General features: G+C 44.7%; 1 long non-coding RNA gene across 1 annotated transcript; it reads left to right on the top strand.

The window, feature by feature from the left end:
• The first annotated feature begins 46981 nt into the window (after nt 1-46981).
• LOC149860139 (uncharacterized) lies at nt 46982-111326 on the top strand. The gene is made up of 3 exons (XR_016443599.1): nt 46982-47140; nt 107147-107303; nt 111297-111326. It is a non-coding gene; the product is annotated as an uncharacterized LOC149860139 (long non-coding RNA).
• Nucleotides 111327-144179: the final 32853 nt, after the last annotated feature.

The raw sequence follows: 144179 nt of genomic DNA on the forward strand, positions 1-144179 counted from the left end.
ATGCGAGTTATTATTGATTCTGTTTTACATTCTAAATAGAGTTGAATCATCAGTGTTTTAAAATGGAAGGTCTGGGAAAATCCATCCTGACTGCTTCGAAAAATGCAATTGTCAAACCCAGGTCTTGTGATGAGATGAACACAGACGGCTTGAGAAGATCAAAGTGAGCTGGATCAGTACCCAAAGAGAATAGCATAGAGTCTGTCATGACCAGAAATAGAACCTCGCCGTACTGAAAGCATGAGCCTCTCTAGCTTGGGGTAAAAAGTCAAATGTAGAGGAAAGGCAGTAAAGCAGTTCAGGTGTTAGGATTCAGAAGAACAGGGATAAATGCCTTTCTCTCAGTGTGAAATGGAGCAAATCACAGCTTCTCAACTCTCCAAGAGTAAAAGGGGGTAATAGCACTTCTCTGCCTCACAGGGATATTGTGAAGGCAACTACATTAAAAATTGGGAGGTGCTCAGATGCCCCAATGATTGCATCCCAGAGCTGGCAGCTGTGATAGGATGAAACGCTTTGGCTCAGGCATAGCTTGGGATCAGTAACACACTGAATGGTGGAGTTTTACATTCCAGATGCCCAGAACAGTGTTTGAGGCAAACTCATAGATTCATTGATGTCAGGGTCGGAAGGGACCTCAGTAGGTCATCGAGTCCAACCCCCACCTAGGCAGGAAAGAGCGCGGGGGTCAGACGACCCTAGCTAGGTGCGTGTCCACTCTCCAGCTTGATGGGTCTTTATTTAACCATGGAGTGAAATTAAATATTAACCAGAATGAAGCGATCTGGGCTTGAGGGCATTCCCGTGATGGAACATGGCTGCTTTGGAATTACCTGAAAGTCTCTGGGCCTGAATATTTTTTGTGATATAGCCAAGGTGTCCAAGTGCAGTCATCTATTTTAGGATGGACTATCTCTAGCCATACACCCTTTAGGAACAGTCTGTATCCCAGTGCCCATTTCTGTCTACTGTCTTCTTCCTCTCTCATAGTTGCTTTGTTGGAACGAAGGGGCTAAGAAACCATAGGTGACTGGTAGTGGGGGCATGGGGGGGCATGTGTCCCCCCTGACAGGGCTGTCCCCACTGCTAAGGCTGGCAGCAGCTTCCATGGGTGTTGCCAGCCCTGCCGCCACCACCAATGGTGGCGGTGGCTTCTGCAGGTGTCTCCCCAGACTTGGGAGGCACCAGTTACCGATGTATGGAGTGTGACTGTGGCACTTTTATCAGTAGATTTGCCAGTCAACAGAGAGGTTCCTATAGGGTGGATTCCTTACACCAGATTTTAATTGGATCAGGGACTGTTTTGGCCCATCATTGGTTCAAGACAGTGTTAAGGTAAGCCAGCTTTTTTCATAGATTCATAGATTCATAGATGCTAGGGTCGGAAGGGACCTCAATAGATCATCGAGTCCGACCCCCTGCATAAGCAGGAAAGAGTGCTGGGCCTACATTACCCCAGCTAGATACACATCTAGCCTTCGCTTGAAGACCCCCAGGGTAGGGGAGAGCACCACCTCCCTTGGGAGCCCGTTCCAGACCTTGGCCACTCGAACTGTGAAGAAGTTCCTCCTAATATCCAATCTAAATCTGCTCTCTTCTAGCTTGTGGCCATTATTTCTTGTAACCCCCGGGGGGGCGGTGAATAAATACTCACCAATTCCCTTCTGTGCCCCCCGATGAACTTATAGGCAGCCACCAGGTCGCCTCTCAACCTTCTCTTGCGGAGGCTGAAAAGGTCCAGTTTCTCTAGTCTCTCCTCGTAGGGCTTGGCCTGCAGGCCCTTAACCATACGAGTGGCCCTTCTCTGGACCCTCTCCAGATTATTCGCATCCTTCGTGAAGTGCGGTGCCCAGAATTGCACGCAGTACTCCAGCTGCGGTCTGACCAGCGCCCGATAGAGGGGAAGTATCACCTCCTTGGACCTATTTGTCATGCATCTGCTGATGCACGATAAAGTGCCATTGGCTTTTCTGATGGTTTCGTCACACTGCCGACTCATGTTCATCTTGGAGTCCACTAGGACTCCAAGATCCCTTTCCACTTCCGTGCCACCCAGCAGGTCATTTCCTAGGCTGTAGGTGTGCTGGACATTTTTCCTCCCTAGATGCAGCACTTTGCATTTCTCCTTGTTGAACTGCATTCTGTTGTTTTCTGCCCACTTGTCTAACCTGTCCAGGTCTGCTTGCAGCTGCTCCCTGCCCTCCGGCGTGTCCACTTCGCCCCATAGCTTAGTGTCATCTGCAAACTTGGACAGAGTACATTTCACCCGCTCGTCCAAGTCGCTGATGAAGACATTAAAGAGTATCGGTCCAAGCACCGAGCCCTGCGGGACCCCACTGCCCACACCCCTCCAGGTCGAAACCGACCCATCTACCACGACTCTCTGGGTGCGACTCTCCAGCCAATTCTCCACCCACCGGACTGTGCAGTCATCCAAGTCACAGCCCCTTAACTTGTTCACCAGTATGGGGTGGGATACCGTATCAAAGGCCTTCCTGAAGTCCAAGTATACGACATCCACCCCTCCTCCTGCGTTGAGGCGTTTTGTAACCTGGTCATAAAAAGAGACTAGATTGGTCAGGCACGATCTGCCTGCCACGAACCCATGCTGGTTTCCCCTCAGCATAACTTGCCCTGCCGGGCTCTCACAAATGTGAGTCTTGATAATTTTTTCAAAGACTTTGCCAAGGATGGAGGTGAGACTGACTGGCCTATAGTTACCCGGGTCCTCCTTCCTCCCCTTCTTGAAAATGGGAACCACATTGGCCCTTTTCCAGTCCTCCGGGACTTGACCCGTGCGCCACGAGCGTTCAAATATTCTCGCCAGTGGCTCTGCAATGATGTCGGCCAGTGCCTTCAGTACCCTCGGATGGAGCTTATCCGGGCCTGCCGACTTAAAGGCATCCAGTTCTTCCAAGTGACCCTGCACCACCTCAGGGTCCACGCATGGAAGTCTGGTGCCTTGCTGCTGCCTCCCTACACTCCCAGTGAGAGACTTGTCATGCCTCTCGCTTAGGAACACTGAGGCGAAGAACTCGTTGAGGAGTTCAGCCTTGTCCCCTCTGTCCATCACCAATTGTTTCTGCCCATTTAGCAGAGGTCCTATTCCTCCCTGGGCCTTCCTTTTACTCCCTATATATCTAAAAAACAATTTCTTATTGTCTTTTACTTGGGTTGCCATCCTCAGCTCCATGGTAGCTTTGGCCTGTCTAACTGCCTCCCTACAAGCACGAGCAGAAGAGGTATATTTCCCAACAAAGAAGTTCTGTGCTGAAGGCAGCTCAGTTGGATTTGTGAAATGGTTTTGGGTAGCTCTCTGGAAGCAGATATGAACAGCAGCGGGAGTATCCTTCTGTGGAAGGAGGAGGTCTGTAGCTTGTTTGTAGTTGTAGAGATAGCATGCCATTCAACTTGAACATTTTTCTATTAGTGATATGAATGTTTCAACCCTACCTCCAATTTCTAAGACTGACAAAGTAGAGAATGTGTACACAGAAAGGATTTGCACAGGCAAGTGTGTGCTTTGATGTTTGTTGATTTTCTCTTCTTTTTTATGATCTGCAAATTTTATTACTTACATTTGCAAATTATAGTAACTAAGCTTTCTTCAATATTATAGAAGCTGGCTGGAGCATCTGTGATGAAATTTCATTTTCTTGATGCATAACATTCTTTGCATTTGAAATATTTTGAGAAAAACAAATCCATTTTGAAGAGGTTACTATGAGGAGTGGTTTCTGGTCCAGGGGAACAGAAAAGGAAAGCGAGAAGGGGAAGAGAAAGAGAGAACAAATCACAAACCTCAGGTTTCAGTCTGAAAGCAGATGTTTTGATAAAAAATGTTTGAATGGTTATTGTTTTTCATTCCTACGTGGAATGAAAACCATTCTGAAACCTCCAAAGTTGCCTCCAAATGGGATTGTTGTCCTGTGGAGATCTCTACAGCTTGTGAAAGCCTTTTAGCTAGTTTTCAAGAAAGCAGTGTCTATATATTTTATTGTCATGTTTTGCTTTCCACATACCAAAGTGACTCTATAATTGTCTTTGATTACAGTTTTAAAGGATGTCATTCAGGGTGTATCCAAATGGCATGTCCAAAATAAACTCATTATGAATTGATCTGTTTACTTCTCATTAACTACAGCAAATGGTGGTGTGTTGGAACTGTACTCGTGCTCCCCCAGAGGTCTTCTTATTATGAGTTTATGACACACCAAGGAGGTCCCCCCCCATAACCTCTAGGTGTAACTCTCCCTTTCCATTCTCAAGGTCATTAGAAAGGATGGAGAATACATGAGAGGTTGAGGCATTTGGGAGAAAAGCCTGACACTAGGGATGGACTATTAAGTAAGCAAACAAAACAGAAGCACTAAATTGGCAACATGCCTCATAAAATGGATGTGGCTTCTATTTTTGTTGCCTGCAGCATTTCAGCAGAAAGCTAAATTGGAAAAATTTACCTCTCATGTTTATGACTTTAACTGAGGTTTTCTAAATATTAGTATGGGAGATAGAAAAGCTAATTTTTCACGAACGATTTGTAATGGTAGTTATTCCCTCCAGTACTTCCCAGGAATGAAATAATATTTCATTTCTACACTCTTCTCCATATTATTGTAGCATGGTTGAATTTTAGAAAAAAAGTCCATTATTCATTGAAAGCAAACAAGACCTTTGCTGGTTCAAGAAAAGGTGAAATATATTGGTATAACAAACAAGGGATTTGCCTGGAGGTAATAATAACATGTTTTTGACCTGCATGTTGGACCTGGTCTGCTAATTATCCAACCAAGATGCAGGTGGATGTTTTGCAAGCGGAAAAAAATATAGTGCCAACTGATAAAGGCTTCAAGCTTATTATTTAGATGAAAAATGAAGAATTGGCTGAATAACTTTTTAGCTGCGCATTAAAATAGCATGAACCACATCTGTTAGAGGTGCACAGATACATCAGCGCCATATTGGATCAGTACTGATATAAGGAAAATTGGCAGTATTGGCAACTGGCTTTTTTTGGCTGATGTGGCCGATCATGTTGCCGAATAAATGCCCTGGGGAGCAGCCAGGCAGCATGGAAAGCAGTCAGGTCTGGCTGATAAGTCTGTTGTGAGGGAAGGGGTGTGTAGGGGGGGGTCAGATCGAGGCCCCCGCGGTGAGGGAGGGAGTGGGGCTCAGGCAGAGGCAGATGCTGCACAGCCAGAGCAGCTCATCTGGGGGCACAGGAAGTGTGGTGGGGGGTGACTCCCACCACTGCATGCACCCCAGGAGGGCACAGTGGGCATGTGCCCTCAGATCTGTGTGTGGGGCAGGGCAGGTTGTAACTGTGAGGCTGGGGCCAGGGCCATGCCAGACTCTTCCTGGTGGGGGTGCTGGGCTGCACTTGTGGTGGGCAGCACGGTGGGAGGGGAGGCTACAGTGAATTTTGGGGTGGCTGCAGCCCACTCCATAGTCCCCCTTGTCAGTGCCACCACAGCCTGGCCCATTCCCCTGCCAGGAAGAGCACAGTGCTGCCCCAGCCCCAACCCACAGCAGCATCCCACTTTTGCCCTGTGCACAGATCCAGGGGCACACATCCCCCCATGCCCTGCCTGCCCCAGCCCCAGCCCCAGCCCCAGCCCCCCTCCATCCCTCACTGCAGGGGCCTTGATCTGCACCCCCCATGCCTCTTCCTTCCCTCCTCCTCTTTCCCCAGAACAGACTTAACAGCCAGACACTGCTCTCCAAGCTGCCCAGCTGCATATTGGAATCGGATTGGTATCAACGGATATGGGTTGCTAAAAATCAGCCATCAGTATTGGCCCAAAAAATCTATCGCTGCACCCCTAGTATCTGTTTGACTTAAGATCTCATCAAGCCTCCTTAAGTAGAAGAGAATGAAACTGGTTCAGCACCTGGTTGGGAGATCCTAACTGAGAAGGGTTGCTTAATTAATATACGTAAAATGGAATGAGATTATTAGAGAGAGTTAAATATTCTCATTTCCAAGCATCCTTGGAGACACAGATCAGTACAGATCACCATTCACTCCTACCCAGGATCAGAATGATCAAGATCCTGTGTATAGTACTCAGCCACCTTGCCTGTAGGATGGCTTTAACATGTTTCCAAATATCTGTATTAATAATTATTCATTGCCATTTCCCTTGCTTGGTCCCAGGCTACTTAATTGCTCTGGTTTATTATTCTTGGTGTACTGCTCCAATTCCAGAAGTTCTAGTAAAACATAAGCCGAGCTCCAGTACCATAACTAGGAATATAAGGGCAGGGGCAGGTTAAGATTGGGGACCAAATTTCACACTCTCTGTTAGATGTGTAACAACTTAAGCACCTAAGTGCAATCCTACTTCATCCCATTTGAATCCTTCAAATCCATTAATTCACCTACTTACGTAACACATCTACACATGTACTTTAATGCTCATTTGCCTATTTTAATGTGCATTAAAGCATCAGAAAAACCAAGCTCTTTAACTAATGTGCATTAATATAGGCTAATGCACATTTTTCTAGTACCTCACAATGGAAGTGCTAGATTTAATGTGCATTACCTAAAGTGCATTAATGAACGTGTAGACACACCCACAATCATCTTAGCCATAATACAGAAGCACAGAAATGCAGTGAGGAGGCAGAGGAGGGAAAGGGCATATCTAACTTTTGTACTAACAGTTTTTCAGGGACTTGATCGTGATGGAGTAGGATCACACTTAGGCTCTTAATAGAGTAAAACTTTTTATCTTTACCATCTTTACCTTTACTAGGCAGAACTCCCATTAAAGAAAACTGGGATCAAGGTACGAACAGAGCAAGGGTCTCAGAACTAGGAATACATATTATATTATATTATATTATATTATTTTATTATTTAAGAACCATGGGACTGATCTACATCTCACACCACTCTTACATGGAGCAGATTTTACAGGAATTGTGTCCTGACTCGCACTGGTTTTAACTGAGGGAGAATCAGACCCTGTACATATATTTTGGTTTTAAATTGATGCAATCCTGAGACATCAATAATGACACCTACTTCAGGAATCATTTTTCACCTCAGTGGCTGTCAAAGCTTTGGCATCGGAGAATTGCTGTTTGACAAATGCAAAAGCTGGAGGGGTCTCACTCAAGAAGCTCTGTGACTTAAGGTTTTCAGACAACATCATCAGGCCTCTTAAGCAGCTTGACAGACTGAAAGGGAATGAATTTGGAAATAAGATTGGCTTTGATTAAGGTTAAGCAGACCGGGAAAACATTTGGCTTTGAGATTCATATGAAGAGTGGATAAACTTTGATTGGTCTTGGGTACTGGCAATACCCAAGACCAATCAAAAATGCCCTCATGGACCAACCCATCTAATCCTGGACAACAGCCTGCTTATTAACGCGTCTACAATTTACAGCTGGGACTATATAATCAACGCCATCACGGAGATCTTTCTCCAAGGTGGCAGGTGGCTGACCTTCTCCAGCTGGCCCTATGGTTGTTGAATCCCTCTGCCGCCGGTTAGCGTGGGAAATGACTTGGCAGATTTGCAGTGAGTCAGCAAGAGGTGTAGAGGAAACCAGTTTAGAGGAAGCAGTGACCTCTGTATTGTTGATTCATGAACTTGCTTGCAATTGTTTCCCTAGCCAGTGCCTTTGCATTGCCAAACACAACAGAGATCTGCTCCATTCTATAGGGTCCAATTTTCCCAATTAGATATTGAATACTAGTAATAACCTTGTTAACGGCAGCCCTATCTGCCTTTAAATCTTTGCCTTCATAATTAGTCTGACTTGTGAGGAGCCTGGCCTTAAGTTTAACTTCAGAATCAGCAGAAAACAGCCATTTTCCATTTGCAGGCAGGCACAATGAGTGATTGGAATAGGTATAAAAATCACTCTCTGCTTTATGATGTGTGGATTAATGAAAGTATTAAACCATTCTAAATGATAGATAAGGAAATTATTTCCACTGTAGCTTGAAAGAAATAAAACTGCTCCGTCTTAAATTAAAGAGGTTTAAAACTTTGCAAGCTCATCAAAAGTGCATGGGCAACAAAGAGGGGCAAGTTTATAACCACTTATGGATCACCTTTAATTTTTTAACATTCATCATTTTTCTGCTTCATTACTGTTAGTGTTTCCCATAAGCTTTGAGAAATGCACTAATTTCTTCAGAAAAAAAAGAGTAAATACAGGTCAGGCTAATATGCTTTTATGGAGAATGCTGGGATTTTCCCATTTTATTAGTATTTTGCACTATTAATTTTATTTCATTGACATTGTTGTCTTCATCGCTTGTGTCTCCGAGACTTGAAAAGGATAATTTACTGCATTCAGAGATTCCAGCAGGAGCTGCAACAAATTGGCTTGAATTTAATTCAGATATGGATCTGATTGCTGGGCTGAGCACTGGGGGCCGGGTCTGTAGACGTGGGCTGTATGTAGTTGTGAGTATGGGTGTATGGGTGTGCATTTTTTATGTGTTATTGCTTGTGTGTCAGTGTGTATGTCCATGAATATGTGTCTGTGTGTGGGTGCATTGGCATTTGTGGGTATGTCAATATGGGTGTGTTCTCAAGAGGATGGCATTGTGCTTATTTCTATGAGGCTTTTAGGTGAATATGTGTTTTTCAATTAGTATGCATGTGCATATGTGAAGATGTATTTGTGCCTGCCATTTGGTGTAGTTGTGCATGAGTGTGTGGCTTTTGTGTGTGAACATATTTGTGTTTGGACATTGATGCACATATATAAGTCCATGTGCAGGTGTATCTTTATGTGCTGAACGTGGGTTTGTGCACGTGTATATGTCTATATGTGATGCATTTATAAGGATAAGAGTGCATTTCTGCACAACTGTACATCTGTTTGGCAAAGGGGGATTCCTCTACATGGTGTTAGTTTGTGTCCTTCTCTGTGAGAGTGCTTTGGTGCATGGAAGTGGATTTGTCTCATAAAACTCAAATTCTGGATTTTTTTTCACTCACTCAGGAGCATGGATGGTAATAAAAGAAGCTACTTATCCACATGTGGGGCTGGGAGAGCAAGGCAGGGGGGTTGGAGGGCTGGGAGAGCAAGGGAGGGGGGCCATGGGGCTTGTGCAGCGCTCCCCCATGCAGCATGTGCAGTGGGGGGCAGCAGGGATCACTCCCCCAACCTGGCAGCACCCGCTGTATCGGGGCTTTTTTCCCCAAAGTGCCAGGATCTGGGGTGGGCAGGGCTGGGCTGGGAGAGTGGGCGGGGGATGGGCCTGGCCTGGCCTGGCTGATTTGGAGATTCGGCAAATTGGCTGAATTGAATCGGGACAGTGATTCGAATCACCAAACAGAATCACTGCCCACTACGATCAGCTGGCTGGGAAATTGGCTCCGTGGTCGGACCCAGGGGTGGTAATTAACGGAAGTCAATTGTCATGGCGCCCTGTGACCAGTGGGGTCCCCCAAGGCTCTGTCCTTGGACCCCTATTGTTCAACATCTTCATTAATGATGTGGACATTGGAGTCAGAAGCGGACTGGCCAAGTTTGCCTATGATACCAAACTTTGGGGCAAAGCATCCACACCTGAGGACAGGAAGGCGATCCAGGCTGACCCTGACAGGCTCAGGGAATGGACGAACAAGAACCAACACTGAAAAACGCAAGGTTCTCCACCTTGGGAGGAAAAACCTCCAGCATCCTTATAGGCTCTGCAGTGCTATGCTGACTAACACTACGGATAAAAGGGACTTGGTGGTCATCATTGACCACAAGATGAACGTGAGCCTTCAATGCAATGCTGCGGCTAGTAAAGCGACCAAAACGCTGGCTTGCATCCATAGATGCTTCTCGAGCAAATCCCGGGACGTCATTCTCCCCTTGTACTCGGCCTTGGTGAAGCTGCAGCTGGAGTACTGCGTCCAGTTTTGGGCTCCACAATTCAAAAAGGATGTGGAGAAGCTTGAGAGAGTCCAGAGGAGAGCCACGCGCAGGATCAGAGGTCAGGAAAACAGACCTTACAATGACAGGCTAAGAGCCATGGGACTCTTTAGCCTGGAAAAGCGCAGGCTCGGGGGTGATCTGATGGCCACCTATAAGTTTATCAGGGGTGACCACCAGGATCTGGGGGAACATTTGTTCACCAGAGCGCCCCAAGGGATGACGAGGTCGAACAGTCATAAACTACTACAACACCGTTTCAGGCTGGACATAAGGAAGAATTTCTTTACTGTCCGAGCCCCCACGGTCTGGAACAGCCTGCCAGCAGAGGTGGTTCAAAAGCAAATTGGATGCTTATCTTGCTGGGATCCTATGACCCCAGCTGACTTCTTGCCTCTCAGGCACGGGGCTGGACTCAATGATCTTCTGAGGTCCCTTCCAGCCCCAATGTCTATGAAATCTATGAATTGGCCAAATATGAGTCTGAAGTGAATACTAGCCACTTCACACAGGCCTAATGGATCTCATTGTAGTAGCATGAGTGATAGGGAACTTGGTCTGTTATTTGGTGCATAACCACTCTACCCCTCTCATGACTAGCAAACACCTCTTAATAAAGGCTATAGTATTCCTAAAAATAGTCCAACATCTTTTAAGATCTTTACTTAGCTCTGCTGAGGTCTCAGAAAGCTCATCTTGGTCAAAGTTAGTGCTCCCCTAAGGCAACTGCTTTTGGAAAGGCATTCATTTCTTTAAAATCTCTTAGCACACAGGTATAAAGGCAGACCCAGTGAGGTCAGCAAAATCCCAGTGCAGTGTGATCTGATGTGCAATAGAGTCTTAAAAATAAACAGGACAACAGGGGAGCTATGTTTGGCTTGTCTATCACAGGACAAGCAGACTCTCACTCTGTCTTTTGTCACCTTATTACAACCACTTGCATCATTACGGTGGCTGAAATCCCACTAGAATATCACAGAAGACTTCATTAAAAGCATAATAAAGGCCAATCTCAGATGATATTGAACATCAACTTTCTACCAGTCATCTTGATGCTGGTGTTGAAGCTAAAAATAAAACAATTACAGTGGATCCTTTTAGCTTTTTAATAATAGCTTAAACTACACATACAATGATATAACATAGAAAGGACCTATATAGCCAACCTAGTTTGAAAAGTAGATAGAGACTTATGAAGTCTCAAACTTTTCACTGACTAACATCATCAAGAAATCTTCACACTGCAGAGGTAGGTCAGCCAATGGTTGTATATATACCAGACTTGTATGAGCCAACGTGTATGGACAAGGGGTCACAGCATCTGTGACTAAAGCTGATCAGAGCATATGTTATTTTCACATAGAATATTTCAGAAACAGAGTCAAAATGGCATCATACTACCTCTTGTGAGCTGTTGTTCAACTGCCCTACACTTATTCTCTTTTTTGGGCTATAACTTCTAATGTATACCATATTCTTCTCAGCTGGTAAGGTACAGGAGTGAACATCAGGGGTACTTAGCTATGGTGAGGTATGTGCTTAGCTTTATGAGCTATATCATCTATTTAGGCCATAAGAGAAGAGAAGGGGACCATGAGACCCCTGAATAACTTCCCTGAAACACTGCAGCACCATTATCAAAATGTTTTGGTTTCACTTGCATTTGTTTTTATCATCAAATATCCAAAGTCGACACTTCTCTGAAAAGTTTTAATTTAATCAAGAACTCAATTTTCTATTATAAACAGTTTTGATGGAAGGAGTACTGACCATATAAATTCATGCCTAAGGACATCCAGTGATCAACCTTTATAGATGGCATGGAGTGGCAGCTATTATTGTAGCCATGGAATAGATTAGGGAACTGTTTCCAACTTTATGACCAAAACTGTCATATGAGGGAATGGATGTATTTAAATCAGCTGGTCCAGATGATCTCCACCCCCCAGTGCTGAGGGAATTAGCTGTGATCATTGCGGGACCCCTGGCACGGCTGTACGAGCACTCGTGGTGCTCTGGTGTGGTGCCAGAGGACTGGAAGAGGGCCAACGTGGTTTCCATCTTCAAAAAAGGGATGAAGGAGGACCCAGGAAACTATAGGCCCGTTAGACTTACCTCAATCCTGGGTAAGCTTTTTGAGAGAATTATTCTGTCACGTGTCCACGAGGGGCCAGGGGGGGAGATTATGCTTAGGGGCAACCAACACGGGTTCATCAGAGGCAGGTGCTATCAGACCAACCTGGTGGCCCTCTACGACCAGGTCACCAAATCCTTAGACACAGGGGTAGCAGTGGACGTAGTCTTTCTAGACTTTAGGAAGGCCTTCGACACTGTCTCTCACCCCATTCTCATTAAAAAACTGGGGGACTGTGGCATTAATACCTACACAGTCAAGTGGGTCGCCAACTGGCTGGAGGGCCGCACCTAGGGAGCGGTGGTGGATGGGTCATTTTCAGCCTGGAGGGATGTGGGCAGTGGGGTCCCCCAGGGCTCGGTCCTCGGGCCCGCACTGTTCAACAACTTCATCAGTGACTTGGACGAGGGGGTAAAAGCACCCTGTTCAAATTCACAGATAATATAAAGATGTGGGGGGATGTGTGCACATTAGAAGGGAGGAATAGGCTGCAATTGGACCTGGACAGGTTACAGGGGTGGGCGGATGACAACAGGATGGGATTCAACACCGACAAGTGCAAGGTGCTGCACCTGGGGAGGAAGAGCCAGCACCATACCTACAGGCTGGGGAACTCCCTTCTCATCAGGGCAGAGGCAGAGAAGGATCTTGGAGTCATCATTGATGCCAAGATGAACATGGGCCGGCAGTGTGGGGACGCGGTCAGGAAGGCCAACTGCACCTTGTCATGCATCCACAGATGCATCTCAAGCAGGTCCAAGGAGGTGATCCTCCCCCTCTGTGCGGCACTGGTCAGGCCGCAGCTGGAGTACCGCGTCCAGTTCCGGGCGCCGCACTTCAGGAGGGATGTGGACACCATGGAGAGGGTCCAGAGGAGGCCACTCGCATGATTGGGGGGCAGCAGGGCAGACCCTATGAGGAGAGGCGATGGGACCTGAACCTCCTCAACCTCCACAAGAGAAGGCTGAGGGGGGATCTAGTGGCCTGTTACAAACTAGTCAGGGGGGACCAGCAGGCATTGGGGGAGTCCCTGTTCCCCTGAGTGCGACCAGGAGTGACCAGGAATAACGGTCACAAGCTGGCAGAGGGGAGGTTTAGGTTAGATATCAGGAGGTGCGACTTCACGGTCAGGGCAGCTAGGATCTGGGACCAACTTCCAAGAGAAGTGGTGCAGGCTCCTACCCTGGGGGCCTTTAAGACAAGGCTAGATGAACACCTCGCCTGGGTCGTTTGACCCTAGTACTCTTTCCTGCCATGGCAGGGGGTCAGACTTGATGATCTGCTCAGGTCCCTTCCGACCCAAAAACTATGAAACTATGAAATTATGAGAGCTTGCTTAGAGATGGGTGAAAAACAGTTTTCCATTTCCCTGGCAATTTCAGTTTTTTTGGGGTAAAAAATGCAGAATAGAAACAAGAGTTTCAAAATGCTTGGCATGTTGAAAAAACCCCCAGATTTTAAATTGGCCAAAGCATTGCGACTAAATTCATTGGTCAATCTAAAGCATTTTTTTCCATCAATCAAAATGTTTTATTTCCATCTCAAGCTTTTAATAATAAAAAAGCTTAAAGGAAGTTTTGAAATAAAAGTTATTGCAGACCAAAACATGGAAGTGTTTTCTTGCAGGAGTTATCTCACCATTTTGTATTTTTCAGGCTCTTTCCAATTATTTTTTGCTGTTGCTACATGAGCATTTCTGATTGAAAATAGTTCGAGGTACACATTCTCTCCTGGGTCTCAAAGAGGGCAAAAGCTTTTTTGAAACCAGGCTTAATCTGATTCAGACGCTGTCCTGTGTCCGCAACTTCACACTGTCATAGCATGGGACCAACAAGGCATGGACAGTAATAGTGAAATAGGTCAAGTCCATTTGAGTACAAACAATGTATTCCCTCCAGATATTACAGTGTGGAGGGGTGGAGAGGAACTTTTAAGCTATCACAATACTAGTCAGTGCTGCTTAGATCCTAAGACATCAGCCTGGTCCACTCAGACAGGGATCAGTGGTCCCCTTATTCATACACCAGCCAATTTTATGGTCCATTATATAACTCCATGTGCTAAAGCCAGTCCCATTCAGTCATATTTTATGTATATGCTCTTTACTGTACATTGGACTATTTTTTCCCCCCTTCAGTTCCTCATTTCTGACTACACTCATCGGTTATGGGTCTTTAACGGCACCTCTTCTCTACCAGAAGAGAGCCTGCAGTATATAGCTGTAATCTGTCTGTAATACGCTTGAGAGCAATAACAAGTCTTTTCTATGTGCTGCTCCAGCCCAAGCTAAAATCATTTATACAGCTGAGCCCATTTCATCTGAGCCTGTTTGTTCGGTGACAAGAGACATCCATATTTTGCCCAACTGAGGGCCATGTGGCGAAGTTGCCAGGGGCTTGAAGGCTGCCTATGACAGAGATAAATGGGAACAGATAGCAGCCAGCCACCTTGCCAAACAAGGAAGGTGTCCCATGGGAAATGCTCTGCCTTGATCTGACTGGCAACACACAGGGTATTGTAAATGGACCTGTTGTCTCCATCTGCTCGGTGTGCAGTAGTATCAGACCAGACCTGTTCTGAATATGATTGAATTCAATGGGTTTTGAAACAGTCCTACAACCACCAGGCATTTTTGGACATGAGTGCTGACTGTGGAAGTGAGCGGGCACAGAGGGTGTTGAACACCTCTCAGGAAGAGGCAGGATAAGGGCCCTAAGGTGAACCATCCACATCTGCATCTCAAATTCTTCTAAGATTCGGGGTGGCTGGACCTGGGTTTTTGCTTCCATTTAGGGAAGATAAATAGTAGATCAAACCTTGTAGTTTCAGTATAGATTGAAGTCCAAACATCTCCCAAAATTAGAGCTTGGGGCCAGACTAGCTCTGTTTCTCATAGTTGTTCTACTTTCAAAGTTTAGAAATTCAGAGGGCAGTTGCTGTCCTGTCTTCCCTAATGGAGGTTTTGTGCTAGGGTTCAGATCGTGAAAGTGAAAAAAGTCCAGCCTAGGGTTCACTGATGACTCTCGTAGGCTAGTGACAATTATCTAGGGAGACATACACTAGTGTCATGGAGGTAGAAGCCATTCTTCTTCATTTATAGAGGTTAACTTGTGAGATTAACTTAATTTGCAGTTTACGGCCCTTGACGATCACAGATTGGTCTGTGCAGGAGAATTCTTGCTTCTAGATTAATAATCAGAGTTTTGCACAAATGCAAAACTTTTGTTCTTTTCACCTTGCTCCGACATGTCTTCTGCGTCTATAGCACAATTCACCTCTTCCCAAAAGGCCAGTGAAAGGCCTGATTGCTACATTAGCCTCAAATCCTCAATATAAGACTTAAGGAGGACTTTATGGACCCCAGTCATATATAGTTCAGGATGTACACATTACAGATCCTGCTCAGCTGGTATCTTAACTCACGTTCTGCATTACAAAATACAAAAAGGCAGCAGACGTGCAGGTGTTGACATGGCCTGCTGGAATGAGCAGGGAATTTTGTTATATTGCTAATTTCTTTGACACCTTGACAGGTCACTTAGTCACTGATGTGAATGAGTGTAATTATACCCAGGAAGTCATTGCTGAAGTTCTTGCTATTGATATTCACAGTGGAGTATTGCTGAGATGAGCTGTTCCCCTCCCCACCCCCACCAAATATTATTCCCCCAGTGATTTCTGTGCTTTGAGTCAACTTGTCAACCTCGTTCAATTAGTGAGCTAAAAGGAAAGGCTTAGAATCTCTAATTTGAAGGAGGCTCAGCTCAGAGCATATTGAACAGAGGTGGGGAAGGGCAAATGGGCTTTGGGACTGCGGTTTGGGAGAGGTTCTTTCCTTCGGCATCAGATGTCATGATCAGAGGCTGTACTGATACCAAAATCTATCAGGGCAGAATTCCTGAAGTAACAGCACTGGGTGGGTATAAGCTACTGTTGAGGGGGTATTATTTGTCCCACTCTGTGCCCAATCCATGGACTGTTACAGCTCTAGTTAAAAAAGATTGCCTCTTTATCTCATGCTTCCAGCTTTCCCAGGATAGGTCCACAGTGTGCTTCCTGAGACACTGATTGTCACATGGAGTTAATGGACATGGTCTTTTGCTGCCCATTTTATAAGCCACTCTGCAGCATGTGGAGGGTAGAAGGAGAACAGGAGAAGAGGAAAGTGTAGAAGCACTCAGCCCTGCCGGATGGGCGGCACCAGACCTTTTGGCTTTTATCAAATGGCAGCCATAAATTAGACCAACAACTCACTTTTGGGGGCTCTTGAAAAGTATCCAAACTAAGAGCAGCACAATGCTTCTAGAACATGGCTGGCACAGGGGCCAGGAAGGAACATTTTCTACCCTACATAACACCAGGCGATTGCATTTTCTTGGAAGAATTGGCATTGCTATTGTAGCATACAGTGGGCACATCTACATGTGCACATTTACTGTGCAGTAACCACACTTACTGAGCAATATGGGCACATGTCTACATGTGCACACCCATACTGCACAGTAAATATGGTGACTTATACCAACGTGAGCATAAATTTGGTATCTGCATCATGCAGGTATCAAATTTATGCCTGGTTAGTTACTGTGCAGTAATGCACATGTAGACGCCTTACTGAGCAGTAACACTGTGTGTGTGGACTGACTTGGGACTAGCTTTAGTCCCAAGTCAGTCCACACACAACGTTAATGTGCTTTAACTCCTGCACGTGTAGATGGTAGCCTATTCCTGCTTACAGTGCAACAACTTACTGCACAAATGCATGTGTAGACATGCCCAGTAAGGCATAGACGTGCAAGGAGATAAATAGTATAATGCTGTATTCCAGATTGGAGGTGCCATTCCCTGGATGGAGATGAAGATGGCTGTAATTGTGAGTAATTATCTGTATATATTTATTGCAACTTAAAGTAAAGCTCTTCTGTTTTTAGTAAGGGGAAAAGGAAGTGTCCTAGTGATGTGGCCATAGCAAAATATGAGTATCAGTTAAGAAAATGTCCTTTTCCCTCTATATCTGGACTTCATAAGAGTGGTTTAAGGCCAAATCCTGCAGCATGCCTGATGTTTCTTGCTAAGGGTGATGATTACCTCCTTCTGCATATTAAGTCCCATTAGACTTCCATGCATGTTGAAGATGTTCAATACTTCTCTAGCCTTGTAATTGCTTTTATAAAGGAGATGGCTAAGGGAAATGTGCCTGAGACCTACTGTCAGCCTCAGAACAAAATGAAACAGCAATAAACCTCAGAACAAAATGAAACACCCGCTCCAAACTCACACCTGCTCCTTTTAATGTGGACTGAAAGATTGATTCGTGAGATGGGGTGTGGCACTGGCTCTGTGCGCTCAGCAAGGCCACCAGCTGAACTCATAACACCAAAAATCAGGCCCCACACGGGGAGGAAAGATGGGTTGACATGTTCTTAATTGAGGCCACAGTAATTTCTGTTCAAGGGCAAAATTAAGATCTGATGGCTGGTAGCAAGCTCATCCGAAGATTGCAGCAGGGCTGTGGCAGGGGCGCACGCTTTTAAAGGTATGATTTGTGCAAAAGTTACAGCAATGATAACAGGTTGTTTCACAGTCTGGCTCTCAGTAACTGGTCATTTTGAGTGCCTCAATTATGGCTTGCCCAACTTTTCGGGACCTTTAAGGGGTATTATTTTCAGCCAGCAAGCACTCAGTGATTGCTGAAAATGAGGGCTCTTTTTAGGTGCCTTATGTTGGGCATCCAAAAATTGTGATGCAATGCTCAAAATCACTAGTCTTTTTTTGTATCCTGACTTCACTCTGTGTTGACTTTAAGAGGACGTCAGCGTTAAAACAGGGCCGCACTGAACAGGGATAGAATTACTCATGTACTTCCAGTTCAGTCTATGCCTAAGTGCTTTAATGAAGGCATTTCTTTTCTCGGACTGATATATCCTGTCTTAGCTCTGAAATTCTGATTACCCCCCAAAAAATCTTTCTGGGGCGTCTCTTTAAAGTACTTTAATCTTTGTAAAGTACTTGTGGCCGGATCCAAATCCCAGTGAAGTGAACTGGAGTCTCTCTCATTTGCCCGCAATTGCCTTGGGTCATTGCATGGAAAATGCTACATAAATATAAACACTTGAATAATATTAATAATAAAAATAACAATCCTGGAATATCAGACATGGTGGGTGCAGAAAGGAGAAGGGAAAAGTGCTTTGTTGTGGATTTTTCTTATTCATTCAACAAGAATGTCTGATTGAAAAAGCAGAAAAAGGCCGAGAAATATGGTGCCTTAATAGCAGGAATTGAAAAAACACTAGGGTGTAGACAATATTAGCATAAGCCGACTATTTGTACATTGGGATCCCATGACAAGGGTCACATATACAACTGTCCAAACTGGAAATGGGCCTTGATATAAAGCCATGGGTTCATCGGAAGGTAACTGGGGTGGACATCTGAAAAATATGGGGCAAGGTCATAATATGCTAAACTCACCTTTATCTCAAGCCAAGTTAGAGGTGCATTACCTATTGTGTCCCCCTCAGAGATCCTGCACTTTGGAGAGTAGTATAATAATCTCCATCTTTCATTAAGAGTCTTTCCTGGGAGGGATGAGAAATATGAGAGATCTGAGCCTAGAAAATGGGCCTTTGGTGTAGGTGGATCCTGACATTGTGTGATGCAGCTCTGTTCCTCCATTGCTGGAAACGGCCCTTTACAACATGCTCCCAAGCACAGCATTATTTGCTACGGCTCACTGAAGACTATTTCTTTGGAAAGTTATAAGACCGTGCGGAGGTGCTCACCCCTGCTGCTGCTCTGACTGCTGAGAAGGAGTAGGGTCACCTGGGTTGAGCTCAATATGAACTCCTCTCAAAATGGAACGGGAAATTTGTGTAGCTCTCATGAGATGGTCAGCATCACTGCGGCACTTGGGTCCAGAGCTCCTGTCACCACATCTCGACTGAGCGCAGTGAACTGAGACAACTGTTCAACCCATTTATTAAAGAGAGTTCTTGCCAAGCCCAGTTCAAGGTGAGTGTAACAGGAGGAACTTCAGGGCAATACATCCCCCTCTCTCTCTCCCTCTGCCTCTCTCTCATCTGTTGTGTGATATTATCATATATCATCTATCAGTTGGCATCCATGACCCCATATCTATCATGTAACATTAAATGACAGAAGATGAGTTTCCATTTCAGGATCTCAAAGCATTCAGAGCAGGGGCAGGCAAAATGCAACCTGCGGGCCAGATGCGGCCCTCCAGGCCATTCTATCCGGCCCCTGGGGCGCCTAAAAATTTTGAAAATTAATATTTATCTGCCCCTGGCTGCTTGTCATACAGCCCTTGATGGCTTGCCAAAACTCAGGAAGCGGCCCCCCCACCCGAAATAATTGCCTGCCCCTGATTTAGAGACAGCAACAGATCTTTGTGGTTTCACTGGGTGCATTTACATATGCAAGGATGTATTTGGGAGCCGTGATGGTTTGAGGCAAAAAGAAATGCAAAACATGGAAGAGGCTGAATTTTAGCCAATTATAAACTTCATTGCTGAACAACAAGAAAAATGTTGATACCTCCCTGCTGACACCAATAGGGAATGAATCCTGATTGATCTGCACAACAAAGAGCACCTCGGAAAGACTCTCATGGACCCAGAGGGACAGGTTTCCACCTTCATAGATTTCATAGATTTCATAGACATTTGGGCTGGAAGGGACCTTGCAAGATCTTCGAGTCCAGCCCCCTGCCAAAAGGTCAGGAAGTCAGCTGGGGTCCTTGGATCCCACCAAGATAAGCATCCAATTTACTCTTGAAGGTGTTCAATGTAGGTGCTTGAACCACCTCCGCTGGCAGACTGTTCTAGACCTTGGGAGCTCCGACTTGAAAGAAATTCTTCCTAATGTCCAGCCTGAAATGGTCTCGCAGTAGTTTATGATCATTCAACCTCATCATCCCTTGGGGCGATCTGGTGTGCAAACGTTCCCCCAGATCCTGGTGGTCACCCCTGATAACCTTATAGGTGGCCATCAGATCACCCCTGAGCCTGCGCTTTTCCAGGCTAAAGAGTCCCATGGCTCTCAGCCTGTTGCCGTAAGGTCTGCTTTCCTGACCTCTGATCATGCGCGTGGCTCTCCTCTGGACTCTCTCAAGCTTCTCCACATCCTTTTTGAATTGTGGAGCCCAAAACTGGACGCAGTACTCCAGCTGCGGCCTCACCAAGGCCGAGTACAAGGGGAGGATGACGTCCTGGGATTTGCTCGAAAAGCATCTATGGATGCAAGCCAGCGTTTTGGTCGCTTTACTAGCCACAGCATCACATTGCAGGCTCATGTCCATCTTGTGGTCAATGATTTGAAGTTTATTTCCTACATACGGACAGTTTTTACTGTCTTTAACTTTCCCTGAGCCTGACGAAGGGCATGTGAATCTGAGAGCTTGTAGAAAAGATCATTTTTTTTGCAGTTTCTCAGTTGGGCTAATAAAAGGTATCATCTCTGAATCAAGAGCTCTAGATTTTTAAAATTTCTTTTACATGTGCTATTAATTCACAGCTATAAACTCCAGTGCATATCATGCCAGCATTTATTGTTCCCAGATGCCATGTTTGAATGTGCACTCAGGACCACAGCATGTTGGGATGGGTCGAAGCAGCCCTGGGCTGGCAGGAGGTGGGGGGGTCAGCTTGCCAGCCTGGGGCTGCTCCCCCTGGCTTAACATGCTGCAGAGGGGCTTGCTGGGGCACAAGGGTGCTCCCGTGCAGGGCTAGCCGGTAAGTGCACGAAGGTGCACTGAAGCACCTTCGTGCCCCAGCCAGCCGTGTCAGTGTCTACATATGCATTGCTGCGCACTAAATAACTCCGCTGCACGGTAGGACTTGTATGTACAAGTACTAAGCTGCAGCAGAGTTTATTAATTTACTGAGGCCTAAATAGGCTGAGACTCTTACTGTGAAGATAATTAGTCAGCCCTGCAGTAAACATCTCATGTAGACATGCCCACTGCGTGGTCGATAATTCTTTCTCTTTATTCCTGTTCATTACCTGAGCTGCTAAGCAAAGACGTAATGAAGTCTTGATACTCGGGAGTTTTCTATGGGCTAGTACGTGCTGTCTGTGTAGGCACGGCTTCTTCGCTGTATCAGGAACACCTGGGCTTCCAAAGTGGTCGCTCATCTAAGTGCTAGCCAGTCTGGCATGGGTTACTGTCTAAGAAGGGACCAAATCAGGTGAATTCAAACCAGCCTGGACACTCAGGACCATAGGAAAGTAAAGCTGGAACAGACCTCACAAGGTCATCTAGTCCAGCCCCTGGCTCAAGCTGGGATCAACCTCGACTAACCCATCCCAGCCAAGTGTCTGTCTCACCTGCTTCTGAAAGTTACCAAGGATGGAGAATCCACAGTTTCTCTCGGAAGCCTGTTCCAGTGCCTGGTCACCCTCATCGTCCTCCTAATCTCTGTCTTAAATGTCCCCTAGTGCAACTTGAGTCCATTGCTCCTAGTCCTATGCCCTAGAGCCACAGAGAAAAGCTCATCTCCATCCTCTCTGTAATTACCCATTAGGTATTTGAAGATTTATCAAATCCCACCTCTGTCTTTGCTTCTCCAGGCTAAATAACCCTAATTCTTTCAGCCTGTCCTGATAAGTTTTGTCTCCCAAGCCCTTGATTATTTTTGATGCCCTGAACTAGACTCTTTCCAAAGAGTCCACACCCTTTTTAAAGTGTGGGGCCTTAAAGTGGACACAGTACTCCAGATGAAGCCTCACCATTGCTGAGTAGTGCAACAGAATCACGTACCATGATTTGCAAGTGACACCCCTGCTAATACAACCCAGGATGCTATTTGCTTTTTTTATTTTTATTTTTTCAGCAAGAACACACTGTTGGCTCATATTCAGCAAATGCTCCACCATAACTCCTAGGACTTTCTCTGCAGTACTGTAACCTAGCCAGCCATTCCCCAGTCTTTATTTGTTCATGTGATTATTCTGTCCCAAGTGCAGGACTTTGCAGGTATCCTTCTTGAAACTCATGTGATTGATTGCAGACTATTTCTCCAGTCTGTTCAGGTCATTCTGGATCCTAGTCCTGCCCTCCAGAGTGGCTACACTTCCACCCCACATGGTATCATTTCTAAGCGTGCACTTGAGCCCATCATCCAAATCATTAATGAACATCTTGAACAATACTGGACCCAAGACAAATCCCTGGAGAACCCCACTTCATACCTCCTCCCAATTAGACGTTGAACCCTTGAGGACTACTCTCTGAGTAGATGATCTAACCATACAGTGCTTGCATCTGCAGTCTGTATTTCCTTATCTTGTTAATGTGAAGCTCATGCAAAACAGTGTCAAAAGCCTTACTGAAGTCAAGTTGTACCATGTACACTACTTCCTCTTCATCAGCAGAGCTTGTCACTTTATCACAGAAGGAAATCAAATTGATCAGGCATGACTTGCTCTTGGTGAATTCATACTGATTGTCCCTGATCACCTTGTTCTCCTCTAGGTGCTACAGGATGGATTCCTTGAGGACCTGCTCCATGATCTTTCCAGGTCTAGAGGTCTGTAGTTCCTCAGATCCTCCTTCTTCCCTTTCTGAAAGGCGGGGCACTGTATTTGCCCTCTTCCAGTCATCCAGGACCTCACCTGACTTCCACAAGTTCTCAACAAGGATAGCCAATGGTTCCAAAATGACCTCCGCCAGGTCCTTCAGTACCCTCAGTTACATCCCATCCAGCCCTGCCAACATGAAAGCATCCAGCTTCTCTAAGTAATCCCTAACCTGATCTGCCATTACCCTAGGCTGTTTGTCTTCTTCCCTATCTCCGCTGCCAACTGCACTCATCACCTGGTTATGGCCTGTATTTGTGAAAACGGAAGTAAAAAAGACATGAAATACTTCTGCCTTTTCTGCATCGTCTGTGACCAGGTTGCCTTTCTCATTCTGTAGGAGATCTGTGGCATCTTGAACTTTTCTCTTGCTTTTGGCATACCTATAGAATCCCTTTTTATTGCCGTTTATGCCCCTTGCCAGCTGCATCTCAAATTGTTCCTTGGACTTCCTTTTCTCCCTGCATGCCCTTGCTCCCTGCATCCTTTTCTCCCTGCATGCCCTTACACTATCCCCATTCAACTGATAGGGAAACTGAGGAACAAAGCGATTACATTTCTAGCTCAAGACCTCCAGCAGAGTGGCAGAGCTGTGCAGGAATTTCAAGAGTGCTGTTCACACTCAACATCTTGCAGCTGCTTTTTGAGATGACATCAGTCAGTCATAACCCTCCTTGCATCCCAAGATAATCAGTTCGGGTCAGCTAGCTTTTGGCACTGACTCGAGAGATGTGTCCCAGTTTGAACAACCGTGAAAACTGTCGATTTAGAAATCTGGGAGCCAGATCCCAAAGCCGTTCAAATTGGCTTAACTCCACTGACTTAAACGGTGCTGGGTCCATTGAGAATGGGGCCCCAGCAGGATCTGACTGCTGTGCCTTTTTCTTATTTCCTCTGTACTATGATTTTTCCTTTCCTATTTGTCGGGGCCATGCCACCAGCTGAGAAGCAGAATATTAACACAGCTAATTGCTTGGATACCAAGGGTTTGTACACACTGCACACAGGATAGCCATCTCCCCCCATCCATAGAAATGTCGGTCTGCGGACATTGTTTTCAGGGCTTTAAGAATGAGATGCTGCCTGTCCCAAACTCCCTTCCCAAAGACTTCTCCCCCCTCTAATCTTACCAGCTGCTGCAAGATCAAGGAACTCGATTAGTCAGAGGGAAGTTTGCCTGCAAACTTTCCAAGCTGTCTTTAGCTTAAAGAATGATCTCAGTGAGGTGATTAAAGGAATCACAGGCAGGTGTGCTTCAGAGAATGTCACCCGGGAGGAAAAAAACCCCCTTCAAACTAAACAGTTTCTTTGGCTTCAAACTTCCTTTAAGATGCCAAGCAAATAGCTAGGCACTGGCATCTGAATGATCTGAATAATTGTAGCACTCAAATGACTTACCGTGCCAGCCCTCTTTGCTCTCTTCCCTTCTACCCTTTGGGGTAACAGCACCATCAGACTGGACACGGGAACCTGGAGCATCTCTTTACCTGCACTTCACGGGCAACACTATCCTCTTTTTTTCAACCAACTGGGTCTGATTCCCTTTTCTTGGGGGTTTGTGTGACCTTTCTCTTCTCATTGTGGCACAACAGAATTGAAAGCACTTGGGTCTTTCCAGCCTAGGATTTCCTTTGACATAGGGTGAAGCTGGCAGAAAAAGCCCCAGTGCCCCTCACTTTGAACCCCAGGAACTGTTGCAATGTGCTGCACTTTGCTGATTCTGCTTTCAATCAACCAAGGGGTTCATGTACATGTGCATTAATGCACTTTAGTTAATGAGCATTAAATCTAGTGAGGTACTAGGGAAATGCACATTCAACTGTCTTAATGCTCATTAACTAAAGAGCATGTTGTTTTAGTCATGTTTTAATGTGCATTAAAATAGGCTAATGTGTATTAAAGAGCACGTGTAGATGCACCCTATGTGACCAACACCAAGTCCCTTCACTTCTCCCTGTACTTTTGTTTTTCTATTCATGGCTTGCCTCTCTTGTCTAGTTAGACCATAAGCTGTTTGGGTAAGGGAGTGTCTCCTATTGTGTGAATGTGCAGCACTGAGCACAATTGGGCTTAGGCCTCAATTTGATCCTTCCACTTCTAGACTAATAAATAAGCAGCAGGAAAAGGAGAGTTGTTCTCAGCGTTGCTCAAAAAAAATCAATTTCCCCTTTTCTCCTCTGCTCTGTAGGTAGGCTCTTTTATATTCTTCTACATTTGAGGTTCAAAGGCATCCCCTTGGCTTTACTAATCATACAAGTTATAATGAACTGACTCCATACACTGCAATCAAGGAAAATTTGACTCCTTCCGCAGTATTTTCAACTTCGGAACCTGAAAATTCTGCCTAGATCTTGGTAACAACATTAAAAAAAAATCGTCTGTGCATTAAGGATAGTTGCCAGCTGTGGACAGCTGCCAGCTTTTCTCCACAATAAAATGAATAATTTCTAACTTAATTTTTACAGCTGTGACTGCAAACTCTGAGTTATTAGATTATTGGTGGCTCTGTGAGAAAAAAAATGTTTCAAATGAGGTAATTTTATGTTCTTGGAAGACTAGCTTGTGTTATATTATAATGCATTTACATTAAAGGCAATTGTGTGCCTCCTCTGGATACTCACCTCTTTTGAAAAAGGGCACGCCTGAGTTACAGGTTGTTCAGAAGAGGGTGACAAAAATGAACGCAGGAAAAACTCTCGTGTGCAGAGAGCCCAGCGAGACTGCAATCGTTTATCTTAGAAAGGAGATGAATTAGAGGGGACATGATAAAAGTGTATGATATAATGAATCGTCTAGACACAGTAGATAAGAAGTTTCAGTTCTCCCTGCCTCATAAAACAAGGGCAGGGGATGCTCAACTAAATTAAAAGGCAAGGAATTCAAAGCTGATCAAAGGAAATCCCTTTCTGCACAATTCGTAGGCAGGTGTTGAAACTCATTGCTACAGGGGCCAGAAATTAGGAAGATTGAAAAAGGGGTTTGGGTGCCTCAGTGGAGAACAGGAACGGCCACAATTACCATGAGAACTCATGTGGGAAGAAATGGGTTTATAATGTGTGCATTTATATAACTCCAACATCTGTTTATCTCAGGTCTGAAATACCTCCTGCTTCCCCCATCCTCCTGGAAACCTGCCGGATCCTGAGCCCTTCTGAATTTTTGGTCCCATGTCGGACCCGAGATCTTTTGAAAATCCAGCCAATAATTTCCAGGGACAAAGTCAGAAGTTGACTTTTTTTTTTATAGGTACCAGTTTGACAAAGCCCATAAACACATTCTTAATTTTAAGCGTGTGGGTAATCCTATCTGCTTAAGTCAAAACACATGCCTAAGTCCCCTGGTGACTCCAGATCACTTCACTGGGATGCGAGCAATCACATATGTATTCAACCAGCATTTGAAGACATGCACACACAGTTTCTGTGAGTGCTGAAATCCCACTGGAACATATTGAAATCAATGCACTAAAACTAATCACATGCTTAAATACTTTGCCGAGCTGGGGCCATCCTGACTTGCTGACTAGGCGCTTGCTTAGTTGCAAAGTGGCAGCTAAGCCAGTTTCACTAAAACTGATTTCCTTAAACCGGAGCCTCTCTGCATGTGAAGAAAGCCCATGTGCCTGATTTGGAGGCTCAGTCAGATGAAACACTTCCCCCTCAAATAATTGCATCTACAAAATTGCACCCACACGGAAGAACTACCACCACCCAGGGACTGATTCTGCAGAGCAGTGCCTGCAAAAACCACGGGTACTCTGGCTTTATGCTTTAAGTGGATCATTTGCATCCAGGATTTCTTGTGCCTTTCTTCTTGTATTTCTGTCTCTTCCTTTTGCAACAACTGTAGATTTTCATAAGCGAAAACAAATGTTTAAAATCTCTCCCTTTTTTCTCCCAGTAGCTACTGGCAACCATGTCTAGTTCAAGTTGAGTTACTTTTATTAAACCTTTGATTAAAAAAAACCCACCCTTTTTATAGCCAGTGTGGGATCATCACATGTTTGAGTTCAATCTATTGCCCAGGAAACTCTCACACAGCTGGTCAAGAGTTCATGCGAGCAGGCAACGGACCATGCAAACAAGCCATCAGATTCAGGCATTATTATTACCAGGCCATCTCAGTTATAAAGTCAAATCCTCTGAGAAACAGTTTTCTGCTATTGCTAGCATTCAAACCTAGTTCAATTTGTGATAAAAAGTGGGAAAAAATAAATAAATCCCGTTGCCAGCTATTTTGTTTGTTTGGCTCTAAAATTATATAGATATGAGGAGGAGATGGAGGTGTATAATCAAACGTTGTATTTTATGCACAGATCTGTGACAGAATTGTGTCATTTCCCCTCTCTCTTATATATAGGTGTTTGTACCGGTCCTAAAAAGACACATGCTGTAAATTCTAAGTAATATATAGCAAATACGTAGTACATAAAAACCAAGAGGAAGTACTAGTCACAGGTAATAAAAGAGCTGTCCTTGCTCATTCATTCAGAGAGAGATTGTCACTTTGGATATTTCTGCAGACTTTAAAAAATTTCTTTTATTAAAGCTTTCCCCTCTTGGATGACAGTTTTAGTTGAGTGTGTCAATATATTTAACATCTCCAATGTAATTTTGTGAACTGTCTTTCATTCGGATTATCGCAGCCTCACACCAGCGCTGCCTAGGGTTTTTCTAGCCTTTGTCGTCCAGAAACAACCCAAGATAACAGGACCACCGTTAGCCTTTGCACTGGTCACCCTTACTCAAAATACTGGTCCCACTCAACTGGGTAGAGGCTACTCGTGTGAGTGAGGACTGCAAGTTCAGGCCCTGCTTAGCGTCTATCCACGAGAATCACTTCACTTACCCAGAGGAATGGAGCTAACTCTGGTGCCGAACAGGACGGCAGCTTGCTGGAGCATAATAATTCACACTTATTTAGTACAGGAAGTGCAAAAAAAGCACCTGACCTGTTGAAACATGGACGAGCAAGTAAGGAAAATGAAATAACCTTACAGACTAAGAGGTGTATTTGAACTGGACTGACACCCATGGTAGAAGCGGATCGTGATAATGCTGTTTTGACGAGGTCGAAGGACACTCCATCCCCTGGTGAACGAGGAGTCACCTTCAATTCAGCCTCCAGCTCCTCTTGGGATGCTTTTGGGAAGATATTGTAGGCTGCTGGCTTGGGGGTGGGTGGCCAGGGGTGGTCACAAGGACCTGTGCTGAGCAGTGTTTTCTGGTTGCTTGCTGGGTGCCAGGACCTGTTTGCCCCTCGGGAGAGAAGCTCAGGGACTCTGCTGACTGCAACAGGAGTTTTTCTCTGTGGAGACATCCCGCCAGTATAAAATCCTCTCTCTCCTGTGGTTGGATTCAGAGTCTTGCATGATGTCTCTTGTCCACGTGTCCTGTGATAGTGTGTGGATGCACTGGAGATAGAAAGCACCATGCTGACTTTGCTGACTATAAGCTCACAGGGATTTTGTTTGAAATCCCCCTTGCCAAGCTACTGCCCCTGTCTGCAGAGCCCTGCTCTCCACCCTTTCTGCCTCCCCCTTTTCCCCCTCCCCAGCCATGCTTGGGTATAGATGGACGGCATGTATTCCTCGCCACTTCTCCCTGCAGCCATATTTCTCAATCTCCTTGCCCAGTGTTCATCCTGAGCTGATGAAGCCACAGCTCATGCGTGTATGGCCAGTAGAAACAGGTCTGTCTAGCTCCTTTGATGATATAAAATGATCCAATCTGCACAGATATCAGTGTCCCTATGTTGATTGGCACCAGCTGAAGCTATATGCAGAAGAGGGTCAGGTATCCAATGAATGTGAAACTAATATTGAAGTCTGCAAATATTAGCTGCATATTTTCCAATATGGGTGGCCTAACACAGTTCCTAAACGCATCCCCCTCCCTCGCCGTGTTCCTCATATCTCCCTGCGTTGATGACTGGGAGGCTACCTGGTGTGGAGTCTCAATAATCTGTCACTTGTGGGCCCTGCATGTCCAAAAGGTGAACGAATGCATTCAGTGGGGGAGAAAAATGATACAAATTGCCCTTCTGATGATGATCCAATCAATACAGTCTCGGTGTGCATGAAATTGCAGTTGTCTAATTAAAGGCTGAGTTATGGCTTGCCTGTTTCACTGTGGCCGTCCCCTAACCGGTGTTTGTGTAATGTTTTCAAACTGCACACAAAGGGTCAGCAGTCCATTAAAATGTGTGAGCTCTTTGCAAAGCAATAAAGGAAATTGCAGAAAATGAAACTTCCCTGTGTCTGAGCAATACTTTGGACTCCCCCCCTCCACCCCCACATCTCTTCCACAGCAGAAGGATCTCTGTTTGCACATGGCATGGGCAGAATTAGCAACGTGTTGCAGCCTCTGTGGAAAAGAGAAAGCTACAGGATCTGGGAGAAAAAGTCTTAACTCAAGGCACAAATATATCAAAGGGGCTCCAAAGGACCTGGTTGTAAGTCTGTTTGAACTAAACAGGGACAGAAAAAGAATGGAAAAGTAGCAGTGCAAAACGGAAGCACTACCACCATGGGGGACCAGTGCCACCTTAGTCGGGGGAGGGGGGCATATGTCCCCCCAGCAACAAGTCAGCGACCATGAGCGGTGTCCCCCCATGGCCAACCTCAGCAACTGGGTAGGGGTCCCCTGCGACCAATTGTGTCGACTGGGAAGCGGCCGCAGCACATAGAGAAGTGGCTGTGGCCTTTCATCTGTGCACCCTCTACGCATCGCCACTGACTACCATTACAAAAGGCTCCCATAGATTAAACTTCAAACTTTCTATTTAATATTTTGTGTTTCTCTAATTCCTTCCATTTGAGGACCTCACAGCACATCTACCTTTGCAACAACAGCTCTATTAGGGAAAATACTGTTTCCCACCTCAGAGAAACTGAGGCACAGATGGGGGAAAGGTTTTCATAGGCTGTTCCTGGGAGACCTGGGTGTAGAAGCAAAAGCCCTTCAGCATGCTGATCGGGGTGATCTGATGGCCACCACCTATAAGTTTATCGGGGTGCTCATCAGGATCTGGGGGAATGCCTGTTCACCAGAGCGCCCCAAGGGATGACAAGATCGAACGGTCACAGACTCCTCCGTGACCATTTCAGGCTGGACATAAGGAAGAATTTCTTTACTGTCCGAGCCCCCAAGGTCTGGAACAGTCTGCCACCGGAGATGGTTCAAGCACCTACTTTGAACGCCTTCAAGAGACATTTGGATGTCTTTCTTGCTGGGATCCTATGATCTCAGCTGACTTCCTGCCCCTGGGGCAGGGGGCTGGACTCGATGATCTTCTGAGGTCCCTTCCAGCCCTAATGTCTATGAATCTATGAATCTATGTTGCTATAGTCACAGCAATATCTGTTATATCCATTTTTATGTTATTTCTTACCTTTTTTCATTACAGCAGAACCCAAAGAAGCCAACCACTTGCATGTATACATACATACTCCATTAGAAATGCACACATATGTACCCAATAAGAAACAGTTTTAGTACTGAGGAATGTACAGCCTTAATTACCAGGCTTTGCGTCATCATTTACTATTATCCGTCCCAGGCCGGTATACCCTGGATTGGGTTTTGACACAGGAAAATTGGATGAGTATGTTCATTTCAGGGCATAAATTGGGGCAAGATGCTTCCTTGTGTTGACTCTCTGATATGCAAATGTCTGAGCTTGCTAACATCTCCAGCAGCAATTTCTCCCCGTATATACTTGAATGGATTTTGGGGAGCACCGATGGCTCATTCCCCAGCCTATTGAGAGAGTGAATTCAGGAGAAGCATGTTGGGATCGATCCTTGGCTAAAGCGTTCTAGAGGAGAAGCAGCTGATATTATTAAGCTATCGTTGAATCCCCTGCTTTGGCCTTGCCTGAGTTATTGCTGTGGGTTTCTTTGGTGATGTGACACAGAATTTACCAAAGTGTTTTCACTGTATAATTGAAAATGACACTGCCTCGATAAACAATCAATTGATGACCCTTATCTGCGCTCCACCAGCCAGACCAGTTTAGCCTGTGGTTTTGTCAGCTCTCATAAACTAAGTGAAGCTGGGCCTGCCCAGCCTTGTAATAGGCTGAAATTCAAGAAGCATCAGGCAGAGACCTTGGAGATGTAATAAGTAGCATATATCTTGAGCTAATGCTAAAAAATGATTCCAGGAAGGTGAACAGCTCCTGCGTTTTTTCCCCTAGAGGGAAGTGATGCTGAAATCTTGATGGACTACCCATTAAGATGGCCATGGACATAGCTTTCCTTGACAACTGCAAGAGTGGAACTGCCACAACCATTGTCAGTTCCTAACTCAAAATAAGGAAGCTGGACTGACTCAGGTTGGGGCAAGGAGTTTTCCACCTCTCCTGTAGGCTATCAAAGTCTATGTAGCCTTGTTGGCATTGACTGAAAGCTGTCATCCTGGTTGCTTATTGACCGAACTGAAATTGGTGCTTATAGCCCCGTTCTTCTCCGGCAGGCATCTCCACCCCAACGAAATTCATTGCAGTTGACATTAATCGCTGCTCTTGTCAGCTGGTTCAGCAGCGCGTCTTTAGGGACCACACAAGCCATGGAGGCTCAGGTCAATAGGGCCATGCTCTTCCTGCAGATCAATGAAGGACTTCAGTCCTTATAGCTGTCATTGCAGCAAGAAAGATGATGGCAATTTGTGATAGGCCTCAGACATGTATGTCAGACCTAGCTCCTGGTCTGGGCCTTTCTCAGTCCTGGAATGTGTGAGAGTGTGGTAAAAGTCAGCCTCGATTTTTGCTTGTTTGGCTATGTCCTCAGGGTCGCCGTGTTGCAGCGAAGGGAGATGGTAGTGTACTGCTGCATCTCATGTCCATGCCAGAGACAAAGTGACATCGTGGCAGAGTATATGGTGGCCTATGGACTCTATGCTTCACCCTGCAGTGCTTCTCTGTGGCTTTGAACAGTGATGCATGCCTTCCCAGCAGTGTCTTGGACAAGGAGAGTCATTCACTTGCCCTCCCCTCAAACTGGGGTTTGATTTAATAAGGATGGCTTAGTCCTACAGGTGATGGGAAATGCATATAGACAGCTATACTTTGAGCTGTATGTAGATTGCTGGTGTTAAGAGATGCCCCAGCCTGAATCAAGCATGCTGTTCAATCCTAAACATTGAGCTGTTCTCTTAAATCAAGACACATGCATCCAGTGTCATACCATCAAGGAAACACCAGGTTCCTGCATCCGAGCTGGGCTTCACATCTGGTCTCAGCCTGGCAGTAGGAGCTCTTCAAAAGAATCAACAATCAGGATAAATATTGATAGCTGTGCAGACTGGGTAATTGCAGCTCCTCACTGTGGGATAGGATATTTCATGGTATGAAAGAAAGGAAAGTTATTACAGAATGTAAATAAATATTTAATGCCAAAAGTTTAAATTATTCTTCCATTAAGCCAGACAATTCAAAACCCACAAATCATAAACTCCCTGCTCTGGGATTTTTAAATTCTTCAGCATTTGATCTGAGAAGAAGCAAATTGTTAATTCCAAATGTTTAGGGGGGATTTCAAATTTAACAGATTTTTCCATTTCTCCGTTAATTTCCCTCTTGCCACCTTAAGCATTTATGATTTAATACAACTCTTGATTTTAATCTAGTGCATGGTATGCATTGGGGACCTGATCTGAAACCCACTGAAATCAACAGAATGATTTCCATTGACTTCTATGGGCTTTGTATCCACAGAAAAACCACAGTCGTCCCTGCGCCCCTCCTTCTTTCATTAAATCTGCTAGCTGTCAGATGCAATCTGGCATAATTGATTGTCAATACAGATGAGGAGCAGACTGTTAGCACAGAGATTAAATTTTACCAGGGCTTTGCTTATGTGTCCACACATTCCCATGCTATTTGCAAATGCAGGGATAGGAGATGGTATAGGATGAACACAGACATCCAGGGGATATTAGATGATGTTGAAAGCAGAATATGCAGAACTTTCCTTGCTCCTACCTCTTTTCTTATATCTCTCACCTTTAGGGATAACTATTATGAAGCTTGGCTGGTGATTTTATAGGCTTGTTCCTGAGAAGCACTGACTGAGATGAGCCTGAAACCAAGGGAGAGTCACTTATTGAACTGAGTGGCCTTTGGCGCTGGAGTCAAGGGAGCTAAGGTGGCCCCATGACTCAGGATCAGGACTTCTGTTAATTAAAACATTTTACTATTATTAGCCTCATTCTGGCTCAGTCTAAAAGAGGTGGGGCTATTATTGCTATCATTATTATTATTTTTCACCTGAAGTTCCCCAAAGTGTGTTCCTTCTAGGAGGGATTATCTGGTGTGCATGTGACTCCTGATATCCATTTGGTTTTCTTCTCAGTCTGAGCAACCAGGGAGGGCAGAAGGGGACAAAGCTAAATAAAATAACTACCTGGAGTCCTACTCTAGCAGGGCTGTGCATTGTAAAACAGGTAGGATTAGCATGAAGGGCATTAGGAAAATTGATCTAGCAGGTCTGAAGTAACCGGGCTCCATCCGAAAGAGTGCAGAGATCCCCCTGGATTATATTATTTTTTCTTTTAAGGAGTGTTTGTGAAGATTGTAGGATCCCAAGCCCTGTAAATGTGCTCCAGGCTTCTTCTCATCTCATCGGAGACCCTGAACAGTGCCAGCGTGGAGGCTGCTGGTCCCCTTGTGACATCTAGATGAATTGCAATGTTAGGTGGATGCTCACAGGGGTCACTGGTTCAGCTCATTCATTGAGACAAGCGTGCACGAGCTGCAAGCAAAACATCAGACACATTGTTGGACAAGACCGGTGTTTCCCCTTAGATTTCCCCACTCATAGTGGGCCCGGTTCAAAGCTCATTGGAGTCAGTTGTGGCCTTCTCATTGATCACAGGGAGTCTTGGATTGAATCCAGTTGCATTCTGGAAACATTATCTAAATGCAGAGCGTAATGACTGTTCTTCTGAGGCACCGATCCGAAGCACAATGAAGTCAATGGGAGTCTTTGCATTCACTTCAATGGGCTTTGGAGGAATCAGTGAATGTAAGTCATTTACTAAGGGAAGCCTGTGCCCGTATTTGCCTCATAAAGCCCGTTCTTCCGTGCTGGGTGTAACATTAGTGGCTTGGGATTAACCCTGCTTTTATTTTATTCATTTATTTTTTAGATTTATATCCTGCCCTATCCAAAAGGCTGAGAGCAGCTTCCAAAAAGCAGACAAACAACTCACAGACGGGTTTTCCCAACAACCCCGACAACCTGAGAACCAATTCCCCGCTCTCCCTGAGTACCTTGTCCTTGCCTAGGCCCTTACCGGCAAATCCTCTGGTCCATCCCAGCCACGCAATTGCCATTTACTTCCAGGTATAAGAAACCTCCTCCTACTTCTCCCTCTCCCAGCTCACCCTCTGCCATACCCCACAGGGGAGATCCTTCAACCCTCCCCAGAAGTCCCATTGAACCTGCACCCCCTCTCCTACAGAGGGGCTGTGGCTCACAAAGAACACACCTCCCCCTCCACCCAACAAACACAACACTAAATACAAAAAAAAAATCTTAACAAAGAAGTAAAAGATAGAAAGTTCCTTGTATCTGCCTCAGTCACCACCAAAGAGTCATCTTTGGTGACACTAGTCCAGGGAAGTCTGCTGGATTTGTAGGGTCTGCAGGCTGGCCAGGCCCTTCTCCTTCCATCTGGGTGGCCAGTGTGGTGCATGGGTTGGGCCCCAGTAGAGAGAGAGTGATCTCTGCTAATGTCCTTTTTTTCCTCCTAGTTGATGTCTGTTTAGTTAGGACTCCTTTGGACAGAAATATGAGATTACCTACCCCGATGATGACACTTGTAGATGCACAGCCCTCTGCATCCTCTGCACGCAGTCACGGGGCCACTAATTTCATTTCCAAGCAGACCGTGTATGTGAACAGCAACTGCTTCCCCAAGAACATGTTTGGGAAACTTAGACTGTTATCCCAAAATACAGAATGAAGGGGAAAAAAGAGTAGTGGTACCAGGAGATCATCTCCGGGGCTTCTGGGCCTCCGTTATGTCTGGTACTTTTCCTGTATAAATCAGCTAATTATGCAGCTATTTGGCAAGGTAAATATGCCTTATTTGTGTCTCTCTTTCTTTCTGGATTTATGTCATTTCTGTTGCACTGAAAGCAGGTATCTCCTTGGGAAGGGAAGAGCTCTCAGCTAGACAGGAAATCAATCCCAATTAAGATCAATGCAATGATTAAGGGCTTCCCACCAAGGACGTTCAATTAGTATTTTATTAATAGGCTGGGAGATACATATGTAGGCAGCTTTTTCAGTAAAGTGGAAGGAAAAAACCATCTCTGCAATCCTAGATTTTTGACTTCTGGTATGAGTCACTGAGAACAGATCTGTCCTTATTTCTACATTTTATTCAGATTTAAATAGGGGAAATACTATGACTTGGCTTGAATCTCAAAGTGGATACATATCAGGGGGTTTATGTGCTGGTGTTGTTTTATAGGATGCAACATAAGCCATAAGGCTCTGTCCAACTTACGGCTTTCCAGATGCCATGACTCTTCTCGGGAGAGGCAAGCAGGACAAGCAGGAGCCCTAAGCATTTCTTAGGGTTATATCTTTCATTGAGCCAACTTCACTATCATGAATTAAGAATGCCTTGCATTCAAAAGCTTACTCTATCCCAACTATGTGCCTGGTCCTGTTAAAGAGATCACTCTAAGAAAGCCCTGTCTCTTGCATCATTCCTGCACCGGCCCAGCTACAACATCACTCTGACACTACCCTGTTTCTTTTTATAAAAGTCTGGGGTATTAGTCCTGTCCAAATCCCAATCTGAGTCATTGCCTCCCTGACACCTCAATTCCACCACAATTTCAACCAAATCTGGTAATTTTCACTTCCTGTCCTACACTGCTGCAGCGACCCTTGCAATGCTGGTGTCTTCCACCCAAGAGGGTTACAGTGATTGATCCTTATAGATATATATTTTTTGATATAGCATAAGGGACACATTTTCACTGGTGTAACTGGAAGACATTGAATGGAATTTTGCTTGTTGAGACCCGAATGTGTGAAAAATCTCAAAAGGCATAAAGCAGAGGAAAGCATCCAACTCTCAACGTACATCTTCATCCCATTTATGCCTTTGAAAGTCTCTTTTTGGGCTCTGAATTACTTTTTGGGAGGAAAGTGTTGAAATCTGATAGTGATATGTATTGCATTAACAATACTCCATGTTTCGAGTGGCTGAAAAGTAATTTGTGTACTGACACTTTCTGGATAGTCCTAAAAAATATAAATTGAAAGGTAACAAATGGCTGAGAGACACATTCTATGGAGACCATTTCAATGTCCCTTTCCATCTGTCTTGTGTGCCCTTCGTGAAACTCAGCAGCAACATAAATGGAATCCCAATAGCGAGACTGAAGAAAAATAACAGTGAAAACTTTATTTGCTGCCCATTACAAGAAAAAATGCAAAAAAAAAAAAATCTTAGCTGTTTCTTAGCTGGGTTTGCCTATTGATAGAGGCTTCAGCATAAGAATTATTAAATGTAATCTGGGACGCAGACAAAGAATGTAATTCTATGTTTTAGACTTATTTAAAATGAATGAGCCTGCCAGTTCCCATTTCTGCAACAATATTTTATGTGGATCAGCTTTGCAAGTTAATCCTCTGCATATGGGATTTTGCAGCGAAGGTGTCACTTGGATTTCACCTGCAGGAGAAGCAACCCCAGCAGTTGGGTTCATGCAGATAAGAGGAAGCAGGGGAAGCCTCCTTGTCTAACCTTTCCTCCATTCTCACCTTCTTCTTGCAAAGTTTGCTTTTTTGTCTCTTGCTTTACAAAGGGGCTATGTCATCCAGGAATGGCTATCAAAGGGAAGTGAAAATGGAGTGGTGAGTTTTTTATCTCTGCATTGCTGGATTTATTCTGGCCTGGAACAGATGTCCCAGGAAAAGCTGTCTCTAAGGTACGGCTGTTGAGGTACATAAAAATAAACTGGTGTTAGCAGTCCCTTTCTAGGTAGATGGTTCGGCTTATTGTTGAACTGGAGGGCGGTGGGATCAAGTACCCAGGGAAGTTGTAGCATCTCTTTCATTGCATAAACTTTGGAAAAGGATGATTAAGAGTGGCATTTCTGCATTCCTGCAGAGCTTGGACCAGAGGATCTCTGAGCTCTCTTCTAAGCATATGAGTCTATGAAAACCTCAGCCCCACATATGGCATTAAAGATAGAAGTATATGAAGAAAGAGGCTAAGAGGTGAGTGGGCATAGGACCTTACTTTCTCTCTCACTTTGAGAAGTAGTCTCTGACGCTCAGGGCTGAGGAGGATGGGGAAGCATCATAAAAAAATCAACTCTTGCCTAAACTAAGATTAAGAGGGTAAGTTTTTGATCTCCTGTAAGTAACTCCATGTGAAGATAATATAGAGATACAGGGAGACCTGTTAATTTTTGGTGAAGGCATAACGAGATCCAATGGCTGGAAATAGAAGCTAGACAACCTGAGGTGAAGGCAATTAACAAATGAATCAGCTTTCGAGACAGAATTTTTTTCATCTCTTAATATCTTACCTGGAGATCCGATGTCATTTTTGGGAGAGATGATTTAGCTGTTCCTAGCCCACATTACTGGGCTTGATGTTGAAATTACTGGCTGAAAGGTTATGGTTTCAGACTATGGGATCCCTGTGGCCTCTTTGGCCTTAAAATCTATGAATAATATATCCAATTGTAATTACATTATTGTAACTAGAACTGGTGAAAATGTTATGAAAGCTCAAGGAATGGCTCTCACAAAAAAATCAAATGTTTTTTTCTAAATAAGAATTCATATTTTCTGTAAGAAGCTTAATGTTAAGCTTCCATCTCTCACACCAGTACAGCTGGTCATGAGTTTACTGCATGGGTGGAGATGTATACAAGAGACAGCTGAAACTATACTAATAAAAGATCATTACCTTTCCCCATTAACCTTCCTGTCTAGAGGGATCATTATCACTCCCTCAAGACGGTAAAATGCCTGCGCTATGCTTTTTTCCCCCGGAGAAAGAGAAGACTCCAACCTCTAGGCCTTTCAGACCCATATCTACAGTTGCACCCAATCTTTTTTTAAAATCCCCTTTTGTCCTAACTTCGCTGGAACTGCTGGTTGACACCTGGTCAATGCAGATCTAAATGATGCACTTCCAGGTGTATAACGGGGAGGCAATTGACAACTATGACCTCTAGTCCGTTGGTGACTAGATGAGCTTTGCTTTCTGGAAGTGGTCTGGTGAACAGGACAAGCAGGGCTCCTGCTCCAGATGCTGTAAGACAGGTGAAGAAACCAAAAGCTGCGTTCAATACCAGTCTCAGGAACAGATTGCTCTGCTTGATGAACTTGCTTACTTGCATCGAGGTTGGCTCCTTACCTTGCTACAGAGGAACATAAGACTTGACATGGCGGAGAATACTGTTGGCCATAATGTCTGCAGCAACTGACATTTCAGCAGGAGACCGTTCTACTTTAATCTTTGCCAAGAAGCATCAGGTATGTCTTAAAAGTATGTTGGATTGTGCATGGGACATGGATTTGCTTCTAGGGAAAGAGCGAAAACTCATGCTTACAAACCTTTATTCACAGGAGGCTCTGACATCTTTTCATAACACTTCCTCATAACAGAGAACTGACTTTTACACCTCATATTATCATAGTATCATGGTACTTAGAGTCGGGAGGGACCTAAACAGATCATCAGGTCCAAGCCCCTGCCCCAGCCAGGAACGGGTGCTGGGATCATATCACCCCAGCCAAATATCTGACCCCCAAGGCAGAAGAGAGCACCACCTCACTTGGGAGCCCATTTCAGAGCCTGGCAGCCCTAACTATAAAGTATCTGCCAGGCTGTATGCCTGGTATATACCAACTGTATACCTGGTACCTTTTGACCAAGAAGTACTGCAATATTTTCCAAAAGAAACACTTTCTCCTGAAGTGCAGCTGTTTATGGTGCGGAAAGTGATAGCCATTTAGCACCAGCGGTGCTACACAACAGAATGGGGACTGAGAACCATGAAATGGAACCAAAAAAAGGAAAACCATTTGAAAGCTTGAGAGGAAATGTAGGTAGACAGAGATGGAAATGGTTTGTCTCCAAATAATAAAATACTAGTCATCTTTTTTGATGTTAAGCACTAAAGGATTTTGGTTTACCATACGGAGCAAGTCCAGATGAGCACAGACCCATCTGTGGTACCATGCATGCAGGTGTTCCCTGCACTGCTGTTTTGTAGCATGGGGGAGGAGGGTTGACCCCGGGAGATCCCACGGTAAAGAAAAACCCATGCCAAAAAAAAAAAAAGAAAAAAGAAAAGAAAATAAAAGTGGGGCGGCACACACACACACTGCCCAAAACCAAGCTCCAGCTGCCAGCCAGGCTTTCCACCACGGGGTCAGCCCTGGCAGGCCCCCAGGACCTCATGTAAGGCTGCTGGGGCCAGCTCTGTTGCCGGCCCCAGCCTCCCCTACCCCACCTGGGGTAACCTGCCACACACCAGAGCGTGCACGGCATGGGCATTCCCCAGGGACAAGTAGCAGTGACACAACTTGTGCCGCTGCTACTTGTTCCCTGGAGAACAAATGTCAGATGTACATCTCCTCTGAAAGCCTAGCTTAAAGGCTAGCTGTCATGATCAGTTGTCTGCCATACTTGCTTGCTACCCATGCTTAATTTGGATAAATGCATATCGGGAATTTTAGAACGGCAACTTCATGGCACAATGATTTCCACGAAAGGTCCCTGCGTTCCTGGAGTAAAACCACTTTTATGGCATCGTTGGACAGTTTCCACTGTGGAGCTGTCCGGTGCTGACAGATACGTGGTGACTGACACGTAAGTAGACGGCTGCTTCTACAGGCTCAGTGTAGGAATAATAATCAGTTTAAAGGGGAAAGAATGGAGAAAAGGGAATGAAGGGAAAAACCATCTTCCTTAGGGAGTGGTATTTTTCAGGTTAAAATTCCTAACGTCTGGCACATTGTAATGCAATTCTCCGCAGAGTTTAAAAAGCAAAATGAAACGTGTGCACTCACAGACTCTTTCTCTCTCAAACACACACACATATATAACCCTTTGGTAGCAAACATAATTAAAATGTATAGAGAATCTCTTAATAACCACCCTCACCCACACACAGACACATTCACAGTGTGGTATGAAAGGCTGTGTTGCAAATTAAAATTTTCTATGTATTTATGAGTACAGAGAGGCCTCCTGCAAATAGAGACACAACATGATTCTCTGTTTCTTTTTTCTCTCTCTCATTTCCCTTTGGTTGGGTACCATGACATCGACAGAATCATTTTCCCCTCAAAGAAACCTTTTTCTAGGGAAATCAAAACGGGCTGTGGATAAAGGAAGGTCATCTCGGCCATGGCTCTGTTTTCTTCATTAGCAGGAAATCAAAATAAAGTGATTTGTTCCTTCCAGTATCAATGCTGGAGCATTTAACCAGTTGGAAAAGCTTACAGATGCCATATAAGGAAGCCAGTGATGCATTTAATATATTACTAGAATCATAAATAGCTGAGACAAGAGCTAGTTATTGCTTACTTCGATATTGTTGTTTAATAGCGACTCTAAATATATGCTGCTGGGTTAAATACTGTACTATTAACTCTAGAGATAATGATCTTCCTGGATTGAATGAGGGGAGGCTCATATTATCAAGTAATACATTTCTTAGAGATCCCCATATGTAAATGCGATAATTGACACAAGTAGCCATCCTGTAACCCACTCTGAGGGTCAACTACTTCCATTGTACATGCACACAGCTCCTATGGAGATCACCATATAGAGCAGAGGACAATCCTAATCTTAATTTGTATCTTCAGTCCATCTATGAATCTCTCTCTGTCAGTCTTCTGCTGATACGTATGAAATGCCCATCAGCCTGGCATGCCAGTGTGTCAATGTTATTTGTTGTCTAGCTAATTATAAGCTGCCTATTCTGCACTGTTGCATGGCAGTTCCAGGTACATAAAACATCTTAGGTAAGCTTCCTCCTTTCTTTCAAAAGTGACTCTTTGGATTGGAAAGGGACCCTTCCTGGCTCCGCTTTTCAGTGCGTTTCATTCTCCAAACTAGAAAGAATCAAAACTGCTTACCACTGACAGGAGGCATTGATATAAAAATGGCACTAATAGCATTATGCTTTGTTAAAGTTCCTTTCTAGGGGATCCAAATACCTACGCAGGCAAAACTCCCATCAGATTTGGACTATGGTCTGTGTAAGGGGTTGGGGTACAAGTTGTGGCCCTATTTTAGTCGCAGTGCTTTACAGGATGAAACTAGGAAGAATTTTGTTTAAAACAATAAATCGGTTTCCATCATGAACTTTTGTCTGTGAAAGAGCAGTCAAAGTATACAACTAAACTATGATAGTATCAGTGGGGAGTATACTGGCATGCTACAGTTGTCATCCATGTCAAAGCTAATCATTAGTATTTATTTGGGTTTGCCACCACATGCTGGAAGCCGACGGTTGAGCCAGATTAAAAAAGTGATTGGACAAATCCTTGGAGGAAAGGGCCATCAATAGCTGTTGAGCATGGGAGGCAGGGATACAGCTGCTGAATTAGGACTTCCTTGACCGTAAGTGCTTAAAAGAACAGTAGAAAAAACCTTGGCTATATCCATTCAGCATCCACTCTCGGCTACGCAGGATATTGGGCAAGATAGACCTATGGTTTGACCCCGTTCGTGCATTTACACATGCAATTAATGTACAGAAAGCTTACTGCCCAGTGCAGTAAAATACTGTGCAGTAAGCTTTCCCTGAATGCACGTGGACATGTGTGCCCAGCAGTGGCTAGGGGCAGGAGTAATGTCCCAGCCCTGTCTCTGATCTGCCCAGGGCAGGAAACAGCTGGGAAGCAGGGGGTCGCCCAGGAGAGGAGAAAGTTCTCCCACCCCCTGCTCCCTGGGCTGACAGGGAGCAATTTGCTCCTGGTCAGCTATGTCACTGTGCGCTACTGTGCAGTAGCTACTGTGGGGTAAATCTACTACCTGTATTTACGCACAGTAAAGTATCTTGTGTAAGTAGCATTTCTTATGCTTTTATGGTTGTGGGGGGTTTTGCCTTCCTATGTCAGAAAGGGAATGGACTTCCATTAGACCAAGCACTAGAAACATAACAAGAGGGCTATCCCTGCGCCAAGCAAATTAGGTATGTAAAATGCACAAGTAATGAGAGTCCACCAAATTCAACTGTCCTAGTGGCAGGGACCAAAAAGGGTTGGGGCAAGTTCTGGGATATAGTTTTCAAAGTTTCCATTTAAATCAGAAACTTTGAGAATCAGTCCGCAGTGGAATAAAACATAATTTACCTTGGCTTTTTCCAGGCATTCCTGGGGAGAGGCTGTAAATCAGGAGCTATCCGGCAGACTTTGCAGGGACTATAAACAGTTGTTTAAAGGTTAATTTATACTAATCTATCTGCAGAATGACCTCCACAAATCCTGCTGATTGGGGCACTCTGAACGGGCACTTATTCTTGCATCATTTTTTCCCTCCACAGTTCACCTTTGAAGGAGGTTACATGTTGGACCTGCCCCTTAATGATGATGAGGATTGATTTCTATTGCATCTAAAATGTGCAAGGTCTTTCCGATCTGCTTGAGGATGTCTTTTTGACTTCAGTGGAGTGCAGCCATTGGAGAGGCCGTGGGCTTCCGCCCAGTCTTTACTTGCAATGTGTCATAAAACAAACCTACAGAACTGCCTATAGGATTTCAGATGGACTTTTAATTAACTGGTTGTTTAGTGTATGTAAAACAAATTGCAGTTGAACTGCTGCCTCAGGGAAGCATATGCTATTAAATGTCAGTAGGTATGTCCAGTGTGACCATTTGGTATTTAAATCCTCCCTTGCTGAGTGCGGGGGAGCTTTTGTCTGCAACAGAATGGTACAGTCACTGTAATACTGTAGTCTGGTTAATAACTGAACGATCTGGCTTAAATGTCCCCGATCCAAAATGAACTGAACCCCTGCTAATTTTGCTCATACTGATGAACCGTTGCTGATCTCTTCCTCTTTCTGTCAGAACGTCCTTCCACTATTTTTTCCCCAGTTTATTAGACTCTCACAGGATGAGACTGTGCCAGGCTCTGGCAGACTGTTCATTTCTGCTTCTGAGAAGTTTGCTCACTCATTGGATTAGATGTCTAAGGAAATATATATTTTTCTCCACTGGTAGCTCAGATGTAGCCTGAAATTGTGGTGGTCAAATGTCACCGTTATGTCATAGCGGTCACTTAAATAAATTGAGCTACCATCTTTGGCTGTATCTGATAGGCAAGTGTCCACACCCCTGAATGATCAATGATAATTGGGTAGTCACTGAGAACACTAGCATCAGGGAGGTCTCTGAGCAAGACAGGAGCACGGTGCTGTGAAGGGAATGCGTGTTGCCCATCTTGTGCATGTGAATGTGAGAATAACTGTGCTTTTCTCAGCCTCTAAGTCTGATATCTGACCTCTTCCATCAAGTCCTCTTCCATCAGGTAGCAGTGGTGTAGCCACGATGCTGTAGGGTTTGTGCAAGAAGCCAGATTTGTTCGGCCATATCTGTTATTGGACCAGGTTTATAGTTGGGAGAGGTGTGCACAGACAAGCATATATACACATAAAATGCCCTTCCTCACATCTGGCAAGGAGGCAAATGTCGCCTAAGTGAAATACCAATCAGAAAAGCTACTTTTGTTAGCCTCATTATGCAAATGAAAGGGGTTACTTAAAAAGGGAAGGAAGCAGAAACCAGTGGAGCAACAAGTCTTGCTTCCTCCTTTTCCTCAAACTTATACTGTCTCCTCCTCTTGCCTGCTCTACTTAAGATGAAACCACAAGAGACACTAAGAAGACTAAAAGACTTCTCAGCAGAGGCAAAGAAATTGTACACTAATTAACCAAATGGACCTTTGTTTGTATTAGTAACCAGTAGGGGCAAAAGGCTTATGGCTATGCTGGAATGAATGAATCTGATTGCAGGAGCTAAATAGTCCCAGGGTCTCAGTTATGGGTGGGAGACCACACTGCAACCCCAAGTGCGGTAGGCATAAGCCAAGGAGCGAAAGGTGAACAACTGATGAATTTTAGATCACAGCAATTTGATGAGAAGAAAGTTTTCACTTCATTTTATTGTTGCTGCTGAGTCAATGGATGAGATTATGATAAATGCAAAGGGAGCGTCTGTTCTCGTGCTGGTGTAATTCCAGGGCAACCTTAGTAAAGTCTGTGGAGTCACTTTAATGTCAGTGAGGCCACAAGGCAGATGAGGTTCTTTGAGTAAATCCAATATCATTTAGTAGACCAACTCAATAGTTAGAAAAATTCTTCTTAGCAAGCTTTCAGGCACAAACACCCTTTGTCAGGCTGAAGTGTGAAGCTACAATTCAGTTGAGGGAATCTTAAAACTCACTTAACATACCAGAGCCTTTGGAGCTAGTGTCATATATAGGGTTATGGGTTCAGTACTTAAGGGCAGAAAAGATGGTGGCTGGCAAGATGTTCTTATAAAGAGTGCATTGCATTTCTACAGAAGAGCCATAAGACTGAGGCTAGACTCAGCACTACTCTTTACCGTCAGTGTCCTACAGGTGGAAAGCCTGCCTTGGCAGGAGGCTGAAGCAAGGGAAGCAGTCTTCCTCTGCTGGCTCCCTCTCTTTGTAACTTCTTGCTTCCTTTGTCATGGCAGAAAACCCTATTGACCATCTAAAGGCTAACGAGTGAGAAGTGCCCTTCATGAGCTACTGAGTTCCAGGTTATCACAGGAAACTGCCAACTGCAGCGAGCCCAGCTCTGACGAAGTGCAAGGTAGATCTGTCTCCTCCTGCACGAAGTCTCTGTCTGGTCAATAGGGTGTCCCAAATTTGATCTGCACCTTGGGGCTGAAGGTCAGCCTGATGAGGTCATATCTTTTGTCCACATGTATAACGATGAGTGATACATATATATGTAAGTATGCATATATCACATATATACGTGTGTGTGTATCTATATCTATATCTGTATCTCTATGGTGGAGCCTATTGGCAACTTTGGCCAGCAGAAGGGGACGTCTTTTCCATGAGGCAGTAGAAGAAGGGATCTCAACCCATCTGTAGCTTGCCCCCATTTTGAAGGGTTATTTTACTGGTGCTTATTCAATCAGTTGATTTACACGAACCCTGAATGCCAAAACCTAGATTCTCAGCTACTGTCAATCTATGTAGCCCCCAAGATTCTCATTAATTACTTTCTTTCCCAAAGATCCCTTGTGTTTTATTTCTAGACAGTGCTAGAAGTTGATGCAACAACACAGAGAACTGCTCTAAACCATTTCCAGGCCGTATTTTTTTAAATAGCTTTTTTTATTGAGTAACTATAACACAGTGTGACGCATCGGATCATTACATGAAACCATAATCATAACACATACAACAGATGTAATAAGAAGTTATTGAAGTTACCGTATAACAGATACTCCTTTTACAAATGGGATAATAATTTATACCGAAACAAACATCTGCCTAACTGAATTGACATCAAGAGGTAATAAGACATTGTGTTTTGTTAGCGTCTTCGCTGTAAATATTGGAGAATATTGTTTTGGCAACTTCTTACTTGTCTGATTCATTAATTTTAATGTTATTTTAAAAATCCCTGACAGTTACATATGCTAAATACCATACACAGTAAATCCCTTTCCCTTCTGCTGGAAAAAATAAAGAATTGGGGGTATGAAGCATGTGCATACAATGTGGTATAGAATATGAAATAAAATATATAAAATATATTCAACATGTGGCCACCTACAAATTCATCACAGGGGTGCAGCAAGGAATAGGAGACACTCTGTTTACCAGGACACCCCTTGAAATAACTAGGAGCAATGGCCACAAACTGAAGGGGAGCAGATTTAGGTTGGACATCAGAAAGAACTTCTTTACCGTAAGGGTTGCCAGAACCTGGACTAGGCTTCCAAGCGAGGTGGTGCTCTCCCCTACCCTGGGGGTCTTTAGAGGAGGCTGGACATGCGCCTGGCTGGGGTCATCTGAGCCCAGCGCTCTTTCCTGCCCAGGGCAGGCGGTCGGACTCCATGATCTGCTAAGGTCCCTTCCAACATTAACATCTACAAATCTATGGATCTATATAAATATGTGAAGATATATTTATAAAAGTATAAAAGGGCATAGGGAAATACTAGAAGCAGGTTTATACAAAAAGGACAATAAAAATAAAGATCAGATGTCCAGCAGATGCCACTTCAGTCAATGGAGTTATAGGAAGTAAGGATCTGACTCTTTAGAGTCTATGCCTATACCACAGATGAACATGGTAAATTGCTTCTGATCTAGAGAGATTAGACTAGATGCAACGGGTACCAAACAAAGATGCAAAGGATGTCAAAACAAATAGCAAAAGGTTCTTTGGTCGTATCAATAAAAAGAGAGCAATGGAAGGAGAGATGGGGCCATTATGCAGTGAGAGAAGGGAGGAATTCATGATAAATCTAGTCAAGTTTCAAAAGCTAAAGTAATACTTTGTTTCGCTTTTCAAGAACGAGAGTGATGCTCGCCATGGGGTCAAAGGCAGGAGGCCTAACTTGAATGATTAAATGGGAATGGAAAATACCACAGTGAAGGTGGAAGCAAAACTCAAATATTTTAAAATGCTCTCTTCTTAGGAGGGGCTGGGTAATCTTCATCCCAGAGTTTTAAAAGAGCTACCACATTAAATCACTGGTCCTGTAGCAAGAGTGGATAATATATCTATCAAATTGGATATGAGGAGGGAGTAATGAATATGGTACTTATATTTCATTAAAGGGGAAAAAGTGATTCAGGCATCTACATGCCCATTAGTGTGGCTAACTGAGAGAGGGCAACATGCATTTTTTTGAAAGGGGAAATATCACGCTGGAGGGAAATGTCTAATATAGTTACTTTAGGATCAATCTCATGGTCGATCATGTGAAATACAGTCATTCATGACCTTGACACAAAAAAAGCAGGAGAATTACCATCAGATAAGCAAGGTTCCAGAACAGCCTTCCAAGAGGCAACATTGGGGGCAAAAAAATGTAACTATTCTTAGACCAATCTTGATGAGTTTATGAGTAGGATTACAAAATGGGATTGCCTGTAAAAACAGGGGACTGGTCTTGAGGACCTAAGATGAGCTTTGGTGGCTAACTGAAGATTGGCAGAAATGGCAGATGCCAACTAGTGTCTGGATAAAATGTCATCTGGACAGGCTGAAAATTGGATTTCTTTCTTTCCAGGAGAAAAACAAAGTAGTCAGACCAAGGAACTGCAAGACAGGGCATCTAGAGAAGAGAAAAGGGAAGAATTTGAGATAAGAAATGAAGAAGAATGGCTTTGTTAGAAGCCCCAGAAATAAAGAATATAATCACTTTGGACATGTGCAAGATGTAAGCTGGAAACGTAAAGGTGGAGGAGGTGTGAGTCAACAATCAAGTCCGTCCAGCACAGGGTGAGTAATTATAGAGTTTGATTATTTCAGTACATAGATGAGAAATTATAAATAGCTGCTAAAATTATAGGAACAGAAACTGCAGTTGTTCAGTCTTGGTTTCTTCCAGCACCAAAAAACCATCATGTCAGACAGCAGCAATAAAAGAAAAATAGATTCCTTATTGATTTGTGATATAAACCCTTCTGTCTGCACCCTGAATCTTTGCATCTTCTTGCAAACCATCTGATGTCGGTCGCTGCTGCAAGCAAACTCTCAGACCCATAGGGCAATGATCTGATCTAGGACACTATTTTCTATGGCCCTATATTTTCTGATTCATTCAAGGGAAAGGAAATAAATATGGTGTGGAGTGAAGCTGTCCAAGGGGAGTTACTGAGTTTGGAAAGAGATGCTCGCTGTTCTCTTCCCATCAACACCGTTGGTACTAACTGGCATGCATACATACAAGTTCCAAGCCCAGATGGCAAAGACCAAATGGGAAGACTGATGCCTTACTGATCTCCAGAGACGGTTCTGTTTAGAGGCTTGATCTGCATGTGCAATACAAGGACTAAATCCTGGAGGGCAGTAATGAGTGTAACCCCATTGAATGCAGGGAGGTATGTTGAATTACACCAGCTAAAGTTCATCTTATCACTTTGTCATCTTCTGGGACAATCTTTGTCATCTTCCAAGATTTTCAAACTGGAACCATTCATGAACACTTGAATACACTTGAAAAATATGCTTCTTTGAAACGCTGGTGTTTGTGGATGATTTATTCAATCACATTTTGTCCACCAGTCAACCAGAATGGATTTGTTTCCAACTCTCACCTACCTCCAGCTTTGATAAGAGCTGTGATTTGTGTTAGATCCAGTGTCTGGGCTATTTCAATAATGGACCTCGAACAAAGCCCAAAATAAAAACACCTACCAATCTGGGGACAGTTTTATTTCAAATGTAACTGCAGGTTTGAACTTCAGGAATTGGATGCATCTCACTTCAGAACGCAGCTCCTGAAATATCACATTCCCATGTCAAAGGTCTCAAAAAAGGGCAGATCATTTCAATCACCAACTCACCCCTGCTGCTCAGAATTAATTAAACCAGCAATCAAATGAGCATGGCTTGATGATTATTAGCCTCTTGATTTCATAGACATTATTTCATAGACGTTAGGGCTGGAAGGGACCTCGGGAGATCATCGAGTCCAGCCCCCTACCCAAAGGGCAGGAAGTCAGCTGGGGTCATAGGATCCCAGCAAGATAAGCATCCAATTTACTCTTGAAGGTGTTCAATGTAGGTGCTTGAACCACCTCCGCTGGCAGACTGTTCCAGACCTCGGGGGCTCGGACAGTAAAGAAATTCTTCCTTATGTCCAGCCTAAAACGGTCTTGCAGGAGTTTGTGACCATTCGACCTCGTCATCCCTTGGGGCGCTCTGGTGAACAGATGTTCCCCCAGATCCTGGTGGTCACCCCTGATAAACTAATAGGTGGCCATCAGATCACCCCCGAGCCTGCGCTTTTCCAGGCTAAAGAGTCCCATGGCTCTCAGCCTGTCATCGTAAGATCTGTTCTCCTGACCTCTGATCATGCGCGTGGCTCTCCTCTGGACTCTCTCAAGCTTCTCCACATCCTTTTTGAATTGTGGAGCCCAAAATTGGATGCAGTACTCCAGCTGCGGCCTCACCAAGGCCGAGTACAAGGGGAGAATGACATCCCAGGATTTGCTCGAGAAGCATCTATGGATGCACGCCAGCATTTTGGTCGCTTTACTAGCCGCAGCATCACATTGGAGGCTCATGTTCATCTTGTGGTCAATGATGACCACCAAGTCCCTTTTATCCATAGTGTTAGTCAGCATAGCACTGCAGAGCCTATAAGGATGCTGGAGGTTTTTCCTCCCAAGGTGGAGAACCTTGCGTTTTTCAGTGTTGGTTCTTGTTCGTCCATTCCCTGAGCCTGTCAGGGTCAGCCTGGATCGCCTTCCTGTCCTCAGGTGTGGATGCTTTGCCCCAAAGTTTGGTGTCATCGGCGAACTTGGCCAGTCCACTCCTGACTTCAGTGTCCACATCGTTAATGAAGATGTTGAACAGTATGGGTCCCAGGACAGAGCCTTGAGGGACCCCACTGGTCACAGGGCACCATGATGAGTGACTGCCATCAATCACAACCCTCTGGGTCCGACCACGGAGCCAATTTCCCAGCCAGCGGATCGTGGTGGAGCCAAGGCCACAACTGGGCAGTTTGGCCAAGAGGTGATCATGGGATACCAGATCAAAAGCTTTTTTGAAGTCAAGATATATGACATCAATCTCTTCTCCCTTGTGCAGGTGATAGGTCACCTAGTCATAGAAGGAAATGAGATTGGTCAAACAAGACCTACCTGCAACAAACCCGTGCTGGCTGTCCCTTAGGATGTTAGCCTGGGCCAGTCCCTCAAGGATGGCCTCCTTAATAAACTTTTCTAAGATCTTCCCCAGGATAGAAGTCAGGCTAATGGGCCTGTAGTTAGCCGGATCCACTCTCCTCCCTTTCTTGAAGATCGGCACCACATTGGCCTTCTTCCAGTCTTCTGGCACTACACCAGAGCGCCAGGAGTTTTCAAAGACCTGTGCCAGGGGCTGGGCTATGACGCTCGCCAGCTCCTTGAGTACCCTGGGGTGCAGATTGTCAGGGCCAGCTGACTTGAAGGTCTCCAGCTTCTCAAGGTGTTCCTTCATAAGGTCAGCATTTATGGAGGGTAGGGGATCCCCCTCACCCAGATTTCCCTGTCCCATAGCAGGCATGGGCATCCCGTGTGACTGATGAAAGACTGACGCAAAGTACATATTTAATAGGTTGGCTTTTTCCTGGGCGTCAGTTGCCAGTTGCCCCATCTGGTTTAGCAGGGGTCCAACATTGCCCTTGCTTTTCCTCCGACTCCCCACATATCTGAAAAAGGACTTTTTGTTGTCCTTGATGCCTGAACCTAGTTGGAGTTCAGTTGCAGCCTTGGCTTTCCTGGTTTGCTCCCTGCAGGACTGGACCAGCGTGGAGTAATCCTCCTTGGAGGTGAATCCCATCCTCCATCCTTTGTAGGCTTTCCTTTTAAGCCACAGGAGGTCCGCTAGGTCCCTGGAGAGCCAGGGGGGCTGCTGTGCCTTCTTGCTCCCTTTCCTCCGTGTTGGAATAGATTTAGCTTGTGCATTGTGCATTGTAATCAAGATTACAAATTCTATGCAAAAACTTCCACACATGGTGTAAGTCTTCAAATATATATAATGTGGTTCACGAGGGACAGTAATTGATTGCTCTCCATGACTACCAATGGTGTGAAAAAAAGGAACTGGATTAATTTGCAGCAAAGAAGATTTTGAACTCCTTTAAAATGTTTTAATTATCAGGACATGGAAGCACTGGACCATGTTACCAAGGGATGCTATGTTATTTCTACCATAGCACAGGTTAGACAATTGTGTCATGGATAGTCTTAGGTACCTTGATCCTATCTCAAAGCACAGGGTTGAACAAACTGACCTTTTGAGGTTCCTGCTAAGCCAACATTTCTACGATTCTCTGTCTGATTTATAACAGCTGAGGTTCTGCCCCTTATATAGAAAGACTGAACATGTTGCTCATATATTTGTGCCTAAGCAGGGTTTCTTTGCCTGCAGAGATCATGATTCATATAGGAGTATGGGCTACCATGGGAAGGCAAATCTAAGGGCAAAGGGAGCACAGGAAAATTGCTTGTACATTAAGGGGATCATATTAAGGGCACAGGAGCATGGTATCTGTTGAGGGATCACCATGTAAGGGCATGGCCCATGACATCCTGATGACATTCACCTGTCCATTGTTGTCAGGAATGCCTTGACCAACCAGCCAGACTCTAGTCCCCACCTAGTTCTTGCTTGCCACGACTTGATGGATTGTTCTTTTGGGAGGTGATGTTGTCTTTACGAGTCCGGTTATGGTGCAAGACACCCTCCAAGTGGGGCTCCAACCTCCTCTTTCACTCCAGCCATGCACCTCCCAGTTGTTATCATGGTATCAGGTATAATCTGGAACATATGCATGTGGTTGGCCTAGCCGTTTTCTCTAACTTAGGGCCAATTATCATTCTTCTCATAAAGAGAAGTCTTTAAACTGTCTAGAACTCAGACCCAGACTAGTTTGCCTGGCCTGATAAATCAAACTAGTCCTACCCCTCTTCTTGTCTTTTATGCCTCTCTTTTCCAAGGCTGGATGCCTGGAGTCCAGTTGCCCTGTAGGGCTTTCTTCACTCAGAAGGATAAGTGGGGAAAAAAATTGCCCTGGGGAAATCCTCCCTTTTTTTAGTGAGCAGAGAATGAAACACCAAAAAAATGAACTCATTGCTTCTGCTGCTGCCACTCCACAGGTGTGGGTCCGTTAAGCCACAATCCCTCTTTGAATGGCTAGGCTTCACTCTTGGGCTCCATTAATTATCCTCATTAACGCAAGACAATGCCCTCATGGGGCTACACAGTCTCCTGATCCACACTGCCAGTGAAACTCAAAAGAAGAAAGAAACTCTCCTGTATATTCAGGTTCCTCTCCTCAGTCCACAAGCTTCAGGCTTTTAACTCTCACTGCTGCTGTGATTGACAGACACTCACACTCACAGAGCACCTAGACCAACTTGGTCTCAAGCCCCGCTCCCGGGGAATAGCCTCGTTGCTCTCAACCAGAGCTTCCATCCTGCTGATGTTCTCTCTCCTCCCTGCCCTCCTTCCCCAGGGAGACCACCCTGTCAGAAGTAGCCCCAGAGCACCAGGAGGAGCCAATGTGATGCACCCAATACCCTGGTAACTTCAGTCTCGGGCATGTCGGGAGTTCCCTCCTCAGTGTCCTCACTGCCTCTCAGGTAAACCCCGGCCAGGTTCATCTTTCTCCATTGAAGAGGCACTGCCAGTCTCTTCACAGTATCCCACTGCACAAGAAGGCTAGAAAGCACAGAAAGAGACACATTTGGCTCAACCACAAGCTCAATCACATGCAACTTAGAAAAAAATCTTATAAAAAATAGTAAATTTGACTGTATTATTAAGGGTGTGCTCAAGAACGTAATGAAAGCATGTAAGGAAGGACAAGGCACAAACTGTGGACAGCTAGCTAGTGGCATAAAAGTAAAAAAATAAACCAAAAAAGTATTGTATAAAGGTTAGGTGGAAGAAGAAGTCCAAGAAATATGTACCTCTGTTGGTGAATGAAGTAAGGAAGCTGGTAATGAACAACGAGGAGAAGACTGAATTGTTCAAAACCTTTTTTACTCAGGCTTCACAGAAAAGGTCAGCTGTCAGATGACTAGCACAATTAACTTCAGAGATCTCAGCCTGGAGTATGGGGAAGAAAACAAGGTAGGAATTACTTAGAGAAGCCTAATGCTTTCAAATCAGCAGGGCCTGATGATGAGATTCATCCTAGCGTACTCAAGGAATTGTCCGAAGAAGTTTTGGCACGGAGGCTGGGTATGCACAACAATTAGCTCCTATGGGTAAAGTTCCAGAAGACTATAAAGGGCAAATATTATGCCCATATTTTAAAAAAAACGGGAAAAGGCACTACAGACTATTCAGTCTAACTCTGATACCTGGAAAAATATTAGACTGTAACATCAAGTCATCAATTTGTAAGTACTTGGAGGATAACAAGATGAGAAGTAATAGACAACATGGATTTGTTGAGAGCAAGTCATGCTTCGTCAACCTGATTTCTTTCTATGACAAGGATAGGCATTGCAGAGGAGGGGAGAAATAGATGGGATGCATTTCAAATTTAGAAAGGCTTTTGTCACTGGCTCCAATGACACTGTCATAAGTAAGCTAAGGAAATATGATCTAGATGAAATTACTGTAAGGTGGATATGAAAGTGGTTGGATGATTGTGTTCAAAGAATAGTCATCAATGGCTCATTGTAAAACTGGAAGGAGGTATCAAGTGGGGCTCCCCAGGGGTCTGTCCGGGGTCCAGTACTTTTCACTATCTTCATTAAGGACTCGGATGATGGAAATGAGAGTATAATTATTCAGTATCCTTGGTGCTGGTGACACCAACCTGAGTTGGGTTATAGGCACTTTAAAGGATAGGATTAGGATTCAAAATGACCTTGATAATTGAGAAAAATAGTCTGACATATACAGGATGAAATTCAATAGGGACAAAAGCAAAGTACTATAAAGGAAGAATCAAGTTCACAAATATACAATGGGGAATGAATGGCTTGGCTGAAGCACTATAGAAAAGGATTGGGATCACAAGGTAAAAAATGAATGGTTAATATATTCTCATTGGAAAAAAAGGTAATGGCATACTGGACTAACAGGTTTTGCTAATTAACATACTATATAAGCAGTAGTATCATAAGCACATCATGGGAAGTGATTCGTTCACTGTGTTCAGTAAAGGCAGTATTTCATTTTGAGTATTGTGTCCAGATCTTGGAATGACACTTTAACAAGGCTCAGCCTGGAGATGCCTCTAATTTGTCATTAGAAAGAGTCCAGAAGAGGGCTACAAAAGCAATTCAAGCTCTAGAAAGCAGGCCCAAAACAAAGGTTGGACAAAATAGGATGATTTGATCTAAAAAGGAGATGATTGAGGGGGGATTTGATAACAGTCTTCAATAATAAAAAGAGTTGCTGTAAAGAGGATGGCAATCAATTACTCCCTACTTCCCCTGGAAATAGGACTAGAAGTAACCAACTTAAAAGGCAACATGGGAGAATTAGGTTACATATTAGGAAGAACTTTCTAACTAGACAGTGCCTAAGCACTGGAACAGATTACCTAGAGAGGCTGTGGAATTTGCATCCTGGGAAGTTTTTAAGAGCAAATTAGGCAAACATTTGTCTGGGATAGATTAGAAAGGAATGATGCTGCCTTGAACAGGGGTTTGGTCTGGATGAGCTCCTGAGGTCTCTTCCAGTCCTAATTCTTCATTGTTCTATTTTTTCTCTTTGCTATAAGGTGTTTGTATCTTCTTGCTGTTGCTAATACAGGTTGCTGATCCACTCTTAGAAACAGGACTATACCCCTTACATCCCATATACCCCTTTCTGAAGGTGTTCCAGAAAGCAGTCTGTTACCAGGCCTCTTACGGTAAGGAAATAGTGTTGCATAAAGTTTGAAGTAATTGAGGAATGGTCCAGACCTAGTGTTTAACAAAGTCAATAGAAACCCCACCCTTGAAGTATCTGAGGTGGTGCAGGCCTTGGAGAGATGCTAAATAAGCATGACTCTCATTTCAGGTCATGAGAGTGGAAGGGCCTACAAAATCACATTAGGTTTTGCTAGCTCACTGACTCAGGTCCTAAAGTTTTGTGGGTTATTATTGATGAAACCTGCCTCTATAAACAGCTTGTCACCATTTTTGTGACTGCCAATGATATTCCTGAATGAAGTGTTGTTTCTAGAGTTCTAACATGAAGTCTTCACATCTAAATAGATCCAGAAACAGCGAGGACCTCGTCTTGAAGAACAGTAGGTCTCACTAGATTAACCCATTTTGGGGAAGGAAAAGACATCTTTTGTAGGTTGGAAATGTTTTCCAGCTGAAGAAGCTCTGAAGTAATACAGAGGATATAGCTGCTGAAGTCTGCAGAGGAAACTCTAATTGTGATATTTTTTTCCATAGCAGTGATTTTTCTAAGAAGTTTTGGGTTTTTGGGGGGGAGGGGGTGTGTTTAATAGTTAATTCAAGATATGTCACTTAGGCTCTTCAAATACATTTGCCATAGATGCAAGAGAGCCTTTCTGACCTTCATCTTTTCCTTGTGACTCTGTGTTTGATTACTGCAATAGTTTATATTCTTGGGAAATTTGCAGAGTAAATCATCTGTAGAGCAGACAAATTGCTAATGACACTTTGGCAAAACCAAATCTCCAGTGCCTGCCCCTGCGAGACACATTTATCACAACACTGAGCAGCCCGTAAAACAGAAGAGATGGGGTCAGCCATGTATTCTACAATCCTCCTATTGTACTCTTCTCCATTTTTCTACAAACATCAGAGCAGAGTCTGTGGCCTCATTTGCAAGAACGTTCCCAGAGCTGCCAGTTCAAATTCTTCCCAGCATATCATGAAGCCTTGAGGGCATGAGGGGAAGGGTGAAGAAGGCCATAGGAGCTAATTGTTGTGCATGCCAAATGACTTTGAACCAACATATCTACTGACGCTCGCTGGCTAAGTCTCAAGATGAGTAAATGATTTGTGTTTTGGAGGGAGCTGGTGACTGACAGATATTTCTCCCAGCTGTTCCTGATCTATCTTCTTCTGAAGGTAAAGAACTGCGGCGAACAACCACGAAAAGCACCACCCAGATTTCTGGGAATCATGTCAGAAAGCCAGATGGTAACAATTTAACTTTCCCCTCTAATAAGGCCTATGTATTGAGACACCAATTTATCATGTATGTATCTGACACACGTGATACGTGTATCTATAGCTTTAATGTGTGCGTGTGTGACTTCTTCAAAGACCATTAAGTCATGATGATTGACCTCAGGAAAGGATCTGGCCTTATCTTTAATTTTACTTGTTGATATTACATCGGTCCAGTTGGTGGCATTCTTGGCCCTGATCCAGTCACCTGGCGTGATGATAAGCATTTAATTCAGGGCCTGTTTTTCAAATGAGACATAACATTTTGCATGGGCTAATCAAAGGCAGAATGGCTGGTGTTACAAGAGAGGGTGTTAGCCCTTGTGCGCAGAGTAATTTTGACTTGGATCATCCAGTCTTTTACTTTCAGGTGAGCACGGATGTGCGGTATGGCGGCCCCACACACCGCGCATGCAGGCATTCTCTGCACTGCTGATTTGTGCAAAGCAAAAATGCAGCAGAAATCCTGGGACCAAAAAACCCATGCCAAAAAATAGCAGTGTGGCGCACGTGGTGGCAGCATGTGCCACCCAAAACCTGGCTGGCCATAGCCATGCTCCAGCTGCTGGTCAGGCTTCCTGCTGCAGGAGTGCCACAGCTGTGGCTCCCAGAGGCCTCCAGGACCCCGGGTAAGGCTGCTGGCCTCAGTCTCCTCTCCCCACCTGGGGTAACCTGGCATGCTCCAGAGTGCGTGTGGCATGGGCATGCTCCAGGAACAAGTAGCAGCGCATCAAGGTGTGCCACGGCTACTTGTCCCTGGGGAAACATATTCCTGCTCATCTGGATGCCCCCTTAATGTCCTATATGGTTTGAGCTGCATGGGCTGTTCTTTTTAACTTCACAAATCTGTTCTTCTTTTGAGGCTGTGCAATGACGTACAGGTATTTTCTTTCAGTCCAGAATTAGCAATACGTCACTGAAAGATGAACAGGTTTCTATAATTATCACTTGTATCTATCTTAGGGTTTTATACTCTGTTGTGCTACCACCATAGTGTCTGAATACCTTCCATATACAGTCAACAGCAATAGTAGGATTCCTCAGGCTCCCTTGGGGACTTAGTATCTTAGAAATGTTAGGTTGAGACATGCTATGTGCATGCAAGAAGTCTGAGGGGGATTGAAAAACAGGAAAACGATTTTATGAAATATTTTCCAATTTGAAAGTGCTTTCTATTCCCCAGGATTCAAAATAGACCCACTCTCTCATGCAACTGAACTTTTTCTGTCACTATTTTTCTACCAAAATCATTACCAAAGCTTTTTTCTCACTAAAAACCTGATTTTCATTAAAATGTGTGATTTTCAGCAAATGAAGTATGCAAATTCAAAAAACATGTTGAAAAAACTTGCTGCAAAAAGGAAAAAAAAAGAGAACAACCCTGAATAAAAAAATTGCAGACAATATCTAGAGCATTGATGGTATTTCATGAAAGGTTTCACTTTGGATAAAAAGAAAACTCTTACCTCCAACCTTTTTATATGATTATTATCACCAGGTCTAATCAACAGTATTATTATTTTATCTTATATGACATTCAGAAACCCCTAGATGGAATCAAAGATATGCATTTTTTTGTGGTCACGTCTGCATGAGATGCTGACTGTGCAGATGTTACTTGCATGCACAATGCAATTGGGGGTCAGACTAGATCAGTCGGATCCCCATCAACTGGGGGTTGGACTAGATGATCTACTCAGGTCCCTTCCAACCCTAGAAACTCTGAAACTATGAAACAAGTACTAAATGACTATGCAGTAACCAGTGTTACTGCACAGTAGCATCCCCGAATGGTTTTTGGTGATGCTGACGGTACAGTAGATCATTATTACTGTGCAGTAGCGTTTCATCACTCTTTGTGCCATGTGATGGTACTGCACATCTGGGACTTCTGGTCCACTTCCAGGTCCACGGCTGATCTCCGAGCCAGGAGGGGAGGGGGGCAGGGCACATGGGGACCCCGGGTGCCCCCCTAGACCCAGGAGGCACCAGTCACTGAGCCGGAGGGCTGGGGCGGGGTTTCCCACACTCTGTGGTGGACATGGAAGTGGACCGGAAGCGTCTTTGGTCTACTTCCAGGTCCACCACTGAGTGCATGAGGGACCCCCCCCACACACTCTGGTGGGATGTTTTATCTGCCCCACCGCCTCAGCATTCACGAGCTGCACCTGGTACTTTGATGTATGTAGAAAAAACATATAAAGCTGTGTCTATGGCCAAACTGTTGAATCTCTCTGAATCTCTCCAAATTGAATCAAAGGCTTCCGATTTGATTCGGAGAGATTAATGGGTTTCCTGATTCGATTCAGATTCAGAGATTCGGTCGCTGAATCAGGCTGAATCTCCTCCGAATTGAATCAGTGACCGAAGCTTTGCACAGCCCTAGTAGACCTGGCTAGTAAGTGGCATATTTTACATAGGTAGTGAACAGGACACACATTTAACCTTTGGTGAGGGGGGCAATTCTTAGACCGGATGCTGCCATTTTTAAACCAGTCTATGTGTGCCTAACTTTTGTTTTGTTGTCAATTTCTGATCACTTCTACCAGTCGAAGTGTAATGTCTGTACTTGGCCATAAACTTCCTGCCCTTTGGGCGGGGGGTTGGACTCAGTGATCTTCCGAGGTCCCTTCCAGCCCTAATGTCTATGAAATCTATGAATAGAGTGCAGAGCTCCATTATACTAGGTAGTGTAAAAGCAGGATTTGTATAGAGCCTTTGGTTGATAGACCCAAGGCATGTCTTGTGTGAAGAGGCAGCTCAGCTCCAAGCAGCCTGCTGTCTCCAGACAAGCAAAGCTGACAGAAGGCATGCATGCTCTTAGGTATATGCAAGAAAACACTCATGCCCGTTCTTCCCCATTACTTCCAGAGGCCTGAGCACTAAGCACAATCCATGTGGTTGAAATACCTGATCTGTGGCCTGTTACCCACACCTAAAAGGCACAAATTTAAAGCCACAGTCCTGGCCTTGCAGAAGAAGTTGGGAACAGAAGCCAACTTCTTGCAGCAGGTCTTTTGCTTTGCTCCCCAAATCCACCACCTCCCTCCCCATCTTTCCTTAGATAAAAGTTTTTTTTCTGTTAGAGAATATGAAGACATGAAAAACCTGGACTCAGTTAAAAGCATCTTGACACCCATCTCGCTGGGGTCATTTGATCCCAGCAGTCTTTCCTGCCCAAGTGCAGGGGGGCTGGTCTGGTGATCTGTAAGGTCCCTTCCAGGCCCTAACATCTATGAAAAACTGGGGGAACCAGCTGTACCTCACATGTTCTGCAGTAACCCTTTTGCAAGGCTGCTCTTCTCTTGTGGTAACTGGAAGCCAACCAGAGGTAGCTTAGCCCCTGGGTGTGGACAGATGAACACATTATACTAAGTTAAAAGTGGGAAGTGCTTAGTATGGATCAGCTAGTCCCAAAGAGCTGTGATAACTGTGTTTTGAAAGTTCACTGTATCCGGTGGGAAGTGGAACCAAACCACAGAAACTCAGCAGTCATTTCATTCAGGAGTTGGTTTAGTTTCCACCTGTCATGGAGCATCTTGATGGCATCTGTGATCATCAAGGTGCAAGTCACTTGTGCTTTCATTACCAGCTTGGTGCCCTCCGTTTCAGTCATGATGCTGGTATAGCACTTTATACTCCCTTGGCTAGGTATCCTCCAGCAGCAAGATCAATTATACAAATCCAAGCTCTTGGGCTTTTAATACTATAGATAGTGGGGATTTTGGAAATAAGCTTGATGTAGTTAAGTGTTGCAAATTTCCCTTCTTGAGCAGCTGTGGCTTGCTGCTGCTGCTTCTTAAAGGATTTTCTCACAAATGGATTGCATTTCCTAGTGGGATTTTGTTGTGAATAAATAAATTTCTATAACTACTGATGCCTCTGCAATCCTAGCACCTCTATTTTCAACTAAATGCATGTAGCTTGTGAAAAAAGATGGCCAGTAAAAATCTAGCAAGGCATCAAATGAGAAATGTCTTTTTTTTCCCCCTCCATTGATGAGGTCCTTGTAAATACACTGTGAAGCTCTCCAGTGTTTTGGATTGCTTGATGTTACCAGCTGCCAATCAAATGGAGATCTGGTTGCCAGTGAAAGTATCCAGCAAATGAGAGGTGACATCCAGACTAGACATCTTGAGTACCCTCATTTTTTATGTAATTTTCCCTAAATACCTGAATTTGGGATTTGGAAACAAAACGAGTGAAAGGTTTCACAAAAGAAGCCTTAAGGGTTTTTTTTAAAGGTAATTTAGGTGTTTAATTCCCATTAAAATGAATAGACATGTGTCTATTAGACTATTAGCTCATAATTGGACTGTGATTTCCTGGCTTTATTACTTAGTACCCTTGCATCCTATTTGCTTGATTTTTTCAGTGATAAGCATCCATACTCAAAGATAGGTTTTCAGAAGAGCTCAAATTACTGAGCTCTTGAGAACGTGGCCACTTATTTTGTTGCCTCCATAGAAGTCAAAGGCTTTTTTGGCTCCAATCTCCACGGAGCTCATGCTATGACCAGGAAGTAAATGCCATGGATTAAATTGGTGAGCTCTAGAGGTGCAAACATAAGTCTGTATAGTCTGAGCTAAAAATTGGTCTCTGTAGGTAAAGCTCTGGCAGAGTCACATCCTTTCTGCAGTATATACAGAGATCTCATGCTGCCCACATCAAGTGAGCTTCACCGTACTGAGCTGCGGTGAAAACTCTGCCCAAGAGCTGGCAAACGAGTACTATAAGTTCCATGGATAAAATAGAGTGAATGAGAAAAAAAGTCGTTTCGATTTTTTCCCTGTATATTTAGCTTTCCTTTCTTTTTAAAATCAAATATTCTTAGCTTTCCGTTACAGGCAACCCCTGCTTAACGCTGTTTCACTTAGCGCTATTTTGCTATAACACTCACTTTAAATGGATACCTGATTTCACTTAGCGCTCAGTAAGTTTCATGATAACGCTCACAGTTGCCATCTTGGGTCATTAGAAACACTTGCCGTCGCCAGCTTGGGTTGTCAAATTCTTTCGGTTTCGCGTACCGCTCATTTTGCTTAACGCTCAGTTTTTTAGGAACCAATTAAGAGCACTAAATGGTGGGGAGCCTGTATCTTGTCTCTTCCTCCCATTTTTTTTTTCCTTTGGAACATTTTATTTTATTTGGTTCTCCAGAAAATGGAAAGAAGGTGAAGTAAAGTTTTCTAGGCACATTTTCAAAGGCATGGCTTCTTCCGAGAGGACTTCACCATTTTCCCCCTATCGGTTCCACCTCAATGTTTCCCTTTCCGCTTTCTCCTCTGAAGAAGGATCCTTCGGTTTTAAACATACCACCCTGGCTTGGCTGCACACAGCAGAATCTCCAACTACCTTTTTCATGCTTTTTAACATTTTACAAGCAAGACAGCGAGCTATTACTTGGAATGAGACAGAAACACATGGGAGAGAGGGGTGGAAAATTGAAATTCAATCTTCTGCCTATTCAAGGGGGAGTTGCGATTTACAACAGAATCTGACCTTTGGTGGATAATAAACGGGGGTTTTTCATTCATCACCAGATAGGTTATATAAGAGTGCAAAGACATGGAGCCTGTTTCTCCTCTCTTTTGCCTCTCTTCACTTTAGTTAAGTGGAAGTGGCATAACAGAGGTGGTTTTATCCTGTGTTGTTTTTAAGCAGTCAGTCAGATCCCGTTCCAATGTTTTCCATGTAGTGGGGACAGCTCTGTCTCAAGATGACCTGTTTCATTACGTGAAGATGTCTGTTCCTTACTTACTTAATCCTTCCACCTGGTAAAACAGAAGGCCTGGAGCAGATAGAGATATGTTTCTACAATGATGCCAAGAAGCCCCGGCTTCACAAGACGCTGTGTTCGGTTGCTTGCTTGGTTTCCTTGAGTGAGTTTTAGGAGGGCTGAAATGTAGGAAATTGTCACTTGTCTTTGACACTTCGCAGGATCTGACAAGAGGAGTTCAGGAGCCCAGCTGTGGTGAAGTTAGTGCTGCTTTTTTGGAACTTGGGATACAATTTTAGTGGGCAATATGTAGCCATAGGAAATGGTAGCACTTCTCCTTCCTACTGGGAGCAGTTATGACGAAACGGAAGCTGAGCATGCCGGAGAGTTTGCCGATATGAAATCCTGGACCAGGGCAATTACTCCCCCCCAGTTTCTTTCTGGAAGGCTTCTCACCCCTCTCTCCATGTGGTCCACAAATGGTGAAGCTTCCTGTCTTCCTTTCCAGGGTTTTGCATAATAGATCTCCTGTCTCCTTCTGTGTACTCTTGTCATCTGCAATTGCAGGGGCGGATCCGGTGTGGAGTTGGACCCCGCTTTGATTCTGCTCCACACAAACTTTAAAACCAACTGTCTGGGACGTGCAGCAGCATTTCTATTCAGGAAATGCTGAGATAGACAACTGATACCACCTCTCTGATTCCTGCCAATCTCTCCACTCCTTACGTATTAATGACCCTCTCTCCTATTAAATGATCTTAATGGTCCACAATTCAAACTATGATTTCTTCTGCCTGTTGACCACTCCTGGTAATGACAGGGGGCTGCATTAGATGACTTCAGAGATTGTTGGGGGTGGCGGGGATGGAAGGGACTTTGCAGATCACCAGCTCCAACCCTCCCCCCCCACTCCAGGCAGGGAGACAACTGGGGTTAGGTGACCCCAGACAGATGACTGTCCAGTCTCCATTTCATGAGGTCCCTTCCAGCCCTACTTTCCTACAATCTAGGTCAGTTCCCTGCTCAATGCAGGTTCACTCTTTTCTGGGCAAATATTTAAGTTAACCTGCACTTTGAAAACTTCCCGTGCTGGAGATCCCACAACTTGTCTAGGCAATCTGCTCCAATGTGTAACTACTCTCAAGACACGTCTACATGAGACACTACATCGCTTTAGCAAGTACTAAATGACTGCAGGGTCAGGGGCATGTGTGGACGCACCCACTGAGTTCGAAATTATTTCTAAAATCCATCCCAATCTCCCTAGCTGCAGTTGAGTCCATTACTTCCTCCTTCATTCCGCTGAACACAGAAAACAATGGACCATCTTCTTTCCAACATTTCTTTTGTCTTTGAAGACTGCTATCAAATCTCCCTTCCAACTTTTCTGCTGTAAACTACTCACATTTTTCCAACTTTTCCTCATAGGATGAAGTGAACATTTTAATGGGGAGGGGGTGCAAATAGACCATTGGAACAGATAACCAGGTATAAGGTTCTCCATACCCAGGTAGGTCCCTATAAGGATTTAGTGACCTTTAGTCAAGGCTGAGAGAGAGCACAACCCTCTCATCCATAGCTGGCCTCTAGAGCAATAGCCCAATCACTAGGACCTGCTCTCTCTCCAAGTCCCTTGTCAGTAATGAATTCACTTTAGCAGCAGGAAGGAGCAGGCTGTTGTTTCCAAGACCTCCTGCTTGTTATACCACTGCTTGTGATTTTAATTCCTGCTCTTCACACTGAAAGAAATATGTGATTAAAAAGTAGAGTTCAAAATCCATCCAAATGACAGGCATCTTAAATCCATTGCGCTTTGGCAATGGTGTCCTGATATCTAACGCCAAGAAGGCTGTGAAAGGAGCCATAAATAACAGGAGGGCAGCAGTAGGGGAGCAAGTAGGTGCCAGGGAAGAAGAAACAACAGGCTCAACAAGGTTTTTGATTGTAGTGCTTTGTGTTAAGCTATGGATGCAATTATGGAGCATGGGCTTCCAGGTGCAAAACCTTCATCATGTTAGTACAGGAGATCACTGTTTCGTAGCACAAATCAATCCTCTGGGAGCCCTGGGGAGGTGGAACACAGCACTCTCTGCGGGCAGCAGTAGCTCCCTCTGTAAATCAAACTCAATTTTCCCCTATGTCGTTGCACCCATTATAGCCACAGGCATCATTCCGGTGTGTGACTACCTTCCTCTGTTTCACTGGGCAGGACTGATCAGTGCCTCTGAGCTAAACAGATAGCAATCAGTGCAGGATTTCCAGTAGACCTGTTATTTCAAAAATAACCTCTCCTGTGGTTTCCACACAAAAGACAGAGAGAGTTTGGCACTGGAGGAGAGAAGGAGAGTCAGCTTCTCTCAAGTTAAGAAAATTCGAATGATATCCTAGTACAGTCCTGTCCAGTAAACCTTTAAAATGGAATTGAACTCTTTCAGACGTGTTCCTCCTAGAGCCACCCGCATGGAGGCTGGCCTATTTCTGGGCCAGCCAGGCTGGAATCTGTATGCACATCTTCTTTTCCCATTTTATTCAGCTCTTTTCCTCCAACTCAACCTCCTGTCTGCACTCATGGCCGCAGCTCTCTGGGACAATGGCAGCGCTGCTGGTCCATCCTTAACTTGTGCTTCTGACCAGCCATGGGGAAAGATGCTGTGGCAGAAAGGCCTTCCAGTGCATCTACGGACACTATCATGTTCATCGGGTTCAATAAAGACAGTCATGCATGAGTGAAAGAAAACTAAACAATCACTTTTACCGTGAAGCAATAGGCAAGCCTCTACAGTCGCTCTAACTAGCTATCCTTGCTAACCAAGGGACTGTCTCCCAGTTGCTAACTTCTTCAGTCTTTTCAGTTAGGGAGCATTTCAAAATTATAACTTCTATTATGACAGAAACTTCTGCTAGCTCACGATTCATTTTCCAGTTGCTTTTACAAAAGTTTCTTTCAATACCATTCTAACTCTAAAAGTGGGATTTATCATGAACAAGCTGATTTCTCCCTGCTTTGACTGCCATCTTAGAGCTCTTAACTGTGTGACCATTCTCTCTGCAAATAGTAGGACCATATCATGTCCAATGTCTGTCAAAGGGACTAGATAAACCAGAGGGACCTGAATATTCTTTCATTCTTCATAGGGCTTCCTCTAGTACTGATGCTGGTATTGGGCCTTGTACATGGTACGATTTCAGTTGATAAGGCTGACCATTTGATACCTTTCACATGCAGAAAATCCACTTTAGCAAAACTCTCCAGAATATCAGGTTTTCCCCCCAGTTTTTTACTATTTATTTATTTGAGACTGCAAAAATAAATGCTTCTGAGCTGAGGCAGGGAAGCCAAGTTTTAGCCCAGCGACTTTATTTTTATGGTTGAGTAACACAATGAAAGGATAATGGAGATGATGACAAACCATTAACTAAAGCAGCACTTAGTGATGTCGCCATCAACGGTTCTCCCCGCAAACGACATAATGCTTTCTGCCATTTACAGAACATTAATGGAACAACACACTGAAATGTTCATTAATACCCCTTCTCAAAACACGGTTAGATTCTGGCTTGGTCACACATCAAGGATGATATTGTGATAAATAATCCACTTCCTCATTAGGGCTTCTCTTTTGTATGCTGCTCATCCCTATCTTTATACCTAAAAAGACAGAGTTTCCAGTCGACTACATGGTGTTATGCAGCATCCCGGTCCACTAATGTTGCCTTTGGAGTGAGTTGAATTATTTGAAGTCGAAAATGTTAGCCAACAGTTAACAGGAGTAAAGAAACCACAGTCTGGCCTTAGGTGATTGCTGTCTTGGAGTCTTGTGTCTGAATACATGCCCCAGTTCATTTCACTGTTCACTGATTCAGTATAATTCAACTAATTGGGTAGATATTCGGAGCTTTTCAGTGTTTTTCCATGAGTTGGCTGGCTGGCAAGGAGCACTGTGAAGTTGTGGCTCTTCTTCATTCCAGCCCCGTGGAGTGAATGCAATCAAAAAACACTGAGCTCCTGTTTGAAAAGAGACAAGGATTCTTAAAGAGTCAGGACGATGTCTACAGTACCTCTCCATCTAGCTGTCAATGTGAATTCAGTGTCCTTCTGCGACCTGGATAGTAGGGTTAACAATGAAGGAAGCATTAATGCCCTTCCTTCACTGTGTGACCAGCAGGCAACAAGCTTTGACAACTGAGCGAGAGAGAAAAGGTTTATCACTGCCTTTTTGTTGCCCCATCTGATCTCATCCTGTACCGAACTGTCTATTGGGATGATGAAGATGGAATCCTGAAAGACTGAAATGAAAAAGACCCACCAGGTCAAATAGCTGGTTTGCCTGCCCATGCTAGCTTATTCTCTGGGAGGCATTCATTCATTTTTACAGGCTCGTTTTAAACATTTCAATGCCCTTGAACATTTTATTAGTGCCAAATAGAATTGGTCTGATTTACTTTTCCTCCACTGAAAATGTTGTTGAAGACAGGAGGAGTGGGGGGGGGGGGAATTGCATTCCCAGAAAAAAATTTCAGCTGAAAATTGTAACTGTTCATGTAAGAAAATCAGAAAACCGAAATAATTTGGGGTCCATTAACTAAGTCTTCTCTTCTCCAGATAAATAATTGCACTGGTTTTCAGCCTTTCCAAATAGGTTGCATTTCCCAGACCTCTGATAGTTTTGTTGCTCATTGCTGGACTCAAATTTGTTCGCATATAACTGTGTTTGTTCCTGTGGGTGTTCTGTCCAAAGTGCAAGACTTTGCACTTCTCATTAATGAATTTCATTTAGTAATGATGAACCATTTCTCCAGTTTATCAGGGTCATTCTAGTTCAGAGCCCTGCCCTCCAGTGTGTCTGCAAATCCACCTGGCTTGGTGCCACTTGCAAATATAATGTGTCCACTTAATCTCATCCTCCAAAGCATTAATAAAGATATTAAACAATATTGGATTCAGGATGCACCTTTGGGGAACCCCAACTAATGCCTCCTCCCACCAAGAAATGGAGTCAATGAGTAGGCCTTGAACATGATGATCCAACCACAGTTATGTCTCTACCTTATGGTACTTTTATCTGGACTGTATTTCCATAGCTCACACATGAGAATGCCTTGGGAAACAGTGTCAAAAACATTATCCTTCCTAAAATGAAGGTATGTCACATCCACTGCTGTTCCTCGATCCATAGAGTTTATCACTTTGTTGTAGAAGAAACCAGTTTGGTTGAGCATGACTTGCTTTTAATAAATCTACTTTTAATAAATCCATGTTGGCTGGTCTTGACCACATTGTTCTCCTCTAGGTGCCTAGAAATAGTGTCCTTGATGACATGCCTCCATGATCTTTCCAGGTTTTGAGGTCATACTGATTGGTCTGTGATTTCCTGTATCCTCCATCTTTCCTTTCTTCAAAACAGGCACTATATTTGCCAATTTCCATTCATTCAGGACCACACCTGACCTCCATGACTTCTAACAGACAGTAGCCAATGGCTCTGAAATTAATTCAAGCAAATCCTTCAGTATTCAAAGACGGCCCTGCTCACTTGAAAACACCCAGTTCCTCTAAGTAATCCTTAACTTCTTTTTCCATTACTCAAGGTTGTTTATCTCTTTTCCTATCTTTGTTGCTAAATGCAATTGTCAACTCATACCTGACCTTGTTCCTGAAGACTGAAGTAAACACGGCATTACATATTTTAGCATTCTCCACATCATCCCTTACTAGATTGCCCTCTGCGTTGAGTAAGGGACCTACATTTTCCTGGGTTTGCCTCTTATTTTTGACATATTTATAGAACTTTTTTTTTGGTTGATTTTCTTTACATTCCTTGCTAGAAGCATTTCACTTTGTGCCTTTGGTCATCCTGATTTTCTCTCTACATACCCATGTCATATTCTTACACACCTCCACAGTAATACAGCTGATTTCTACTTTCTATAGGATTCCTTTTTGAGGTTCAATTCACTGAAGAGTTCAGTGTTTAGCCTGGGTGGTTTCCTGCTGCATGTCCCATCCTTTCTTTACTTTGGGATATCTTATCCCACCCAGAGACTGGTGGTGGATGGGTCATTTTCAACCTGGAGGGATGTGGGCAGTGGGGTCCACCAGGGCTCAGTTCTTGGGTCCACCCTTTTCAACATCTTCATCAGTGACTTGGACAAGGGGGTAAATAGCACCCTGTTCAAATTCGCAGACGACACTAAGAAGTGGGGGGAAATGGGCACACTAGAAAGGAGGAATAGGTTGCAATCAGACCTAGACAGGTTGCAGGGGTGGGCGGACGAGAACAGTGGGGACGCGGTCAGAAAGGCCAACCCCACCTTGTTGTGCATCCACAGATGCATCTCGAGCAGGTCCAGGGAGGTGATCCTCCCCCTCTGTGCGGCACTGGTCAGGCCGCAGCTGGAGTCCTGCGTCCAGGTCTGGGCGCCGCACTTCAGGAGGGATGTGGACAGCATGGAGAGGGTCCAGAGGAGGACCGCTCGCATGATCAGGGGAGGATCAGGGGGCAGCAGGGCAGGCCCTACGAGGAGAGGCGACGGGACCTGAACCTGTTCAGCCTCCACAAGAGAAGGCTGAGGGGGATCTAGTGGCCTGTTACAAACTAGTGAGAGGGGACCAGCCGGCACTGGGGGAGTCCCTGTTCCCCCAAGCACTGCCAGGAGTGACTAGAAACAACAGTCACAAGCTGGCAGAGGGGAGATTTAGGCTAGACACCAGGAGGCGCGACTTCACGGTCAGGGCGGCTAGGATCTGGAACCAACTTCCAAGCGAAGTGGTGCTGGCTCCTACCCTGGGGGTGTTTAAGAGGAGGATAGACAAACACTTTGCTGGGGTCATTTAACCCCAGTACTCTTTCCTGCCAAGTCAGGGGTTTGGACTTGATGATCTGCTCAGGTCCCTTCCGACCCTACCTACTATGAAACGGTGAAACTTATGCTTGTGCCCTTAACATTACGGTATAACCAGCTAGATCTTCTGGACTCCTTTTGTAAGAAGACAGGCACTTTATGTGAAATCTTGGTGTGTCATTGAAAACTCAGTTTTCAATCAAAGAAAAACATTTAGATGGAATATTTTGGATCAGCGGTAGGCTTGGTGTTCTCCTGGAGGCATAAATTCACCTCTGTGCAACACTAAGTTCAGAATTTCCTGGCAGGTCCTTCATGGAGGGTACTCAGGATACTTGTCCTGGTTTCTAAGTGACACTTAGTGCCCTCCAAAAATCAGCTGGTAGGATGCGCAATAACTGCAGGATATTAAGTCCTTTACAGTCCCTGAACAGCAAGAGACTGCAGGAAAAGGATAATGGCTTTGCTTCCAAAATCCTTCATCACCTGCATATACTACATGAAGCAGTTTCTACAGCTAGTAGATCAGTTGACGGTCCACTGTGTTGTTTTCTTTCCTCTCCCTGCTCGCAGACAAGAGCATGTGTATGAAGTCTGGTATGATATTACAAACCCAAGATTTTTCAAGTTTATATTAACCTTTCATTTCTTAGCTGCATACTCAGTGCCCTGCCACAGGAATGTGAGCTTCTACTTTAACTAGGAGATTATAATTATTATTTAAAGTTAATGACAAGCCAACTCCTCAGACCCAGATTGCTCTACTTAGCACAACACCTGGCTTGGAGGCAAAGGTCATCTCATAAATCATAGACCAGTTCATCCCTGACTTACCTTCCAGCTGCTTGAGGACCGTGTAAGTTGAGTAGGTAGATACCCCCTACTACTTAGGCTGTGGTATGTAGGTTTGAATTTGACAGCTCATGTCTGTATATATGAAAAATGTAATATAATGAATCCTTAAGGACAATTAGAAGAACCCATATGATAAAGCATATGTACAGGCATGGCAATGAGATGAGTATTAGAGGAGGGCTGTGAATATCACATTTTCATTCTCCTCGTCCCAGCTTCCCACATGCTTCCATGCTGCCAAGTCTCAGATGGTAGAGAGCTATAAATATGCTTAGTTTTTTTCAAACATAAAGACAACAAGCACTGGAACCTCTTCTGATAATTAGATCTTGGGAACTGGCCCATCTGTTTGTGTTTATGCATTACCCAAAAACATCTATTTTAGGAACACTAACCGCTAGTGAGGACCAAAAGTCTTTTTGAATAATTATGCCCTTTCGTTCTTTAGAAAACACATTTAGTAACCAGTTGACCTTCGTGGAATTTCATTTTCTAGAGAAGATCTTTGTTAGCAATAATTAGCTAGCTGGAAGTTTCCCTAGAGCAAGTTTAAAACACGTATTCTTTATCTACAACTGAAAATCAGTTTGCCCTGCTCTCCTCCCGAACAGCCCCACATAACTTTGCAAACTCACTTTGGCTTCATGGAGATCTTTGAATATGTTGCCATTGAGAAAGAGCTCTGCTTACATGCAGTAGATCTTCGTTTTCCTGCTTTGGTTTTTTTCTTCTGCTATTGAATAATTATTATAGGGTAAGTTTGAAAAAAACCAGCTTCTTCATCCCTCAGCCACTCATCTGCTTTGCCTCTGTGTCTCGATGCCACAAGTAAACTTTTTGGCCACATTCACATGAGCAGGGGCAAGTGTTTACGTCAGCACAAATAGTAGTGGCACTAATTTGTGCCGCTACTTTATACTGCAATGCGCGCCCTTGGTTGTGCGATTTGCTGTGGGACCACAGTCCCTCTGCTCCATGTGCAGCAGTGGGGCTGGCTAGGGCGCAAGTGCCTCAGTGCAGAGCTAGCTGGAAGGCAGCTGGAGAGCAGCACATGGAGATGCTGGCTGGGGCGCAGTGTGCCAAAGCTGGCCAGTGTGCCTTGAAATGGGGCACCAGGCAGCCCTGGGCTGGCTGCTCCCCTGTCTCTGTGTGGCTCAACACAGGGGCTCCACTGCGGAGTCCCTGCATTGAGCAATGTGGAGCCCCCATGTTGAGGTACACTGGGCATGTCTACATGTGTGTATTTACTGCGCAGTAACTAAAATTAATTCATAATATGGGTGTGACTTTAGGTGCACACCTGTACTGTGCAGTAAATGTGATGACTTACACTGACTTGAACCTAAATTTGATACCTGCATCACGCAGGTATCAAATTTATGCCTGATTAGTTACTGCGCAGTAATGCACATGTAGAAGCTTTACTGTGCAGTAACCTAAGGGGCCTCCTTGATAGGTCTGCCCAGCCACTAGGGGGCCAGACTGAGCCAAGCCCCAGGGCTCCTTGCTGGCCACATCACCTGGCTTGAATTGGGGACTAAAGTTAGGACTAAGTGCTGACAGCCATGTGACCGGAGGCTGGAGCTCCCCCTGGTGCCACATGGCAGGCTGCTCTGACCTGCATGTGTAGATGCTGGCTTATTCCCACTTCCTGCTCAGTAATTTACTGTGGAGTAAATTTAAGCTGGTGTAAATGCACATGTATGCCCACTGTGTCCCAGCCAGCTGTGGGGAAGTGTGGAGAGGCTGAGACAGGCAGAGACAGCACAGCAGCCAGCCCTGGGCTGCCTGTTTCCCCATCTCCATGTTTGTCCTGGCATGTTTTGTGCTGCTTTTTTGCACCCCAGGGGTTTTATTTGATACAGGGAAATCCCAGCAGCAAATTTTGGCCCCTCACACTGCTAATTAGCGGTGCCTTGCATGGTTTAATGTGCAACATGGGCGGTTTATGGCACTGCAAAGAGGTTTGTGGCACCATGAACCACATGTGCCTGCACATCTGGATCCGGCCTTGGTTGTACTGTACTGTACATAGTATCAGAAATAATGATAAATAGAAATATGGTGTCTTGTTTTCCACTCCGCTAGACTCCTCTTTATATAGATGGAACTTTATATATACTGGAGCTCTGTACAGGTATTGAAGCCATTTCAATGTCATTCTGACTCAAACATTTGTTTTGTGAGGTTTTGGGTCTTTTAGGTGAAAATCCACAAGTTTCTACAGAAAAAAAAATCCCACTCCCCCCAAATGTGTATGTGTGTATGTGTGGGATAAAGGGGGTAGGGGTAATCCTTTACTGAACAGCCACTGCCCACACCAGGAGTCAAAAGCAGAAAAGGACCCTAGGAATCCCATTCCCCAGCACTGGGCTCTAATGACAAGACGATGCTCCCTCCTATGGCACTGTCACAATTAGTTTCCAGGGAGATGATTATGGAATCAAACATGATTGATTTCAGGTAGGGAATGAGCAGCAGGAGCTGATGAACTTCTGAGCAACAAAGTTCTTGTTTTCCTCCAACGTCATTAGTAATAATAATTAAAAAGAGCCAAGGGGGTGGACCCCTGGGGATACGTATGATACTTCAGCGGGATTGTGTCGAAACCAAATGTTTCACAAGTTTTCCATCAGGCATCAGCAGCTCTTTAACTTTTAATCACTCTCTTTCATTCTGGCAACGAAATGCATTTTTTATGTTAACTGTAAAATTGTCTTGTCTCGGGTGACAGTAATATAGAAAGGAAGCCTGTTGAAGACAATGAAAGCCGCTCTTGATCAGTCAGCCTCACACACTTCAGTCACTACAAAGTACAAGTTTTGATTGCTTTGATTGGGGATAGGTTGGGAAAGAAATAGGAGTGAATGGGAGGTGGGCTTCTCTGATTCAGGTTTCTCATACTGATTGGCATAGAGAACAAAACCTTTTAGTCCATTAAAACCCCTTCCGGGAGTGGGTATGTTCTGGCCCCGCAGTCAGGAAGGAGTCTCTCTCAGCTGTGATCATTGTAATAACTAAAGAAGATGAGGCTATTCACCCAGGATTCGGTCACTGAATCACTCACGAACCAATCCTCATATCAGCAAATGCGTTCACTGTTCCTAAGCGTTCGGTGAAGTGTTTAGAAAAAAGAAGCCAAAAATACAACCAACAACCCTAGAAAAAAAATAAGTATCTTCCTCTAGGATATTCCCAAAGTATTAGCTTCAGGCATTGTGTGATTCATCCTCATGCTATTTTTTTTTTTAACAGAAGCAGCATTTTGGTTTTCATTTCTCCTGTTACCTTCACTGTTCATTTTTAACCTTCCAGTCATATGGCATTTGGAAAAAGAAATGTGTCTAGATCGATGTGTGGCCTGGCTTGCTTTCCCGATGTTGCTGTTGTAATGCAAAAATGTTTGTAAACAATAAAATAGTGCATAACAAATAGCAAACTTTCAGCTGAATAAGTCACTCATGTTACCATCTGGGAAAATTTTGGTCTCCATGGTTATTTTCAAAATTACATGGCTGTCATCTGAATAATGGTGTGTAGTAAATAATGCAAACCCATGCATTGCAAGAAAATGAACTCAGTGTTTTCGCTCTCAAAATAATTGAGAAATCCATTTTTAAAAAAACTTTAGCTATATAAAGTGCAGCTCTGCATTATATATGCATGTTTGTGTGCACTCATGTATATATATATATATATAGAGAGAGAGAGTATAGGGAATTAATAGTAATCTGCAATATTTATAAAAAAATAGCTGATATTTTGAAAATTAAAACATGCAGAGGAACACAGCAATCTTTTAAACATTATTTGACTAGGATATTGGAAACCTTTCTGGCATACGCATATATCTTTTCCTCAAAACATGTCCACTTTTCATATAAAATTTGAAGCCTTTCTGGTTCTTGTCCAGAAATAATTTCTACTTCCAAAATAGTAATTTTGGAACCATATTTATTTTTTTCTGTTGATTTTAATGTATTGTTCTGAGTTTATATTTAGCCTGTTGCCTAATCTGTGCCTTCCTTGTGATGAATGACATAAGGAAAATTGGGTGGAAGTGGCCAAAATGTTTTATGTTCTTATTTTCAATGTCATATGTGTTTCATAGTCATATGTGTTTCAAAGAGTGAAACGATGGTTCAGCGCTTTCCAGCATGAAACATATTGTTGTGATGGTACCTTTAGTCTAGACTTTTTCCAAAGAATTTTTTTTTTTTTTTTTTTTGCAATTTCTGTTCCCTAAAAAATGTGTAAGTGTTGTAGTTTTGGTCTGAACACTAAACTACAACCCCCCCTCGCCCCCCAAATTATCCTTTTTATTTAAACACATCTACTTATCATCTACAATGCTACTCTTACAGCTCCTTCATTTTTTCTGCCCCTTCTAAATAACTTATTTCAGATTATTAAAGATGAGCAATACACCGCCTTGTCTCTTTAACAGGGGGAATGGTTTCCACATAGATATCTGTTACCTAGCAACAGGATGCTAACTAACTATCCTACATCTGTGGATACTTCCCCTCCTCTTTGCTTTCCAGACTTTCAAAACTTCTTCAGCGCACGTTTTTGACATGTCGGTTATACGGGGCTCGAAAAGAAATATTTTTAGAGGCCGAATATCTTAGCTAGTTTTCCAGATCGTCTTGCTGTCGTCTGACAAGAGAGATGGAAGACCAAACCCACCAACAACGCTTGCTGCTGTCGTTAACAAAAGCGGTGATTGTTGCAACACGAATGGCAAAGATATAAGCGATATCCATTATTGTAATTGTTTGGAAAAAGTCCGACATGACGGAAGCTTTGGTTAAACACGTCTCGTGATTGGTTTAGAAACTTTCTTGCTATTTTTAATCTAAATGAGTGTAATTTAAAGATCCTGAGAGACCAGGAATCATACCATCAAGATCCAGAAAGATAAATTGTTTGGACAAGTTATTAGTGCCACTGAGTCACAGCTGCTCGATAGCAATCGATTTGACGGGTTTTTATAAACACTGATGTGATGTGTATGTACTTAAGTGGTTTTACTCTGCAGGAAATGGATTAATTCAAACTCTTTTTAGCCCCATAAACTGCAGACTTTAGGGAGACAGCTTATTATATTTATGTTAACATAAATTAAATTGTGATTGATGTATTGTTATTTGCTGTACGTAGGATTTTGCGGACACATCGAGCTGCATATTGTGAACCTTACACACAACAGAACCGAGTTCAAACAGAGCAAAACGGTGTGGAAGGAGATGCAGTAGATATTTCATTAGCTTTTATGAATGTGGTGGTGGTTATACTGAAGATAAAACAACCTGGACACTGAATCTATTCCTCCTAGGAAGTATAAAACAGAGCCCATGATAGGACCTCGTACCATTGTGAACCACATACAAATTAGGCCATTGGTACTTACAAAAGCATCTTGTGTTTTCATGAGCCTGTGCTGATGTACGAGATCAGTGGGATTTACATAACTTGCCACATCCCGCATCTCTCCATTTTTTACAGATATTAAAATAACCCTAGGCTTTGAATTTCCAGAATCAGTTTCAAAGGCAGATGGGCAAATTATCCCTTATTTCAGCTCTTTCTAACCCAAGCAGTCGACACATTTCATTTCAGCCTGAAGAACCGTCTCCCTTATTCCAGTACCTCGCTGAAACACATGCCTCCAACTCTACAGCTAAATAGAAACTGCAAATCACAACTTGGTTATTTCCAAGACGTTCACAAATTAAAGACTATTAGACAAATCTAGAAAAAGAAGATTTCAACAGAAATGACATGAATGATGGCACCAATGCCTTTCATAACTTCTTTAAATGTTTAATACAAAAAACTTGTGCGATTTAGAATCCTGATTGAGGATTTATATGCATAGGGCCAGGACAGCATATTTACATTTCCCATGGCCACTGTAAGTCATCTGTCAAGGCATTTAGGCTATGATTAAGCAAAGCACTTTAGCATGTGTTTAATTTTGAGCTTAGGCATTGGACCCATTAACTTCACTGGGAGCACTCAGGCTTAAAGTTAAGTTTTGCCGAATTGGGCCATTATGTTCTTATAAAGGAACATTGTGATTATGGTCACATCCAAATTGCATAGAAGAGGTTAAATTTTCATTACAATCTCTGCGTGAAAAGTTATTGTAGAGAACGAGCCAGATTCGGAGCCTATTAAAGTCAGTAGAAAGACTTGCTGGGCTTTGAGGCATACCTAAAGAAGACAGTGAATGCTACAAATTGATGCTAGCGGTATGAAATGATCGTTTCTACTGTTTCTTTTGCACTCCACAATAGCCTTTTTGCATTGGTGGGAGGACAAATACATTTTTCCTTCCTCTGGGTTTTTCTAAACTAGTCCACAGTTATCTATTACCGTTGTGGTACATGGGGCAGTGCTGAGAAAAAAAATTAACCCCGGCCGTTAGTGTCCAGTAACAATCCCTCCCCCAGAGCGACCACAGACAAAAATAAATCTTGCTTTCCCGATGACATCTGTGAAAGTGAAACCCAGTGATCTCCATGGCTTTGGGAAAATGGAATCTTGTATTTTTTGACAGCATAATTATTATGCTCTGTCAGATTTATACAGCTTTTTCATAAGAAACACTTAATACTTCATACGGATATTACTTTTCCCATCAAATATCACTTTGGAAAAAGTTAATAATTTAGGACCTTCTATATTAAAAAAATGGCTAATTCAACAGATGCAAACGATACCATCATCTGATATTGCCTGCCTTATGAAGGGCACTAAAACTTTCCTCTAAAGCTTTGAAATGAATCTGTTGTTTAGGTAATACTCTCCCAAACCTGAAGAACATGGATTTCAGATAGGAGTTTAAGACTGTGCTTCAGAAGATAGAAGGTTTCTTTTAGTATTGCTGTATCCCAGGACTTATGGCAAATATATCTTCATTATCTTAATATTTTCCTGTCCAACTTGTAATATCTCTGAACTCATTAGGAAAAAAGTAGATTCTGTCTATCCCTCCACCTGTATTCTGATCTTAAAATTGCGTCCTGAACCCAATGGGACAAAATAAAAACAGCAAGTTACAATTTATTTTCATTTAGAAAAAAAAGAAGACCAAACAACCCACTAATCTAATTAATACACTGGGGATGTGAATTTGGTTTTTGTTCTGAATTCAGGTATGCCAATGAGAGAAAATTTCTGATTCAGAAGTAATGCCTGTTACACAACTCATTTTATATAGTAAAGCTACATACATTAAAACAGGTTCTAATCCTGAAAACGCTTATATGCAGGTTTAATTTACAATCTGTTGTACAATATAGGAAGTTTAATGAGAAAACCTTATTGGAGAGGAATATGATTAGATACCTATATATATGTACAGGCATATACACACATATGGACATTAGGGCTGTGCAAAATATCACCGGCTGTTTTCTTTTGACACTGTTTTGACTCATTTTGAGCTCAAAAAAGTGAAATCAAAATCAAATGAAGGGCTTTGAAACAGCCTCAAGATGAAATGAGGGCAGTCAAAATGTTTCAAAAGTTTTGAAATGTTTCGAGTTTCGAAGCTGAAGCTGGGATTGCCCATAGGGAAACAGAAAGTAAGGAGAGGGAGGGGGAGGAGGGGGGAAGGATACAATGTGGGAGTGCCTTAACACACAGCCTGGAGAAGAAGAAGCTCCTGCAGGGGAGGAAAGAAGGGCTCTGCCAGAGCTTGGCTGCCTGAGATGCTGCTGGTGCTACTCTGCTGCTCCTCACTAAGTTAGTATTTTACGTGTTATTATTTAAAGTGGTGGACTGGACTGAGGCTGTAGGGGAGGAGGAGTCCTCATGGGGGCACACTACCATTTCATGTAGAGGCCCCATCCCCAGTGACAGCATGCCTTCACACACACACACACACACACACACACACGCGCAGAGTCACACGTCATGAGTTTTGCTTGCCAGCAGCTTGATATGCAGTTCCCAGAAATCCCTGCACCTATCTCCTTGAAACCTGGCAGGCTTCATGCCCTCAGAAGGGGCTACCATCCCTGCTGTTTTCATCTGAATCAGGCAAGAAATGACAAAGGTATAGGCAGTTTCATGCTTCCCTATTATAACCTATGGGCGAAATGTTGAAACAGCGTCAAAACAGCGAAACAGTTTCGACGAAACGAAACGGAACAGTGGTTTCAAAATGAAATGAAACTCAAAATGAAACACTGTCTCATTAAAACTGGTGAAATGGAAATGAAAACAAAATGGTGCCGTTTTGCACCGCCCTAATAGACATGTCTAAACATTGGACTTTTCTCTACTGCATCAATCAGCTTGGGCAGAACTAATTAAAGTAAGAGTTTATAGTCCTGAAACCAGACTTGTGGCATACGAATATCTAACAGGCAATGTTTGTGCATATTTCTGAGAGCAAATCCTGGTTCACAAGGTACTTGAGAAATCAGGAGGGCGTCAAGTAATTACAGGATCATTTGAGAACTGCCATGCAAGGGGATTTTGAATGGTTCAGCCTTGTCATTGCAAATGCTCTCCTCCATCATCTAGCTAAATTTCAGAAATATGTGCTCCATCAGGGACTCCATTGCCAAGTCACCCTCATTGATTCTCAAGGAAAAGAACTATAACTCCACTTCTTTTTTCATTAATCTATGGACAAGCACTGCACATCCACAGTAACACATTAAGTGGAATTAAAGGATGCATGTAGCATCGTTTTTAAAGCCATTCTTAAGACACCCATCAGTCTGTGTCTTCTTTGCCAGGAAGACAGATGGGTGCAATACAAAAACTGTTAGGTTACGTAGCTCAGAAATGAATGAGACCAATAGCTCTATCTGCAGCTTTAATTGGCTTCAGGGTATTTTTTTTTTTTATTGTTAATATTATTGAAAATCTAGAAGTTTTGCTTGACAGTCTCATTTTTCTGCATGTTTTCCAACCACATTAAGATGAAGAGTAAGTTATTAACCAGTGAAGGTGTATACAGATAACAACAGAGTCCTTCTGTGCCATTTGGGCAGGGGGCTGGACTCGATGATCTCCCGAGGTCCCTTCCAGCCCTAATGTCTATGAAATCTATGAAATCTATGAAATATATAACATCTGAACATGAACATTTTCTTATGGCATGGAGTCACAAAACGGGTGGTCCAGGCCTGCCACCAGTAGCCAGAAAATGCACCATACTTGGATGAAAAGTATGTGGGCTGCACTGTGTTCCCCCATCATTGCAATGCTTGTATGCAATGCTGTAACACAGTTTTGATTTTCATCTCACAAGTCATTTGCTATTGCCACTAATATTTTCACTTCTCCATGGCTGTGACTGTATGTTTGCTATGGCTTGTACGTGATACCCTGTTGATATTTTCTTGTGCAAGCACTCTCAGAGGCTGTATTGCAACAAAACAAACACTATTATAGGAAATAAACAGGAGAAAAGAATAAACATTTAACAAATCCATGGCAGGCACACCATCTGCTCACCTACAGATGGCAGTGAACATGTTTCCTGACTAAAGAAAAGTGCAAGGGTATACGGGCAAAAGATTAAAGAAACACTGGTGGATGGTGAAACTGTGCAAACGATGAATACAGTGTCTTAAGAAGAAATCTCAGAGAAGCTGTCAACAGCTGTTTGATCAGCATTTCCTGGTTTCTTTTCTTCTGGCAGATGGTCTTGGCCATGCAGCACATGGATGAATAGATCATGGGGTGGGAAGCAAATGGAGTGCAAAAGTTATATTGCTGTAAACATCTCTGCCTTCACTGCTGCTTTGGATGGGGCACTGGATGGTTTGCTCCTTTTGAAAGCCATTTGGTGGGACTGTTTGCTTATCAGCGACAATAGTACCTATCAAGATCTTCAAAGAACACAATGTTTCTGCAAAGGAGAGAGAAAAAGAAGGATTCTCTCTCTCTCTCTTACTGGTCCTGCATCCAGTCAATACTGCGCATCAAAATTTGTATTTCTCTGGAATGCTTTTCTTATTGCATTGATTCCTGTCCTGGTCCAAAGCTCTTGGGGACAGTGAAATCTGAACCAAGGGCCATGGTAAGCCAAATAAATAAGTAAATAAACAAAATAAAGATCTAGCTGAGGAGCATTTTGAGGAGGTTGTGGAGAGGTATACTGTAATCAAGGGCAACATTCCTTTCATAGCTTTCATAGACATCAGGGCTGGAAGGGACCTCGGGAGATCACCGAGTCCAGCCAGAATTGATTTTGATATTCTTTTAAGCAGTGAGGTTCTTGGACAAATTCTGTTGCTATTGGTGAGGGACTGGAATGGGTTACCTATAGAGCTGGTGGAATCTCCATCCTTGGAGGTTTTTAAGGCCTGGCTCAATGAAGCCCTGGTTAGGATGATCTACTTGGGGATGGTCCTGCTTTGAGTAGGGGGTTGGACTAGATGACTTCATGAGGTCCCTTCCAACCCTCATTTTCTACAATTCTATGATGCTGGGTTGAACAAATGAAATCCTCCAAGTGGAACCCCAAGTGTCAGTGCAAAGGGGGATTTTTGATGCCTTCCTAGCATAACTATGCTGTGAGTTATCAAGGGCGTAAGTTGTAACCATGTTGGTCTAAGGATATAGGCAGACACAGTTCTTTGGGTAAACATGATATCTTTTATTAGCCCAACTAAATAGTTAGAAAAATTGTTCTTTGCAAGCTTGCAGGCATAAATACCCCTCATCAGGCTGAGGAAGCATCTGTAGTTGGTCTGTGCTATTCCTGGATGGAACAGGAAAGAATCCAGACACCAGTATGCATGTGAGAAAGCCAGTCATTGAAAATGCAAACTGAGGTAGTCAATGGGTGAGAAACCGGTTGCGGGGGGGGGGGGAGGCGGGAGGAGAAAGGAGGTGGGGAAAAGGGAATGTAGACCTGGTGATAAGAATATAGCTGGTAAAATATTACAGAGGTTACCTGGGGCCTCAGATGTTAGGCAGGTTATAATGTGTCATAAATCCAATGTCTATATTTAGTCAATGATATTTTGTATCCAGCAAGTTGATGAAGTAAAGTTCATAGGCTTGTCTGCGAAAGGTCTTCTGTAAATTCCCTTTGAGGATTAGAACAAAGATTGGAGAGACAGTGGTTTTTGTGCGAGAAATGTGTCCTTGCAGGTAATTGGGTATTCTTGTCTTTGATAGATTTGTGGTGTGTGTTCATTCTGGTGTGCAGTTGTTGTTTGGGTTCTCATGTGTATTTTCCATCAGGGCATTTGGTGCACTGGATAAGATATATTACATTTCTGGAGGTGCAGCTATAAGACTCAGGAATGCTGATGGTTGTGTTGTGGGATGTAGTAATTGTGGGGGTGGTGGAGGTGTGTTGGCAGGTTTTATATTTCTTGTCATGGCGTGGTCTATATCCATTCAGTGTGTTTTGGTCCACAGGAAGTTTGCTTCTGGTGATGAAGTTGCCTTGTTGCAGAATAACAGTATTCCTGCATTGAGTCCACACTGCCAGATCTAATAGCTAGCCGATGGCGCATGTGAGTTGTTGAGGTGGTTGTACAAAAATGGCCCTGTTCTGAAATCTTAGGGCATGTCTACACTGTGGTGCTAAGACATCTCTGAATTGTGAACACACCCTGCTCCTGTTCACTCACTCCAAACAAGGGTATATGCTGTGGAGGATGTCCTGGGGCTGTCCCCAGCAGTCACTCTCAGGCACATTGGTGATTGAGGCTTCAGTTCTGGGTTTGGAGCATGAGAACAGGAGTGGAGATTGGCTGGGACAAGTTGCTGCCATGGCGTACATGGGTACTTGTATACCCTCACAGATCAAGACAGAAGAAAAGCAACATGACTATACCCAGCGTGCTGGGTTAAAACTACAGCGGCTTGCTAAAAGTGGGTTAGCTCCCACCCTTCCCCCTGTCCAGACTGGACCAAGAGGTAGAGATGCTGATGTCCAAGGGGGACTTGAACATTTAATATTGCCCTTGAGACTTACCAACTCTGTGATCCAGGACACCTTTGCTAGACAAGGGTTAAATCAAAATCGTTCAACGGATAATGACAAGTTACCAATGAGCAAACTTTTTATAAATATGCAAACCCCATCACTATTTATTTTACAATTATTTCGCTTTGATAAGATGAATTATATATTCCTCTCCCTGGCAAACATTTTGGACCCCACAGTGTGTGGGAGAGAAGGAAGAGGAAGAAAAGTTGGAGTCAACTGAAGCTAAACCATTAGTTGGCTCTCTCATGCAGCCAAAAATCTTGCATGTGCATGACTAGGGGATATGGCCAGCTGTTCGATCTGGCAGCGTGGACTCTTTCAGTGCTGGAATAATGTTATTCTCAAACATGCTAATGGATTCTGTCATGTGACGCTTTGATTTTGGAAGAGCTAATGGGTGTGCAAAGTGCTCCTGAGAGGGGTTTATCACTCCTGGAAGACTAGTAGTGGAGTTTGTGCAGGTTTTGATCTTTTCTTCTCGATAGTGGTATATGTGCTCCAGTTTCAAACAGAAACCAAGTCTGAGAGCATATTCCTTACTCTTGAAATACACAGTAATATTGGGTAATGTATCAAAGACAAGCAGAGGCATGCCTGTGCAGGATGGTTCATGTCATGTAGGTTTTGGTGGACGAACCAGAGGGAACTATAGAAACGCCAAGCAAGTTGCTGATTTTCCATTTTTCATTTTCATTCTGGTTAAGTCTGTGCTTAGGGATGACATTTCACTGTCTCATGGAACAACCCAGCCCAATAGAAAATATGCAGCAGTGCCACGATCAATGCAAAAATCCATGGGTTTTTATTACTTAGATCAGGACTAAGTTACCGGCAGCCCGCAGACTGCTGGCTGCCTGCAAGGGGTTAATATGCCAGCCCCAAGCTCCTACCCAGTTGCCACTTGCCGTATTACTCTGGCTGCAGCTGAAGCCAGGGTCTCTAGGTTTTCTCTCCCTCATCTTTTGCTTCCTGCTCCTGTCCCAGGGGGTGGGTGGTGCAGCCCAAGGCGTTGGGGGAGCCCATGGCATGGTGCAGCATGGGAGCTGCGGTGTGGCCCCCGGCTGTTTGAAAGATGGACAACCCTAACTTAGATAAATGACTCAAAAGCAAGCAACTGAAAGGCAAATTCTTGAGTCCCAGATCATGCCAAAAAAAGAAGGGACAAATTTCAAAGTTTCAAGAAATAGAAGAGGTTTAGTAATCTGCTTTAGCTCCTTTGGTTAATAGTTTGCAAAGTCGTTCCATACAACTGCAGAATAGGCAAAGAGAAAATATCTGCTAACAGGGAAGACACTGAAAGTGGCATACTAAAAAGGGAAGAGATTTGGGAGTTTAACTGGAGAAAAATAATAATAATAAAAAAAACAAACCCTGGCCAGTGTTCGGATGCACGGTTGAACACGGTCAGGATTTTAAGTTGCCTTGCATGAGGCATGGAGTATAAATCAAAGAAGATAGTGTTACTGCTAGGAGGCTGTGGGAATGAAGACTTGGCTGAGAGCAGGGTGTTCAGTATTGGTCAGTATACTTGAGAAAATATATAATTGCTGTGGATGGGGAAGTAGTTCTGAGCAATCACCGATTAAACCAGATTTTCGAGATTTAAGCAAAGACGAACGAGTGAGAAAAGTCGGGCTTATTTCTCCCTGTAAGAGATAAGAGAGCGTTCCACAGGGACCCGCAGGAATCTGATAGCATCACCAAAGACGACTGTGAAAAATGTGGTCCAATTATACTATTTAAATAACCTGCAAGCTGGAACATTTGGCCAGATGTGCGGAGAAAGGAAATTTCACGTAACAGCCCAGTGGTTCAGAATGAAGATAGTGCAGTCATGGTATGAATTTATGATCATAAGGGCTATAGGAGGAAGGAGACACGTGGAGTTCAAGAGTAAAAAAACAAACCCAAGTCTTCCTTCATCTTGCAGGAGCTTCTTAGTGTGCATGGAATTGAGACAGCGCTGGTTAGCCACCGATGCAATGAAACCACAAGCTGCGTGTGCTGTCCTATAAGCACAAATCCACTTCTGGTTTATGTCATTCCTATTGTTCTGGTATTGGATGATTTCTTTCAAACTGATGGGACATTGGCTTCAAACAGAAAGGGAATGAACTCTACTGACAGCAATGGCATTTTCCCTGCTGTTGATATACTTATTCATAATTTGATAGGCCCTAGGAGCCCTAATCCTGAACCAAGTTCCCCGAACAAAACACTGCGGGAACCCAGAACAAAAGAAATGGCCCCTGATCCGTGCCATAAGCAAAGTGATCAGCAGCTCATTCCAGCTCTGGATTTGTTGCTATATCTCAAATTAGTTGAGAAATGGAGATAATTCTGGGGTTGGGAATATTATGGGGACAACGTTTCCTTGTTGTAATATTGGAGTCTCCTGTGGTTCAGCGGTGCAATCCTTGTCTGCCACACGGGAGACTCGGGTTTGATTTCCAGATGCTTATACAGCTACAGCCATGGAGGTACCAAACATCTGGACTCGGTCTGGCATTTTAGGTTCTGTCCCAATGACTTAAAGTGGGGGAGGAAGGTCTGGGCAGCCTCCACTTCTCCGTACTCCTGCCGAGGCCTATGCGTTGAAGGTCTGGGTGACTTCCCATGTGTACACCGTGATCCAGAAAGATTGACGGTTGCCAAACCGTCTCCTGGAGCTACTTCAGAATGAAATACCAGCAAAAACCTTTCCAGCCTTCTTCAGATATTGTGAGTTTGGGAAAGAATAGCCAACAGCTTGGCTTCTTATTTTGTCTGAACTAGGTCTGTCTGCATATGAGAGCGTTTTGGGTAGCTTTTTGCTGCTTTCACTTTTGGTGGTCAGGCTGCTGCGGTTTGTGTGCTCTGGAAGGCCAAGGCTAGCAAGCAGCCTTCCAGATGTGATGCAACTCAAATGCGTGCTTGGTGGCGAAGCTCAAAGAGGGTTATTGCCACTTGGAGAGCATACCAGCTGGGCTATCTAGCAATCAGCCCAACTCAGTTAAACTCACCTGTGACCGTAGCGATGCAGTACCTCAGTTACACTGCCCGAGGTCAAACGCAAAGCAAGTCTCATAGCCCCTGGATTTATACTCATACCAACTTTTATCTATCTTTCGGTCAAGATGCCCATTTCGACTTTTCTCTTTTGTGAAGTTCATGTGCCTGCAACTTTGGTTGTGTTATCTCTGCTGTATTAGTGGGCTCTTACTTCTACATTACTTCTGTTACTGCTTTTTGCTACTCCATTCTTTGAATCAGGCTCTTCACTTGGCGTGCTTTTATTTTTTACTTTCTTATCAGGTCGTTCTGCAGTTACGAGGCCTGTTTTTTGCAAGCTCCTTCGTGAAGCCTCAGCTTAACTGTATCTTTCGCACACCTGTGGCTTAACGTAACTGGAACTCCTACACTGTCTATAATACTTCTTCAGAAATAGCCACCAAATGCCAGCAGTGCCAACTGTTGCATTGTCTTTAGCATCCTCCTGACTAAACTGTGAAAGAAGCAGGTGCATAGATCTACCCTGTATTCCTTTTGTACACCGTTTATATATCAAGCACAAGCGGTGTGAGCTGAGAATGGAGAGTATCAGAGTCCTATATAATTATATAGGAAGATTTGGGAAGCGCATCCATTTGGCTATCAGAGAGGATGTGATATAAAGGTATTATCCAGTGTTTTTCAATGTGGGGGGTTGCATCTGTGCTGTTCTTGTTGCTATGTGCTTTTCAGGTGAACATGTGCTCCAGCTGAGAGGAGATAACGAACTAACCTGTGCCTGACAAAGTAGCTATTCGGCAAAGATTGTTTCCTCCTCAGTGGCTTTACACTGCCTGGCCTTGAAGCTTATCAGTTTAGATAATTCAACAAAGATAAATGCAAGGTGCTCCACCTGGGGAGGAGGAATCCCCAGCACACCTACGGGTTGGGGGATGGATGTCCTCCTCAGCAGCTCAGAGGCTGAGAGAGATCTCGGAGTCATAGTTGCCTCCAAGATGAACATGAGCTGGCAGTGCAACGAGGCCATCAGCAAAGCCAATAGCATCCTGATGTGTATTAGCAGATGCATGACCAACAGATCGAGGGAGGTGATGCTCCCCCTCTTTGCAGCACTAGTCAGGCTGCGGCTGGAGCACTGTGTCCAGTTTTGGGCGCCGCACTTCAAGAGGGACGAGGAGGATCTGGAAAGGGTTCAGAGGAGGGCCACCCACATGATTAGTGGTCTCCGTGAAAGACCCTACGAGGAGAGGTTGAGGGATCTGGATCTCTTCAGCCTTTACAAAAGACAGTTGAGGGGTAACCTTGTAGCTGCCTATAAGTTTATCAGGGAAGGACAGCAGGGAATTGGGAATGTGTTGTGTTCCACAGTGCCCCAGGGAGTAACTAGGGATAAAGGGTGCAAACTAGTGGAGAGCAGATTTAGGTTAGACATTAGGAAGGCATTTTTTACAATAAGGGTGGTGCTATCACCTAACCTGGAGGTCTTCAAGAGGAGGCTTGATAGACACCTGGCTGGGGTCATCTGACCTTGGTCCTCTTTCCTGCCTGGGCCAGGGGGTCGGACACAATGATCCATTGGGTTCCTTCCGACTCTATAACCTATGAATCTATGAACAACCAGGTAAAATAAAAACATTAATGTATATTGAAATGCCCTATTTTGAAGCCTTCTACTGGTCAGTGATGGGGGAAAGGAAGGGGAAAGGGATTTCAGTCATTTTGATTTAGCAGTTGAATGTACTTTGGCCCACCCCTTGTTTCATTTCCAACCCACCCATCAGCTCAAGGTCATGTTAAACCAAACCTAGGTTTGCGGAAAACGAGGATTAGGTAAACACACCAATCAGTGAATTTCAAATTTGTGATAAATGTCAATAGTGGCATTGAGGAGTGTTGAGTATTGAGGGTTTGAACTTGATCGTTTCTCCTTTTGAGAATCTCATCTACCAAGTTAAGCCTGGGAAGTTCAGATTGCTCTAGCAAGCATTTACCCCTCACATTGACAACTTTTGAGGAAGCTCTAGATTTGGTTGGTACCCTTCTCCAAATAACTGTAGTTTGACTATTGGTAGAAGTAGTGACCATCTGTCTCTGGACTCAAGCCTGAACCTTTCCAAAGTTGTAGGTGAGCACAGCTCATCATTTTAACTCAGCTTCCCCTCTGCCTAAAAGCTTGCTTGATATTGCCTAGAGTAAAAATCAGGATGTGCTCGATACTGAAAATTTGGAGATCTCCTGTGGTGCAGTCCACAGGGAAAACCCCCATACACAATTGCTTAGCTCTGTGCTCTGATAACAACAGATTTCCCCCATGCTTCTAATTATCTTTGCTACAAGATTGTTGTATCACTATTTCTCTTGGGCTTTCCTGTTTTGCAGTGGGTGTGGAAGAAGGGCTGAGAAATGAAGGCTAAAAGTAGCTCAGAGGGCATAGGGGAACAGTGGGAGTTGACTGCCATCGTCTGTTGTTGCTGTTATTCTGAGAGGACGCAGCGTCACTGCCTGGTTTTCTGTTTGGGAACGTGCCTATCATTCCATCTGTTGACCATATGGGTAAGAAACGTAGCTTCCCTCATACCCACGCCTGCTCTCTGGCCAACAATCTGTACTTGCCCAAACACTGCCGCCCACGGTGCATAGTAAATAGCTTTCCTTAGGCACCACAAAGGGAATTTCTGACCATGAGGGGGAGCAAGAAAAAAACCTGAGAAAGTCTGATGTGTATGTTCACCTATTTGAAAAGACTGAGATTCCCTTATCAGCATAGAAGCTCTTCTAGGAGCTGTATCAAGTACGTAGACTGCAGTTAAAAAAACGGGCTGGATAACTTTATGGCGTCATGATTAGTAACAATGCAGAAGTGTGATGGAGGTAAATATGATGTGGAAATTCCTGACTGGGATGTTGGACTACTTCAAAAATAGCCATATTCCACTGTTCCACCTTGGGTTTTACATTGAGCCCAGCATATATGGGGACTGCTGTGCAGTTACTCTGGGCTGTGAGCCACACAAATCTTGATCGATGTTAGTGCCAGTTTGGAATCTGGACCAGTCACACCCTTAGTTTAGAAACCTTCTCTGACTGTCCCCCACCTGCACAGTTGGGACTCGCTACTAGAGGCCTGGTGAGCAGGGGTAGGACTAGGAGCTGTAGTTGTGAGTTGCTGCTATAGGGCTGGCGAGACAGGACAGGCAGGGGTGTGAGAGATCCTGGGATACTGGAGACCTTCAACTTGGGTGGCACAGCTGTGGGGAGTGGACACATCTTAATGGAACAAGGGCTGGGTAGTGTGGATCAGAGATAATCCTGCCCTGGAGTGGCGTAACTTTAAGCCACTTAAGGAGTGCTTAAAACCACTTTAAGGTGTTAATGGACAGTCAAGGGTTTAAGAGCTCTAGAAGCTGCCCAAAATTACTTTGTAAGAAGGCCCTCAGATAGTAGGAGTGATGACTGCTACGACACATGATTAAGTCTCCAGGCCCAATCCAAAAACCATTCAAAGAGTTTGTCCCAGTCTCCTGGGCAGACGATATACCTTGCCTGTTAGCAATCTGTGGAGTATAGTGTCTATATGTGATCTGCTCCTACAGTTTCATCTTCAAAACATTGTGATTTTCTCTGAGTTTTATGAAATCAGGTCAGTTTGGTTATTTCTTCAAGCTGAGCCTCACCCTCTTTGTTAACATGATAATGAATGGCCCCTTTATTTCCGTTCTACAAGTCGGGGGGTGGGGTGTGCATGGAAATGCCATCTTAATGTATATTCATGAATGGAACCAGTTATTACATGGCGATTTAGGACTGGCTGAAGGGTTTGGAAGGAATCTTAAATTTTCTAAATGAGCCTTGCTTAGAACCAGCTCCACAACTTCTCTTTCCCTGAGCAACATCTCCGACTTCGCTGCTGTTTCTCTCATGACCTCCTGCCTGACACTATGTTTTATAATGCTTCAAGTGCATTGATTCTGGGATTTTTTGAGTCAACACATTCCCCAAAGGACAGGACTTAGAATCACAGAAAAATACGGCTGGAAGGGACGTCAAGAGGTCATCTTGTCCAAACCCCTGCCCACCCTCCATCTCCTTGGGGCAGCTGCAGAGTGCGTGGGATCTGAATTTACCATTTAGCCCCTCAGAATATACAAATTTACTGGTATGTTATGGTAGCATCCAGCAGATACAGGAAGCCTGATTTTTCAGGCCAGTTTTTCCCCAAAGTAGGTGAACAAGCTGATGTTGGCGACCGGCATGGACAGCTAGAGACCCTCTGGGTAAAAATTCGTGGGGAATTCGGCACAGGGGACACAACGGTGGGAGTCTACTACAGACCTCCCACTCAAAGTCCCGAGCTTGACCAGGGGTTTGCCCGGGAACTGACTGAGGCCGCTTGCTCCAGGACCTTGGTTGTCATGGGTGACTTCAATTACCCGGACATCTCGTGGGAAGATCACTCAGCTAAATCTGAGCGGGCGCAAAGCTTTCTCTCGTGCGTGGATGACCTCTACCTGACTCAAGAAGTCTATGGGCCAACGAGAGGCAAAGCGCTGCTTGACCTGGTACTGGCTACGGGGGACGACCTAATCAGCGACCTAGTGATTGATGGGAAGTTGGGTGACAGCGACCACAAGCTGATCACCTTCACCATCTGCCGTAAAGCTGGCAAGTCAGTCAGCAACACAGAAGTCCTTGACTTCAGAAAAGCTCAAGAGGCTAGTCAGTCAGGCCCTCAGGGACCATGACCCCAGGGAGATGGGATTTCAAGAAGAGTGGTTGCTTCTCAAGGAAGCGATCCTCAGTGCACAAGCTAAATCTATTCTAACATGGAGGAAAGGCAGCAAGAAGGCACAGCAGCCCCCCTGGCTCTCCAGAGACCTAGAGGACCTACTGTGGCTAAAAAGGAAAGCCTACAAAGGATGGAGGACGGGATTCACCTCCAAGGAGGATTACTCCACACTGGTCCGGTCCTGCAGGGAGCAAACCAGGAAAGCCAAGGCTGCAACTGAACTCCAACTAGCTTCAGGCATCAAGGACAACAAAAAGTCCTTTTTCCGATATGTGGGGAGCCGGAGGAAAAGCAAGGGCAACGTTGGACCCCTGCTGAACCAGATGGCGCAACTGACAACTGACGCCCAGGAAAAAGCCAACCTATTAAATAGGTACTATTAAATAGGTCTTTCATCAGTCACACGGGATGCCCATGCCTGCTATGGGACAGGGAAATCTGGGTGAGGGGGATCCCCTACCCTCCATCAATGCTGACCTCGTGAAGGAACACCTTGAGAAGCTGGATACCTTCAAGTCAGCCGGCCCTGACAATCTGCACCCCAGGGCACTCAAGGAGCTGGCGAGCATCATAGCCCAGGCCCTGGCACGGGTCTTTGAAAACTCCTGGCGCTCTGGTGTAGTGCCCGAACACTGGAAGAAGGCCAATGTGGTGCCGATCTTCAAGAAAGGGAGGAGAGTGAATCCGGCTAACTACAGGCCCATTAGCCTGACTTCTATCCTGGGGAAGATCTTAGAAAAGTTTATTAAGGAGGCCATCCTTGAGGGACTGGCCCAGGCTAACATCCTAAGGCATAGCCAGCACGGGTTTGTTGCGGGTAGGTCTTGTTTGACCAATCTCATTTCCTCCTATGACCAGGTGACCTATCACCTGGACAAGGGAGAAGAGATTGATGTCATATATCTTGACTTCAAAAAAGCTTTTGATCTGGTATCCTATGATCACCTCTTGGCCAAACTGGCCAGTTGTGGCCTTGGCTCCACCCTGATCCGCTGGCTGGGAAATTGGCTCTGTGGTCGGACCCAGAGGGTTGTGATTGATGGCAGTCACTCATCGTGGTGCCCTGTGACCAGTGGGGTCCCTCAAGGCTCTGTCCTGGGACCCATACTGTTCAACATCTTCATTAATGATGTGGACATTGGAGTCAGGAGTGGACTGGCCAAGTTCGCCGATGACACCAAACTTTGGGGCAAAGCATCCACGCCAGAAGATAGGCGGGTGATCCAGGCTGACCTGGACAAGCTCAGCAAATGGGCAGACGAGAACCTGATGGTGTTTAACACTGATAAATGCAAGGTTCTCCACCTTGAGAGGAAAAACCTGCAGCATCCTTATAGGCTCGGCAGTGCTACGTTGGTTAGCACTACAGAAGAAAAAGACTTGGGGGTCATCATTGACCACAAGATGAACATGAGCCTCCAATGCGATGCTGCGGCCAGTAAAGCGACCAAAACGCTGGCTTGCATCCATAGATGCTTCTCGAGCAAATCCCGGGATGTCATTCTCCCCTTGTACTTGGCCTTGGTGAGGCCGCAGCTGGAGTACTGCGTCCAGTTTTGGGCTCCACAATTCAAAAAGGATGTGGAGAAGCTTGAGAGAGTCCAGAGGAGAGCCACGCACATGATCAGAGGTCAGGAAAACAGATCTTACGATGACAGGCTGAGAGCCATGGGACTCTTTAGCCTGGAAAAGCGCAGGCTCAGGGGCGATCTGATGGCCACCTACAAGTTTATCAGGGGTGACCACCAGGATCTGGGGGAACATCTGTTCACCAGAGCGCCCCAAGGGATGACGAGGTCGAATGGTCACAAACTCCTGCAAGACCGTTTCAGGCTGGACATAAGGAAGAATTTCTTTACTGTCCGAGCCCCCAGGGTCTGGAACAGTCTGCCAGCGGAGGTGGTTCAAGCACCTACATTGAACACCTTCAAGAGTAAATTGGATGCTTATCTTGCTGGGATCCTATGACCCCAGCTGACTGCCTGCCCTTTGGGCAGGGGGCTGGACTCGATGATCTCCCGAGGTCCCTTCCAGCCCTAATGTCTATGAAATCTATGAAACAAGGCACATTTTGGCAGAATAACACTCACCTATATATGATTTCAGTTAAATTCCCTTTATTTCTCATAGATAAAATCCACTTTGAGTTGATAAAACACATTATAAGTTTTCTTTATGCACTCTGTAATATATACACATATTTGCATGTGAATACACATATTTAATATAACTTGTTTTACTTCCTCCAAATATAATAATTACTTCCAGCAGTGACAAATGTATTCCTAATTCCCCAATGATTTCCAGTGTAGTACAATAAAAACTATTGCTTGAAATATAGAGTGAAATATATCTGCCAAAGCATTATTTAATTTCATTCCTATCATCCCATCTTTAATTAAGACTAGAATCTCATAGTTTTTATAGTTTCACAGAGATTGAAGCCAGAAGGTTCTTCCTGAATCCTACAGATGACCAGCTGAAGTGCAAAGTGTGGAATTTTAAAATATTTAATAATCAAAATGCAGAGCTGCAAAAATTATTCCCTGAATAACACCAGGTATTTTGTGTCCCGATTTAAGCCCCGATTGAAAGTTTAGTGAGCTCAGTGGGAATAACCCTAGCAGTCATGACTCCATCCAGTTTTGTAGTACTAATTTCCCCTTAGTTTCTATGAGCATTTCAGGATTGGAGAGGTGGATAATGTCCCATTTATGGGCCATATGGAATATTTGACTCTAGGGCCCTTAGATACCTTTAGCACTTGAGCTAAAGCAGGGGTATCAACCATACATCCCTCAAGCTGGATCTGGGCCAAGGCTGTGGGGCGTCTCATGGGCCAGCCATCTTACTTCTAGATCCTACCTGCAAGGCTTCTTGCTGTGGCTGCTACAACCATTGTGTCAGTGTGGCCTGGAGATCAGTGCTCCCCACCACCCATCTGTCCTCAACCGCTTCTACATATTGTTGAATTTCTGGCTTTCAACCACCGTTGGGGATTCAAATTGGCTGTGGGTGAACAAGCAATGGTGCAATTCCCCTTCTTCTGCCCCACTATGTGCTGGCATAACATAACTGGCAGCTGTAATGAGAAACCCCATGGACCAGGATCGTAGGTGGGTTTTCCAGCCCATGAGAAGCTCCTTGATCTGAGCCAAGCCACTAACTCATTTGATTTTGACTGCAGTTCTTATTTGGAGAGCAGTTCTGAGAGTACCATGGGAGTTTAAAGGGCCTAATCTATATCATCTTTCAATTCGGCCCCCACACTCACTACCTTAGCTGGCAGCAGTAGTCAGTTGTTATCCTGTAGAGACTAAAGTCTAATCCAATCTTCTTTAGCAGCCTTTAGATAGGCATAAAACATGCCATGCTTGAATCCAGTGGCATTGGATAGTTTCTGTGAAGTTATAAGATGGACACTTCTTGCAAATTAAAGCATATGAAAACAAGAGATCATTTAAGCTCTTCAGCACTCTATGCAAAATGAGCGGCTGGTTCTCCTTCCAGTCCTGGGGAGTACAATCTACATTGCGAAAACCACTGGAAGGCAGGGTCATGGTTGCCTTTGGCTGGCATCTCAATGGAGAAGGTGACGATGGACTGGATTACGAATCTGTTTTACGCCTGCAGCTCTGGAAGTGCTGTCTGACTTGGCCATGATTGAGGTAGCTGTGTAGCGCAGGAAACTTACTTTGCATCTACCTGTAATAAGCCTTATTGTCATTTGTCCATACAAACAACCACCATCCAACACTGTCTTTTATAAACACAAAGGGCTTCCATGACTTCATGCCTGTTCATTTATTTATGTTTGTGCAAAGTGAGCCTAAGTAAATGGAGAGAGAGAGATATCTTCAGTTGGGGTAAGACCTTCATCTTACTTTCATGGCCTTTTACTCATTCACACCAGCTGACAGAGTGGTAGCATTAACCATTTAATGAGTCCTACTTGACCAAAGCAGTGGAGAATCACACTGGATGTGTCTACACGTGCATTTACTCTGGCTTAAATTTACTGCACAGTAAATTACTGCACAGTAAGCAGGAACAGACTGGCATCTACATGTGTAGGCATTGAAGTCCATTAATACTGTCTGGGAATTGATTTGGGACAAAAGGTGGTCCCAGTTACTCCACACACACAGTTACTAGGCAGTAAGGTGTCTATACATGCGTGACTGCGCAATAACTAATAAGGCATAAATTTAATACCTGCATTGTGCAGGTATCAAATTTATGCACAAGTTGGCCTAAGTCACCATATTTACCATGCAGTACGGGCATGCTTGTGCAGGTGCACACCCATACAACGCAGTAATTTCGGTTACTGCGCAGCAAATACACAAGTGTAGATGTGCACACTGAGGCTCTGGGACAGTTGTTTCCCTTCCAATTGACATGAAAATAAAGCAGAATAAATTCCATTTAAAGCTTCAAACTCTAAATTCCAGAATGGGCCAAGGTGTGAGAAAAATAGGCTCTGTAAAGTATTCTAGGAAGGAGAGTTTAGTGGATTGGTTACTGACCTGAGATTCCCCCAGCCTTGTTTTCATTCCTGTTGACTTCTTGCATGTTCTTGAATTTACCTTGTGCCTCAGTCCCTTCTTTGTACAAGGGGGCTACTCCTTTCGTAAGTCTGAGGAGTGTTGGGAAGATAAAATTCATTGACAACTGTGCACGGCTTTGATACTATGATGATGTAGTACTTTGCCAGGTAGAAAGACTCACTTAAAAGTTCCTCTTCTGCAAAATGAAGGTGGCTGCCCTGCAAGCCCATGAGGCCTGTTAGAAGTCTGTTTTATTTCCTCTTTGTTTGCTCCGGCAGCCTGGAGCCGGGTGAGTAGTTCTGGTGCGGCTGTGTCTAGCGGAGGTGCCTTCATGCAGCTGCCTCTGCCTTCCTCTGACTGTAAGCTGTCCTGAAATCCCAGCAGGACTATCAAGGGCAAGTAGTAAAAATTTGTTCTCCGTCTACCAGAGCAAATTTTCACAACATTACCCAGATCAATTGCTAATGATTTTCTGGGGGCTGTATCTCAATACCATCTCTTGCTCCTTGATTACTGGCCCCCAGCAGAACCCAGCAGACGATCTGTAAAGCACACTTTAGAAATGAATGGGAGACACAAAGAAGCCGTGTAACACAAAAGTCTGCATCTTGATTTGGGTTCTGTCATTGAAAATCAACGGGATGCTTTTGTGAAGAGAACAAATCTGCTCGTTAGTTTTTTGGTGGCAGCCTGCTGGCTGTTACACTTCCATTGGGAAGATAATGTGGGTTATGGCCATCAGTTTTATCAAGAGAGGTGAACGTAAGTCCTTTTAAGGGGTGTAGGACAACTGTCCTTTTTGGTTCCATCTGCACTGCAGATTGGATCATGCTTCTCAGCAAAAGAAAGCACTTTCCTATTCCATTGACTCACATTATGAACATATTGCCTGCTTACAGTAGCATGAATATTATTACCATTTTTCCCCTGTATGCAAAAAAAAAAAGAGAGATGAAAAAATTCCCACTACAATAAGGTTGCTTTATTAATGCCAGGCCATTTGCTTAGCAACTGATGCTGAAATTAAAAAGGGCCTTTGTTCCCTCTTATGAGCTGATTCTGTGCCATGTGCCTTTTATCAAACCCAGCCTACACCATTCTCTACTGCAGGAAAAACCCAGCTCCCAGCATATGCAATGAAGTGTCCTCTCCCTTGACCTGTACTGAATTCAGCTGTAGGCTATGACCCACAAAACCCGGGTTGCCTTGTGCAGGTATCAAAGCAGATAATGAGGAGCATTACCATGAAAAGGGTCCTTCTGGGTACATTATCAAATGTCATATTTAGCAAATAATGCCACCCACAAAGCAAGTTTTTCAGCTGGGTCTCTGTATATCACCTGAAAGCAGCAAGTGGTAAGTTCTTTATAGGGTATGGAGGAAGTCTAGAGAACAAGACTCTTGCATCCTTCTCTGCCACTGACTGAGTAATCTTGAACAAGTCTCTCTCCCCACAGAGCATCTGTTTCTCCTCCTGCTCTTTGCCTTGTCTTGACAGATAGTAATTTATTTGGGTGCAGGTAATGAGTGTTTGTACAGCCCCTAGCACAGTGGATCACTGAGATAGCTCCAGTTCAAGTTATTCATTTAAAAAATAGCTGGGCACAAGTGTGCAGAGTAACAGCTGAGATGTTTGGGGCAGCGTGAAGTTGCTTTTGTATCAATAGTGCCTCTTCCTGACCCTCATGCATGCCCTCATTTTAGTGATCCAGCTTTCCCAGTCAGTGAATTGAATCTAAATATAAAGCCTGGCTGTCTCAAGGCTCCCTCATGCTCTGGATTCAAATCCACACAAGGTTAGTTCAGCCCTTCATTCTTCTGAAGCAGCTGAGTTTAGTGAAGGGCTTGCAAGGGGTTGCAATAACTAGGTGCAATGGGGCTTCTGTGGGGGTTGAGGCGAGGGGAACTTTAAGACTCATTTTTGACCCTGCCCACTTTTGTGGCTATAAAAACTATGTGCCAGGGAGTGGGGAGAGTCAGTGTTGGCTGAAAAGTTGAAGTAGGAGTGCTTCAGGTATTTGGTTTATATTTGGACGGCTGCAAGCAGGGACAGACTTTCTCAGACCAAAGGTTGAAGGCAGAGGGGTACAACTGCTGCAGATGGAGGAAACTTGGGGAGTGTGTAGACAAAACGGGGGCCTACATAGAAGCAGTGGGCTTTTAAAAACACCACTGCAATTTAGGGTGAAGTAAACCTCTGTGTCATGTACATCCATGTCTTACCTGCCTCTCCAGTGGTGGGGAAGGGGAGGGCAAGCTGCTGGGGGGCAGAGTGGTCCCTGGGCTGTGGGGGGTTGGTGTTTCCCTCCGTAGCTGTGACTGCCCACTCCAGGCGGCACCCACCCTTAGGCAACTGGCTTGGGCGGTCCCGGGGGCATTGCAGCTGCAGAGGGAAGGGCTGGGTCGCTCTGAAGCTCAGGCAGGCAGGCAGCCTCCAGGGTTTAAAAAAAAAAAGATCAGGCTCATCGCTTTTTTTTTTCCCTTCGGTGGAGCCTGCCGCCCTGGGCTGCTGCCAGGCTGCCTGTGCGGGCTGCCTGCACAGCCCCTGAGCCGCACAGAGCCCGATGCTTCACTCCAAGGCTGTAGGGCAGCAAATGAAAACTCCTCAGAGGTGTTTTAGTTTGCTGCGCCCCAAAGTCATTTAAGGCGCATTAAGCCCCTGAATGTGCTACAGTGGCTGGAATCAATGTGCAATACGCTGCTGACAACGTGCAAATAGCAACACCATTAAAGCAGTCCAAAAGCATTTAACTTGCTTTAAAGTGCTGTGCACACATGCCCCTCGTTTTGTCTACACACATCCCTGGACTCTAGGAAGGGGTAAGTACTATAAACTTTGGGAGAAGAAGTTGCCCAGTGATACAACAGGGAGGGTCAAGTGCAATCAACTGCATTTCCCCAAGGGCATCAGATTTACCGAAAAACCTTGTCTTCCTATGTCCTTAGACCAACATGGCTACAACCTGGAGTTAACCACATGCTTGGAGCACCACCTGGACTAATGTGTGTCACAGAGAGCTGGTGGTGGTAATACTCTGCCTGAAGGGACCATAAGATAGGGTGAGGTTGACTAAGAAGGATGGAGACCCCCACCTGTCCCATTAAATTGATCCTTTTAATAATAAGCTGTGCTGTGGACAGTGGGTGGTGAAAGGTGCTCATGCATCTTTAAAGAGGCACCAAGGAGCTCTTTGTCATAATGGAAGAGAATATGGCTCAGGCCAACCTCCTCCCTTAAGGAGGGTAGCAAGGAGCCGTCCTTGTGCTCAGGAGATCACAAGAACCATAGCTGTGATTGCCCTGAAAAGCAGTAGAGTGGGTGTGGGAAAACTTGATGAGAGATAGCTTGCACCCTTTTCCTCCTGTGCACTTGCACAAAGGCAAGCGACTATCCAGCCTTTGGGGTTTGCACCTCCGAGAACGTCTTGCCGTGCAATGGCTGAATCCTCCTTCCTCCGTCTGGCATGGCTGCATTTCGATGGTGTCCTACAGTGCTTATAGCTAGCGATGTGCTTGGGGAAAGTTGTGGATGGCTGTTTGAGTCAATGAGTGATAACTGGCACCAGCTGAGAGTCTGGCCCGATCAGCACAGCCCCACTGACTTCATTGCAATGACAGCAATTTAGAACCGAGCTCTCAGTCCCATTGTACATCTCTAGCAGCCTAAAAACAAGGCTGGGTTCTGCCTCATTACACCGCATCATCTTTATCGTGCCTTTCGTCTCATGTAAAATCTAAGTTTATTTTGAAAGTCGAATCATTGCAAAATGGAGTGTGCAGGCTTCTCTCTGCATCTGAAATGATCTGGCTTGTCACGGTGACATGCCGGCTCTTAATAAAACACCGTTAAAAAATAGTAGGTTGAAACCCATTGTTACCAAACTCTCCCTTCTCTCAATAGGAATGCTCTTAATCCAGGGAGCTATTATCCCTTGGCACAATGTAACAGGATATTAAAGATGTCAGGATGCAGGAAGCAGCAGGAGCCTATGGAGAGGATAACAATCTGTCTTGTTAACACGGAGACCATTTTGATAGCCGTGGCCCAGTCTTTGACATTACAGCCAACAACAACCAATTATGGAGACTGTCAGGCTGCGAATGAATGGGCCTCACAAGCGACCAAGTTTGAGATTTCCTTGCTTAGGGAATTCTGGGCCAGAGGCTATTGAGGACTGATGAAAGTGTCCAGTGAGGTTCAGCTGAGGTCAAAAGTGAGAAGTTGAGGAAGCAGAAGGGAAATAGGAAGAAAGAGGATGGTGAGATTGTGCTGTTTCGTATTTGGAGAGTCACATCAGGTTATTGTTAATAAGAATTAATAACATCTTGGGGCCCCTGGCACATAAATGCAAGGAGATGGTTGTATAATAGGCAGAGTCTTTTGGTTCAACTTGATCTGCATGGAGGTTGTCCTCGACATGTACGTATATAGTGAATGGGGGGGATAGATGAACGTGTGCATGAGAGATGCAGTAACCGAGAAGGAGACAGAAAATGATGATGTTGGAAATGGCCGATGTGTGAGAACCACAAAGAAGAGAGGGGAAAGCCCAGAAGATCAGGCTGAGATTGCTAAGGCATGTCCTGCAGTGTAAAGAAGGAAATATAGGGACAAAAGTGATGGAAATGAAAATCAAAGGGAAGAGGAAGGCCGAGGCTGAGGTGAAAGGGTATATTCAGGGAAGGCATGAATGAACTGGGGTGAGAGCAGAAAATGCCATTCATCTGGACAAGTAGAAAAGGAAGATCCAGGCAGCTTGCCCTAGACTTTAAGGGACTAAAATCTGAAACAGGAGAGGGAAAGGGCAAGAGCGACGTGGTAAATGTAGCTGGACCTTCTCCCGATTCCAGCGAAGATAGGGCTGTCCAACAGACTGGAAACATGGGGTCTCATGCAGGCTGCTCCCCTCACTTCCCTGCATCCAAGGGCAAGTTGCTTGTCCTCTCTGCACCTAATGTGTCCACCTGTCAGGCGAGACTGGTTTAAAGGATCTTGACAGCTCTGGACAAGAGGTGAACTACTTCCACTGCCGCATTACTGAAGGTTACATCTCCAGGCTAAGTCTCTTGCAAAGCAGCCCTTTCCTAAGCCAGGTTTCTCCAGACTAGCTCACCGATGAACAGTTTCCATTCCTTGCTCGCGCCACTTTAGAGCTGTGCATGGCCCATCGGCTTACCAGGGTCAAAGTTTCTGCAGTGTTTTTGCACCGTTAGAAACTTATTTTCTTGACGACAACTAGGGTAAAAAGCAAGAGTGTCAGTAGTGTAGGAAAAGCTCTTCTAGCTTAAAAACAGTGCTAGGATTTTTTTAATATGGGGAATCATTTGTGGAAGGCTTGTCGATACTGGATGTGGGACTCTAAGAATGACTTCAATGAGAATACAGCCCGGTGAATTGTCAAGTCTTCTGGAGGATCTCAGACGCCTAGTATCTATTTGCTTTGCCTGTCCCCGTCCCGTGCTTTTCTCTCCAGTTTCTGAACGCTTTTATGGAGTTTTGCAAAATCTGAAAAAAAGAATATCCTTCAAAGAAGAATATGGAGGAGAGTGGTCTCCTGAGCTTCATTTGGATCGGATACACTAATGAAATCCCCTCTGCTTTTATTTTATTGTGGGATGTCAGAGTTAGAAATCAGATGACTTTTATTAGGTTTGCTGTATTTAAATATTTAATGTTGTTGTGCTTATATATTTAATCCCTGCCCTTCTCATCTCGGGGTCTCCATCTAGGCTGCTTTTCCATTTTTTTTCCTCTCTTCCCCTTTAAACATTCATCATCATTATAGCACCTAAGGCCCAAGTTGGCAACAGGACTTGGGTGTAGTGATGCTGAAGATCATCATACCAAATTCAGCTCCAGGAATGCCCAAACCTCAGTTAGACGCTTGAGTTCAATAAGTATCTAAAAATGGGATTCATAATAGGCCAATCCTGAAGAGGTGTGTGTTTAAAACCCACCCTCTTTCTGAGACTTAAGCACTTACCTACAAGCCTGAGTTAGGTATGTTTGTGGTTTGGGGATTTGCAGACTTAAACCATCGCTTGGGCTTGGGCAAAAATCATCCATTTGGGTGCAAGTTGGCTTGTTCTTGTCTTTGAAGACATGCCTGGAAGTGGAGTAGGAGAAGGTAGTGATGTCTTGGGAGACCTGGATGCAAACCCATACATCCCTACTCTAGGGACTGCTTGTGCATTTTTGCTCTGGATAAAAACACACGGGTGGAGGTCCAACTTTGCACTCCTTTCTACACCGCATTACAGCTTCAACAGCAATAGGGGATGGTGTCCCATTCCCACCTAGGTTGTAGCCTGGTGTTTGGGGAACCTCCTAGGCCTAAATCTAGGCCTTCTTGGGCCAATGCTCATGCCCCTAGGTTTTCATACAAAAGGCCAGCTCTATCATCATCTCCTATGACCATACTTTTAAATGACAACAGATGCTGCAACAGTCAATGCTTTCAGCATCTTATGGGCTACTGGACTTGGCCCATCCAGGGACTTAGGTGGGGGGATGCCTCACTCATGAATCTCAAACAGGCCTAAAACGGAGGGGTGCCCTGTCCAGATTCATTCAGCTTTATCCACGTGGTAGCATCTCTGGGCCTGTGCAATAACGGAGCATCAGGTGCTTAGTAACTTTGCCAGAAAAAAAACATAGCCCCCCTTCAAGCATCAGTGCGGTTAGGTGGGGATTTTGTGGACATATCACTTGGCCTTATCTTCAACTCAGTGCTCCTTTGGGGCTGGTTCATTTCTGTCTGCCTAATATTCCTCCAGTATGCATCAGTGCCAATGCAGTGTCTGCAGACTTGATAACATCCGACGCTTTGGGATGATGTGTCCCAGCAGCACCAAGCACCCATCCCTACTTTTCTTGGGAAGCGCTTCCTTACTTTTCACCCCTACTTGATGATACTTTCTGATCCTTTCCATGGTACCTACCCGCATCCACCACTAATCACCACAGCTGGTAGTCTGCCTCCATTATCTCTTCAAGTCAAAAACGAAAACCAAATTAGGGTCTTTGGGGTCAACTCATTGTTTTTTCTCGCTGTGAGAGTAATTTACAGTGTTTTCACTTTTTAAGACAGAGGCTAAGTGCTTTTTAAATTTTAATGATGGAAATGTGCTTGCTGGCTAAAATAAATGGGGAACGTACTACTTCGCACAGTCATGTGGTTCACAAATTCAAAGTGTCCATCATCATTACACTGCGTACAGAAAGCCCGGTAACGGATGAAGACAGCAATAACATCACCACTGACTTAAATACCTATTAGACTTCCGGAGAGCCACAGCAATGGTCTATCAGTACATGTGACTATATCACTTGATCTATACATGTGGGTATATCACATATACTTTTTATACATACACACATAGATTGGTCCTGATTCTGCCCTCGGGGTATATCTGGAGTCATTGAATGAGGCTGAACTTAGCTAACTCACGTACAGGACAGCGGTAGTGAGGTCCAGTGTGTTTTTATAAAGGTGTTGGGAGGGAAGAAAGACCCAGGATTATTTTAACTTGGACTTGGCGCATCTCTTTCCGGGCCTCAGCTGCGTTTCATCTCAGAGACTACTTTATCACTCCCATAGCTCAAAACAAAGCAGGCCTTTTTTCTTCCCTTTTACTTCGAGCAACTGTTGGTGTGTTTGAATCATGCCCCCGTTTTTTGACAGTGAAGTTTCCTATCTGCTCCAGTCTAATTGGAGTTCGAGCGGCAGGAAATCGTATGTAAAGACAGCAGAATCCCCCGGACGCTCCGCATTTGTAGTCTGCTCGCATCTGCCTCCCTTTTATTTATATGTATTTTTACCATGAAGTTTAGACGTGGCTACAGTGAACTGTGTTGTAATAGGAGGAATCAAGTGCAGGGCTATCAAAGCTTGTACACTTTACTGGTTTAGCTTGCAGTTGACAGCTCTTTAGAAACAAGCATAAAAATAGGCCATTATTTTTATTTTTAATATGTAAACTGTCAAAGGAAAAATCAGAAGATCAGGCCCACCCTATTAACATATTTATTGATTTATTGTTTTATTTTTGTGTGGTTAGCTTTCCCAACCTCGGTCAGGATTTCAAAGCACCATGTCAGCAGAAGAACGGATCTGTTCATTACCTTCATGAAGCGAGTAAATATTATCCCTGTTTCACATGTGGTGGAAAATTAGACACCAAAAAGCTGCTGTTCCAGTTGAGCAATAAGGCACATGCTAAAAGCTATCCCTGCTTAACAAAGACCTTAAGTAATGCTATGACCCACTGGAAGCAGTGAGATTTAAGCTGATAATAAGGTCAGAAATGAGCCTTACAGACATGATTATGGCTTTCAGAAAACAAGTCCAATTTCCTCCTCTGCCCCTCTAGGCCTCCCCATCCAAAATAATTTTTTTCTGAATCAGAATGACAAGGAAACCTTTCAGAAATTTTTGGGGAAGAAAATAGAAAGGCCCTACTGAAATAATCAGTGGCCCAGTGGCTAGTTTAGTCTTCTGGGACATGAGACCTAGGTACAGGTCTTCACCTGTAAAATTCAGGACATGGACGTCTACTTGGGTTGCCTATGTTGAAAGGAAATGGGCTAAACCCAGGCTGCTCCAGGGTGGCTGTGGGCCAGCAGTCAGAGTACAAAGCTGTGTTAGTCTGAAGTCAGACAGAAGGTAGGACAAGGTACCACCCTGGAGACTAACTGGATTAAAGAGGCACGAACTTTAGTAGGCAATAACCTGCTTTGTCAGGTGCTATTAATGGGCTGGTAGAAAGAAAAGACAAGACTCACACTGATCATGAAAAGCCATCCTGATCAAATACTTTTTGCTGGCCACTCTTTTCTACAAAACACTTGCGTTAAAAAAAAAAGTCCTTTTCAACAGAAAAGATAACACCAAAAAGCTTTTAACCAACCTGATTCAAAACTCGCTAACTCCCACTGACTTCAGTTTTCTTTGGACCATGTTTCATAGTTTCATAATTGTTTCATAGTTGGTCGGGTTGGAAGGGACCTGAGCAGATCATCAAGTCCGACACCCTGCCATGGGCAGGAAAGGATGCTGGGGTCAAACAACCCCGGCTAAGTGATTATCTAGCCTCCTCCTGAAGTCCCCCAGGGCAGGAGCCAGCACCTCTTCTCTTGGAAGTTGGTTGCAGATCCTGGGCGCCATGGCCATTATTCCTTGCTACTCCCAGCAGTGCTCGGGGGAACAGGGACTCTCCCGTTCCCTGCAGGTCCCCCTTGGCCAGTTTGTAGATGGCCACTAGATCCCCCTCAGCCTTCTCTTGTGGAGGCTGAACAGGTTCAGGTCCCGATGCCTCTCCTCGTAGGGCCTGCCCTGCTGCCCCCTGACCATGCGAGTGGCCTCCTCTGGACCCTCTCCATGCTGTCCACATCCCTCCTGAAGTGTGGCGCCCAGAACTGGACGCAGTACTCCAGCTGCGGCCTGACCAGTGCTGCATAGAGGGGGAGGATCACCTCCTTGGACCTGCTCGAGATGCATCTGTGGATGCACGACAAGGTGCGGTTGGCCTTCCTGACCGCGTCCCCCCCACTGCCGGCCCATGTTCATCTTGGCATCAATGGTGACTCCAAGATCCTTTTCCGCCTCTGCCCTGATGAGAAGGGAGTTCCCCAGCCTGTAGGTATGGTGCTGGTTGTTCCTCCCCAGGTGCAGCACCTTGCACTTGTCTGTGTTGAATCCCATCTTATTCTCATCCGCCCACCCCTGTAACCTGTCCAGATCCAATTGCAGCCTATTCCTCTCTTCTAGTATGCCCACTTCTCCCCACATCTTAGTGTCATCCACAAATTTGAACAGGGTGCTTTTCATCCCCTCGTCCAAGTCACTGATGAAGATGTTGAAGAGTGCAGGACCAAGGACCGAGTCCCTGGGGGCCCCACTACCCACATCCCTCCAGTTCAAAAATCACCCGTCCACTACCACTTCCTGGGTGCGGCCATCCAGCCAGTTGGTGACCCATCTGTGTAGGCACTGACACCACAATATCCTAACTTTTTAATGAGAATGGGGTGAGAGACAGTATCAAAGTCCAGAAAGACTATATCCACTGCGTAGGATGTAGTCTTTCCATGTCCTAAATGCCTTGCCAGAAAACCTGTTGCTGATACAATTTTAGGGTTCCAAATACTGGGCGTTCATCTTTACTGTTTTTGGGTACTGGTTCCCATCCTTTTTTTTATTGAGGCCCAGTGGGAGTGGGACGGGGCACGTAGAGCTGGCTCTATGACAGGAGATGCAGTAGAGTGGAGGAGGTTCCTCTGGGTTGTGGTTACACTGCAGTTGTGGGTAGAAAATTTAATTTCCTAGGCTGCCTGTTTTTTCTTTTAGAGTACAACCTTATTAACTCCCAAATTCCAGGCTTGCTGACTCTCCCGCTTGGCACTGGGATGACTCAGGTGTTTTTCTAACGACCCATTCCTATAAAGACCTGAGAGCTATTTAATTCCATGAAAGGCGGTTCAAAAGAGGATGGAGCTGGACTGTTCTTGGTGGTGACAGAGGACAGAACAAGGAGCAATGGGCTCCAGGTGCAGCAAGGGAAGTTGAGGTTGTATATTAGAAGAAACTTTCTCACTAGGAGGGTGGTGAAGCACTGAAATGGGATACCTAGAGAGGTGGTGGCATCTCCATCCTTGGAGGTTTTTAAGGCCTGGCTCAACAAAGTCCTCGGTGGACTGATGTAGTTGGGGCTGGTCCTGCTTTGAGCAGGGGGTTGGGCTAGGTGACCTCCTGAGGTCCCTTCCAGCCCTCATTTTCTATTATTCTATGATTTAAATTCTTTCTTCCAGAGTACTAAGTAATATATTGATATTTTTGCCTGAAACTTTCCTTTCTCTCGGTACTCAAGAATTGGTCGTTATGATCTCCGTGGAGGATGTAAACTGCTTTGGGAGTTCAGCAGAACTTGAGAGCAGGACAGAATGGACTGGCTCCTCCTTGCCATACAAATGCCTTGCTTTCTTCCATGCATCTTGCTTCCTTCTGTCTCCTAGATTAGATATAATGTTCTTGAGGGATCAGGAAGTCCAATTAGCAACATTATGGGTAAAACTGGATTCAGTTCAGATCAGACTAAATGATACCATCTGCTTTCATTTCTTTCCCTCATCTACTTCTTGTTCTATATCTGTAGGTTCAAAAAAATAGTGCAATGACATATTAGGCGTCATATTTTTCCACTTGACTCTTTCTCCTGCTCTCAAGTTAATGAGGGAAAAGCTGTATCAGAGGGGTGCAAAGCGGATTCATTCAGTTTATGTGGGAAATGGTTTGGAGGCCACTAGAGGGACCCATTGAACCATTTACAAATGGACTGGGCCCATGACTTGGTGTGGCAGTACTCCATTGACTTCCTCCAAGTGATTCCCACCATTAGCTGAGATGCCTGTTCCTGTTCTGATTACTGCCTTTGAAGCATGATCTCCATTTCCCCTGGTCAAAACAAGACCTCATTTTCATGACTAACTCTTTGGATCAGAAATGAGAGCCCCTCATTTGGCAACACACTACTTAATTTAAAGCAACTTTGCTTGTCAGTTTGATAAAAATTGTAGGGAAAAGGTACCATCTTGGCAAGAAAACAGATTGTCATCTCAAATAAATGCTAACTTAAAACAAAGAAATAAAGTCCACACAAACCAAACTACAGGGAATACATTTTTATATTTCTTTGTGTAGGGAGTGCTGAATCTTACTACATACAGTAGTGGTTATTTGGGACTCAGAGGGAATGGCCAAGGAGACCAGAAGATGGCCAGGCTTGCTTTGGGTGCCTTTTATCAGAGCTAGGGTACTGGACAGTATAAAAAGTATATTTACAGACTTCTGATCCGTCTCAAGATGGTGGCCCATAGGTGGGTCTGTGGAGGCACCTTTTGCACGTGTCCTTGTTAGCCGTTGCTGTAGTATCAGCTTCTTAGCTTTTTAAATGACTGTTTTGCTTAATGCTTCAAATTTCCCACGCTGCTTGGTGTGCTAGGCCACTGCAGGGTTGTTTCAAAGAAAACAGATGTGGCTTTAGCGAGGCCGGGCAATGTGGGGATTTTTAGTTTTGAGTTGCAGCTTTAAACATGGAAGTCCTGTCCATCTGAGGGCAGTGCAGCAGCCCATCTGAAATGGGGTTGTGGCCTCCATTATTTTTATATTATTATTATTATGATGATGATTAACTCAGTTATTGCTGAGTAGCACCTATAGCATGGGGAGATTTTCATCTCTTTATCACACGGTACTTTAGAGACACAGGCAAGAATTATCCTTCATCTTGTTGAGTGGAGGAGTTGATCACGGGCTGGTGAAAACAAGGTGAAAACCATGCAGAAAAATAGTTGTTTAGACTGGACCTAAAGCTCAGGTCTCCCAAGGCTGAGGCCAGTGCCCACTCCATGCCACCGTGTCTATTTTTGATGGAAGGTGCATCAGCTTCATAGTTCCTCCTAACAGACACGGTTTAAAAATGCCCTCGCACAGAGCTGAAAGACAGGTTTTTTTAGAAGTTCCCCTGGATTTAATCTAGGACAAGGCTGGCTGAAGCAGCCTGGTAGAGCTACGTGGTACTGAAATTGTCTTCATTGTACTTATTCTTTGGATAATCAAAAGGCTTGAGTGTTCAGGACATCCAGTCTGGCCCCCTTTTTTTTGTCATTCCTTAGAAGATCTGTCTTGAAGTAAAGATGTGGCATCATGTTTTAACAGTACTGGCATTAACAATGAAGTGCTTTTAGTTTGGAAACGACTGGGTTCTGCACAAAAATAAATGACCAGGGGAAAAAAATATGAAGGTTTCATTATTAGAAAAAAAAAAGGAAAAAAACCCAGTTGCATCTTATCCTTGTCCTACATCCATGCTATGGGCATGCCCTGCTTTTCCTCTCCAGAAACGGTTCTGCAATAGGACATTACTTCCATGGTACTGGTAAGAATTTTGGAACGAGCAAAAATGACAACTTCTCCCCTAAAATTAACCATAGAGCCTGCCCAGAATTCATGGGCTGGGGTGGAGAGGGAGAGGGAAAGGGGGAACTATAGTCACCCTAAGCATAGGAAACAAGTCAGCTGTGCCCTCAGGCTCCAGGTTTTGCTCTTGAGTGTCAGTGCTCGTTTAAGGAGCTCTTGGCAGCCAGAGTCACAAAATATACAGTTGACTTGGCCTTCTGTGAATGGGAAAACTCGTGCAAGTGACTTGTGAGCCAACAGTGTGCCCTTGTTGGAAAAAGGCTTACAGCATCCTGGGCTGCATGGGTAGGAGCGTTGCCAGGAGGTCAAGGCAGCGATTCTTCCCCTCTGTTCAGCCCCGGTGCAGCCACAGCTGGCGTCCTCTGTCCAGTTTTGGGCGCTCTACTACAGAAAGGATGAGGACAAGTTGGAGAGAGTCCAGTGGAGGGCAGCTCAAATGGTTTGGGGTTGGGGCACATGATTTATGAGGAGAGGCTGAGGAAATTGGGCTTATTTAGTCTGGAGAAAAGAAGGCTGAGGGAGGATTTAATAGCAGCCTTCAAGTACTTGAAGGAAGGGTTGAAAGAGGTTCAGGGAGCTGGACTGTTCTCAGTGGGGACAGGTGACAGAACAAGGAGCAATGGGCTCAAGTTGCAGCAAGGGAAGTTTAGGTTGGATATTAGGAAAATATTTCTCCTGAGGAGGGTAGTGAAGCACTGGAACAGGTTACCCAAGGAGGTGGTGGTATCTCCATCCTGAAGATTTTTAAGACCTGGGTAGATAAAGCCTTGGGTGGGATGATGGAGTTGGGGCTGGTCTTGCTTTGAGCAGGGGGTTGGTCTAGATGTGACCTCCCAAGGTCCCTTCCAACCCTCATTTTCTATGATTTTATTATAACTCTTTCTGGTTACAGACTCTCCAGCAATCATATTCTATGTATTGCTTCTCTTGCAGGGTCTAATCCAGAGCCCATTGAAGTCCACATGAACAATTGCATCAGCTTCCAGTAGCTTTGGACCAGACACTTAGGGTGGTCCCAGAAATAGGGTGAATGTATTTTATCCGGGCTGCAGCGCTGTGCAGTAGCACTAGTACGTCACTGTTCTCCCAGGTAAGTCAAACTTGGAAAAAGCTGGACTGCATCCTCTCGATCTCATAGCAATTCTCTGATGGTTGAGATTTGGTTTATAAATGAGTGCTTGGTTTTGGTTGTTTTTTTTTCCCTTTCTAAAAATGCAGTAAGGTCAGGGTGTAGCAAGAAGCTAAACAGAACCACAGCTCCAGGGAATATATTTAGGGCATCGATGGACAACGCACCCAGAAGGACAGATGCCACATTAAGGGGATCACTCCCCGTGAAGAATTGTTGAACACCATTTATATCACGGGATTGCTTTGCAAAGGAAGTTGCCTGGTGTGGGGACTGGCACGAGCAACACGAATGCCACAAGGAAGCTCTAAATATATTCATTGTTGTCTCGCCCTCAGGCTCCAGGTTTTGCTCCGAAGCCAGTTTCAGAGCCTTATTTCAAATGAAAGCTTTTACTCAATCTGTGATGCATTGTGATATCCAGCAGGTAGAACTCATTGAGGGAAATTGCTTCCTGCAATGATATATGATTCATTCAGTCACATCTCTGAGCTATTTAGGGGAAATTATCCATGGGATTGTATCATTAGTTTAAAAGCTGCTGCACTTGTTTTTCTGTCAGGATAATTTCAAGCCACGCAAGAGTATTAGTTGGAAAAACATATTTGAAAAGGTGCCTAACTTTCCCTATTGCCTAAATTTGGATTTCAAGCAGTGTGGGCGTAACCAGCTCTGTGGAAGCGGTTGCATGGGAACGGTCTGTCTCCAAAATGGGAAGCGGGCATCTCTTCTGACTATAGTTACTCTCCATTGATTAACCCTCCGACCCGCACAAGCACCTACTTCAGCCACTAGCCTTGTTTGTCCTCAGCAAGGGAAAGGAGCATGGCCTTTGAGCAATTCCAGCTTGAATGCTAAACCAGGACAACATCTGAGAGAGAAACAAAGAGCTAGAAACAGAAACTCTCTGTTAATAAAAATACCAAAGGCAGACACTTTTACTAAATCAGACCTCTCAAGGACTCAAAGGAGCTCCGAGAGGAAATTAAGCCAGGAGAAGAAGGAGAAAGTACTGTCGGTTGGAGATTATGAGCCTGAGAGAAGGACATCAGAGATGTTGGAGCTGGTAGAAATAGCTACCTAAACTTCTCTCTATTGTGAAAAAAATGCTATACCAAAGGGGACCATCAATTAGCTCAACAGAAAGGAGTGACAGGAGCAAAGAAGCGGTAGCTGGAGGAGAAGGATGGTTCAGAGATTAGGGCGATAGCCTACAAGCAGTCTGGGCAACTGTCCCACATGTTCATACGCCACAGACTTCCTGTATAGCCCTCCAGAAACCCTCTTAGCTCTCTTGGCTTCAATTCCCCAGAAACAAAATGGGGGAAGGAGCACTTCCTTGCACAACAAGGGTGTTGTGAAGAGAAGCACATGAAGCGTGAAGGGCGCAGATATTATATTGGTGGCCACCTTCACCAGTTACGATGCAGACCATTATGTCCCGCTTGGGTACTAGCCAGTGCAACCATCTTTACCTTCCAGAGCTTCACACCCATCCTGACACTATGAATATCAGAAAGCACCCCCAAGAGAGGTAGTTAGTCCTGTTACTCTGAAGTCAGGCAGAAGGCAAGGCAGGGAGGCACCTTGGAGCCCAGCGGATTCAGGCCACCTTATTAATCAAAAGATCTGCCCCTACCTCTGACACATTCTATCTTTGTGAACTTTCACAATGGCCTTTAACCTTCCTGTACCTCAGTTTCCCCTTTGGTTTAAGTCAGTATTAATCAAATCCCCCTGCATTTTAGAGGGGTAAGAAGGAGTTCTTGAGCCCTGGCCAACAGGGCTGATTAGGACCATGACAGTGGTAGCCCTGGTAGGGGTAGTGGCCACCAAGCTTAAGTCCCCTTTAAGTCGACACATGGAGCTGGAACCCCTCTTGCCCTTCCCTAGCTATACTACTGTCTTAAATATCTGAGGACCCCACCCTAGGATCAGTGCCCTGTTGTGCCAGTCACTGTACAAACGAGGGGTGACTGGTACCTCCTGAGTCTGGGGGGGCACCCATGGAAGCTGGTGTTGGCAGTGGGGACAGGGCTGGCGAGCACACACAGAAGCCATTGGTGGTGCGGACGGCCCTGTTTGGGGGGGCATGTGCCCCCCCCACGATCCCTCTACCAGTTACCTATGGTACAAACCGTTTATGCAAAGACTGTGCCACGCTTGGAGAGCTGGCAGGCTAGGGTTTTGACAACAGGTAACAGGTGAACAAAAGGAATAACGTGGGAGAATAATATACCCACAAAGACTAATTTGCATAATTAGTAATCATGGTTTCAAGAGGATTCATGTACCTGTCACCATGACATCTGGACTTTCTCATTGTATCCCGGCTACAAGTGCTTACTTCCTCTCTCTACTCCCCTTCCCTTCCTTCCAAATAACAAGTAGCAAAAGGCAAGAGAAATATCCCAAAATTGTGGCCCTTGGTTTGTGCTCTGTTTTTAGAGCAGAGCAGTTGATTATATATTACAACATGATACCAGGCGAATGATACAAGGCATCGTGAGGCCAAGTCTCTTAACAAGATGTCACCTCTTCAGAAACCTGGCAATAGCTCTTGTCGCTCCGCAAGTGAAGCTGCTTCTGAGGTGCATCTGCATTCTCTCCGGGCTTATCAGTGCATGGATAAAATGCATTAATCTGCACTCACAAAAGTTTTGAATAAGGCCTCTGGTATGGCAGCAGCCTGAATCGGAGAGACAGATGTATAACGTTCCCTTGTACACAAGTCATTTATGTTCTCTTGTCATTATTATTCTTACAACAAAACATGCAAAGACCAATAGAAATGCGCAGTTCTGCCAGGAAAGCAAAGGCTCCTGATACATCCCAGTGTTGCCCAGCAGATCACATGAGATCCTATTTAGAGCATCTTTGCAGCCCGGCTCAAGGGGTCAAGGTTGTTTGGTGGGTAGGCTTTGGAAACGTAGCATTGTACAACGATAGGGAAGTAGCAGAAGGGTCCAGCTCTGGGGAAACTGCTTTTCTGGATTGTACAAGATTGCTCACATTGATCTGAAGGACAAAATGGTGCAGGTCTACACTATGTGGCTGGGTAGGCACAAAATATTTATTGGTTAAATCAATGGAACTGTACACAGCATGAGACTCCCTGACTCCTACTAGTCTGATGAAAGCCCTAAAATAAATTCCTGGATTTGAGCACCCCTAAGTCAAGTGAAAGTTGGGATTTTCACCTTAACCTAAGCTTTGCAGTTGGACCCATTTTCTCTAACAGGGAGCAACTGCTTCTATCAAGGGGAAGTTACTAAGGTCCGTACCTAGTGGCTCAAGTCCATCTTTCTTTAAAAGAGCCTGGGACATAAATATCAGCCACACGTTTCAAGGCTTGCAGTGTGGGAGTCAAGAAAGGAGGAACACTCTGGACAACCCCTGAAGATAAAGTACAATGAGAGTATCCTTTCCTAAAAGCTACCATATGGAACTGTATACAGCCGGGACTACAGATACACGTTTCCTCCCAGGCTGGGGGAACTGGGCTGATTTAGCCTACAGAAGAGAAGACCGAGGGGGATTGAATAGCAGCCTTCAACTCCCTGCAGGGGGGTTGCAAAGAGGATGGAGCTGGACTGTTCTCAGCGAGGGCAGGTGACAGGACAAGGAGCAATGGGCTCAGGTTGCAGGAAGGAAAATTGAGGTTGGATATTAGGAAGAATTTTCTCACTAGGAGGGTAGTAAAGCACTGGAATGGGTTATCCAGAGAGGTGGTGGACTCTCCATCCTTGGTGGTTTTTAAGACCTGGGTAGATAAAGCCTTGCCTGGGATGATGTAGTTGGGGCTGGTCCTGCTGCGAACAGGGGGTTGGACTAGATGTGACCTCCTGAGGTCCCTCCCAACCTCATTTTTTATGATTTTGTGATTCAATGATTTGTCATATAACCCTGACCCTTCACAGACAAAGACACAAGCTAACAGTGCTGCTTTGTCAGGTGGCAGTAGGTAGCATGCAGTTACTGTTGACCCATCCAGCTACTAAGGGGAAACAGGATCACATCTGTGAAGGCAGTGTTACAACAGCACCTGCTAGTGGACACGGTGAGTAAAACTGTACTAAATTGCATTGTATGGTGTTTTCCTACGCTGGAGCATCCAGAATATTATTGATAGTATCAGGGCTAAATGTGGCTTATCTTGGATTGCCTGAAGCCTTAAAGACTTGCATGGGAATATACAAGGCTATGGGGAAATCTCCAAAGGATGGGGCATTTGATGAACATGCATTTCTATCAGCTGCATTTGAAAAGCAAGCAGAGGTAGCTTCTGCATAACCAGAAAAGAAAACCTTTTCTGCACCAGCAAAATGTTATCAGAGGATAAACAATCACACATTGTGTCCCAATTCTTTGTTGTGCGCCCTCTGAATCAAACTTATCTGTCTGAGCATTGTGTATCAGGCTGTTCACAGGTTAGAGAAACTGAAACCAATGCATGTTAAAAAAAATAACAATAGGTACATCTCCCAGGGAAACAGTCTATACTAAAGCCATTTTTCAAGATCCTTATTGGGAGAGACTTTGGGGGAGATTGGATATTCAGAGTACATTGTCTGCAGGCTCTTTGAAGAATAAGCACTTGGGTCCTGATTAATGAATATTTTCTGCATCATTTATGCCCATCCTCTCTGCAGTCAACTTCTAAAAACTACAGTTCATTGTTTCCATTAAAAAAAAGTAAAAGGGATTTTCTTCTCTAGGTAACTGCGGCTAGTGGCTGAAGCACGACACTGGAAACCAGATAACCTGGGCTGTGGTCCTGGCTGAGTGGCAGTTCCTTAAACCCACCACACCTCAAAATGATACAGTGCATGTGTTTTTTAAAGTTCCTCTTTATGGATGATTTCTAGATTGACTGCAGCTGGACCCATAACTTTGCTAAGGAAGACCCAAAAGCACTAGACAAAACCATACATGCAAGAGTCATTGACCATTTCACTGGCTCACCTCTTAAGACTCAGCCAGGCAATCAGAGTTCTGCTGTATCTCGGTGTTAGACAGAAAGTGCAATCAAGACCTTGTTCAAGCAAAACTCTGGGGAGAAACTAGGTGGGCAAATGTAATTACATAGGTAAGAAAATGGCTAAGATCCAGAGGATAGCGCACCTGCCCTTAAGAAAGACAGACTTGCCATTAGGAATTAACTATGAAGGTACAGGGAAATATAACCCTGTCTTGAAAAAATGAATACAGCCATCAAATAGCAACCGATCAACTAGGGGGGGAAAAAATCTGTGTCCTGGGTGTTTCCATTATATGCTTTCAGCTGCAGCCATCCCCACCCACCCTTTGAAACCAACATGGCAGGGTCCATAGATACCAAATATGTGGGGGCCTGAGGGCTCTGGCCCCACTCGGAAAGAGGGTAGGGTGACCACCCATCCCTAATTGGGCAGGGTAGTCTCAAAATGGGAACATTAAGTCCTGGTCCTGGGCTGCATGATTCTGGGACAGCATTTGTCCTGGGTTCCCAGTATCGTGCAGGGATCCAGGTTTTCTGTTCACCATGGAAAAACACAGGAAGGAGCTGGTTCCCCCATGCAGGCTGCCAGAGTTACAGCCTGCAAGGGGCTGTGGCGAGTGGGATGCAGGGGGCACCACTTGCCTATGTACATGTGCACACATGCATGTGGCCAGGAATACAGCCCCAGGCTGTGGTGGAGAGCAGCTCCTTCAGCTGTCTGTGGGTAAGTCTGCAGGGGGGTGCAGACTGAGGCTCCCATGATGAGGGAGGGAGTGGGGGAGGTGCTGAGCCTGGGGGTGCTACCCAGCCAGGATGGTGCATGGGGCCTGGAGCCAGGGTGGGGAGCAGGACAGAGCCACACATGGCTCATTTGGAGGCAGGGGGAGGGCAGTTCCCTGCTGCTGTGCACACTCCTGGGCAGGGAGGCATGGGGGGGCACATGCCCCCCACATTTGTGCTCATGGTGGGTGCAGTTGCAGGTTGCCTGCTGCAGGCTTGAGGCTCCTCACCCTACTTCCCTCCACCTGGGAGCCCTGTGCCAGCTACATTGCCATGGCAAGAAGTCCCCTGCCCACCCATCAGCAGTAGGGGTGGTGGCACAAAGTTTTGCCCCTCGCTGCTCCCAGGTGGGCAGGGGGCACCTCACCATGCTGGCACAGCCAGTGCAGGGCTCCCAGGGGGGAAGGCAGCAGGGCAGTGAGCCCCAAGCCCACAGTGGGAAGCCTGCATCTGCCCTCACCCCACCATGGCTATGCTGCAGTTACACGGCTGGAGGGGGGTGGTTATCATCTTAGGCCACTCCCAGGAAATATAAAGGTCAGTGCCTATGGCAGGGTCTCTGTATCATTTTCATTACACACACTTTAGAAACTCAACTGGGTCATTATAACTCACTGTAAAGTGTATATTGCCCTTTTTAATAATGCATATTCAATGTTCAGTCACACCAGGGCAGTCTGGAATAATAGGTGTGCTATTAACAAATGGACTTGCTTACATGCGCTGCATTTCTATAGGAAGAGCAGCATCGATGTGTATTGCAAAGAGTGTGGGGTGATTTATGCATTTGAGAGATGCGAGATGTATATCGACTGACTTGGCGTTACTCAAGGAAATATGTGATGAGTGAACACGGACTACAGAGGGATGCTGTGGCTGTGAGTGATCGCTGCATTTCAGCATAATCTTTCTTGGAATGGTGTCATATTCTGTGATATATAAGAAGCAGATGTCTGGCTTCACTCTAGACTGCAGAAAATATGCAGATAATAGGAGAATATATTGTAGTGGATGAGGGACAGAACGACTGGCCTTTAGTAGATGGAGTCAGAAATGTTCAGCTTTATGTCATAGTACTCTTAAAATCACAGTACTGTATGGGGCTCATCTTTAGCTTCAGAATTAGGGGCCTATGCTTCACGATTGGGAGGACTGGATTTGTACTCTTGCTCCCTGCATGAATGTCCAACAAGACTTCAAGTCTAGCACCGTGACAACGTTCCTAATAAGTCATGACCTTGTTACAATGCCCATCTAGGATTCACACAAGGTGGTGAATTTAGGAAACACTGAATGGCTTAAAGGACATGCACTGGTTTTATAATCCTCCACCTTGGGGTGTAATTGTCTGGACCTCTGGTTTGGTTGCGGTGTTCCTGGGTGCTCACGGACAACACAGGAAAGGTCATTATCCCTTTTGCAGTATGTCTGCCTCCAGTGGAACTGGTAGCTAAATTGCCTCTCGGTGGATGTGCCAAAGGGGTGCCCATTGTGTTTTCTTACCGTGTTTCATCCTTGCTTTTTCATAGCAAGGATGAGGGGGTAAATAACTAGTGTGAGATACGGTGATTCCCTATTCCCAACTGGGATACAAATTCCAGATCACTGGTATTCTTTGTCCAGCATAAAGCAGCATCCTTTAAAATGTGCCCCTTTTACCACATGGGCCATACAGTGCCCGAAGTCAACAGTCTGCCCACTGACTTCAGCGGGTTTGGATGAGTTGCACACTGTACAACATAAAGCACATGCCTATGCCCATAAATCATTGATATTAAGACAAAATGTACCATTAATAACACTGGAGAATAGCCGTTAGCCTGTTAAATTAACTGACCATTAGGGTCTATTAGTACATCATTTTGGATATAAAAATTGCAATAGTTTTCCTTGCTAAATAATGAAATTCTATGAGGGATAACAAGCCCTGGTAAGTGCTGCTCCTTAGACCTACATCTGATTCTGAAATAATCCTGGAAATAGATGTAGAGAGAAGTCACTGCTTTAAGTAAAATTATTCAGTCCTATCACAACATGCAAATCCACATGAAACTATTATTACAACAGTGATGATGTGAGGCTTGATATTTGTACTATGAGTTTTATCACAAAGAGTCTCAAACTCATTAAAGAATAAGAGTTGCCGATTTGTCTAATAAAGCACTAAATAAGGATTTCACGGTTTGGTTCTGTAAAATATGGCAGATCCATAGCTGGCGGGAACTGATACAGCTCCAGTGACTTCTGTGGAGTGTTTCAGTTCACACTAAGGATCTTGCATTTACCACATTTGTTAATGAGGATAAATTAGTTCATATAACTTTTTTTTTTTTTTTTGCAAAACCCCCCCACATTTTTTTGCAAAAATCTTGTTGGTCTAATAAAAGATATCATCTCTACCATCAGTCCTGATTTCATATAACATTGAAATATGTGGAATCAGAATTACAGAACCACAGGGCTGGGAGGGCCCTTCTAGTCCAACCCCCTGCTTAAGCCAGGATCATCCTTGTCTAAACCACTCTTATGAACTTTTTGTCCACCCTGGATTTAAAAACTACCACTGATTGGGCACTTTGGAGCTTCTTTAAGTAATCTGTTCTGATGCTTAACCACCCTCACGCTTCATATAATCTTCCTAATATCCAGCTGAAATCTCCTTTACTCCAATTTAAGGCCATTACTTCTTGTTGCGTTGCCTGTGGGCACAGAGGAAAAATGATTGCCATCTTCTTCATAACAACCCTTGTAGCACGTGAAGATTGCTATCAAATTTCCCCCTCAGACCGTTCTTCTCCAGACTATATAACCCTGGTTCTGCCAACCTTTCTCAGATGTCATGTTTTCTAGACCTTTATTCCTTTTTTTTTTTTGGCTGTTTTCCTCTGAACCCTTTCCAATTTGCCTGTCTTTCTTGAAGTGTAATGTCAAAAATATATCCAGTGTACTCCAGGCAAGGCCTTCTCCATGCTGAATAGAGTGGAAGAATCACTTCTCATGACATTATATTTTATATAATATTACTTTTGGTTAATATAAGTGCATTTTGATCTGTTTTTTCCCCCAGGAAAATACTCTGTCCTGCTGGTAAAAATGGTAACAATGGGTCTTTCTTTGCAGAATTTAAAGTCTGAGGGCATTGTTACATATTACCCCCAGGCTCTAACAAGTGCTGTGCAATGTTAAGCAGTGTTAATGTTAAAACGAGCTTTGAGCAGTCACATGTTAAGGCGTAACGCCGTCGCTGATCTGGGACTTGCCACTAGGGGGCTGGCGAGCCAGGACAGCTGCTCTAGGTAAGGATGGGATGGGAGAGGTGGGTTGCGGGGGAGGAACATGGAGCTGGGAGGCATGGGGAGATGGGGGCTCGGATGAAATGAAGTGAGCCACTACAGTGAAAGGAAAGAAATAAAATTCCAAAGAAGAGAACGTAAGTAGTAAAAGCAAATAAAAAATAAAGTAGAAATAAGGAAAGCCTTGTGGGAATGAGATGGGATTGGGTCTGGGAGGTAGGGGGGCTTGGGGAACCAGTCTGCAGGGGCTGGCAGCAGCGAGGAAGGGCATTTTCCTTTGCCTCATTCTCTGCCTCTGGTTGACAAAGGGAGGGAGGTAGCAGCTGGCTGCTTGCACTGCTTGCACTGCTGGCTGTTTGCACAGTTTGCACGAGGTCGCACCTCCTGGGGGTTAGTTTGGTGCCAGTGATACTCCCTGGGCTATAGAGCTCAGCGGGTGGAAAGGTTTTCCACGTCAAGCAGAAGGTAGGGAGAGGGGACGGTGCACCCTGGACTGCTGGAGGACTGAAAACTGGTTGTTTTACCTCCCTGGAGAAGTCACACATTACTGTAACACGAGGTGGGCGACACAACTCAGAGGTGAACCTTGCCTGAAGTGGTGTAACATTAAGACACCTAAAGGGCACTGAACACTAGTTTTCACATTTGAAAGTTTCCACAGGCAAGTAGTACGAGCTCTTAGCATAGCTTAAGGGTAATGTGCCACACCGCCCTGCATGTGTGGTCACACAAATTAATACAAAGTAACCTAGGGTCTCGATTGGTAGCGCTTGTCTGCCCTACTGCCTAGTCTCACCTGTTCTAAAAACAATGAGAAATTGGAATAAACCACATTACATTTACCCTGGGACAAAAGTGTGCACATGGGCACTTCTGGGGCAGAAGCACAGGACAATACTTGGCAACACCACCCAATCAACCTGATCTGGAAATGAAGGATAGCGTACCCAACTAAAACTTCTGAGGGGTTTGACAGAAGCAGAATGGACCTTGCCTATTGGAATGACCCTTAATGCACCTAGCTGCATTGCAGGTTGTGCTATTGAGACTTCTGTATAGGAGGTAATGTGGCCTAGTGGATATAGCACTGGAATAGGAGTCAGGAGACCTGGGTCCTGCACCTGGCCGGTGTGAATTTTGTTGAGTCGCTTTTCTGTGTCTCATTTTCCCTGTCTGAAATATGGCCAATGAGACTGAGTTCTTTGCAGCGCTTTGCAAGCTGCTGATACTGAGATCTAGATGATAAATCACGTCTGCTAAAAGATGCCTGAAACCTGATAGTGCAGATGGAAGGTTTCTGTCTCGCAAATCCCTTTTGTCACTTCCTTCTACACCCTGCCGATCTCCCGAATGATCAGCACGGATCCTGTGTGTACTCTCCAGAATAATCCTGCTTGCATCCTAAATCACTTGTGTGCCCTGGGAGGTCTGTTAAAGAACCTGCATTCATTCAGCTCCTGGAGCAGACCTGTCACTTTTGACTTGTAAATAAGACATGGCATCTCTCCGTGGGTGCTGCACAATGGCACTTTTCTTTGCTTAAAGTGTATAATCTTCAGAAAGCAAAATCCCTCGCAGTTCATGAGAATGTAAATGTCAGATTATAAATTCAATCTAATCTGATTTTTCGGGCACTTCTAGAGTAGCAGTCACTCTAGGATCCAGTTTAATGTAGGCTCTCATAAGGGGGAGTTCGTTGTAGTCATTGGTGCCTCTCACCTTGACTGCAAATCTTGGTTTGACTCCAGCTCAAATCAGTGGGGAGAGAAGGATGTAAGTAGCTTCTGACTGCTTTGTTCAACAGTGAAATGAACTGGTGACCTCAGCTGAGTTTCCGTTGCATTAGGTGCTCACAGTTTTTAACACTAGCATTGTAATTAGCCATCTCTGTGAACCGGCTTGGCTTGAACAAGCCTGGAAATGGAGCTACAACAGGGATTTCCTTCAGGTCATGCTGCAGGGAAAGTACCAGAAGATTGGCTGGATATTTTCAGTGAAAATGCTTTGTCTGTAACAGCTTTGTGTGTATGTGTTAGTGAGGGGCAACGAGTAGTTCAGGTAGACCAGTGTCTGCCATGAGTTCTTAATTTCACCTAAAGTTACTTAAACTTCATTCCTATATATAGGAATGAAGTTTACACACACACACACACACACACACACACACACATATCTATAGACATATCTATATCTATCTATCTATCTATATCTATATCTATATCTATATCTATATATATATATATATATGAGAGAATGATTGCAATTACATTAATTGCACAATGTATCCAGTTTTGGGAGGGGTTTTGTGGGGACGATACAAGTTCCCTTTAGTCCGATTGTTAGAGAAAATACCTTTCTTCTACTGGTGAGACTGGAAACAGTGGGTTTTTCTTCACACATTTTAACATGAGATTGTGCTGATAGATGAACTAGTTACCCTAAGGTAACTTAGGCAGGCAGAACAAGGTAGCACCTTAGGGAGTGTATTCACATACTAAGTTGACTTAAAATAAGGAGACTTACCTAAATCAACTTAAGTTCAACCACATTGGAGCGTATGCATATCCAGCTCCTTGATATGGTGGCAGCCGTCTTGTGAGCTAAGTCGACTTAAATGTAGTGTATTGTCTTGCGTCGACTTAAATGTAGTGTATTGTCCAGGTGTATTGTCTTGAGTCACGTTACTTAAGTCCACTCTGTTCCACATAATTACACTCTGCATTGGCAATACATAGAAGGTGCACATGAGTGCACATGCGCTCCTTGAGCTTGGCAGTGCACCCCCTGCAAAAAGTGTCACTGATGTTACTGGCGGTGCCTGCGGGTGGTCGCTGCTCACCACTCCCCACTGCCCTTACTGCCGACACCACTGGTGGTGTCTGTGGGCAGTCCTTGATCGCCATTGGCCGCTGCTGCTAGCAGCATCTGCGAATAGTCACCAACCACTGGTCGGTGCTTGCCATCTCCTCCTCCACCACCGACACTGCTGCGGCCACCTGCAGGAGCTCCCCGCCGCCATATCCACACTGCCAACACTGCCGCCACCACCACCTATGGGTGGTTGCTGTGCACCCCCCCCCCGGCTCTGGGGGCACGCGGTGTTCACGACTCTCTGACAGTTAAGTCAACCTAAACAAGTTAAATCAGCTTAACTGTCAGGAAGCACATGTGTATACACCATTAGAGACTAACTGGTTCAGAATAGCATAAGCTTTCCTGGACAACAGCTTACTTCATCACATGCTATGAATCTGCAAGCGTATGCCTCAGTGAATCTCTAAGGGCTCGACTACACGTGCTCCGGGCTGCGGCAGGGCACTTTAATTAGAATGGCTCTGAGAGCTGCTCTAATTAAAGCACCCACAGTGTCATGTGTGTTCAGCATCCCATGCTTCAAAATGCTGGTGGGGGTGGCGGGGAGGGGCTCAATGAGGGCTAGTGAAAGTGCCTCCACAGCCATTTTGAAGGGTGGGGACACTGAATACACATGACACAGAGGCTGCTGGAGTATGTTAATTAACATGCTGCAGCAGACTTGACTAATCAAAACTCCAATGCGTACTAATTAGCATGCATCGGAGCAGATGTCCAGCGCATGTATAGGTGCTCTAAAATGCCACCCTGCCCTGCCTTCTGCCTGACTTCAGACTACATGAGATAACCTCGGGTGTGCATTTATAGTGTCTAAACTACTCCTTAGTAAATGCTGGTTTATACCCTTCCCTACAGTAAGTGCAAGGTAGCTCACCACTTAGTGGAAGTAGGGTAAGACACCTTGCTTTTACCAAGGGGTAAGAACAAACACATGGGCAGTTACCATGAAGTTCCTGCCATGTTTTAAACCCATGCCTTAGGGCAACTGTTTGTCTGCCCATATCCTTAGATATGAGCCCTGTGTCTTGTAATATATTTGCACAGCACTTACCACAACCGAAGCCTAGTCTGCACATGTTGCCATAATAGAAATAATGGCAATGGGGCTGGTCCCTCAGCTGGCAGAAAGAAGCATATCTTCCTTGGCATTGAAAAGCTATTTATAGATTTATACCTTGATATTTATAGATTTATAGTTGAGGATCTGGCTCAGTTAGTTTTGTCTCAGTGGGAATCATAAGGAAGATTGTAACCCCCTCCACCAACCCCCTGCTCCAACCACAACCCTGACCCCGGCCTTCATTGCAGTCTTATTAAATGGGGTTTTTTTCATCTGTTATTCTCACTGGGTGACAAGAATTTTTTCCAGGCTCCCCTGACCATTGCATTTAGTATCCTTTTGGTGTCCCTCATTCTCCAAAACATAAGGCTGGATGGATCTGAACCGGAGGTTTTCAGAAACAGTTGTTATAGCACCTGTGATTTCCACAGCTGCTATAAGGAGGTAGACAGTGACACTCAACTTCTTACATCTCATGCACCATTGCCAATAGAAGCATCCATAATTTTCCAAGCTTTGGCCTGCTGGTGGTGTGCTGGCCTGGCTGGTATAATCATTGCTAATCATGAACGAGAAGCTCTTTTTTTCGTCACGTCCACAAAGTGCTGCTTTAGCAACTGTAACTTCTGCCTTAAAGGAGGATGTCATCTATGGAAAGGGCAGCCCCATATTTCTTTGTGACTATAGCAATAGCATTACTATCCAGAAAAATGACAGGGGAATGGATTTACTGCTGTAAGGGCTTCTCAGATAAGTCATTGGTTTCAGTGGGGAAGCATTTTCCTAATTTACTGAGGAAGCAGTCACCAGGAAATCCATCCCACATATTAAAGTGAGCCTTTGGGTTTCAGCCCAGTTCCTCTGAGTGACCTGAAAGGTCTCGATAAGGGTAGCCTGGCACTGCTGATCTATGACATTGGTTTTCCAGTTAGCATCTTGGGAAGTTCCTTCCTTTGAGATACGGCTTGCATGGCTGTATGACTTGTAGGCGAGGCAGGAGGAAGTGGGCAAACATACTGGGCTTGAGTTCATGAGATGCTCTATGTGTTGTTAATCCTGCTCATCTTGTTTGGGTGCTGCATACTCACCAAGTAAGAGGAAATGAGTAGAGAAAGGGGAAGGTGAGGCATGTTGGGGGGGAAGTGACTTGCCCAAAGTTGCATACCAGGAGATTGGTAGAGCTCAAGTAACTTGGGTCTTCTGCATCTATTGTGCTTTTTGTGTCACGGTGGATTTTGTCCTCAGTGGGCTCAGTTATCCAAGTACTAAACTTAGTGTGCAATACCTAGGGTTCATTAATGAACATGTAGACAAGTACCAAGTCAATGCACAGTAATTTGCATTTCTGCGCAGTGGCGCCAGTGGATGGCTTTTTACTGTGCAGTAGTGTATTAGCACGGTTTTTGCCCAGCACGCTATGGCTCGGTGCTATTAGGCTACTGGGCAGTTAGCATCTCATGTAGACGCCCCCAGTTACCTCTTTATGCTCTGATCAAAATCCATGGGGATCCATGTTGGGGGGGGGGAGCAGCATTTGGAGCCATGTAGGAACTGGGAAGGGAGGCACAAACATACTGAGACGCACAAGAATAGCATACACCTACTTTCCCAAGGCCTCCAGCGTTGCTGCTGTCCCTTCAGTGACCTATTACCAACTCTTCTGTCATTTTTGGTAGTTTTTACAAACACTTTGTCATCCCCGCCTCTCAGCTTTCCTCTGACACGGCCGTTATGCGGTGCCCTCTTCCTCACCGGCACATCTCTGAGGTTTCTGGTGCCTTGTTGCACTCAGAATTGGAAATGATCCGGGCATTTGGATGCATCTCATTGTTTCCTCAAGGGCAGCATTGAGGCAGGAGTGCCTGATGCTGGCTACGAACAGCATGGGGAAAAGGAGAACCAACCGTACGCCCATCTGACCCTGCTCTGTTAAACCTGTCTGGCGTTACGACTAGGCTGGCCATCGCAGCGCTGAGCTGAGCTGCATGCTCCTTCAATGCAAAGGCAGTAAATTTTACACCTATTAGCGGGGGACTCACACAGAGAGTTTGCTGCAAATCCCTTAGCAAGCTTAAAAGGCAGAAAACATCCTTCACTGCTCATTGATCATCTCTGCAGTGACGACCATATTGTGGACAAGCCTCGCTTTTACTTCTCGCAGTTCCTGGGGGGCATAGTGCTTTCTACTCCCACTGATATTTGCACCGATATAACTGTCCTGGCTTCAGATGGCTAGGGGGAGGGGAGAGGTGGTTTAATTAGCGAAAATATCTCCTTTTGAGATCACGGATCATTGCTTCTTTTGTAGCTCAGCTCCCTCATGTCACGAATTCACAGTCAGAGGGCTGAAGGGTCATTCTGCCCAGCCCCCTGCATGAATAAACTCTTTCTAAACCAGCTCTGACAGGTGCCTGTCAGACTTCTTGAAAACCTCCAAATGGAGGAAATCTCCTTCCCTGGGCAGCCCGCTCCATTTTCTTCCTGCTCCTACAGTTGGATTGTTTCTCTTTCTTTTTTCCCCCCTGAGATGTATTCAAAATCTCATTTGCTGCGGTTTAAATCCATTGTTTCATGTCCTGTTCTTTGCCGCGAGGGAGAGCATTTGGTCTTCCTCTTTATGGATGAAAGCACTGACACTTTGCTGCTGACGAACATGTCCAGTGCACCCAGCTCTCAGCTTTATTTGGTGATAGCTCATGTTTCTCCTAAAGTCCGGCTCCTAGAATGACCTTGGCTTTCAGTGGAAACAAGGCCAGTCCTAACCGTCCTAATTCGAGAGAAAATTTTAAATGTAAACTCCAATGGATCAAAAATGAAAAAAACCAAATGGGCTTGAAATGTGATTTTCAAAAAAAAAAAAATCTCATTATTTGGGAATTATAATTTACAATTGTTGAAGCTCGGGGACGAACAAAAGAGATGTAAGACTATATTAAGATAAAGCAGCAGCGTATTTTTTGGTATGTGTCCATCTTGTTGGGTATCGTCATAGTAACGATCGATTTATTTTTTTTGAAGGCTGCCTCTCTGCTATTGACCTTCCCAACAGCGGAGATTGGCATATTTCTGGTAACAGGCCCACCGGGACTGGGAGCCGAGGAGCATTCACTCCTGCTTCTGTATTACAGTAACACCGGGATGCTACAGCCAGGAAATACTTTGCAGAATTAGTTTTTGGATGAAATATCAGATTTTTGACTGACCTCTGAAGTGTTGCTTTCCATGGGAAATGTCTTTCTATTGGAAAACAGAATGTCTGATACCCAAAATATTTTAAGTGAACATACCACTGCGGTGCTGCGTGGGAGTTGCACTTTGAGTGCCCCATTCAGCCATTCTCCTTGTTAGGCTGAGATCACCAGCTGACTAAATCTCCCAGCATGCACCGGGACACGTGACTGCCATGATATATGTACCACTCTCATGCAAGGTCAACCAGGGTACATCCTGGGAAATTTGGTCGCAATAGAGGACCGTTATCTCTAAAAGGAGAAGGGGAGTGGAAGGGACTTGAACTACAAATCCCAGAAGACATTTTGGCAGCATACTAGACTCTGCTCCACTACCATTACAGAAGATCAGCCCCACTCCTTAATCCTTGTCAGTCAGAGGTTTGCATTGCTGAGATTTTCTTTCTCGCATCATTGTTTTGACGTAGCCTTTTTTTTTAAAAAAAAGGCTTTCAGGGCATGTTGTAAATCTTATCTATTCATTCTGGCTTTTTGCTGCGGGCTGGCAGTTTCATTTGCAAGGATGAAGGCATTTCTTCCAAGTGATCCTTAGTCAATTTTGCATCTTGTTAATTGATGTCTTATCATTTTTTGGGTACATGTGACTGGAGGGGGTCTGCGCCGAATGCATTTTGAATCACGTGAAAAAATAAATAAAATGACACGCACAGCTCCCCGGGGAGCAGAGCGTGTTGCTGCCAGTGGAATTCATCTACAAAATTGGCACGGATTCAGCAGGGAGGGTTAATTGCTCCAAAGTACTGGTCTGTAACACCGAAGAGATCCTTCTTCTTCACACAGATGCTAGTTACCCAGAGAGGATGCACTCTTCTAGGTCTTGTAGGAGTGTTTTTCATTTCCAATTAGCGTTGCCTCTGAATACACAGCTGCAACAATATAATATCCCAAGGATCTCTTGTCTTGCAAGCAGCTGGGAGTTTTCTCATGGCTCGTCGCTGGGGAGCCACATCTAACGGGACAAAAATACAACAGCATCTGGTGGCTTCCTCTTCCCAAAGTTGGCCGATGGGTAGGAGAGAGATGGATTGGTCATAGACCGTGTATCCAAGGGCCGCGGACCATATCTAGTAGTACCTAGAAGTTCTTCTGCATGGTGGCAATTGTTTTCTGTGTTTTGCCATTTAGTTATGGGTGCCATTCTTTCTCGTGAAGATATTAGCCGTATCGGCGTCCAGTCTCTACAGATCTAGGTGTCAAAAAGCATCTACATTTTGACAACTCCAGACAAAATCCCCAGCCTCCCAAAGGACTTCCAATAGTAGTCCAAGTGCATCTGCATGTTGGCAACATTATGATGATATAATTAGGTGACTTGCATCACAAAGGCTCTCACCCAGTAAGCCTGCATCCAGCCAAAGGTTTGTTTGCATTGTCATGCGACTGTACGGTGTGCAACAGGTGGAGCCAGGGGGTAGTCTGCAGAGCTGTGCACCTCCCAGAAACCCCCAGGCATGGGGGGAACGAGGCAAAGGGAAAAAGGAGGCTGAATTAAGGGGAAGAGAGAGCAGACTGGTTAGCCCTACACAGAAGAGTGCATGGTGGACCTGGAAATCTCACCAGCTCCGTCAGCCAGGACTGGGGACCGAAGGAGCTGGACTCAGACTTGGGGTTAGCTGCCAGCTGCTGTTTGAGTGCTGTAGGGATTAAAGGTTTGCTTGGGGGACAGAGGTGTGGGGGGGGGGAAATGAAGGTGCTGAGTACATCTTAGCACGGTATTGATGTCTCCTTACCCTTTACCTGTTCCCCCCACTTTGGCCTATTGGCTTATGACCCTAACCCCTATGAATTTCTATGATAAAAGTGAATCAGGACTTGTCATAGAGTTGATATCGTTTATTAGACCAACCAGATTTTTGCAAAAAAAAAAAAATCTTTTCTTGCAAGCTTTCGAGCTCAAACACCCTTCATCAGGCATTGGAGGAAAGATTGTAAAAGTTGTCCTGGGTAGCAATGAAAGCTCACGTTTCATCGGATTTCGCGGAGGAGTTGATAGGTGGAAAACTCCTCCGGGCGGTCAGTCCGGAGCGGGGATGGAGCCTCTCACCTCCTGCGAGGATCTGTGCTGATGGAAATTACCTGGAAACAAAGGCAGGAGCAGGATCTCAGGTTTCAGGTGGTCACCGTTGCTTCCTGCTTGGGAAAATATGACCTATGACCCCAGCTGACTTCCTGCCCTTTGGGCAGGGGGCTGGACTCGATGATCTCCCGAGGTCCCTTCCAGCCCTGATGTCTATGAAATCTGTGAAATCTATGCAAATATGAAGATTTCTTTTAAAAAAACCAATAAAAGTGGGAACTCCCCCTTGCTTCCGTGCCAGTTTCTGGGGCTGCGGGGTTGTCATGGTGTTGAGATTTCTTTTAGAAGGATTTTAAACAGCTTTTTTTTTTTTTTTTAAAGCTGCCGCTGGTATTACAGGGTCAGTTCATGGCTGGGTAAAATGTGAGCAAGTGTCTCAATATTTGAATTCCACTGAAAACTCTGAGGGACTCGTCAGGATGCCAGCACCACACGGTGCCTTCTTAGTGGCCCGGTTTAACCAAATATTGAACCAATCCCTTCCTTTCAGCTAGTCAGCGGAAAGAGGAATTTTGTGCAGGTTAATGAAGGCATCCTCCCTGTTGTACGTGCTCCTCTATACCCCATTTTCCATTTTTTTTTAATTACCCGCACACAAATCTCTCTCCAGATTCAAGAGCGGGAATGCAAATTCCATCGCTGCATCTCCTGAGAGCGGCAGGGTTTGAAGATGGTTTTGTTTGAATAAACATTGAATTTAAATCAAAAGCTTGCGGTGGTAATTTCCCTCTGTGTTTCTGCTTCTTTCAGCTGCGCGATCCACACATTTTGCGCCGTGAGAACATTCCCAAGGTTTGCACAAAAATACCCTTCATTTGAATGCATCCAGGGCTTGTCCTTTTTTGATCTGCTTCTTGTTTCTCCCTAACTTTGTTTCTGGCTTCTGATTTTTCTCCTCAAGTTCTTGTTTCTTTCCCATGTTGTTAACATCCTTTCATGAATTTCTTTTTCTCCTTTTTTTTTTTCTTTCCTCCCCCAGTTCCCTTTCTCCTCTTTAGTTCTTTGATAGCAGCTAGGGGCTAAGATTGTAATTTAGTCAGTCTGTTCTGCTCTGCTGCCTATTTAAAAAAAAATCCTCTTTCTCCCTGGACAGTAAATAATTCTTTAGCTTCTCTGACTGTCTTTCAGCTTGCCTTTTCTCACTCCAAAGCCTCGCAATGCGGCTACAGTTTCCTCTCATCTTTCCATGAAAGCGGATGGCTGCCGCTGACCTCTCTGCCTACCCACTTTTTACGCTTCGTACACTTCTAGGCCGCCTGTGACATAATAGAACGGGAAGTCTGTCGTTAAGGATCGCTAAGAGGCAATCGACCCCGTGTGTACGCCCTTCTCTTTGCTTTATAACAGCTGTGTAGCTCGTGGTCCTGTCCAGGAACTTCGTCTGGCGCTGGCTACGATTTGAAAGCTTAAAATCTCATTGAGAATGCCAGGCGCCTGCAGCAAGAAGCTGGCAATTAAAGGGATGCTAGGGCTCTTTAGTGCAACGGAAAGAGGAGTTTGCAAAGGGTTAACAAGACTGTGATTAAGCCTGAATCATTAACGGGCCTTTGAGCTTGAGGCATGTGGATCATCCATTCTCAAGGGTGTTTCTTAGCTCCTCCATCTGAACTCCCCGATCCGGTTCCCAATGCGGATTTCGATCTTCAGGGCAGCTGTTTGAGAGGAAAGGTGGGTTTGCAACGTCGGCGGTCAGAGTTGTGCTCCCTTTGCCACAGAGTCCTTTTGTGACCCGAGGCTGGCTGTGTCACTTCTTCGTGCCTCCGTGGGCCACTGAGCCCAAGGACGAAAGGGATCGTTCCTCTGCCGGCCCCGATCGTGTGAGCTCACGGGGGATGGAGCTGTGCAGACGTGCGGCTCCTTGTGCTCCCAAGTCATTAGGATTTGGACCTGAATCCAAATAATAGTGGGGGCCTATTTTTTACGAGGCGGTTGGATCCAATCAGGGCTGGATTAACCCTTTAATGAGCCCTAGGCAAACAAACTGATGGACCCTGGGCTGGTCCAGACCCACCCTGGTGCTGCCGCCCGTGGGAAGCAGGGCTCGGCGCTGCTGCTAGGAAGCAAGCTACCATAGTGGCAAGGGGAAGGGGGAGAAAAAGGAGAAGAAGGGAAAGGGAAGGGAAGGGAGGTGGACAGGGCCATTTGCACCACCGTCACAGAGGGAAGGATCGGGGCCCTCTGCAGCTCCAGGCCCTAGGCACGTGCCTAGTTTGCCTGGGCGTTAATCCAGCCCTGGGTCGAATCCTTACATTCAGCACCTTCCCCGGCCGTCGAGGAAGCGCAGATCCCAATTTGTGCTTTGTGGCTCAGATCCATCTGCGGGCTGCATGCAGCAAAGGGCTTCGCTGATTTATCACAGCTCCACGTGGGAGGCAACAGCATGACAGTCAATGCAAGCGTTTCAGGGGTGGCAAGTGGTAGCTCTACCAAGCAGTCTGGTGCGTGCATGTCCAATGATGCATTATGGGGTCTCATGGCTTTTAAAGAAAAAACACTCACCAATTTGTCGTTTGACCTTTTGTACGGTCTAGTAACCCAGGGGAAGATGCGACATCTCCCGTAATAACACACCTACTTGTCTAAGAACATCAGCACCCAAAGAAAAGAGTCCTGCAAGATCACTAAACGTCTCGGAGAACGTGCGCAACACAAGCAGAGCCAAGCTCCCCACAGCTCCCTGGCTTGCCTCCCAAAGGAGGAAGGGATTTGCATCTATGGTAACCAGAAATCATTCCCCCGTTTCTGGTGTGAGTTGCTGAGTTTCAGGCCAGTTCCCAGTGTCAGGAGTCGCTTATCTCCATGCCCCAACTGGCACAAATTGGCCCCTTTGATGGTAGCCTTCACAGAAACATCAGTACTGAATGAGTGGGTCAGAAATTGGGATATCTCCCAAGGGAAGGCATGCAAGACAAGGCTAAATCTAATTGCCTGGGACAGTGTAAGCCTCTTACTTTTTTCTTCTCCTCATTTTATTTCATAGTTTCATATGTTAACCCTATTCTCCCTAATTTGATTCTTTATCCTCGGTGTTATTGTACACATGGGTTCATGTTCTTTCTCTCTCCAACACCCACGAAAGCAGTTGGAAACTTTCTCTTGATTTCAGTGGCCGTAACCCACTGCCCAGGTGATCCAGCAATTGTCATAGAAGCCACAAAAGGTTTTATTGTGCTCTTCCTCTAGGACCTCATCAGCTTCCCAGTCAGCACAAATGAACGTAGACCCCAGGTCTGAACATTACTGAAATATGGGCTTAATATTAGCCACGTTCTTTAGCCGCTGGAACTCAAGTGTGCACTCGAAGTTAAGCAAATGCTGAATAGGAATGGGTTTAAACTTAAGTATGTGCTCAAGTGGTTTGTTGAATTCTGATATTAGTGCAGAACCAGTTAATAACATGTGAGACAGACAATGCCAGCCATTACATGAGGGTAGGACATAGACATCCCTCCCTTTACGCATCTTCATCAAATTGCCGGCCATCCACCGTCCCCTGACCAAACCCAGACACTCCTAGAAGAGGTCCAGCCGGAGGAGACCAAGGATGGATTTACATCACACACACACCAGCATGTGTTTCAGTGCAAGGGTAGCAAAAGCAAAAGGTGTGGGTTGCCTCAACCAAGTTCAAAGCTAAGCTGTGCCGTGTGGCTTAGTCCGGTGTCGAAGAAACCACTCCTTCTTGCATCTCCAGCTCTCAGTGCTGCGCTCATCACTCACCTCTCTGCAGCACTTCACTCTTGTATTAGACAGAGGGGAAATGAATCTATTACTTAGAATTGTGTCAGCTCTGCTGCACCACAAATCTTTTCAGGCAGTCCCGGTTCTTCCCCCGAGCCATTGTAAGACAGTCAATCTTTTCCTTGGCAACCTCAGGGCAGAGCCTGACCCTTCCCATAACTGCAAGCAGCCTTCCTAGGCACGAGTTCCAACCAGCATGCAGAATGAGCTAGCTATGCCCTCTTCCACGCATCTATCTAGGTAAGTCATTGGCCAAACACTTTTGGTCCTTTCTGTACCTGTTTTACAGGAGATATCATGCTGTTACAGAACCTACGTTCAATGCTTAGCTTTCGCTGTAGCTACCTAATGCTTTTAACTTTGGATGTCCAGTCCTGGCCAAGATTGTGGCCATTTCCCAGATCTGTCTGTATATACATCTTTGCATGCATATATACACATACTTTCACCTCCAGAATATGGCTGTATGTATATGCACATACACAGCCATGGATACAAATATTTTAATGGCTAATGTGGTCAGAGGAAATATCTTCCCACCATTTGCTCATACTCGTTACCCAAAGATATTTTTTACCCTTTCAAAAAAAATTCTCAGCTCTCTAGGGGCCAAAAGGCCAGAAAATGGCAGAGGCAGTGTCAAAAAATATGTAAGGCAGCAAGAAAAAGGACAAAGATTTGGCGAAAAGCAGCATTTTTTGCTCTCTCTCTCTCTTTCTTTCTCTTTCTCTCGCTCTCTCTCTTTCTCCCCCACTCCCTTCGAAACTGAAGTGTCGCCACGTAAGTTAACATGGGTAGAAATGGATTTAAAAATGGATTAAATATCAATTTGAAGTTAACAACCCAAGAATTGACCAAATCCATAGAGATTACTGAAACAAACATAAAAAGTTACATTTCAGTACAGATAGTGCTAGGAATTAAAAGGGGAATTTTCTATTGATTCTGGCCTGTCACTGCAGCAGTTCCATTATTGCTCAAAGTCTGAGTGACTTGTGGTTTTCCTCAAACTGTTCTCCTTTCACATACTATCTTCAGTCTCTCCCCTCCTCCCCACAACTTTCTGTAGAAACTATCCCTGAATATCCAGTTGGTGGAATGAGATGGAGCCATAAGAAACATATTTACAATAGGCTTGCATAGGCTTCAGCGTCATTGAGCAATGCTGCACTGTCAACAGTATATATATTGGTACTAATGGCACGTTTTCACAGCCTTACAGATTATAGGAGACTTGAGAGAACTGGCAATAGTGCTGAAGGGGAGAAATGCCAAAGTGGTCTTCTTGGAGATCCTTCCACCCATGTTAGGGAAGGAAAGGGGGTGGATTCAGAAAGTCAACCACTAACTGCATAAGTAATGTCAGAGAGAAGGCTTTTGTATTCTGGAGGCATTTTCTGGAGTCATCTTTGGTCTATTTTCCATGAGGAGAGAGAGAAATCAGAAAATGAGGATTAGACGAGACCTCAGGAGGTCACAACTAGTCCAACCCCCTGCTCAAAGCAGGACTAGCCCCAACACATCATCCTGGCCAAGGCTTTGTCTAGCTGGGTCTCAAAAAACTCCAAGGATGGACACAACCACCTCCTCTCTGGGTAACCTGTTCCATTGCTTCACCACCCTCCTAGTGAGGAAGTTTTTCCTAATATCAAACTTCACCTTGAGCCCATTGCTCCACTGAGAACAGCCCAGCTCTATCCTCTTCGCAACCCCCTGCAGGGAGATGAAGGCTGCTATTCAATCTCCTCTCCATCTTCTCTTCTCTAGCTCCCTCAGCCTTTCCTCATAAGTACTCCATATAGTCCTAAATGGTCTGTATGTTTTCCATTTCACATGATACAAAACAACTTCTTAAGGCAGAGGTTGACAACCGATGGCCTGTAGGCTGGATCTGGCTTGCAGATCCATTAGATTGGTCCCTTGGATGTGGGACTGTGGTGGTATTTGGTGACAGGGACTTCAGCTGTGGGCATCTCCCCATGCTGCTGCAGGGACAAGAGCCAGTGGTGGGACAGCTCCTAGTACCCATTCATCCGCCTCTGACCTTAGGTTGGGTCATTCCAGCCCATAGACAGAAAAGTTTGCTGACCACTCTTCTAAGAGACTAGGCTAATGCAAGAAATGTTGAACTGATGGCAGAAGGGGAGTGTAAGAAAACAAAAGAAAACAAAACAACCTCCCCTTCCAAATCATTCAGCACAAATTCAAGTTATCAAGAATTAAATGAATTAAGGTGCCAAGGGACTAAAGAAGACATTTCACTGTCTATCAGCCGATGCTGGGACACTGGGCAATAAACACGAGGAATTAGAATTGTACGATGACAAATATAGATTTGATTGCCACTGACATCCCGGATGACCTTGAACAGGTCACTTAGTTTCACTCTGTGGCAATCATGGAGCAGCCCAGGCACGCACATTGCAAGTCCCACCAGTTTATTTCTCATCTGCAGTTCCTTTAACACCACTGGCATGAGCATTATGCTGATATGTGAATCACGAGATGAATAAATTCGACCTGGACAGATGACAAATTTACCCCATTGGTTTTGTATGCTTATGCACGTTAGCGCAGACGTGCAGCTATCCAGGGGTGGCTGTGCATAATAGGAGCTATACAATGCCTTCCCATTACCTAAGAGAGTAGAGGGAGAAGCTATTAGCTTGAGCAAATGGCTGTCCTGTGAAAAGCTACAGCCAGACACCAATGACATTGGCATAGCTTGCATTGGTGTAGTTATACCCCTGATTTTCCTGGAGTACTTTTATATTGTTTCTGAGTATACTGCTGGAGCAGAAAGGGCTGTAGCACAGGGCAGCAAGCTGTGTGTACCAGGTCAGGGGCTGCTGGACAGCTGTGGGCACTGACACAGTGATTGCAGGCCAGCTAGGAAGAATGGGCCAACTGCTAAGAATAACTGCCTGGCCAAAGGAAGATAAAAGCTCCCAGGAAAGGGAGCTAGACAGAAGAGGAGGAACTGAGTGAGAGTGAGACCTCCCAGCCTGGTGACCACAACACCAAGCCAGGTTACCCTCTCAGGGTATGGAGAAAGACCCTAAGCAGAGTGAGACAGAGTGAGGAGAGAGAGAGCATCCTTGGAGGCTAGAGGCTTTCCAATTTCATCCTTGCATGCCTGAGCAACACTCTTATACTCCTCCCTAGTCTTTCTAGTAGTAAGCTTTCTTTTGGGGTTTGGCTCACTGAAGAGTTCCCTGCTAAGCCAAGCTGGTCTTCTGCCATACTTGCTAGTCTTCCTGTGCATCAGGATGGTTTGTTCCTGTGCCCTCAGTAAGGTTTCTTTAAAATGCAACTAGCTCTCCTAGACTCCTTCTCTCTTCTCACCCCCCACCCCACCCTTCCTGACTGGCATCCCGGGGGATCCTGCCCACCACTTCCCTGAGCAAGTTGAAGTCTGCTTTTCTGAAGTCCAGGCTCTTTAGTCTGCTGCTCTCCATCCTTCCTTTCCTTGGGACCCTGAACTCAATCATCTTGTGGTCATTGCTGCCCAAGTTGCCATCCACGTCTACATCCCCCACCAATTCTTCCCTGTTTGTGAGCAGCAGGTCAAGAAGAGCATGACCTTTCCAACACTTGTATGAGGAGGGGGTAAAAAGCACCTGTTCAAATTTGCTGATGACACTAAGATGTGGGGGGATGTGGGCACACTAGAAGGGAGGAATAGGCTTCAATCAGACCTAGACAGGTTACAAGGGTGGGCGGATGAGACTAGGATGGGATTCAGCACAGACAAGTGCAAGGTGATGCACCTGGGGAGGAACAACCGGCACCATACCTACAGGTTAGGGAACTCCCCTCTCGTCAGTACAGAGGTAGAAAAGGATCTTGGAGTCATCATTGACTCCAAGGTGAACATGGGCCGGCAGTGTGGGGACGCGGTCAGGAAGGCCAACCGCACCTTGGCATGCATCCACAGATGCATCTCGAGCAGGTCCAAGGAGGTGATCTTCCCCCTCTATGTGGCACTGGTCAGGCCACATCTGGAGGACTGCGTCCAGTTCTGGGCGCTGCACTTCAAGAGGGATGTCGACAGCATGGAGAGGGTCCAGAGGAGGCCACTCGCATGGTCGGGGACAGCAGGGCAGGCCCTTCAAGGAGAGGCTGCAGGACCTGAACCTGTTCAGCCTCCACAAGAGAAGGCTGACGGGGGATCTAGTGGTCTGTTAGAAACTAGTCAGGGGGGACCAACAAGCACTGGGGGAGTCCCTGCTACCCTGAGCACAACCAGGGGTGACCAGGAATAATGGTCACAAGCTGGCAGAGGGTAGATTTAGGTTAGATATCAGGAGGCACGACTTCATGTCAGGGCAGCTAGGATCTGGAACCAACTTCCAAGAGAAGTGGTGCAGGCTCCTACCCTGGGGGTGTTTAAGAGGAGGTTAGATGAACACCTTGCTGGGGTCATTTGACCCCAGTACTCTTTCCTGCCATGGCAGGGGGTCAGACTAGATGATCTGCTCAGGTCCCTTCTGACCCGACCAACTATGAAACTATGAAGTTATTCCCAACACTCTCCAAAATCTTCTTGGACTGCCTGTGCATTGTCCTCCTAGCAAATGTCAGGGTGACTGAAGTCCTCCATGAGAACCAAGGCTTGTGATAAGGAAACTTCTGCTAGTTGTCTGAAGAAAGCCTCATTCACCTCATCCTCCTGGTGTAGTGCTCTGTAGCAGACACTCAACAGGACATCACCCTTCTTGCTCTCCACTCTGACCCTAACGCAGAGACTTTCAACAGGCCTTTCTCTCCAGTTTTATCCTGGAGCTGTAAACAATCTGACAGATTTTTTACATAAAGGGAAACTCCTCTTCTCCCTGCCTGTCCTTCCTGAACAGTTTGTACCCATCCACAACAGTGCTCCAGTCATGCAAGTCTCCACCAAGTCTCTGTTATTCCCATCGCATCGTAGATCCTTGACTGTGCAAGGACTTCCAATTCTTCCTGCTTATTTCCCAGGCTCCATGCATTCATGTACAGACATCAGAGGTAAGTAGCCAATTACCCTACTTTTTCAGGAAGAATGAGAATACCTCCCGTGTTGCCCCCTCCTGCTTGTGCTTCTTCCAGGTCACCCACTTCTCCACTTACATCAGGGCTTTGGTTTCTATCCCCTGGTGAACCTAGTTTAAAGCCCTAATCAATATTATTAAAGTCAGGTGGGAAGACTGACCTGTTTGGTATGTTAAAATCATAGGTTAAACCCTATTTATGAAGGACCAAGTGCACAAAAAAAGAGAGAGGAGACCTATTTCTCTGATAGCTCTGAAAAGGATCTTGAAATGCTAATGGATCAATATTTTAACACAAAGCACATCCTAGATATTAGTTGAGATCAGCTACTGAACATCAAATCACACTAGAGAACAGGATGTCTTGCTCCTTAAATATCTACATATAATGTGTTGTAAGTGGGGAGGGAAGCTTCTTTATCAGGAGGGACATCAATATAAGATTTCATGATGCCGGTGCTAACATAGCCTTGAAATTTCTAAAAGTTGTAGACTGCAGCCTCTTAATTCAAAAAGTATTGCATTGAACATAAGGGAATTCTACATTAGACCTCACCTTGACAGATAAAAAGGAATTGATCTCAGTACTAAAAAATAGTGGTTGCTATGGTGCAAGTGATCACGGCTTCATTATGCGGGCATATAACAAATATAAAGTCTAAATTGGTTAATATATATTTACTTGGGCTCTTGAAGGGCTTAATTCCCCAAAGATTAAAATACTTATGAGCTAAATCAGTAGGAAGAAAGAATTTTAACTGAAAAGAATATGAATAGCATTGGAAACTCTTAAAGAACGTTTTAGCAGATGCCCAAAAAGCCAGTCAAATAGGAGCCTATTCTTACGATGCTGCTGCCACCTTCGCTGTTGTTAGGGAGAGGGAACCAAAACCATCTCTAACATGTATACATGTATAAGAAACTGGGAGGAAAAGGAAAACCTGACACCATCCAGCACCTATAGGTAACGGGAATGGGAAGCAAAAAGTTAAAGAAGAAATCTGTGGCTTGTAGCCTTAAAATTAGTATGAAAACGTTTTCAGTGTAGCAGGAAAAGGAGTAATAATGATATTGAATCATTAGAGGAAAGACCAAGAAAAGCTAAGAATAATAATACAAAAAAGGCAGAATTGTTCAATTGTTCCCTTCCACATTTGGGGGAGAACAGATTTGATGCATTCATATAAGAGGGTAGCAATAATGATGAAATAATTTTTCCTCCAGGGTACCTAATGATGCTAAAGAGAAGATGTCGAAGTTGTGCATTTTTAGATGAACAGGTACAAATCACCAGCATCCAAGAGATCTAAAAGAGTCATCCTAGGAATTCTGTGGGTAGCTTCAATAATTCTTCGAATAATTACAGTGTTTCAATAGATTGAAATTTAACTATGAGTATTTGAAACGCGTAAGCAGGATGATCAAGGCAATTAGACGCCTGTTAGCTTGACAAACAAACTGAGTAAAATCAGACAATAGCTGACATGTGAAACTATTAATAAAAAATTAAAGAAGGGTAGAAAAAAATGCTAATCAACATGGGTTTATGGAAAATAGAGCCTGTCAACCTGACTGAAATTTCTTTTGTGAAATTACAAGGTTGGTTGATAAAGGTAATAGCGTTTGATATACCAGGCTTTTCTTAAGCATCGAAGATAATACCACATGCTATATTGATTAGTAGAGGAGCACAAACAAATCCAATTGATAAAGAGTGATCTGGATCATTTAGTAAGAGGCAGCAGATAAACAACATGCACTTAGAACAGCCAAATGGGTGGCCTTCCTGTCGCTAGAAAACAGAACATTTGCCACATTTATGGCGTGGGGGCTCTTTCCTGAGAAGAAGCGACTCCTTGGGCATTATGGTAGATTATCAGCTGCACTTAAGTTCCCAGGATACAGGGTGACACTGTGTCCAGACAGTTAGTGTGGGCTTTCAATGGGAGTATCAAGTAGGAGTAGACAGGTTTCATTACTACTGGCTTTGATACCAGGTGACTATTGTTGGAATATGATACCTAAATCAGGCATCTAAGCTTCAGATGGATGCTGATAAATGGGAGTGGGTTCAGAGAAGAGTGGTGAGATTTATAGGATTGACAAGCATACTGGGTAGTGCAAGGCTCGAGGGGTGCATCTACATGTGCATTTTACTGTGCATTAGATTAATTTAATGCACAGTGAAGTATCACCATGTACACATGCACCACAATTAGGGTACAGTAGATTAATTAATTTTGGTGTAGGATAGTCCCATCAGACACAGGTACTATCCTGTAGTAAATTACTGCACTTAAACACATGTGTAAATGGTGAAGATGGGATTAGTTTACTTCAGCTCAAATTGAGTTGGAGTGTGTTCAGTCACATTAATTGCATGTGTAGATGCGCTGAAGGAGCTCAACCTGTTTTGCTTACCAAACCTATTGAATTGATTTGACCACTCCGGGTTTTTGCCTACCCGGAGGACAGAAATTTGATAACTGCATACTCTTTGCTTGAGCAGACAGAAGTGAAACAAGCATCAATGGCTAGAAGTTGAAGCCAAAGCTATTCAGACTGCAAACAAGTTGCACATTTTTAACCATGAGGCTGTTTAGCTACAGATTCGCTAGCACGGGACATTTTAAAAATCCAGGTTGGATGTTTTTCAAAAAGATACACTCTAGTTCTGGCAGCACTACTGGACTCAAATCTGAAATTAATACAGGAGAGTCCCACGGCCTGTGTTACACAGGTCACACTAGACAATCACGATGGTCCCCTCTGGCCTGAAAATATATGAATCTATTCCTGCTTACTGACTCCTTCAGGGCATGAAATTGAGCCAAGAGAAATTGAGTTGAATATCAAACAAAACCTTCCAGCAGCCATAGCCATTATTCTGTGGAATGGCCTCTCAAGAGGGAAAGTAGTAGGAGCCCTGCTGAGTCATTTAAAAGTAGACCAGTAAATATACCAGAAGAAATATCTCAGCCCTGGGAAAGAGGATTGGGGAGACAGACTGAGCCGTGTTTTCCTGCTCTGCTTCCTGTGACTCTGTGCAACAAGTGATCCCACAGTTGGGAAGAGTAAGATGGAGTTTTTGAAAGCTGCTTTAACCCCACTTTCGCCAGTCCCAAACTAATGTCTATTCTGTTCAGGAGAGACCTACTGTATGGGAGCACTGGTGTGGGGGAAAGATAGCATCCTCTGTCCTGCAGGGCTATGGGGAAGAACTACAGAGAAGCCCTCTAGAGACTCCAGCTGCCAGGAGCACAGGCAGCCGAAGCTGGATGCGCAGCATATTTAGAGAACTTCCTGCAGTTTTGGCTCATCCTTCTCTGCTCTCCCCTCATTGACTCCAACCCATTCCCTTCCCCACCTCCTTCTCCCTTTGGGCTTCTTCCACGCATGTGCCTTCTTGCCATCTTCTCCCCTACCTTTTGTTCTTCACCTCTGTTCCTTTTGTTTTCCTTTTCTTTCTGTTTGGCTCTCTATTTTCTATTGACTTTCTATTTTCTTTCTATTTGGCTAATCACCTGTTGCCAGAAAAAAAAAGAAATATCATAGAACTACGAATTCTGGTTTTTTTCATCACTTGTTCCCATCACTTGTGTATTATATTCCTTGCCTTTCCCTGTGTCTGTCTTGTCTGGGTTGTAGGCATCATGGCACATGGATCAACTATTGCTTTGCGTATGTACAGTGTGTTGCACAATGAGGCCTAATCTTGGTTGATCTTTAGGCACAAGTTGATAAAAATCATTATATTCATATGTGATGGCTCCATGATGCAGAGGTGCATCCTCAGGAAAGGATTTTTAATAAATCTATCAAAACTGGGTGGTATTGTATGGCTGGGGAAGAGCAAAGCTAATATCTCTATTTCAGACAGACAGAAAAAGGTATCTGGTCAATTATAAACCCAGTTTGACCTCAATGGCATGCCAGGCTCTAGAACAGGGGTGGGCAAAATGGCAGATCTGGCCAGTGGCTGAACTCCATTTCCCAGCAGCCTCTGCCCTCGTCACTGTAGCTGGTTTCCATGGAGACTGCAGCAGTGGTGGCTCTGTGACAGCACAGGGCCAGGGTTTCTATAGAGCCTGGCCCCAACAGTGCTAGCAGGTTGCTCGGACGGGCAGGGAGCTGCTCTGCGGCCAGGGCTGGGATCTTGCAGTGCGCGCAGCGGATCACAGCTGTGTCCTGGCTCCAGACCAGCTCTGGAGCAACTCCCTGCTCAGCTGCGCACCCTGCCAGCACTACGGGGGCTGGTCTCCATGGAAACCCTGGCCCGCTGTCATGGCCCCACCACTGCTGGGGTCTCCATGGAAACTGGCTGCAGCAATGCATGCAAGGGCTGTTGGGAAGTTGAGGCTGCCATGGGCCCAGTCCAACCCAGGGACTGGACTTTGCCTGCCCCTGGTCTATAATAAATTTTGAAGGAAAGAATAATTAAAGACACAGAAGTAAGTGGAGACTGGGATAAAGTGCAAGGTGTGTTTTACAAAGTGGATCAGGTGGACCTGGTTTCTTTATTTGATCAATGAACTGATTTCCTTAGAACAAAGGGAAATTAGGTAGATGAAATCAATCTGGATTTCTGTAAAGTATTTGCTTTGGTGCCCCATGGGAAATTACTTGTTAAACTGGAGGAAGTGGAAACTAGTACAATAATGTAAAAATCATAAGGTAAAGTGGAGTGTCCAGGGGGTTATGCTGAAAGAGGAGGAGGTGGAGGGACATTATTAGTGGATAGGCTTTAGGATTGATATTGCATGGGTAGGAGTGTTGCCAATAGGTCAAGGGAAGTGATTTTCCCCCTCTACTCAGCACTGGGGAGGCCACATCTGGAGTCCTGTGTCCAGTTTTGGGCCCCCACTACAGAAAGGAAGTGGACATATTGGGGAAAGTCCAGCAGAGGACAAACAAAATGGTGAGGGGGCTAGGGGACCTGGCTTATGAGGATAGGCTGATGGAACTGGTCTTATTTAGTCCAGAGAAGAGAAGACTGAGGGGGAATTAATAGCAGCCTTCAACTCCCTGCAGGGGGGCTGCAAAGAGGATGGAGCTGGGCTGGTCTCAGTGGTGGCAGATGACAGAACAAGGAGCAATGGGCTCAGGTAGCAGGAAGGAAAGTTGAGGTTGGATATTAGGAAGAATTTTCTCACTAGGAGGGTAGTAAAGTACTGGAACAGGCGAGCTAGAGAAGTTGTGGACTCTCCATCCTTGGAGGTTTTCAAGACCTGCCTAGACAGAGCCTTGGCTGGGATGATCTAGTTGGGGCTGGTCCTGCATTGAGCAGGGGGTTGGACTAGATGTGACCTCCTGAGGTCTCTTCCAAGCTGAATTTTCTATGATTCTATATTATTTAATATTTCTCATCATGGCTTCGGCACAACTAGTAGGAGCATAGTAATGACATTTGATACAAAGGTGGCAGTCAGCTGGCACGGAGGAGGATCAGAACATTGCAAAGGAAGAACTCGATGAATTTGAGGAGCCGAAGCAATAGAAATGGGATGAAATTCAAAGGTACAAAATGCAAGTCATAGACTTTGGAACATAAGAATTTCTGCAATAACCTGGGAGCTTATGATTTGGAAATGACAGAAGATTAGAAAGACTTTGGTGTATTAATCAATCATGGCATGGCTACGAGCATTGTAGAAAAGGCAATATATAAGCATATATTAGAAGAGTTGTTTAAGGCAGATGTAGGAAGGCATTATTGCCATTGGAGACTTCATCTGGAGTACTATGTTTAATCCTGGTCACTGATAGTCAAGAATGATTAATTCCAGCTGCGGTAGGTGCAGCAAAGGACTAGAGAGATGATCAGGAGGATGAAAAGCCTGTCTGACGAGAAGAAATTAAAAGAGCTAAGCTTGATTAGTCTAGCAGAAAAAAGGCTGAGAGGGGGTATGATCACTCTCTTCAAATATATCGGGTGGGTGAACACCAGGGATGGAAAAGAGCTATTTAAGCTAAAGACAATATTGGCACAAGAACAAATGTTTAGAAACTGTCCATGAATAAATTCAGGCTAAAAATACAAGAGTTTCTAAAAGCATGTGAAGAGTGAGGCTTTGGAAAAGGTCGGAGTGAAAGACCTAACAACTGTTAATTTTTTTAAAACTTACAAAAGGGATTTTTTAGGTTTATGAAAAGACATGGCTCCCTGGAAAAGACTATAGCCATAATGCTGGACACCCCCTTTCTGTCCTATAGTCTATGAATAAAACAAATACCCATTGACACCTTTCTCAGGGGTACATTATCCGGTATCACTAATGGGCCAGTACACTAGGGTCATCTTGTCATCTCTCTGTCTAGGCAGCACCAAGGTCTGTGGCCTGATTGTTTATAACCCCTAAATAATGTATACTAGTTAGTCATAACCCCTAAATAATATATACTAGCTAGTGTCATGAATAATCCTATTTGTCAGAGAATACCTTAACACTCTTGTGTGCAAGAACAAGCATCAGGAGATGCGGTTCTCTTAATGGCACAGGTCTAATGGTTTGGTGGTTAAAGCTGGCCACTAGAGAGGGTTGAAAAATGGTATCTTCATGAAAAAGTTAGAAGAAATAACCACAGATCCATACTCTTTTTTTTTTTTTTTCTGCGTGGGGGAGAATATGAAAAAAGCTAAACTTCTTTTGGGAAAAAAAAAAAGTCAAAAAGGGGGAAATTTTAAATTGAAGTTGGGATTTAGAAACAAATGCCATTTTTCTGCGGCAAATATTCAGCTACTTCTACCTGCCATTGACCTCAATCAGTAACCTGTATTTTCGGGATTCGAAGCAACTGGAGCTCCTGGTGAAGACAATGGGAGACTTGTGGGAGTCAGGGTCTCGGGATTTGTTCACCTGTTGGAGTTCCTTGAATATAAAAGACTACAGAAGTACCCAGTCATTTTTTTTGTAAATGTGGGCCCTTGCTATCCTCCAGACACAGGCCTTTTCAAGTGGAGCCCTTATTCGTAATGGTTATGCTCCGGCGTTTGCGTTTGCTGAGCTCTGGGTTGGCATGTGTGTCAGAGGAAGTTATGGTGTTTTTAGTTCTGCAGCTAATTGCCTAAGATTACAATGGGAACTCGCTGTTGATTAGGTTTAATTGAAAGTGCTGGGCATGCAGGCTTTGTCACAGTGTTTTGAGCATAAGTGCAGTATTCACCACAGCTGACTGTGTTACATGCTGATGCCAGCTCTGCTTCAGTCCCAAGCCAGAGACCGTGGTCTTTATGAACGCGTATAGGTAAATAAACCCTGCTAATATGCAATGTACTGAACACAGCACACGAGGAACAAATACTTAAAGGTGGCCCTCTTCCAAGGAAGTCTACAGGACGGGGCAAAATAAGTAGGAGAACGCCTCATTTCAAAGTCCTCTTATGTGGTCTCTGGGGTTTGCGTCTATTGGGGGCCTCCAAGTATCTTGGTAGCTACAGGGCGCCATCGGCTTCCTACTAGAGAAATGAATTCTGAGATCCTGCTGGCACCTTTTTTCTGGCTCTCCAGATAGTAGATACCTAGATCCTTGTGTGAAATGGCTGCCCACCACCTTGGAAGATGTGGAGCACGTGCAAAGGCCTTCGGGGTTTCCACGCAGCATCCAGCAGCAGGAGGGAGAGGATGGTAGGGTGTTTAGGGCATTTCAATACAGATCCAGAAGTGGGCGTTTGATCCTTACTCTGTATCTGTGTTAAAAGCTACTTGCAGTTCACCCAGCTGTAAGCAGCTGGTTATGAGGCTGAGGAACCAAAGTGGGCTGGATATGATGCTGGCCACATCATGCCTTGGCGTGCTGTTGGCTAAACACACCACTGTGTCTTAACCACACTAACCTGATGAGCTGTCTCATCATCTTGGGACTAAGCTGTTAAGACTGACCCCGGCGCTCTTTCCTCCCCGGGGCAGGGGGTCGGACTCAATGACCTACTGAGGTCCCTCCTGACCCGAACGGCTATGAATCTATGACTACGGCAAGGAGGAGGTTCCCTCTCTCAGTCCATCTCTCCCTGCTTTGCACGTGCCATGGGGCTCAGACAGGCTTCCTCACACATGTCCCTGACATTGCTTTGCATATTGCAGTGCTCAGCAGAGACAATCTGTGCTATCTTTGAGTAAGCTAGTTCAGGCACTGGAAGAAACCTGGCTTGCCCTAGCACAGAGCTTCGTCTATGCTGATTTAACTTTACTAAGCTAAGCTTTTTATCTGCTGGCTGCATTGCAGCATGAGGCGTGGACCAGCCTTGCAAGATATGGGGAACTCTAAACACCGATCCAACCTAACCCTTGTGAGGTTGATCCCTGTGCTTCAGAGATATTATCTGCCTGCCAGATACCTGATACACTGAGCAAAGTCTCAGTACGGTCTATTCCCAGGAGATAAAATAAATCAATGCTATGTTCACTCAGCATTAATAACATTTATCTTTCCTTCTCTTTTTCTCTCAGGCTGTGGGGGCTGTGTGTATAATCTGTAGAAGTCGGACCTCGTTGGGCCCGCACCGGTGTTTAATTTGACAGAGCCAGATTCCATGAACTGGGATCGGGTCATAATTAGAGGATGCTTGTGAAATAAGAGTCTGAGTTTAGACCTTACATAAAACACCCAAATTAGAACACAATTAATTTAATCCAATGGTGTTTTAGCCTCTCACTGTGCATGGTAACAGCTGCTCAACTGAGTAGTCAAAAACAGCATATCCAACGGGTCATAATAATCCTATTTCTAGGTTCAGGAAACCTCTAGGCTTCTGGTTTCCAGCCCATGTCAGTATTGAGTATGGCTAGGAACAGAAATTACACATAAACTGGTATAAATGACTGGAAACCAGTTCAAATCTGTAACACAACAGAAGTTTAGTGCAAATAAACTGCTTTCAAAATGGCCCAAACTGGTTTAAGATAAGCCTGTATAGATGTAGTATCAGACTTCACTAATTTAGGATAGGTTGTTTTATTGAACTTCTGTCCCTATCTCCTCCAGATTCAAGCTTACTCACAGTCCTCCAGCATCCCAGGATGCTTTGCCGTGCATGCCCCTCCCCCTCTTAGGGGGGGTGGGCTAGCCTTGGCCCAAGCTGTCTGCTTCAGCCGTGCAGGGAGCCATGCTTTAGCATCCCCTGGCTTCTGGCCTGAGCCACCATAGGCATGTGGCTGCATTTCGGGAATCAAGAGTGAATGTCTGGTCACTTGCTTATCAGTTCAACCTACACAGCTAAGACTAATCTGCATAGATTGAATTGGTTCAGCCTCGGGCTTTTTGACTGCCTGTACTTAGCTTTTACATCCTTCTCACCAGTAGCAGCCCAGTAGCTTAAGTGAAGTAACATCATGACCAAGGGACAAAGACATCACGAGAAGCCATCGCTGTAGTGGTAAAAGTTATGATTTAAGAGAGGCTTCCTAAATTCGGAACTGGGAGACGTCTCTGTGTTAGGGCATAGCCAGCTACAGAGACAAAGGGTCTGCTGCTCCACAATAAAAGGTTGCTATTTAGGTTTTCTTATTCGTATCTCACTGTTTTTACTGACTCGTAAAATCACCACTGGCACCAATACTGACAACTGTGGTAAGACGAAGGGCTTGAAAGGGGCCCTTCAGAATGAGTTTGCGAAGCATGGGGCAGGTGAAATGAGAGAATCCTGCACTGTTATAAGCCAGCTAGTTTTGTAGGTTGATAGCAGACTTCATTCCCTTGAGCAGTAAATCTGGAGCCTTTCACTAGCACGCACACAGAAAAATCACTTAAAGG

This window comes from Crocodylus siamensis, chromosome 7, assembly GCF_052110815.1.
Source record: "Crocodylus siamensis isolate JL-2025a chromosome 7, ASM5211081v1, whole genome shotgun sequence".
NCBI classification, from domain to species: Eukaryota; Metazoa; Chordata; order Crocodylia; family Crocodylidae; genus Crocodylus; species Crocodylus siamensis.